The 144,179-nt window shown below is 39.4% G+C and overlaps 1 protein-coding gene across 1 annotated transcript; it reads left to right on the top strand.

The window, feature by feature from the left end:
- The first annotated feature begins 18,129 nt into the window (after positions 1 to 18,129).
- Positions 18,130 to 106,462, top strand: LOC144527675 (seizure protein 6 homolog). The gene is made up of 16 exons (XM_078265883.1): positions 18,130 to 18,214; positions 65,720 to 66,460; positions 66,918 to 67,039; positions 79,064 to 79,256; positions 88,405 to 88,590; positions 89,255 to 89,423; positions 89,948 to 90,114; positions 90,198 to 90,392; positions 91,318 to 91,456; positions 101,634 to 101,830; positions 102,807 to 103,001; positions 104,164 to 104,355; positions 105,247 to 105,441; positions 105,652 to 105,690; positions 105,784 to 105,892; positions 105,981 to 106,462. Exons 1-16 carry the CDS (start codon positions 18,130 to 18,132, stop codon positions 106,138 to 106,140), a joined length of 3,084 nt encoding a protein of 1,027 aa, XP_078122009.1. The 3' UTR covers positions 106,141 to 106,462.
- Positions 106,463 to 144,179: the final 37,717 nt, after the last annotated feature.

Genomic DNA, 144,179 nt, shown 5'->3' on the forward strand with positions numbered 1-144,179 from the left:
TGTGCAGCACTCAATACTTAGTCCTTTTGCCTAAATTACTGCAGCAATGCGGCGTGGCATGGGGTCGATCAGTCTGTGGCACTGCTCAGGTGAGCCCAGGTTGGTCTGATAGTGGCCTTCAGCTCTTCTGCATTGTTGGGTCTGGTGTATCGCATCTTCCTCTTCACAATACCCCATAGATCTATAGGGTTAAGGTCAGGCGAGTTTGCTGGCCAATTAAGAACAGGGATACCATGGTCATTAAACCAGGTACTGGTAGCTTTGGCACTGTGTGCAGGTGCCAAGTCGTGTTGGAAAATGAAATCTGCATCTCCATAAAGTTGGTCAGCAGCAGGAAGCATGAAGTGCTCTAAAACTTCCTGGTAGATGGCTGCGTTGACCCTGGACCTCAGAAAACACAGTGGACCAACACCAGCAGATGACATGGCAACCCAAACCATCACTGACTGTGGAAACTTTACACTGGACTTCAAGCAACGTGGATTCTGTGCCTCTCCTCTCTTCCTCCAGACTCTGGGACCTTGATTTCCAAAGGAAATGCAAAATTTACTTTCATCAGAGAACATAACTTTGGACCACTCAGCAGCAGTCCAGTCCTTTTTGTCTTTAGCCCAGGCGAGACACTTCTGACGCTGTGTCTTGTTCAGGAGTGGCTTGACACAAGGAATGCGACAGCTGAAACCCATGTCTTGCATACGTCTGTGCGTGGTGGTTCTTGAAGCACTGACTCCAGCTGCAGTCCACTCTTTGTGAATCTCCCCCACATTTTTGAATGGGTTTTGTTTCACAATCCTCTCCAGGGTGCGGTTATCCCTATTGCTTGTACACTTTTCTACCACATCTTTTCCTTCCCTTCGCCTCTCTATTAATGTGCTTGGACACAGAGCTCTGTGAACAGCCAGCCTCTTTAGCAATGACCTTTTGTGTCTTGCCCTCCTTGGGCAAGGTGTCAATGGTCGTCTTTTGGACAGCTGTCAAGTCAGCAGTCTTCCCCATGATTGTGTAGCATACAGAACTAGACTGAGGGACCATTTAAAGGCCTTTGCAGTTTTGAGTTAATTAGCTGATTAGAGTGTGGCACCAGGTGTCTTCAATATTGAACCTTTTCACAATATTCAAATTTTCTGAGATACTAAATTTGGGGTTTTCATTAGTTGTCAGTTCTAATTATCAAAAGTAAAAGAAATACACACTTGAAATATATCAGTCTGTGTGGAATGAATGTATACATTATACAAGTTTCACTTTTTGAATGGAATTACTGAAATAAATCAACTTTTTCATGATATTCTAATTATATGACCAGCACCTGTATTCTGCCAGAAATTCCGCCAAATGTCCCTCTTTTTGGCCGGATGTCCGTTACCTTCCGCTTTCTTTGTGTTGTCATGTTAAACTCTGGTCGATTTATGAGGACTCTGGTTAACTGCTCTTCAGATCTCTGCAGGTTAAATCCAACAGCTAGCTAGGCTGTCCAATCTGAGTTTTCTGTTGCACGACTGAAAACAACCTTTGAACGTACACATGTTCCACCAAAACAAGTTCCTTCCCGAGGCTATTTTGCAGCGGCACAGTGGCTCCGCTCGGCATTTAGCACCGGCCATGACGATTGTGATTGGTTTAAAGAAATGCCAATCAACCAGAGCACAGGTCTGGCAATGCGAGACTAGGAAAGGGGTAAAAAAAGGGGGTGAGAGGATGAATGGGGTCAAACAACGCTGGAACGTCTGGGAAGACACAGTGTTGGGTACACCTCACTCATAATAATCATAATCCCTGGTTTAAGTCCAGGATCTTCTTGTTGTAAGACGATGGTGTTAACCGCCGAGCTGCCATGGTGCCCTACTGGTGGAGGGGGAGAGGAGTGAAAAAAGGTCTGTGGGGTAGGGTTGTGAGAACTGAGACGAATGGGAGAGAGAGGGTTAGACACATATATAGGTCTGGACAGTCAATTAGTGAGAAGGAGATGATTTGAATTACTGGGAGAGTAAAGAAGAGGCAACGCTTGATACTGAACCTCAGTTCAAATAACTCTATAATGAGAGGGTGAGACATTTAAAAAAATCTAAAGATGTAACTGTTGGTCCATCCATCATTTATAAATACTTCAGATTCATTAATGCTACTACTGTGAGCAGTAGACTACCGTTGTCAAGACAAAGCACAAAGAGAAGCTTTGCCATCTGACATTTGCTGTTTCCACAATTCCATCTCCCTGGTTAGTTTATCCTGTGTAGCAAAAGGCTTTAACACTGCTGACATGACAGGAGCAATTGGATTGTCTGCCTGATAAAATACGTTGTTTTCATTTCAAGTTACTTTGTCTTTACTTGTCTTTTAATAGATTACAATTTTCTCATACTTTTCCTATTTCTAGTTGACACAAGCTGCATGCAGGGTTGACATTTCCGTTGCCCTTTTTAAACCTAGGGCAACTAACACCTGATAGAGAAAATCCACCGAACCTGAAAATGTAAGCGCTACACGTGGATATACACATTGACATCATTACCTACAAATCACTTCCACAGTTGTCATGATTAATAATGTCATGATAATAATCTTCATCAACCCCACTATCACTGCTGAGTGGTTTAAAGGGGTCCTCTTCCAATTTTACACATTAATTCATTAATTTACAAATTAACATCTAGGTCAAACTAAAATGCTTTTTGCATGATACATTATTCTCTTATATGTAAAAACTGCTCAGTTTCAAACTAAACTGGCATAAGTAGGATGTTTGTTTTGTACAGGGGAGAAAAGGGAATAAAAGATCTCACACACGCATGCACGCACGCACGCACGCACGCACGCACGCACACACACACACACACACACACACACACACACACACACACACAAAGCCAGTGTGATTTGTGTATAAGGTGGAAGGCATCCTGCTGCTCCTTTAAAATTACATTCTGGCATGTGTAAAAATTTGCTCTCCGAGGTTGATTGTACACCTGCTTGGCTAGTTTATAGGTCTTATTTATGCTAGCAAAGGCGGCAGCTTCCTCTGAGGATTTCTCCCCTGTCTCAAACCGACGAGTTCTGTGCTTGCCAGCATGATTCAAAAGCTCACTGAATCAGCCGTAGAATTGTATTTCTACCAGAAAGGTGAGCTTCATTAACTTTTATTTCCAGTTCTGTTGCACTATACTATCATTTTGCTCTCCCTGAAATGCAGTGAATAATTAAACTGGCCGGTTATAATATTGAGTTTGGACTTTCCAGAGACATATATTTCTGTAACATCTATAAGAACACATAGCTGCTGCAGCAATATCAGCTCAAACTAATCTGCTGATTTATCATCTCAATAGTATCACTTCATGTGCATGTGTGACAGAGCTGACCACAGAAATGTATTACAAGCTAAAAGAGGAGATTGGCCCAGATGTCTTAGATGGAAGATAATTAATAAGAATCCCTGGACTGACTGAGAACACTCTCCCCATCATTCCTCAAAAAATAGAATTCAGGTGCCATCAAACAGTGTTTGATGGCACCTGCATCAACACTGCATCAACATCTACAGAGGAGGGTGGTTATCCAATTTAGGCTACAAAACATGGATTTGTTTTTAAATGCAATAAGCTTTAATTTGTTATAAAACATATTTACTTTGCTCCCCCTCCTCTCTACTCCTTGTTTTTTTTGGTAATTTTGTTTGCCAAACTTCTATGCACTCATTTTTGTCTTTCACCTTTTAAACTGTACTTTACCTCACATCCATGGTGTCCTTTTTAAGTCTAACTTATCATTTTGATAATTAAAGAAACCCACAAAAAAAGCTGCCAGGAACCCAAAATACATGTTAATCACTTAAAATATTATGTGTATATGCTCAGTGTAATCACTGGTGACTAGACTGTCTCCAGAGCAAGCAGCAACTTCAGTGCCTGAAAAGTGAAGCCAATGCAGAAGTGCGTCAGAACCTGCATTTCTAATTTTGAGCGGGGGGTGTCTCCACTCTCTAAAAAGAAGTCCCATTTCTATAGAAGTCTATGGGGAAATGACCCTACTTCTGCCTTGATTTATTACCTCAACACTTTGGTCGCCTAGAAATGTCTTGTTCAGCCTTCTGCCAACCAAGCTAGCTAGCTAGAGCTAGCGTTAGCTGGTAACTTAAGAAAAAGTCTGCAGATTTTAAACCAGCTCTGTGTACTGCCGTACATGCTGACGAACGGCACCAGTACCTGGAGGTCCGTGTTTTATATGACTCGCGTCAGAAGGGATAAAAATCGCAGACTTTCCCTTTTTTTAGCCATTAAAACCATACACAACACTGGTCATCTTCCCCAGCTCCGCCCTTTTGTCCAAATATTGTTACTTGTGGCTCCAAAATACCAAGATGGAGACAGCCAAAATGTAAACTCCTGGCTTGAAAACTGCAGTCCACAAACCAATGGGTGACATCAACGATGCTATATCCATTTATTTCTATGCTCCAGAGGTAAAAATTTAAAACTGATTACTTTAATAATTTAAAGTGATATCGGTGATACATTTCAAACATGGATGCAGATTCAGTGCAAGAACATAATATGCTGAATGTGTGGCTGCAGGACCACCCGTCTTAATTACCAGTCACACGCATGTAGAAGTCACACCGTTTATTTTTGGACCTGTTCAAACGGCTATCTGCTGAATATTAATGGTGCTCTCTGGGTTGTGCACAGGTTAATGCACGTCCTTTCTGATGAATAACTAAGGGATAATGTATAATGCATAAGACTGGCTGTTCCCTGCTTGGGGCTTTGCCGTTGTCTCAGGTGTCTCTATGTTGGAAGGTGTTGGAAGTCACCATTAGGGGGAATTGTTTCTGAATGTCAACTATATTATAACTAGAATAAGGAAATACTCAGTTTATATTGGTTATAATTGTGTTGAATAATTCATAATCATCATGTTTTCACAGTGATTCTATAGCATTTTGCTGCTTTGAATTAAAGAAAAGCAACTGCTTCTGAGGTTATCGTTGTAATACAGATTTCAGCCAAAAAAACAGTGCTATAAATTGTGTATAGCTGTTACTGGCAATCCCAGAAACGTCATCCATGTGCTGTTTAGTAGTTATGCTGTAGGCATTTGATGTCAAGCCTACACAATACTCCCACTACCATGGATATATTCATGGATATATAAGTGCATTTCTCAACGTTTTTTAGGGGACTCTAAACCAGCACATGCCTCCCCATCATATTGCTCTATGACTGTCTCATCACAAGACACTGTTTGGTAAAAGAGATGGTGGATTAAGAGACAGACACCAGTGAAATAATGGAGGGAATATATGAGAATGGCCAGAGGCACTGGATTGTTAGCTGGCTGAGTGAAACTGCTTTGCTGTACTTGTTTGCAGACACCTGGGCACCCGGTCCATGTAAACACAATATTTTTTTAATCGTCTTCTTGGCATGTGGGACTGTTTCAACTCAAGTAAAATGCTGCACATGGATTTAGTTTACTCTCTCCACTCGCTGAGCTAGTCTTCCGATAGCGTGTAAACCTTTCCCTGCTTATTGATTAGTTGGTACATCGATTCAAGGGAGCATGTCAGTAGAAGATGCTGTTGTTAGTTTGTTGATGAAAACATTTTGCTATTCAGGTATTCAACATAAATGAGGAATTTGAAATGTGTTTTTTCTAAATGCTGGGGAAAAATGCTTTGTTGTGTGTGTGCGCGCGCACACGTGTGTATGTTTTTCTTCAGTCCTATCTTGTGATGGCACATGTCTTGCCCCATGTTGTGAGTGCTCCCACTGAGCTGTAATAACACACCTCACTGCTGTCTGAAATATTCATGCCCAGGTAAGCCCATCACTCTGAGTCAGTCACATGGATTCCTTATTATCACCCCCGTCTCCTCTATCCAGCTCCCAGGTCACTTTATTGCACCTGTCTTTTGCTGCATCCCACTCACCTCACAGCTTTACCCAGTGTTGAGCATTGAGCTCAAAATGCCACTGTCCTGCTCCTCATTGATTTCTTTGTTTTGGTTTTCATATACAGTAGGATTAGCAGGAACAGTATTTAATCAGTATTTTATTTATTATCAGAGTTTCAACTTTGAATGGAAATCTGCAAAAACCTAATTAGATTTAAAGCCTCTTTGTTGCTGCACACTCTCAGTTTCTGAAAAGATTATATATTGGAGATACAAGATTTTTATGACTACCGTGGAAATCAGTGTTGCTTAGACAAGCAAAGGTTAAAGATTTCACGTAGAAATCAAACATCATTTTTGATACTCGCAATCGCCATTCACTGTATATATTCCATGAATACCATATATAATTGTTTTGATTTTTATCATTAGTGGCGGAGTCCGCCATTCTCGCCCTGGATGCAAATTGCCTACCTACACATACCTAGTTTGTAACATAGTACACTGATAAACCAGTCGCTCTTCTGTTGTATTTCTGACAAGGTAGCTGCACTTGCTGTAATACAGTTACATATTGAATGATATAAAATAATCCAGTTAGCATTCCCCATGCTGCACTTTTACAGTAGTGTTGTGATACCTTAATACTGTTTGATTGGATACTCTCAGATGGCTTAAACAATGCCATAAAAAAACAAACGTATTTGATCCCTTGTTTGAGAGCAGATAAAGGCAAATATTCATAAATTCTTAATGAACAAATCTTGCCAAAGTCCAGTAAGGTCAAGGCTCCATAAGCTCCAACCCTTCCAGCAGACATGAGGCCAGACAGGAGCAGTGCAGTTGCTCGTAAGCAGCTTTTCCTGGCCAAACTGCGCTGATCACCGATTCACAGCTGATGCGATTCAGCGAGGTCAAAGTCAACCTGCACCAGGTCATGGCCTCAGCCAGACACCATCAGTTAGACACAGGCACAGGGGCAGCTGTGGCTCAGGAGGTAGGGCGTCCTTTAATCACAAGGTTGGCGGTTCGATCACCGGCTCCTCCTGCCCGCATGTCAAAGTGTCCTTGACACTCCGCCACCATCGGTGTATGAATTTGTGAAAGGGTGAATGAGAGGCAAATTGTAAAGCGCTTTCACCAGTAAGTTAGAAAGGCGCTATATAAATGCAGTCTAATGACATTTACAACTTAGAATAGCATACTTTTAGCCTTTGACAGTGTTTGTTTACAAGCGTTCTTTTTCTAGGGAAGATTTACAGAGCCCTGTTGTTGTTTTTTTATTTTTTAACAACACCAAGATTCATAAACAGTCAAACCTGGGAGCCTCTTACAACAGCAATCACGCTTTCCACTGTTTTGCTGGAGGGGATGGGTGTGAAGGGGTTTGCTCAAGGGCACATAGATGTTGGTTGTTGAGGGAGGAGTGTGGGTTCAAACCTAGACCAATGTGCCTCCTATCAATATAGAAAACAATCACTTACAAGTGATCCGTGTAATGTCATGTATTCAGCAATGAGACACAGACCTTTGAGAAAATCAACAAGGCAGAACTAAAAATAAATCAATCACTGGAAATGTAACGTCTCCAGGTCACGATGGTGGGCTCATGTACTGTTTTTATCGTCAAGGTTAGTGTTGATATTGTTTATACAGCCAGTGGTTTATTCAGGATGATGGAATACACAAAAACAGGAAAGCCATGTTTATTTTCTGTCTTTTAGGGTGCAGGGACAACGAAAAAAGTGTATGAAATACATTAAATAAAATGTTTGTATGGTGCATATGAAATCGAATCTCCTGTGTTGACATGTCACACTTAATTTTAGCTGGTTAATGTTAACTACCTTCCAAGGCAATATGATCACTGACACTGTGGCACACGGGCTTTATACCAGTTAGAGAAAACTCTTTGTCTCGATATTTCATCGGCCAAAAGTTTGTTGGGTTTCTTTTTTGATATTGTGAATTTTACCATCACGTCACTGTAATGAGTACAGTACAATGATGGAGCCCAACAGCGTCATGGAAGCCAACTCAGCGTTACTTTATGCTTTGAATAAGAAGAGGAGAAGAAAGAGGAAAGAAAAACAGAAAAACAGGTCCAGATCGTGCTCCTGTTGACTGTTACATATTGCCTAACATAATGAGGCCATTAAGAATCCAAGTCCTCACACAGTGAAGGAACATTAAAGGAAATAGAAAAGCATGAAACAAATAAATGCAGCTAGCAATGCCAAGTGCACAACCCCACCATACGGAATGAACGAGAGAGTTCATATTGTGAAGTATACAGTGGTAAAACTGAAAATATATACTGATGTTAAAGCTGAAAGTATAAAGAAAGCACTGCATTGGTCACCAGTGTTGATATATTGTTGTGTGGAGCTCTTGAGAGGTTTTGTAGTCTTTGATTCAGCAGACAGTTCACATGCAGCAGGACTGACAAAGGTGAGAGTTAAGCATCTACAGAGAGATATGATCTGGAATACTGAACAACCTTGCGAGAAGAGAAAATGCTGTGACAGAGCAGGACTGGAAAGCATCTGTGAGAGTCTGTGTGTATAAGGAGGTGCAACGTGGCACACATGAACTCAACATACTAAAATTTCAGCTTAGTGTTTTTGGAAAGCAAAAGAACAATTTGTAGTGTTGAGGATTTCTGGTTATGTGATTTAATATTTGGCTTCAAGAGGGCATTTATTGTTATTATTATTATTTCTTGTTTAAAGTGACCATAGAGCTGTGGTGTCCTTTAATTGGACTGATCCAGTAGATGTCACAGAATTAGAAACATTGCTACAGAAAAAAAGGCTTTTTTCATGGCTATGGTGAAGAGATCCAGGAGCTTGAAAATCAATTAAATGTGGGAGTTCAACTATCACATAAAAGACTACAGGGGACAATCTCCACAATTATCTTTGATTACCTGAACAGTCCTTTGATGAACTGAAGTCATCGAAAAAAGGTGCTAATCGACCTTACAGTTAGGTTCTCTGTTTCAAAATATACAGTCATGCTTTAAAACAATAACTGTAAATAATGTATAAATCACAGCTGTCATTTGAACCGCAGCACACAATTTTTTGTTAACCTGGCATCTCCAGGAGCAGATGAAAAATGTAATAGAATGACCAGCCATCCTCCTTCTTGACATTTGGTATTTCACGAACACTTCAAAGAGGTCCTCTATTACCTCTGTGTAGCCATCATCATACCCTTCAACAGTGTGCACTACTGTGATTCTATGCAACGAGACATGTGGAAGACTTTGCCATCTCAAAACTCCTTGAAGCTCAAGCAATTCCCTTTCCCTGCACTTACTGTAGATAGCTCTAATTATAGCATTTCAGGATGGTTCGTCGAAGCAAAATGTGCGCTCTTTCTTGCCAGAAATTAATTAATTATACTTGATATTGATTTAAAGAATGGAAACTATGCTTTGTTTATTTTTTATTGTACAATAGAAGGATTTCCTGCACTTACAACTGATTTTCTTTGCACACATACATACAAAAGAAAAATGCTCTGCTGAATCTTAAATTGTATTTCAGTCTATGACTTTCTCCCTAAAACTAAATATTATTGTGTGTGTGTGTGTGTGTGTGTGTGTGTTTGTGCGTGTGTGTGCGTGTGTGTGCATGTGTGTGTGTGCGTGTGTGTGTGCATGTGTGTGCGTGTGAGAGCGAGAGAGCCCAACACAAAGAAAGGCAGCGCGAGAAGCACATTTTAGCTGGAAGGAACAAAAGAAATCAAACATTGTGGCAATAAAGTAAAATTGCCTTTTGAGCCTTTTCATTAAAAAAATGACTCTCCATGAACACTATACTTTTTGATTCTAATTGAACATGCGTTTTAATAGAAAAATGACATCCAAATGTAATTAAAAGGTGACTAGAAAAGAGTAGCAAGAAGAACAAAAACAAAAAAAAACATTGTCAAATTCGCATACTGCCTCCCATTAGAGCAATTGCTAATACCTTTTGAAGAGAATAACATAACTTCCAGTTTTCTCAGTTGTCCATTTAAGTCTGAGAGCTGAACAGTGTTTGTCGGCTGGAGCCCCTGCTCTCCCAAGGCCGACAGCACCTTTATGGCTGAAAGTGGAAAGAGCCATTGAATTGAGGAAAGTGAGCTGAGTGGCGGGCAAAAATGAAAGCTGAAGTTAAACGTGGCAAGACTCGCATTTCTGTGACTCAGGGCCTGCATGGTTTAACAGGATGTCGCTGAACTCCAGACACACAGCACAACGGACGTGTCAGTGCTGTGAGCTGTTTGTGTGTGGAGGGAATGTGTGTGTGCATGCGGAGGCGGCGGCAGAACCGTTGTCTTGTGCAGTCACCCGCCTTCATCTGCACTTAACTTCTCATTAGGGGCTTGTGTGACATAAAGCTACAACCTGTAACCAACTAAGCGTGGTATATGGCCAAGGAGAGCGGGAGGGGGAGATCGGGAGGATGGAGGTGGAGCTGTTTGTGTGACTTGTTGTCACTTGTCAGGTACCGCAGCCACTAGCCTTGAGATACTTGGCTGTTGTCTCAGAGTGCTTTATCATCTTGATAAATGCAGCCTTGGAGCAGTGCACTATCAGCATGCTCAGGGGCATGAGACACACTCTGACTAATGAAAAGAGAAGGTCAAGGAGAGGGAGGGGTACACGGCGTGCAGAAAAGAAGAAATCGTGAACAGAGATGTGGAAAAGTATGGGACAACATGTCACACACTCCACGAAAGGTTTGTGTGGGAGAAAATGTTAATTTCTAGTGTGTTCCTGCCATAACATCATGCATGGTGGCAGTGTGTGCGTGTAGTGTTTGTTTACCCTTTGTTGCCATGTAAATGAATGAGTGTTTGGTAGTACACAAACCCTTCTAGCCGAGCACTCTATTAGGGATTGCTCGGTATTTATTTAAGGGGCCACCGGAGGAGTTTTGGGACCTTTAGCCAAAAAAGACATGACCCTCCCCTTGCCAGTAAAAAAATTTCTATGACCTTCCAAAACAATTTGGAAAAAAGGCATGACCCTCCCCCAACAATTTATCAATACCTGCTATACTGGTTTGCACTTGGCAAATACACAGATTCCCATTGTTTTTTAACAGCTGTGACATACAGGACTAAACCTCTGCATTCTCATCTGACGCATCACACTCCTCTGTTATGGTGTGGTGGCCATTTCAGTAGATTTACTCACTAACATTGTTGTGGAAACACAATAAGCATGGAAACTAAATGCACACTTCCTGCATTACTGCATTACTTCAAATACTAAGTTACTCCTCTAGTGAACTAGTTGAGTGAACTAACCACTTCTAGTAACTAACCATTCAGCAAGGCACTCTGGGTAACATTCAACACACAAACTGGTTGCTATGGACTCGTCACTAGGCTCCATCCACTTTGCTGTTTAAACAAAGTGGAATAAACGTATAAAAGTCCAAATCTACACAAAACCCGCAATTTATTAGTAAGCTGACATCAAATGTGGCATTTAGGAAACCTTTATTGTAACCTTGGCACGGTAAGATGTCCAGACTAGCAACAGTCATTTTCGTTTTTTACGTCCTGCTGCTGCCATCGTCAGCCAGGAAATACTTTTTTTTACTAAAGCAGTATATGAAATCAGATGTATTACCTACCACCATTTAGTTGTTTTGTGTTATTTAAGATATTTATAAAATATCTGATCATGTCAGACGTAATTATTCCACTCATTTTTTAAACAATGCAATTATCCGTTTCAGCCACCAGGGGGCAGCTCCCCCTGCCTCACAGCAAACTCTTAATACATCCATCGGTCAGACCCATCTGGTAGCGAAGGAGGGCCGAGACTAAGAGCTACATGGAAAAATATGCACCAAACAAGCCACTTTGAAATGTTGCTGTTTCATGAACACAAAAGTTGGGTGACCCCCCCTCTTTGGACTGAAAAATGTTGGATGACCCTCCCCTCAGCAAACAATAAAAAGACATGACCCTCCCCTATTTTCCTCCGCTGGTCCATTCCATAAATGCAGAACGGTCCCTTATACGTTATGGACAGAAAACTCCATTTTAACATACGTTTCTGCAAAGGCACACGGAGTACTGTTATCTGGGCAAAATAGAGCTTACTGCAGCAATAATTACATTCTTTCAAAAACATGCTAATTACATTTGACAAGAGGGGTTACATTCATTTTCTTGTACCTGTTTTACAGAAGACATATTCCTTCTATCTTGAATGTTATTACAGCAGGTGTTGAGAATTTCTAGCGCAGTGTTAATTTTGGAGTCGTCAAAGTGACAGCGCTGAGCTCGGGAATCCTTTCGGGCTCATTACCATAGTCTGCTGAATCTATTGGCAGGGCCCCGCATGACTGGGCATACGCTGCTCCAGCCTAGGCGTCAGATTGAAGCAATGATCAGGGGGTTAACAGATGCTGCTTAGTCTTTGGGGTCACATCCACTCTATTCCCACTGTTGGGACTGAGTGAGGACAACAACCATCCGCACTGCTCACACACAGTTTGAAGAAAAGTACAAAGAAAATGGCCAGCTAAGACAATTGTTTCCCACTACAGACTCTCCAAACGCTCATTTACCCAACAGTTACAAATCCATAAAGCAGTTGGTGAAATTCATAATTTGAGATCAAAGGTCAGGTGGAGCTTGTAATCCCCCTTCGTCCTGTTCCTTAATGTCCTGCAAACAATGGATGTTTACAGAACGCTTTGAAAAACTGTCTACTGCGCAGTTGACTTGCTCAGAGCGAGATATTTTCCGATACATGGTAATGAGGAGTGTGCAATTAACTGGGCTCTACCAGGAGGAAGTACACAACAAAGGAGAAGGGGGAAGAAGAAAGAATATGCTACAAACTGCACAGAACTATTTATGCAACACAGACATGGGCAAGTTTAGAAAATATTATATATAGATATTTTTCGGTAAATTGGGTCATTGTTGTAGCAAGGACCAGGATAAAGAGTGGCTAAGACAGCAAGAAAAACAATACATTAAACATAACACAAATACAATATATCCATGGCTCCTTACAGTGGCTTAGTGGTTAGATTCACATAAGTTAACATGACATTGTCTATTATTTACTGTAACAGATCTATTACAGATATGTTCTCCTGTAATATATATGTTTTCAATTGAGGAGCATTAACAGTGTTGCAGACAACAGGGGAAGCAGTATATGGGTACAGGTAACACATATAGTATGTGTGTATGACGCTAGTGTGTATCAGTTATGGCAAGGGCATAAGCTGATCACAGAAATAAAACTGATCATGGAGTTCTCTAATTAATACTTTATTGCTGTGATTCTGTTTATTTATTTGTTTTTGAATCTTTACATATTTAAGAATGCATTTTGTTTAGTAGTTAGTTAGATTCTCTCAGCCCTGATGGCTACATGCCAAAACTGGACACAGGTGTAATTACCAGCAATACTCTGATATGTAAAAACATTTTGGGTACTTTCCTCATTGAGCATCATCATCATTTTGCCAATGCTGCCTATTAAATATGTCAAAGCTGTGAAGAAAAATGTTTAACCTTGAAATGTCAGTTCCAGTGGCGGTGAGGAGCATCAGAGTGAACAGAATTAGTCAACCCTGTTTTGTATTAGCCTGCCTCTCCTCATCAGGGATATAGATTATACACTCCAGCCTGTTTATCCTTTTCTGTCTGTTTAGACATTCTGAGGTGACGTTTTACAGATTGAAATAAAAAAAACGATGTCATAAAAATAAAATATTTAAAAAAGGAAAAGTCCTGTCAAAAACAAATTCAGTCAAACCACTAAAATCAGTAACATGGAATGTTTACATTATATACAGAACATGCACATTTGTTAGAAATTACATATTATGTTTGTACAATAAATGAAACAAATAAAGAGAAAGTTTTCTCTTACTATTCCGTGGGTAACATGCTTTGACAGGTTTCCCTGCATTATTCTATGGATGAAGCCTTGTGCTTGTGGTTAAATGAAAAGACACAAATCTAGTAACAACACTGACATAAACTGCAAAACATTTACTGTTGCGACAACATTTAAAAAGAAAATCCATTGTCAGCTTGTGTGCATGTGAACATATATGAAAACAATCATTTTACTATTGTGAAAAATGTGTAATCTGTTCCTTTAAGTGGTGTTTTGAAAAAAACATGTTCCAGCAATCATTAAAATAAACTCTTGGAGGAAATCAATACTGTTAGAGATTCCTGTCCCTGACAGTCTTGCGCAGACGAAATGCACACACTAGATGTTCTAGGACCAGACTTCTCTAACTGTTTACTATTGGTAAATAATTTATACTGATGGTAGCACTGCAATTATACATATTTTTCTAAAACTCCTACAAATGAAAACAATTAAAAACACAATACAATTTTAGAAAAACAAGTCAAGGACTAGGCTAAGGCTGTATTGAGTTGCATCATTTGATGAAATAAGCTATTAGTAACTGTACTGATGCAGGTACATGTTCTTTACTACAACAAACTCTGATATTATCCCTCTTCCAAACCCTAAATCTCTCACATTTGCTGCCCTCTCACAGCTGAAGTCTGATTGGCATCACCTAATGCAAGACAAATAGCAGTAAATAACAGTGAACAGAGTTTTGTGCGAGTACTCTAATTGTGATTGTTGGCTGAAAGGGGTCACGGTTCTGCACTGTAAATGTAATGCACGATGATTAGCCCCGCATGCATTTCTGAATCCTATGACTGTGATATTTTTGCTGTTACTGACTGTAATATGGGCTGTAATTTGTAGGTTGTAGTGATATGTGGGCAGAGACTCATTGATAGCATTTGGCACACAGCCTTGCTTTGACGAAGCACTTAGCCAAGCTAGTCAATCTGAATATCACAGACAGTGCTCTGAGTCAGTGGGAGTGTTTGTTAGCTGAACACGCTGTGTAATAGTCACTCAGTCCTTTGCCATCTGATGAACAGTCATCATAAGATGTTTTTTACATAATCCTGCCATCTAAGATTACCTTAATGCATGTAAAGGCATGCTGCCGATGTGTGCCTCATTACCTTGGTACATTGGTCATTTCATTGCAAGGGTCTGATTTTCATTAACTGCTCTGTCCTCCTTACCCATTAGCAGAATGAAAGCACGGCTGAAACCATCTGCCAGCCAACTAGACCTCAGGGCTGCTTTATGGCTCCACCGAGCTTCACTAAAGGGAAAGTTGCACTATTAGAGCCTTTTCTGAGTCAGGCCAGAGGGACTACGGGAGTGATGCAAGGAGCGTCCCATGCTTGGGGATGTGGGAGGAAAACAGAGAGATAAATTTAGAAGGAAAAGAGGGATGTCGGCACAGTGATTGAGCAGACAGAGGAAGGCAAAGTGAGACAAAGTCAAATAGAACCTGAAAGAAAAGTCAACAAGAAACTCACAAAAATAGGATACAGTGAGAATAAAGGAGAGTAAAAAATTAGCGTATGTGCAATGACACAATATTTCTGAAATGAAAATGTCTAAAAAGCAGTTCTTAAGTGCCAGAGATGTGACAGAAAGGAGGGAGATTAATCCAGCGCCTGATGATAACACTTCAAACTTATGGCTTATGGTGGGATGCTGCACATGTAGACCTCAGAGAACAGATGTAGGCCTACATACATACACTGCTCCACCTTTTATTTTTAGAACGAGTGGTCTTGTTTTGAAATAGCATCTGCTTACCTTAATGCCTTCAATGTTGTCTGACTTGTGCTTTTATATTCCACTCCCATCCCCATCTCTATCCTTGCCTTCTAATTGCTTTTATTTTGATACTATTTTGCTCTTGTCTCGCACAACAGACTGCCTGTGACTGCGCGTCAACCTGCTGTATCTTCCTCTGTTCAGGTGACAGGGTGCAATACAACAGCACAGAAAACCATCCTGAAAAGTCAAATGTTTTTGTTGCTTGTTGTGAACCATTTCTGAATTTTACACATTATTGTTCATGCATCACTTATGTAGAAGTCAGTGACTGGATGACAGAATGCCGGCACGTAACAATTATTTTAACTGGCTAAATTAAGCCTCTTTTAATAAAACAGGCTAATATGACCTAGATAACTATAGGGGGTGTAATAATAAGCATAGTAGATATTATCCATGAATGCTTTGTGATTGTTTTGATGTCATAAGAGGAAAGCATATTTCAACAAACTTACATATTATTATTTTTGAATAATTACTTCATCATAATCAGACTGGATAATGAGATTATTAATGAATGATAGTTTGTAGGGCCTACTTTGCTGGCAAAGCGAATCCATGATGGCTTACCTTACTCTGATTAATTGCTGTTACAAGAACAATGATGCAATACTGCATTTATCTTTTCCCTTGCTCTGACTCCACAGGGAGGTCAGAGGTCAACCACACAACAGCAACCCTTTAGAGCTTGCAGGAGTTCGATGTCTTGCTCATGCTCCAGTTTGGTAACTTTCTGCCTACACAGGTCTTCCTGAATGATTTGTTTCATTGCATGTTACATCTTTGTCACCGATTTGGCTCTTGCTGCTACACTGGACAAATACTGTATTTACTAGTTGTGCTTTACCCACAGTAACCAATTCAGGTACCTCACTTTATTTATTAAAGTAGAGTTCTCCTGCAAGCACTGGGCAGACATATACATCACTGGCAAATAGATACAGCTCTGAGACATGAACTGAACCTAAAAAAGTAACCAAAAACGTGACCTCAGAGACCCAGAGCATGGCATGATTATTTCCAGCACCTGAGGACCGTCTCACCTCAGGGTTCGTCATGCACAGCGGGGTCTGAGCTTTACCAGGGATGGGACTGAAGAAAAAACCCACTAAGCTTCTGCCCTGACTCATGTGGGCTGAAAAATAGTCAGATTTTTGTATGCTAAATTTAGGATCAGAAATGAAAGGCAATGCAATCTAATGCTGCTATGGACAATGGCATACAAATATTACAAATATTTAGGTATCTGGCTAGATAGCACACTCACACTGACTGGCAAAATGGAATTTGTTTGTAGAAACAAATCATGTTTTCCCCTGCTAGTCGGAGGAATATTGTTATGGTGATATTGTCCACTACCTCTACCCTCTACCTTAAAGCCTATTGTATCACAGTGCACTGCTCTTTATCACAAATGATAAATCCCTCTCGCAGCATGAAAAGATGGGCTGGTCTTCTCGACAGAGGGGAGTTGCTTTGTATATTATTTATCTTCAAAGCTCTACATCAAAACCTGCCAAATAATCTCTGCTCTCTGATCACATCTACTCTAAACACATTTATTATAATGTTAGGTCACAGGATATTTTAAACGCTATGTATACTGCATGTTCAAACAGAGCTTGGAAAAACTGGCATTGAATACTGGCCTATATTCCTCATGAATGGAATGAGCCAGTACAAGTTTTGAAATGAAAATCTCTTATTCTTTTTGAGCATTTTTAAATATTATTCTCAAGCAATTTGAGTGCAACTTGTAATTGCTTTCCTTAATGTGTAACCACAGCTGTGTGTGTGTGTGTGTGTGTGTGTGTGTGTGTGTGTGTGTGTGTGTGTGTGTGTGTAAACTGTTCGCTGTGTGTTCTTGTCCATAGTATGTTCTATTCTGCACAGGTCTATCTTCAAAAAGAGATTCTGATCTCAAAATTCAAAGTTTGTTGGTGCTTATCATAAGTGAGCCACTACAACAGCACTGGATTGGTAAACCTAAAAATAAATGTATTACATATTTAAACCTGATTATGACGAAATGAAATGTTGATGGAAATAGAACAATGTTTAATAAGAACATGTATATTTAAAAGATGACCGTGCTCTTAAAAATAACTCAAAGAATGAAAGGATTCAAATTCAAAGGAAATGCAGAGAGCACAGTGTTTGAACTCCCCCAATTTACTTCGAGGAGGCTGTTCCAGCAGCTGACGCTAGGAGCTCTCCGCGGTGCTGAAGCCTCGGCTGCCGACTGCTCACACAGACAGGAATCCGCTTACAGAGCGTCCAAATTAAAAAGGGACCTTCGCATTTCACTTGATAATTCTCGTCTGTCTTCACTCCGCGAATTATAGAGGAGAATATAGAAGTGCAACAGCAAACCGCACGGCTCTGTTTGTGTTTCGCAGACGTTTGAATTCTCGCTTTGCTTGTTTCTTTTGTTTAAAGCCCTGGAAGTATTCTTTTCAACACAAGGACGTGTTCTGTAGCTACGCGAAGAGCGGCGACCTCGACTTTAGTAGACATGTGTATGAGACAAGACTGTCAATGGAAGACCCTCTTCGCGGTTTTGGTTCTCGCTGCTGCCGTGATCAAAATACATGGACAAGGTAAGAACTTGGGTCTTGCACGCACTTTGTGGGGATTGTTCCGTTGTACTTGCTGCTGTCAAACTATACGAGGCGAGGGTAGAGCCGAGTGCTGGGCAATGACACCAGGTTCATCTCTGCCAAATCTACAAGTGTGTATGTAGCGGTGTGAGCACAGTGGAGTGCTTGCAGAACGATATACTGTATTTCATGTTAAGTTTACCATTTGTTGTGAAAAATATTCACAATCAAGCTAAGGAAGCCACAATATTGCCGGTTTAAAAGTTGCCGCCTACAAATATATCCCCATTAATTATCTGCACACATTATAAACTGCTACTTTTTTCTTAAACTACAGAAATAACTTAAATATTAAAATAAAATGATCTTCCAAGTGGCTCCATACTGCACACAGAGTATAGCTAAATAGAAGTTATAGATCCTCACATTTTGCCCCTGGGTAAAATATGTTTAACAGTCAGTTACATAACGCTTTACTGTCAATCACAATTTACAGAACCTCTTTAGATTGCTCTAACTACACGAACACACACACACACACACACACACACACACACACACACACACACACACACACACACACACACACACACACACACACACACATTTGGCCACAAATATAGCATGGAAACAACCCATGGGGAAATTAAACTTCATAAGACATTAACTAATTAACACTATTCTGAATCATATTCAACCTAATGTCATAGATTTTACAGTGAGATTTTATTTATTTGTTGAAATCCAGAGTAAACAGTCAAGAAGTGATTTGTTATGGGCACCGAGGTCTGTGTGACAGACGGTGCTCGGTAATAAGACTCTAATCCGCAGGAATTGCTGAAGATTATTGACCAAGCTGTTTGACACAGTTGAGTGCTTGTGGGAAGCTGCAACGGATTCATGCACAGTGGCCTTGTCCTAATTATTTCTCTATTGTGCGTCTGCCCTCTTTATCATTCTAACTATGCATGCTGTTGGTCTACCTGTGTTTCAGCGTGTCTGCACAGTTTTACTTTCACCCCCACCCGCACCCCCCTCCTTCTGTGGTGTGTGATCTATAGCTCTTCTTTGTCAACCAGTTGGACATAGACATTAGCCCAGTAGTGCATGCATATACAGTTTGTTCAGTATACAGGATACCAGTAATGACTTGTAAATAAGGCGAACAAAATAAGCAGCCACTGCAGATTCTCAGCATTGAGACATACATACATATTTACGTCTGTACTTATTTATCTGAGCGGGATCGCATGTTGATTATATAGTAAAAGTAAACTAAGAATTTGCAGTTTTTCTATGAGCAGGACAGAGAACACACAGACAGTTAATACAAGTATCACATACTATTGTGACAGTCATTCAGCATTATGTAGAATAAATGACAGTAAACTGAATTATTTTCTACATCCTTTTTTGATGAAGCGTTTTATTAAAGCTGTCTGTTTTACACTGAAAATGAACACATTCATGAGGGACAAGTGATTACTAAACAATGCAATAATTGTGAAAATGAATTCACATTGCCTGGGCTGTTTCAGTAATTACATCTCAGCCCATCCAAAACCAATTCTGGACCAGTGCCTGAAACAATATTTTACACTATCAACAAAACATCTGCTGATGGATATCTGGTGGAGGAGAGGTGCTGCATCGCTTCAATACATAATTTCACAACCAGATTGTGAATCTAGTTATTTGTGGTACAGCCCAGCACCCTCTGAAAACAATTTTTGATTTACTTGAGTAAACAAACACTGTACAGAAGTGCTTATAAGTGGAGAGATGTATGCATTTTTAAATGGGTTTTCAGAGTCACAACTGCACATATCCCAAGAACACACCTGCACTGCTCGCTCACTGCTGAAAACTCTAGGGAGAGGAGAAATGCACAATGTGCTATTTTTAGAGCAAAATAAAATTTAACAGCTTCCATTAGTCAATTCTCTGCCGTCGCTTCGCCAACAAATGTTAACGTCATCGTAAATTCTCCAAGGCTGGCTATTTCAATTTTTAATTCTCGTGCTGGTGATGTTTTGCCATTGTTGGAAGTTTTGAATGTGCACACATGTACGGAACGGGTGAGGTTTTATTTAGGAGAGGACTTAATCCCTCATTTGTGGCACAGCCTTTTGTTGTGAACTTGTTTTAGTCTATTACCAGGGAATACACCCATCCATTTCATGTCATAAGCACAGGAACTAGACATTTTGCAAAAATGGGAAATTAGTTTCCATCTGCGGTGTGCACATTCACATTACTGTGTAATAAAATACAATTTTCAGTAAAAATATGTAGCTTAATTATCATTGTAGGGACATCAAAATAATATGCAACTAATGGGGTACTTTTCTTTTACAAAAGTGATCCTTACACTTTCTATTTGCTGTGCAAATTCAGTACATAAATACATAAATAGTGACTAGCACTAATTTCTAATAACCGATTATGTATTTTTTTTTTACAGTATGGGCAATGTAATTGTCATGAAGTATTCAGGCATTGTGAAGATTTCTTTTAAACTCTAACCTGTACTGTGCAGGTCACAAGTGTAGGGTTGTCAAAGTACATCGAGATTCATGGACATCTCCATGAATGTTGAAAAACATCACACTGCTTAATTTCCTTTCTTCTTTTGTAGAATTAATTCCTTATTTACCTTTGATTTGGTTTTCCCCATTAATTAATTAATTAAGAGGTAATTTGGGAAAAAAAACTGTTTGAAGGAGGATCATAAAAATTATGATCAGAACCTCTTAGTTCTTGATGTACACCTTTAATAAAATGGACAGCCCCTAAATCTGTCCCATGCTTTTCATGAGGCCTTTTTATTTAGTTTTTCCTCCAGCCTTTACCTATGTTCCGTGGAACAGGAATATTGACTCAGTAGTTCTGTGTGGAGTTTGCATGGTCTCCTCACATTTACCTTTCCGACATGGAAAAGATACAAGTGGTTTGTGACTCTGAAAATCAGTTATGTGTTCCATCTTTATCCTGGGATAGACTTTGTCTCACATTCTAAATAAAATAAAATAAATATATATATATATATAAAAATCTATGCATTCATTAATATTAAATCTAATTAAAATAAAAACGGAGCTCACTCAATGTGCAGTGTGATAAATTGAGCTGCCCATGCACAGCAACCAGCAAGTGTTTTGAGGATATGATTACCAAATTGCAACAAGTGCTTAACATAAGAATGCTACAGGCCTTCAATTATCTCAATGCGAATCTCGGAGCAACAAAGTGACACAACTTGTTATGAACATTTACTTGGATAGACAACCTGAAGGCAACAGCTTGAACTTGTCAGAAAAGGTATCAATCAAATGTTATAATATAATACATCTCTATTTCTAATATAAAGCATGTTGAAATAATGTAACTGCTATTAGTTTTACAGCCCTGGGTCAAGTCAGAAATTATATCTAAAATGTTAAAGGAACATACACTGTATGCATTGATCCATCTTCCCGTGGTTTTTACGCTCGTTTCCAATTCATTCTTTACAAAGCAACTAAATAATAATTCAATTTTGGTATTTAAATGAGTACGTCTGATAAAATCCTGACAGATAATTAATAGCTAATCACACATCCATTTAGTGTGGAGAGTTTTTGTTGGCCTTGGTGCGGAAATTGAAGTTTTACACAATTTAATGTCATTCAGCTGAGCCTATTATCTTTATGCTTACACATTATCTCTGCCTGTTAACAATGATGTGCAGCGATCTGGGAGTCAGAGAAAGGAATGTTTTATGTATTCTAATGCTCATTAAAATGAGTTATGAGCTCCTCCTGGTTGACAGAGCTGTCCTTGACATGCCACTATTGGTTTCAACAATGCGTATTGTGAATTTTGTCAGTCTTTGTTGTTTCAGAACACAAAATCATTTATCATTGCTCATATTGGATTACACATCAGTAGATTGACAGTATCTGACACATTATTAATTATTATGGCATATTGCAATTTGGATTGTATAAAACAACCATTTCGCATCCAGTTCTCATGGAGACATTTGTGTTACCCTTTTTAAGTCTATGACCCAAACATGAACAAGACTAAACAATCTCTAATATCATGCTGTATTAGTCTTGACTTGAGGTTATTATTGGAAGAGGTGCATATTAAAACTGCACCACTAATATTAATTTAGATACTGAACACTGCACATGAACATTTCTGCGGGCCTGCTTTTGTATTGACACCTGCTACTACAGTGGAATGTTAATTTCATGTTTCAAAAAAACATTTTGTGTGTAATCATTCGACTCAATACTGAATGTCCTCATTTGTCTCGCTAACATTAGAGGTTACAACACTAGTTTACTCTTTTCCAGCATTAGGAGGTGTTGTCCATATTCCCAAATGGTCATGAAATGTACCAGGATCATAGGAATAAGACAGCAGACTTTAGGGTAGATTGTTGCTTTGAGCGATGCGCTTGAAAAATTTGAACAGCCCATAATTCCAGGGGTGGTAACAGAAATCATTCAACACCTGTTTGTTGGATTGCCAGTGATTAACTTCATCAAGGGCTATTCAGCATCTGTGTGCTGTCATAATTAGTTTAACTTTCCCAAGGCCTGTCAATGGTAAATGAGAGTCATTATGCCAGAATGCCCCTCTTCAAGGCTTGGCGCCTGCCTGCCTCAGCCCCTCTCTGTGCCTGTCTCGGTCTCTTTCACTGCCTCCTAGGTGGAGCTCACAGCTTGGCTGAATGCGACTCATTTCCAACTCTTCATGTGCAAATGCCTCTCTCGCTCCGTGAGAATGTTCTATGCATCCTAATTTGAGTCATTGCCTCATATATTTTCTTCCTCAAAAGTGTGGAGCTTTATTTGTCAAAAGAAAGGAGTATTTTTGCAAGGATCTTTTTGGATTTCATCACTGTTTTTCTTGGAATGATTCTCCAACAGCTGGTTTTACCCTATAGAAAATAAAGCCAGGCGCTCTCACTAAATCAGGCTGTACTTCAGCTAAATCTGCAGTTCAGTATTCAAATTCAGATGTGGAGAACATAAAGTGGTCAGACACATGGTTTCTTACTGTGTGGTCAAAATGCAGCATCAGCTTTAAAAAAAAAAATGAGGGCAACCAGCTATGTTGTATGAATAGTAAAGTAAGTATTTATAACCAGTTTCTTTGTCAGGTTCTCTTTCCTCCTTCCTGTTTTATTTAACATTTTGCATTTTATTCTATCTTCGGGGAGAATCCGAGATGAGTGTGGTTGGCATTTGTTTGCCCCAGAGTAATTGAACATTTTAGTGTCCTTGTTTTGGGGTAAACTAATTAGCTAAGCTTATTCTGTTCTCCAGCATAGAGAACATGTAAATAGGCTTTTTCATTTTTTTCGTAATAGAATGCTGTGTTAGCATACTGTATATTTATTATTCATTTCAACATACAGTATATTTTGAAAAATCTCTGAATGAAAAACCATCTACTTCATCTACATTAATCAATGAAGCAATATTACATGACCATTAATCAATAAAGTGTCACTTTTTAATTCCTATACAAGGAAATTACTGTTTACACACTGACATACAATATTTAATGATTGTAGAGAGTTTTAAGCAACATAGTATGCATTTTGTTTACCTATGGAACATTTTGCCCAAGTTCTCATTCTGGGTAAATTTGAGCCTATTCATGCAGGTGATATAGATATATATAAAATAAAAAATAAAATACAGTAATAGTTACAACAAGTAAAATACAGTAAATAAAAGTATGAGTAGTTACTAAAAAACAAATGAGCAATGATCAGGAATGACCTGAGAGTAGGATTCTCAGAGTTCAGAGACCCAATCCTTAATAGCCATACTCACTGTTTTGTGTTACCACAAATATGTAGTAAAGCCAAACATTTGCAAAAATACAACAATGCAACAAGAAATAAAACAATCTTTTTTTTTATATCCTGAAAGCATTTTCCAACCTGAATATTTATTCGTTTTGACAGATTGGATAGACTTGAAATGGGTTATTGTGTTTAGATAATAATGTGAGAGGTTTCTCCAACAGCCTGTGTTCTGACTCCATGCAATCATCTCTTCAGAGACTTAAAGTAACACATTTACAATGAAATTGTCAACATGTATCCTCAACAAAGGAGAGAAATTTCCTCTGGATCGGAGGCAGGCACCCAGAGCCGCTCCATTTATGGAATCTCCCTCCCAGAGCAGAGGACTGGGGCAGGACTTCAAGCAGAGAGGGCAATGGACTCTGGGGAACTGGGTGAGGGCATACACATTTAATTTATTCCAAGTGAAGAGTACCCCTCTAGCAAAACCCTAAATGTAGCCATGTCTACCACCCTGTCAAGGCAGTACGTCGCTGGCTTACTTCTACCTGCTTTGCCTTTGGCCTTGCGCCTTATCGATCCCACCAGTCGTCCGCTGAAAAAAGAGTCGGTGTGGTTTGCCTCCCTTAGGCCAAGCCTCCTTTCCACACCTTTCACGCTCTGCCTGGCCATGTACACACCTCTCTAATCAGGACTGGCGTGTTTCGCGGCTGCAGTGGGGATGGCTCTCTGAAACGATTAGGGCTAGGGACAGCTCCAGCTCTCTTCCCCTCTTCTCTACGCCACATCCCATCTAGAAAGCATTTCATCTGTGGCCGTGGGAAGGCTTATGTAGGGTCGGAGAGTGCTGGGTGAAAAGCAGCAGGTAATAGGCTGTGTAATGTGTTTGGGGGAGTAGTTTTAGTATTCACAGTTAGTGCTGACCTCTGGCAGGCTGAGCCAACCCCGCAGTAATTTCCTCTGGAAAGATGTAATTGAATTCATCAGGATGAGTAAACATATTAAAAGTAGCAGCGGAAGATAACAATGTTGTGGATAGATCAAGGAAGGGGATAGTAGCTCCATGAGTAATTGGAAATAGTCAAAGACAAACATACGTGAAGAAGTTACGCTGCCAGTAAGCCATTGCGTTTATTGTTGAAGCTTGTCTGCTTTTCACTTCACATCTATCTTGATTTCATTTCAAGAGCTTTTTGATTTTCAGTAAAAGTGCTAATCTATGACAAGCTGATCATAAGATCACTAAAAACACTGAATCCTTGCAGTGGACATAAAATCCCACTGAACTGAGTTTGAAACACTGGGCCTAAATGAAACAAAGCCTTACAGGTATTCATCCATTACCAAGCATTTTGTACAGCTGACGTCTTCAGTCCAGACAATACAGACATAGAGCAGAGGGATGCGATGTAACCCTGAGCCTCCTGCTCTGTAGTGAGATGTATTGAAGTGATGCCCCAGAGGACGTTGTGTATCATTTAGAGGTTCTAACATCGACCGCCATCTTCAAAATATCGAACATTGTCAGTCCAAGCAACTGCCGGGTGGTCGGGCAATTGTCTGTCAGTTATAAAGTAGTCCTCTGCTTCTCTCCTGGTGATGGAGAGCCAGCTCATCGTGGCCATTCTCATCTGTCAAGGCAGCGAGCAGCCTTTAAAAAGAATACTCGTCCTTAAGAATGGATTACTTAGCAGGGAACAGCTAGAGCTGTGTCAGACCATGTCATTGATTGCTGGACTATAGCTTTTAGTGGTAAAAGCTGCTCCCTTCTCCATTTCTGACATTTCTTTAAGATGATGGGTGAGAGATGGAGGTGTGATGTTTACCAGCTTCCTATTGATGGAGGAAAAGCTTTGAAAGCATACTAGTGTTAGTATGCTAACATGCTAAACTAAGATATTGAACAAGGTAAACATTATTCCCGCTAAAACTGAGCATGTTAGCATTGTCAATGTGAAAACAAAATCTGAATTTGTCTAGTTACTATCTTTACAGCTTTGTATTATGGGATAATCACTTTAATGAAAAGGTCTGGCACACATTATGCTGTCAAACTCTTACATTTAATAATTAATTCAATTTCAGGTTTATATTTGTCATTTTGGATGTAATGCGGGGCCAATATGCTTGCACGGAAATACAGTAGATGTCTGCAGTGTGTGTTTAGAGGCGTGTGTGTGTGCATATATTGTCTGTTGTTAAGCACCTCCTGGTTGCCTTTTGGTTGTTTTTGGCTGATTTTCTGAATCGCATCGGGCTACACATTCATAGGGAATAATACATACTTAAATTATCTGAATAGATTATTTCTCAAACCTATGAATCAAAATTTATTTGAAAAGAAATCCCTTTGATTGAGATGATTCGAGGGTTAAATGAAAAGGCAATTCAGCAGCTTGGGGAAGGAGCATGTATTTTAGATCTGGCTGGGTGTGCTTCAAAGGATTAAGTCTGAATTATGAAGGCAAACAGAGAAAAAGGAAATCTGACAGTAGGGGATGATCCTTGCAAGAGACCGGACCTTTTAGGGCCTTTTACACAGTATGTGCAAAGTAAACTGAAGTATTCAGGAAAAGAATGGGTGGGAATAGGCCTAATGATTTGTAATATTCCTATAGCAATGTTGATCATTCCTTTGATGGAAACATGAGAACAGTCAGCCATCAATGGTATATTTAGGGTATATTTACTGTAATCCAAATAACATCAAGCCTATATAAACTCCATACTCATATGGACAGGTGAGGCTATAGACGTTTTTTCACAGGAGACATTTTCACCTGTCACAGTAGGAAAAGCACAGGTGTAAATAATAAAATGAATGGTGACATTTTACCTGCTTCAGTTTCAGGGTCTTGGTATTGTGCATTCTGGCCCACTGTCACACATTTTAGCCCTGATTTTTCACTCGCCATCAGTTTGTGGAGATCACAGCCAAAAGCCCCAGATCAGAGGCAAATCGTTGCTTGCTACGTCTGAATATGTGTGAATTTTCAATAACGCATTCTGAGATACGCCAAGAGATATCCAGCAGGTTAAATTTGTGGACCTCACTGCAAGTCCAAATCCTGGAGTGTGAAAATTGTTTTGACCGTCAATGACAGCAGCAAAGACCTAAAGCCAAAGAGAGATAGACAAAGTGTCGTAACACTTGCAAAAGAACATCACCTGTGTTCGTTGCAAAATTATTTATTTACCTTCAACTCTCTCTGCAGAAAATCCTTGGTGCTCTTGTCACCCCAAACATTATGTCCTCCATATTTTTTTCTTTTTGTACCTTGGTTTTTCGCTGAAAATCAGTGGATCGCTAGCGTCATGCACACATCCATTTTTGGAGGAAAGAACTCATATCTCGTGCGGCCTTGTGCATTTTCCTGTATCACTTCTCACCTGTGTTATGGTAACAAACGTAGTTTGGAGACCAGGGGGCGGAAGGGTTGCCGAGAAAAGTAGGCGGGCGATAAATGGCAAGATTTATAACACTCTCATGCCTGTATGTGTAATGCTAAATATGAAGCTACAGTATATAATAAATAATATAATGCTTACGTTAGCATATAGACTAGGGTTGACAGCTAACCTGGCTCTGTCAAAAGTCACCTCTAAATTTTACACTGTAAATGTCTACTTTGTTCAAGCTGTACACAAGCAGAAATGTAAAAATGCCTTACACGCAGGAAAGAAAAATAATGTTTTACCCCAACCCTAAAATGGAATGGTTTGCTTGTAGGGACTCCGAATGGGAGATGAGTCTCCATTATGTAACTTTGTGAACTGAATTGTCCCAATAACATGATTAATACAAGTAGGCTATGCATACACAGAAAGAGACAGAAGCAGAGGCAGAAAAAGAGGGAATATAGGGATTGACGTCACCATGATATCAGTTTAACCTCTGGTGAAAATGTCTGCTAACTGAACCGTCAATTATTCTATTTGCCACTAATAAATTTAAACGTGCATCAGCGAACTTAATGGTGATATTTGTGTCACATTTATTGGATAATGGCTAATCACATCACTGATTGATATACGTGACCTAAACAGATGCTTCAACTGAAACCATCTTTAATCATGTAACCCAATTAGGTATTCATTTGTTTCTCTTAAGACAACAATAAACTGACCTTTGGTTCAGCTAGAGTGGACACACCATCATTTTTGGGTCAATTCTGGGTTAGTTTCTTTACTGCAATAAGGCAAGCACATAATAGGCTGTATGGGCAGCATATGTACTCAAAGGCAGAATCTACAAAGGAAAACAAACTCAGATCCAGCTAGCTGAGAGTCATTGTGCCATGCCGTGCTAACATGAAATGCAGAAAGTTTCAAAGAACTGATGATTTTCTCTCCATCCTTTTTTCTGAATAAGAGACAACATGGAAACACCATGCATCTGTCCTTAACAGGGAAGTGTAAATTGTAACAATTAATTGCAGTGGCAATTAAAGGCAATCTGAATAAAACCAAATAAATGTATTGATTTATCATTTTTAGCAGATAAGCAGGCCTTTTCACTATGACATGCATAGCATCATAAACACATCTCTGGTTTCTTTTAGTGGAGCCTCTTCGTCCGCTTATCCGGTTATCCTGCTCCAGCAGGGGACTCCAAACTTCCCTTTCCCGAGCCACATTAACCAGTTCCGACTGGGGGATCACGAGGCGTTCCCAGGCCAGGTTGGCGTTATAATCCCTCCACCTAGTCCTGGGTCTTCCCCGAGGCCTCCTCCCAGCTGGACGTGCCTGGAACACCTCCCTAGGGAGGCGCCCACGGGGCATCCTTATCAGATGCCCGAACCACCTCAACTGGCTCCTTTCGACGCGAAGGAGCAGCGGCTCTACTCCGAGCTCCTCACGCATGACTGAGCTTCTCACCCTATCTCTAAGGGAGACGCCAGCCACCCTCCTGAGGAAACCCATTTTGGCCGCTTGTACCCTGGATCTTGTTCTTTCGGTCATGACCCAGCCTTCATGACCCTAGGTGAGGGTAGGAACGAAAACTGACCGGTAGATTGAGAGCTTTGCCTTCTGGCTCAGCTCTCTTTTCGTCACAACGGTGCGATAAATTGAATGTAATACCGCTGCGCCAATTCTCCGACCAATCTCCCGCTCCATTGTCCCCTCACTCGCGAACAAGACCCCAAGGTACTTGAACTCCTTCACTTGGGGTAAGGACTCATTCCCTACCTGGAGAAGGCACTCCATCGGTTTCCTGCTGAGAACCATGGCCGCCGATTTAGAGGTGCTGATCCTCATCCCAGCCACTTCACACTCGGCTGCGAACCGATCCAGTGAGTGCTGAAGGTCACAGGCCGATGATGCCATCAGGACCACATCATCTGCAAAAAGCAGCGATGAGATCCCCAGCCCACCGAACTGCAACCCCTCTCCACCCCGACTATGCCTCGATATCCTGTCCATAAATACTACAAACAGGATTGGTGACAAAGCGCTGCTGGAGGAAAAAAAAAATCAGCAAGCAGCCTTTGAAAAATTAGAAAAAATATGATGTGTAAGTATCATCTGGGGGCATTTTCTGAGCAAGTGTCCATGCTTCTACAAACCACTCTCACACTTTCTCAGGATTTCTATTGCTGTTTTGTGAATGAAATGTTCTACATCCTGTGCTTTTTACAAAATCTTTTTTGTAAATCTGAATTAGCAACGTGTGAGGACAGCTTTTGAAACAATGAGTGGGATAGACTCTCCAGTACACAGTGTCTGTCTCTTATTATCTCCGCGACGCTGATTTTCTTGGCTTGGTGGTTTTGAAGAAATGTGTTTTTCCATTTTTCCACACTGAATTCAGAGTAAGACTGAGGAACATGTACATATGGTATAGCATTAGATTTGACATTGAGAGGAGTAGAACATCTTCGATGAGATCACAGCTGTGAGGGTATACTCTGTGTTTTCATGGCATGAATTGTGCCTCGGCTCAACTAAGGTAGCAGGTTATAAACAATTTGACAAGGAAGGTGCGAAAGTGAGAGTAGAGTTACAGAGACATGGAAGAGAAATGAAAGCAAAGTAGTGGGGAATCTTCTCCCTTTCTATTTATATTAGGGAAAACATTAGACACACCACTTGGTCGATGCTTTTATCTAGAGTGCTTTAACAAAACCATGAGAGCATTCTAGTCGGGATCAAAACAGGGCCCAAAACCCAGAAGTGTGTCTGTCTGGCGTGTGGAGAGGATGGCGAGGTTGTGGGATTTTTAGCAGTTCCTACGGTAATTCTAAGCCGAAAAAGTGTGTCTGTCAGTTGGGTACAGAGCTCCACGTGAGCACAGGCTTTTATGACTGTCAATATAGCCAGCTTCTAACGTTAGCTACTCCGCTGTACTGTGGAGTAATGTCTGGCTATGTGAGACAAGCGTCTAGCAACATTGTTGTGGATGCTCCGGGATCAGCCTGGCAACCAACGTGAACTTCGAGTCTGGGAGGAGGGGGCGGGGGAGACGACTCTCTCCAGTATTTTGAATTTGTACTGCAGTAACTATTTTAAACACTAGCTGTCAGTATTACATATTGGACCTTTAAGCGATTCTGAGCAGACTTTTTAAAAACTTTTTTAGTTTTATGTTATTTCATGACTACATGGAGGTGTACACAATAAGGACTGTTCCTGCTTAAAGGAGCTATGTTTGTGTTTAGCTGAACTGAACAGAATGTCCCTGTCAAAGTAATTTCATCCAGCTAGTAAACAAATCTAGACAAGGTTCTAGCAAAGCTGGAAAAAAAATCCCATCACAAAATGCACCACTTGGCTCCAGTGCAATTACCTTCTGTAAATGAAGCTTAGTCTGTCCTGTGAGTCGCTCACACTGTGCAGGCGCTGTGCACATACACTGTGTCAACAAAGCAGCACGGGTCTCTGTTTGGAAGGTGCGAGGCTGTTTACCGTTGCTTCTGTGTGGATTGATGAGGTGGCTGAGGCAGAGGCAGGGGCATGATGTGAATAGTTGGAGTATTACTGTGGAAAGAGGTGTTTCCCCCTCGGAGGCGGCTAACTGAGTTTGACAAAGCTGTTTCTGCTGAGAGGCTGTAGGGACGCTCCTTGGCCCCGCTCCAGAGAGCTCCGCATGTGGATGCACATTTGAGGTAGTGATGGAAGTTAATGCAGAGACAGGAGGGAGGAGGCAGCTCCCAGTAACATAGTTTAAGTAGTGTAAGTCAGCCTATAGTGTGTTTAATGTTTCAGTAGCATGGAGAGAATACAAGAATGAGATAAAGCATGGCTTGACTTCCATGGAGATGTTAAGGTCCGTGTCTGTGCTATTTTCTATATCTATCTTTTTGTCTCAGCCAGAATCATAATTTTAGACAAAATATTGGTATTGATTTTATTTAAAAATACTTCACAAAAATGATTAAAAAATTGCTCACAGTCAACCCTGTTTTCACTCTGGCATGTTGATTTCTACTTCTGTCCTTTGGCTGTAATAGATTATCTTGGAATCTATCTTTCTCTTGTTAGATTGTTGATCAGTTCTGCTTTTGGTGTTTTGGGATTGCCCATTTGAATGGCATATATTCCCATCCCTATGGCTCTTATAGGGGACACACCACTATGTGATTTTTACACAGCTCCAACTGCCAAGCAAATTGGATTAAACGTCTGCAGTGATTTTGGAGTAATTGTATTCTGCAGCCTTTTCGTTTCATTGTCTGTATGTGCACTCTCTATCTCGCCATCCCCTTGCCATTAGTGAGGGTGCTCTGTGCTCTCTCCCCCATATTTAACTCTGACCAACTTAACTTTTTTAATATTTACTGCACTCAACTGTAAATGAAAGTAGAGATAAGAGAAAGGTTTCAAGCCAACTGGATTTGTCACCCTATAATCCAATGGGATTTCCGAGCTCACATTTCATTGCACAGCACAATCCAGTCTGTCCAAACTGATTATGATAGCAAATATGAGGAAATTTAAAGGCCCAAGATCAAACAAATTCTAAAGGTTTTTTTCACACTCATTTGCCTCTACATGCCACAGCTTGCAAACGGTGGTGAGGGGGAGGGGTCTACAGGGATGAGATGGGCACAGTTCTTGAAACAACTCAAAATGATTGCTTTAATGTATTTGTGGCTGGAAGAAAAAAAAACAATAACTATGGCACCTAATAAAATGTAATATGCTGTATCATCAGGGTAATACACATTATTATATTAGTGTTGTACTTTTATGAAGTATCAATAACCTTTTTATAATCTAATTGCAAGAAAAACAATAACTACAGATTTGTTCATATTCATTTTCATTGATTATATCTCAAAGAAATATGAAACTTTATTGTTTTCTCTTGCATGGTGAAATATATAAACATACTTATATTGTATTTTATTGCTACTTTAGTCTTTATTTATTTATATTATTTATTCAATTGAATGATGATCCAATATCTAAAAGAGCTGTAATTACTTAACTGATTTGCCAGAGCGTCTTTAATGTTGAGTTGAGGTTTGGTATTTTATCCTCATAGTTACTCAGTAAACATAAATACATATATTTCCCATATTTACTATAACATACCGGAACAACTGTGCTTTCTTTTTTTTTTTTTTCCTATATTCCTTTCTTCATTTCATTGGGGACATAGCAGAGACAAATGTAGCTTTCTTAAGACGCTAAACATGCAGAATAATCAACGTTTTTCTTTTTTCCCCCTCTGCTTTTTCTTCCCCCTCTAACCCTAACCCCTTTTTTAATTTAAAAAAATACTGTGACCAAAACAGTCCATCTCTCCTTACGTCACTACTTGCTTGAAACAAAAATTATTGACCAAGACACACACTGACAGAAGAAGCATAGATGTGTCATGTTCACCTTTTTATTGACTCATGAATGGATCCTCAGAATAGAACTGTTTTAATAGATCCTCTGGGAAGAAACATCTTGTTGTTTCCATGGTAATGGGTGAGGATTGTTCACTTGCAGGGAGTAATTTCATGAAGAAACTTAAAATAAGGTGAATACAGACAATCGCAGTAGCGATACGGAAGCCTCAGTCCTTCAATTTAGACGTCTCATCAAGGCTGAAAAACAGAGTGGAATAATAACAATAATAATCCACCACAAAAACTAGTATGTAATGATCGTGGAATGAAGTGGCACAAGGGGGTACAACAGAAAAGGGTCAATGCATGAACACGCACACACTAAGAGACTGCTCTGCCATTACACAAATGGATCTGGAAAGGCACTTAAGTATGTTCGCTCTTTGTCTCTGGCTGTCTGAGGATTTGGTAAGCTTGAAGACAAACCGCCCCTTGATCTGAAAGCCCAGAATCACATAGGAAACAGATCAAAGCTTGTGCCTTCTCCCGAGATGCTTCTGTTAGAGTCTGTGGAAGATTGAGCGAAGGAAGGAAAGATAAAGGAGGCGAAGAGAGGGCAAAGTTTGTGCGTGTGTGCCTGTGTACTCAGTGGGTGTAATTAGGATAGTTTTCTGGTAAATGTGTAGGATGGGGAATGGATTTGGCTGGGAAGAGCCGCAGAAGAAAATCCTTTTGTCTGGGTCTCACGTCAGCCTCGGACACCCAAGCATCATGGCCCCGTCAGATACCGTGAGACGAAACAGGGCCTGCTAAATGAAATGTAGAAGCAACGACTGGGAACTGTAGCGTGATCGTGGAGTAGGCAGTTTCGTTCCTTGCTCATGTTATTGTGGATTATGTGGAAATGCAGATATTAAAATACAGTTTAAGAGCTTAAATTTGAAGGCATTTCTAGCTGTATCAGCTGAACCATTAAAAATGTTGCAGTGCATTTTTGCATAAGGCCTCAACTTTTCAGCAGCTGTAAAAAACAGTTGGCACAGATTGAGACTTCTATTCAATAAAGCATTCAGACACTTACAGGTTTCTTGGCTGTGTTCTATGTTCAGTTGATGATTAAGCAGAAAGATGTCCTTCTGGCCTTTATTTGAAACACTTCCTGTGAGAGAAGCTTCTTAAATTAATTATGTTTGCCTAATGAATAATAAAGTCAGGGAAAGATAATTTGGTGTTACGCAGCGAGCCAGACCATTGTGCATGTAGAGGAACCTGCTCTGTGTGCCTGGCTGATTTCACATTGGGAGTGTGAAATGAGAATTAGCAAACAATTTGCCTCCTGTTCCATCCTTCACCATGACTAAAACATCATTGCTGATTATGTCTTGACAAGTGTCAATACTGCACGCCTGTTTGTTAACTGTACCAGAGACAGGTTGCTTATGAGGTTCCATTGTTGTGGGTTTAAATTGTGGAGTGTTATTGATTCACATTTTGAATGAAAGCAGATAATAAATGCTATTGTGTCGAAGTTGAAGTACAGCCCTAATAACAAGAGACATAAACAGACGTTAATAACTTTTTTTTCTGTGGCGGTGAGACCCAGAGGATAGAGAGTAAGCCAAGAGAAAAGACGTTTAATTATCTGAGTCATGCTAGTAGTTTCTCTCAAGACTAAGGCGTTGTTAACCATCAATTATATTTATGTATATTAATATACAATACCTTAATTGGGGAAAATAACAATGTGTTTTCCTCCTTAACCCATTTAAGCATATTCCTTCACAATCATTAATAGCCAGTGAGTTGCCTTCACTCTCAATCATTGGCAAAAAATTGACAGATTTTATTTTCTAAAGGGTATCTTTGCTTTGTTAATGCATTTGATTTCTAAGTTACATTGCAGTTTTTTTAAGATTATGTGGCAAATCAAACACAAAACATGTATCACTTGGGGAGAATTATTCTTTTTATTGCAAGTCCTCCAAACCATACAATGATATAGGAGGAGAAGCGTTTCATAAATTATGGAGAAGTCTTTCATAAATTAGCGCCACTATATGTGGCAGGAAATACAACTCAAAGGAGTGTTTCCGTCCTCATATCTTAACCAGAGAACATAACGGTCACGGTTATAAACACGTTGTCAATGTTTGGTGCAGTTGCAGTTTGGTGAAGTTTAGGCACTGGGTTAAAATCAGACATTACTTCACTTCCAGTTACGCGCATTAGGCAGACATCATGTAGTGTTTGTTCTGTTTGTTTCGTAAAGTTAAAAAAAAACCTTGCTTGTTTACTTTTATCTCTTGGGGGAAAGTCCTGTGTTTGTTTGACCCATCCCTTACTCGGAACTTGGCACTCTTATACTTTCTCAAATCACTTTCTGCTTTGCTCCCAACATTATTACTATGGCCGCTAGAGGGCACTGCCACTATAAACGTAATTATGAGTCGTAATTGCTCCTTGAACGGGCTGACGTGGGCATTTTTCAGGGAGGACAGTCTGTTTTATTGAATTCAACTGTGTTTGTGTGTCTTCTCACTAATATACACACCTTGCTTAGATACATTGCAACAGGACAAACACCACTGACAGTTTCAGTTATGCTGCCTCCAGTGATTTATAGGCTCTATGAGTCACTCACAGAGAGAGACGCACGCATGCACACACACGTGCACACACGCACACACACACACACACACACACACACACACACACACACACACACACACACACACACACACAACCCCCCTTTCTATCTCCTTTCTATCTTCCTCTCCCCCTCTTTGTCCCTCCCTGGTTATAAAGACTTGCCAAGAAATTATTGGCTCAACAGGGAAAGGGCAAATCGTCTTCAGCCAATTTAAATTCTCCTGAGCACATGGTGCCGACTATTCTAAACTAATTAATAGACATGTCATGAATAAAAACACTTTGATTATGAAAAGAGGTTGCCCTATGCCTCCTTTTAGGCTTGTCATTAGTATGAGGACACATGTGGTGAATAGCTGGAGTGTTGGTACCAGCAGCCCTAGACAGCCGCAGATGCCCCCTCTTGATTAAATTTTTCACTCCATGTTTTATTCAGGGCCGGCTGCATGGAGCCAATGCCACAGTCTCTGATTAGCTATACCTGTGCCGACAGGAGAGCCAGGCCCAGCAGGACCAGGAGGGCAAGGCCTATTCAAAGGCCAGGACACAAAGACATGTGACCCTGGAACCCTCACTCACACAAGTGCACTCCATCACACACTACCCTCCTGCTCTCTTTGTGAAAGTGACATACAGCACAGATCTTCCTATTCTATAGCACCACTATAACCTGCACGTGCATGTGGCAGCACAATTCAGTAGTACTCCTAGGGTTGGATATAGTACATGAATTCTTCTGAGGAAGCAGGAATAAGTAGTGTGTTTATTATTATGTTTTGCTGTTTTTTAATATTATTTGCGTTCACACTAACAACTTTTTCTTCCTGTGCTGTGGCAATAGCTAATCCTGATCCAATAATAATCCTCGAAATGTAGGTCTGTTTAGAATAAGCCTTTGGAATTCTTTGTTAGCACAGACTTATGCTTATAAACCATTACTTGCAATGGTTTATAAATTATGCATGTGGTAATAGACCAGCAAATTATAATAATCTAAAAATGCTTATAACAAAAATGGTATGTTCGTGATCTGTTCATTATTACCGCATTCATGGCTTACAAATGACTGTTATATCAAATTATTTGTAAATTTGTTATCAATAATTTACAAATGCATATAAATGATTTGTTAATAATTAGTTCTTAAAACTGATGTAACATAACCCAATTTCCAATGTTGTTTAAATCATCTGTTATTCATTTTTGAAAGTGAAATTATATTTAGCATTTTAGCAATAGGACATTAAAACACACACACACACACACACACACACACACACACGCACGCACGCACACACACACACACACACACACACACACACACACATACAAAGATTTTTAATAAACCCTATTTTATAATTATGCAACAATAGTATAATTATGGAAAATAGTTTACAGAGGGGAGTCTCACATTACACATGACTATGCACAGTCAAGAATGGCTACATATACATACACATATGCTGGAGCTGAGAGTGTTGCACACTGCTTTATTGATCCTACTAGTGCAGCATCTCAGAGATGTACATGATCTCCAAGCAGTTATAGATGGCTCTGTGGTGCCTTATGTTACACTGCAAAGAGGTTCTGGCTGTCAACATGTGGTCCTCAGCCCAGCTGATTCGTCCCAAAGGGAAGCCGGACCCCCTGCAGGAGCCATCTGTATCCCCGACAAGGCTATCCATCATCCTCACTGTAGCGCTCAATTTAGGGTTCTTCTGCAGACAGCTTCAGGCAGCAGTGAACAGCTTTGCATGTTACATGTTGGTAATGAGAGCCCTTGAAACCTGGCTAGTGGCTCTCAAAGCCAGCCTCAAGGGATGAAGAGAATCAATGAGTCAATCCCTGAGGCTAAACCCACGCCCATGTTCCCGGGTTGTTCCAAATGTTGGTTTATTCTCGACATGTCTCATTGTTGAGACAGCAACACTAAATTAAGTAAAAAGTGATTGGTGTGTCCAACAACACACAGCTGTGACTTCCAACTCAGATTCTCAAACAGTGTGCTAATAGGGTCCTTTAAAGGGTTCAAAGGAACATTAATTCCCCTGTTTCTCCATTCAGTAGATTTCTTTATTTGTTTATTTTCACACATATAATCTAACAAAAGAAACCTCTAGTGCAGAGATCTCACTTTTTTTTTTTACTTTTATCAATCAATTTCATAATTGTACCTGTATCTGCATGGACATATGCAGCAGCAATGTGTCCGGAATGATTCAATCATTCACTACTATACACCTACTCACTTTATAGGGAGTTTCATTTAGAGGACTATATAGTGAGCTCATCGGCAAAATGAAAAACGCTTTTGGACACTACTCGGTTCATTTTCTCTGCGTCGTTATTTACGTCATTTTAGACACATAATTAAGTTGTGTAATGTCAGATCAAGGTGGACAAATACATATTACACTGAGCATATTTTCCCAAGTTAATAAATACATGTGCTGCTCTGCTCACATTAAACATATTCTTCTCAGCCTTTTTTCTATCGTCATCAGGAAAAACTATACTTCCATCGAAAATACTTCTTAATCTTTATTAAACAGTTCCACACAATATCAATATTTTTTTTACAATAATTCTAATTTTTAATTGGAGAAGAAACTTGCTACACTTGCAAGATGTCATTAACTTGTAAGTGAAAAAATAAAGATGATGCTAGGCCTTTACATTTGTATTTACAAAAGGTAGCATTAGCCCACGTAGTTCACATCCTCCACTCACCGTTGTCGGTCCCTGAAGAGATTAAAATAAATTAACAATCAATATTCCTCTAGTACTTGACACTCCAATATAATCTCGCTACTTACAAATTTAAAAAAATCGTAGCCCAGCACTGTGTTATCTTATCGGCACTGCCAATGGCAGTTGCTGTACAGAAGAGGGCTAACTAACGTTAGCAAAATGGGTTGCTATAGCCCTGACTTGTGCCATAATGGCATGACGCATACACATTAAATTCACAATTTATTACATGGCTAAAAACAAACTTCAACATATCATCGAAAATTAAACTGCTCTCTCACCTCTTGTCTGTACTTTTCCTTCAGCACATGCACATTATAGTATATATTGCTTGGTTGTCTACTACTTGTCATAATGCATTGTGGAATATTTTGAGTCCACTATATAGGGTATCATAATTCTCAAAACAAAATGGCAAACTAGTGAGTAATTTTGGACACAGCCCATGAAAGTGGAAAAATGGAAACAAATGGAACAACAACACTGGTTTAAACATCCATTAGTGCTCTTGAGTATTTTGATCATAGTGTACCTCTCCTCAAGGCACCCCAGCATCATATTCATAGCACTAATGGTTGATGTTGTGGATTTTTTGTGAAGTTTACATTTTATTTTTACCATGTGTGTTGACTTAAAGCTCACATTCATTTACATCCTTGGGGCAAAGGTTGTAGGGAAAGGAGGATTATATGTGATTCATGAAATTGCGTTCACTCAGGCTTGAGGGCTTGCCTGCTGTAACCACAGGAAAGTGATTTTAATTAATTTCTACAGCTCAGACTTTCCAAGCAACAAGCCTGTTTTTTTTAACCCTAGGCTACCACTGCCCCACTGCTAGGAAACACGTCAAACATCCAACCCTGCTTTAATGCAGTGCAGAAACAAGAAATCTCGGAGCCTCGATGCCAGGGTTGAGGGTTGTTATCTTTTACAGTCGGCCCAGTTGTATTTAATGTCGCACTGAGAACGTGTTTATCCTAATGGCTGTCTGAGTCACTGCATCCCTACATCCTAGTGGAAGCTTGTATCAGACACACTCTTGCATTGCCTGGATCTAAAGTATGTTAGTGATGTGTTCATCTGTCTAGCAGGTTGAGTAAGAAGAATTCATTTTGTGTCAGTTAATTCAATCAGCCTCAGCTGACTGCAGCATGCTGACGGTGCTCTCAGAGGCCACAGGGGCTTTGGAGAGAGAAGATAGAAGAAGGATCCTCTTGGCAGGGGGGTGAAATGTCATCCCCACTGCCCTGGCCAGATGAGGCTGTGTTACACACTAACTTGGCGGCTCAAGATATGATTGTTGCAGCTTATCATATGTAAGCTTGGGGAAGGAGGCCAGTGGGCATTCCCACATTTTGTGTTGTCGTATTGAGTCCACATCTCTACTTTACAAATCTCATTCTTCATGCTGGTGTGCTGAGCTCTCACGCAGTTTCTCAATAATGGCATAGGCTGGTTGGCGACACATCTAAATCCCTCTCCTACAAGCTCCCAATTCCACATGAGACTTTTTGTGATGTTTTCTGAACCACATACAAACAAGTAAACAACCTCAGAAGTACTGTATGCTAAAAGCATAGCCAGACAGTGGCTCCGGCAGGATTCTATTTCATATTACGCACAAGACACCCACTCACTAGTAGGTAGGTTCCCACACCACACATACTCAGTCTACTACCAGCCAACAGGCTGGGTGTACACAATCCCAATTGCAGCTCTCATACAGTAGCTCATATTTGCAGAAGAGTCATGCAATAGGCCAAATACACCACACACAGCCAGCTACAAACACAAAAACACCTACACACACATTCTCACACAAAATGTATACTTTACACATAGTCAAAATAATGTAGTCATAGCTATAGTGACTTTCAACAAAACTAATATATCTAAATAAGCCACTGAGGGGAAAGGGTGATCTTGTTTTGGTCGCTGCACTTTTGATTTGGAGATCCATTTATTCACAGTTCTGTATAGAAATGCTAACTGTAATGTTCTACTACGAGTCAGAGACAACAGTTAAGTTATTGCATTAACCGGTCTAAAACAGTGCAGAGAAAAATTGACACAGATGTGTGGCTAGTCTTTCAGAAAACAGCATTCTCATTCAACAGTCTTAATAACGACAGCAGAGATTACATCACCAGCGGGCCAGACCTGCCCCGCCAACCACCAGCACACACACTGACCATGCATGTACCATGCATTCACGTGATTGACAGAGAGATAGTAGATGAAAGACTGGCTCTGCTAATCCAGAACTCCCAATTGTACAAAATCAATTTGAAAAAAATGTATGCACGGTGTGTACAGGATTACGGCTGCCAGCGCCACTAGCCAGACAAGCATAATACCTAATCATCTTTCCATGCCCAAGATCAGCCGGTGCATTTCCACAAGGAAACTTAAATTGTAAGATGCAAAATTGGGGGAATGAGTCTAACCTGGTAATTGAAACCTTAAAGCACAAAGGTGAACTGCTTGCATCCTACTTGATAACTTTGGGATTGTGGGAGAGTGTGAGGCGAAGTAAACATAAACCTATTGTGCCTGCAGTCATTGCATAAACATGAACATATTTGTATCACTTTGGGGAATTGGAAGAGTAATCTGGATTATGAGTGTGAGAATAAATCATATAAAGTCAGGATTAATTCCATACGTAGTCACTTATGCTGTAACACATTTTATCAGTGTGTTTTACTGCCTTAAAAAGGGACAAGTCTGCAATTTCCAACCTTATCTCTATCTATCTGGGTTAGGGATATGGAGCGAAAAAAGTCTGCAGTTCTTTCCAATGTTTTCTGTCTTTGGGGCTATGCCGCGTGCAGCTGCAAAATCTGCTCTACTTCCATACACCAGTGACGTCACTGCAATTAATTTCAGCGTGGGCAGTATTCGTTGCATACTGTCGCCGATGACAGCTCTCAAAGGGCTGTACAGTATGTTTATGTTACTGCATGTTTTTATTGTTTTACTCCTCACTCAGACAGAGGTCTGCCAGAGACCTTCTCCAGGATCCCAAAGATAAACTGGAAAAGACATCCAAGGGCAATTTTTGGGCAGTTTTAGTCATTAGCTAATTTATTGGTCTGCCTCCGAAGAAGGAGTGAGAGCCACCAACAAGCTAACAAAGTAATACATCTCGTCTTGGTTCGGTGAAAGAGACAAACTTGAAATCAGAAGGTGTGTGGTCTAGTGTGTATTTTTCTGTTTAGGTTTACCAACATTTCCTTTCTTGACATTTTGCGATGTTATTTTGTTTACTAAAAAGTTAAGACAGCTAAGCCCAGTCGCCACTCGTGCGTAATGCATCCTGGTAAACGTAGGCACAGTTGCCACGGCTCAGCAAACAGGATAATTTGCTTTTTTCAGTCAATATAGCACACACTGAGGAATTTATTTCTTAAATGGACTACATATACCATCAGGTACCACATTGGTAGATACAGTAGGATGGTTATCTGTGGAACCAGTTCTGTTGGATTTCGTTCACTGCGTTTAGTTCTCAAGATTTGTGTGTTGATGCTTTTGTTTCTGTTCTTAGACAGACAAGCCTCCAGAGGGGCCCTTGCTTTTATTTTGATCACACAAAAATGTATCCTGTATTTCTCCAGTAATGATCCCCATCCTCCCCATCTGCGAGATTAGCAGCAAGACTCCCTATAGACAAACAGATAGTCGAAGTGTCAGAAATTAAAGGGAACATCTCAACAATATGTGGAACGCTTTGGGCATTAAGTTCTGTTTAAACCCATCAGCTCTCTTTTAAAGAAAATACTAAAAGTTCTGTGCTCAGCTCTATCAATTATGCAGTATGTTATACAAAGTACCATCCCACCTTTTTGCTCAACACAAAGTCACAATATCCTTTTGCTGCTCATAGAACCATCTTAAAACTGAATGTCGATCCAAAGTCATCAGCGCCCTCTTTTTGAAATAACTGTTTTCTTTCAGACTGCTCTTTTTAATATCAGCCAGCAATTTCCTATACACGGCGAATAAATGCATTCTGAATTCATGCAAGATGTTTGCTCTCACACTTAAACCTAGTGGGTGTATGTGCGTTTCATTCCGTGTATGTCTGAGTCTGTGTGGGAATGTGTGTCTTGTTCATGGCATGCGTATATGTGTGTGTGTGTGTGTGTGTGTGTGTGTGTGTGTGTGTGTGTGTGTGTGTGTGAGCATGTGGCCGAAGGACTGTCACTAATAACAGAAATTACATTTCTGTAGATTAACATATGGAGATTGCAGGCTGTGAAATTGACTTGAGGCTGTGAAATTACAGGCAATACCCACTGAGGTGATAGCTCCGGTTGTTCGGGGGTGGGGCATTCTGCACTGTACGTGTGTATACTGCAATTCAATTAGTGCCCTTGATCATCTTCTTTAGCAAGTCTGATGTGGTGTGACTTTGCGATCCAGGCGGTGAGACACCGGCTCAATCTCAGAGAGATGTTTGATTTATTTGTTCATTAGGAACTCTCTCTGCAGACTCAGACCTCTCATCAATCCCTGTTCACCCTCAACAAGCACAATCAACTGACGTTCCGTTTCATAGCCAAAGGGAAATAAGAGAAAAATTGCCATGCATCATAACCATTGATAAGACTGTCCCTCTGCCAAAATTTTCAACCAACCCGTAGCTTGGTAATCCCATCTAAAGTGGATTAAATATTAAATAGTTTGGCGTGTGTGTGGAAGGAGAGCAGGCTAGTGAAATGCCAGGAGGATTACATTGGAGCGGATATAGTGCGGCAGTAGTAGCATGCTATCCTAGAGTTGTTGTTTCTCAATAATAGAAATGTCAGGAGGGGCGAAGAGGACTCAAAAGGAGGGGTGAGCCGGGTGTACTAACCGCAAGCGTTAGAAAGCACAGCTAGTGTAGAATTCATCATTACTGCTTCCCACTCACGTCAGATTTAAAATGGCATTAACCTTTGCTGCTGAGGAAAGTCACACTAGTGATGTTTAAATTACACTGAAAGACTTTTATTCAAGTTTGATTAGAACAAATGTGCTCGATAGGGCAGTGTAATACTTTTTTTCCAAATTAAATCAAATGTTTCAGTAAGCCTTTATGCACAAGCACACACTTATTCTTACCAAATGTAATAATCCATAGCAATCTGTTAATAAGCAATTTAGTATAGTGAAACAAACATTAAAACAACCTTGCCTTGAGGAGGAAGTGTTATTCATATCCATTTTCATGCTTTATTTTGAAATGTTTTATCTCTCCCTGAGCGATCACTGTCAGCATCAGTAATGCCTATAAATCCTACTGTGGAGGAGATTAGTCTGCGAGAAGTGCTGCTGCCTGCAGTAATTAAAATTCTGCTGGATGGCCAGGGTTTCTCCTGCCATCATCTCCTCCAAACATCGCTCACTGTCTGTCTTACTGACTCTCTTTCTCCTCTTGTCCCTCTCAATACTTTTAATCAACTACAATACATTTCAGGCCTGATAACAGTATTGCTTCACGCTTAAGTGGATGATAAGCAGGAGGAACAAAGGGCCTTTTTGAGAAAATAAAACTACAACTTGCCAACAACAGCCATCTGCTTCTGTGTCTCAGTATACGGTTTTATCTGAAAATGAAAACAATATCAGATGTCTATTTTTTTTTGTGGCTATTCAAAAAAAAAAACGTGACAGAGAGAAACTGATGTGTGATAAAGATTTAAAGTGTAAGATATATTTAAATTCTCAACAGTTCAGGCACAAAAAGTCCACTGACTGTTGATTTGCCATTATAAGTCTGGTTTTAATACCAATTCTACCACAACAAGCCAAATCTGCTGCGGCAGATTGATTGTTGCGAGATGTGGGTTCATCTGTCCATTTAGTCGATAATTTCTTAATAAAATTGCTCTCTTTTGATTGAGTCATGTGGCCTTCTGCTGTTGCTGTCTAGAATTGATCCTACAAACTACACCTGTCTGAGATTGGCTGTCTTGCTCAATAAACATGAATTTTATGACTCCTGCTCGTAGCCTGACAATTGCACTCAATCACAAATGGAATGAAACGCCATTGTGCATCTCTTTGCAGCATCAGCAGTATGCAAAGTCAATGCAAATTTATGTTCTCAATGTCTGACAAACAGCTTTATAATTTCTCATTTTCACAACCAAACTTGTGACTCCTTCAATTTGTACCTCACTGCACTGGAGTAATAGAGAGACTTCCATGATATATGGATAGTTTTTATCAATCTATCATCATTATGGTTATCTCAGGGAAAAGTGTGTCTTCATGTGATAAAGACACTTACCTAGATGTCAAACACTCATACTGGACTTGTAACAGAATTGTAGTGGGACCTTGACTTTTTTTGTCACTATTTTTACAAACATTTCAGTACACCGTAATAGACTAAATGATATACTGTATATGTTTTTTTCAGATAAACGAATTTCCTCTGTTACTTCCAAACTCTCAGTTTGCTAAAATAAATCCATATACTGCCCTACACCTCTGAATGGGGAACAAGCATTTTTGATTCACTGCCATTAGTTACATATTCATAACTAAATTATAGATGCTTGTTGACAGATAGATGTGACCCTGACTGATTTTCGTCATGTCTTCAGAATGATAACATTCAAATGAATAACATACATACACATATTGTAAAGCAATCAATTTCTTATCTAAATCTGTCAGAAGGCAATGCTGCCAACTCAGTTAAGCTCAGCAGTCTGCACTTGCACTCAAAGATCTTTGATGACGGTAATCTATGCTGTTTAGCATGCTGTGCAACCGACCGCATTTCAGTATGCTGTCGATTTTATTTATTTTTGCTCAATTTTTGCTACTTGTTGCCTCAAATGTCAGCTGTTTATCTGCTTTATAACCTTATTGAACTACCCTTTGTGTCTGAGTTATAATGATGGTGCGATTGGTCGATAAGACCATGTCTCATTTATAAGTTCTCCACAGAGTTATGAGCAAAATTCTGGAGTTTTAATCAACAACCTTGCCTCGCTCAGTCGACACCTGATTTTGTTAATGGCGTCAGTGACCTTTTCTGGGCCATAAAACTCTGCCTGTGCCAATCTCTGTGACGTTATAGGGTCATCGCTTCATCAGTTATCTCTATACTATAACAGCTACATGACCTATACTCTCTGTCCTCAGCCATCAGGCAGAGAGCGATAGATGGTTGTATCTGTAAATGTAGCTATTGCACTACACATCCTGACATAAATTCACAGCTGATAAGAGAAGCATGTTACATGCCAGGTGGCAGGTCATGGCTGCTGTTGTTATACAGCATGTAATAGAGCAAAAATGAATCTGCCTGGCAGTTTCATTTCATATAGTATTTGGTAGTAAATGATTTGCTGGGAGCCAAGCCACTGAATAAATCATTTATTTGAAATCATTTTTTTTATATATATATATACAGTATATATGTGTGTTAGATATTTGTTCATGGTGCAGAGAAAAATACACAAAATAATACCAATCTGAAGTTTTAAATAATGTTAAGCAACATAAGGCATTTGTAGTATTTATTGTATGTTTAATATCCCAATCAGAACGTCTGCTCCCTGGGTGAACATTCTCACGAGTAGTTGATTGCCAGTTTGGCACTTTGCAGCATGTCCCTCATTCACAGACCTCGATCCAGGGAGTCAGCCATCAGCACTATTGACGCTAAACTTGATGGATACGGCATGGCAGAGATCCTCGACTGAAGAATGTGCAGTGTAGTGCAGTGAGTGGTTGTGTGACTTAGAAAAGTGCCACAGAAAATCTTAAAATCCTCAAGCAAATACTCCAAGACCAGCTCCACAGGAGATTTGATTTGGGAAAAAAACAACTTGTATCCTTTATCTCAGATTTATAGGTTGACACCTAAAGATTGAAGACTATCGATTAATAAATTAATAAATATGGGAACCCAGTAGGCATATTTAACTTACTTTTTATGTACAGACTTTTGCTTATTCATATTTCATTTAGATTCATCATCCTTCCCTCCAAAATGCCACATTTGCATGCTGATTTTTAATTTTATTTTTCTCGAAAACATCTACCTCAAAACATTGCCTTAGGGGCCGAGGGATGTGTGTTTGTGTTTTGGGTCCAGAATACTGATATTAAGGTGACGAAGTGTCAGATCTCTGATTTAGTTTTTAGTTTTTTTTTTCCCCGGGAGAAGCGATGAAACCATGATGAAACGTTGCTACAAAATAAAAAAATAAAACTCTTTCAGCTCAGTTAAGATCAAAATTAGCATAACCTCTCTGTAAACATAAAGAAGTAAATCAAGGTTGCCATCTTTTTAACCTTGTGGTTCGCACCACTCGCAGCACTGACACTGAAGTGTCGGACCGCTCGCTTAGTCACTTCCCTCCGGGACAGAGCAGACAGGTAACTGGAGCTGTGTGCGGTTGCTGGCTGACTTTGCAGTGACGACAAGGGATTCTGTAACAAGCTCTAAACAGTGACTCTCTCTAATTGAAGTATTTAAGTCACAGACTGCTGGTGCCACTAAGACCTCAGGCTGATCTGAAGACTGGCTGCAAAGTCACTGGTCAAAAAAATATTAAACACTGAGCAATCAATTTTGCAATCACACTGAAATTAATTGAAACATTCAATAACATACACATTCAGAGCAGTTAAATATACATGTAGGGGCAATAGGATGATTTAAATGGTAGTTGCAATTATTTGGGTACTTCATTTAATTTATCCCTGCCAAAGATGTGACAAATACCAGGTGACCAAACGGAAAAGCTTTTCACTGAGCTTATCAAACATTTAACAATGGGACAATGTGTATCACATAGTATCTGTTTCCAGTAATGCCGGCTGAAATGTTTTCCCCCTGTGCTACTAGACCTGCCAAGATTTAAGGGATTAGACCGGGGTTGTATTTTCCATGGTGCTACAGACCGCTTAACCTTGCTCCACTGTGACAACCGTTTCCCACTCAGATTAAGCAGCACATGTGCACCAGACTTATTTTGGGACAGTTAGCATTTACTGCCCCACTCCTTGGTAAATGTACATGCTGTACTGATACTGTGAAAAAAACAAACATATTTGGTGCCAGATTTTGATATCATGAATTTCAAGGCCCATACATGACTATATCACAAACATACTCTCAGTGATACAATTCCTTAATTCATTATATTCCACAAAAAAAAAAAGAAAAAAAAAAGCTTGGAGTGCAGGAGAGACCTTAAATACATGTGACTGAGTTCAAAGCAGCATGAAAAATGCAGTGCAGGAGCAAATTTCAGACTGAATGTCTCACACTTCAAAAATGATGAAATAAAGCACTAAGTAGCATCGCTGCTAATTGAAAGGGTTTGTTCCAGAATGTTATGTATTCATTATGAAAAGAGCTGGCTCCATAGAATTCAATCAGGGACTCGAGACAAATAATTTGAGCCACAAGCTAATGGCTCTTTCATAATCCAGGCTCTTGAGATGACTCCTCACTCTTAATTAGAACCTTATGTACTCTGTGTTATATCGTGCCAGAGATCATTTGGATTTTACTTAATAGATTGCACTGTTATTGCCCACTGGGCAACAGCAACAGCAATGGTTTAAGTTAAAATGACTGAAGGAAAATCAGTGTAGTGACAAGTGAAAACGCTGTGTGTGTCAGGCATTTGTACTTTTTCTGAGCTGTTAACAGAGCCGCACAGATTCACATTGTTCAAAGAAAGAAGGTTCAAATTGGGTTGAGGTTTTGATGTAAGAGCTAAAGCTGTGATTATAGTTCTATAACTATATTTTCTTTATTTTGTATTAAATATACTTTCTCTTACTGTTTATCAAGGCCACTCACTCACACACACACACACACACACACACACACACACACACACACACACACACACACACACACACACACTGACTGTCTTTCACTCTTTTCACTCTTTTTTGCGGTAATCCCAAACAAATCACCACAGAACACTTGAACAAGACTTGCATAATTGGGTTTTGAATATGAAGTTTTGTACTACATGGATTGCACAGACATATTCCTTCTTCATGAAGAAAAACAGCTCATATCTTAATAGCACTCCTGTAGATTGTATATTGCTTTTGGACTGCACTTTGTTACTTTGTTTACAACAACATTTGATGAAATACTAACTTCATCTCCAGTACTTTCCATTTCACTGATGTCTTTATCCAGACCTTTCCTATATATTTCATAATGCAGGGTATGTGGTAGGTGTACAACTCAGCAGTGATGAAGGATGACATTTGTGATAAATGCACTGACCATAAACTGTCAAATCAGAGCAGAACCTGCCTCCTGGCGGCTCCCTTAGTTACGCTCTGCCCCCTTTCCCTCCTGTCTTGTCTGTGCAACTCCCCTTCAGCCCTGCGCATGGCTGCCGTGTTGGACACACTTGGTCAGAGTTCACTTTGACGGGAGCTAAAGTGAGTCACATTGTGGCCAAAGGCATTAGCAGCCAACGTTAGTCACCATTAAACAACTCTTCACCTCTCTCCCCATGACTCTTTTTGAACTAGAAATCCCTGCCTTGGGTTCATCCTCTATGTGCTCTGACATACAGCGGCTGAAAAATGTACAGAAAGAATCATGTGTGCTCCTTTTTTAGAAACACAACGATAAAAAGAGGAAGGGTAAAGGTATAAACACATATGAAAGGACGCTGCAGGAAAAGAATATGGCACTGGGTTACCCACGTCTGCTGGCACGCTTTTATTTTCTTCATCTGTTATTCATTCGCCCAGTTTATCTCCCACTGACAAGTTGTCACTCTCCCCAGGTCTTTTGTCCTTTTAAAAAATACATTGAATTATTCACCCTGCTTCATGCATGATACTGCTGCTGTCAGTCCACATCACTTTGAAATAAGATAAGAGAGAAGTTTTTGGGTCATGTTTGTGAAACCTGCCAGAGGATACTGATCAGCGCGGATAAGGGTTTTCATTGTTATTTATGGACATGAAGTCATATTAAGATTTTGTTTTCTTGCTACGGTGTGAACTTTTCTGTTAAACTTCAAAATTTGAACAGAAAGGCTTGAGATGCATTCCATATGCTTGTCATATGGCCATGAACTTCCAGGGGTTATGAGTCAAATCTGTTAGAGCTTGAACTGGGTGGAGTTTCAAAGAATTACTGTTGATGAACCCTGAGTACAAATCACCATGGTGACACACCGGCGTAGAGTTAAAAAGCAGAAACAAGCAAACAATAGCAAAAAAGCTATTGAGCAGCTACCTTCACAAACAGCAAGGTCGTCACAGAAAGATGTCATCAGTCTGACTTACTGCTCCTCATGGACACATTCACCATCTCGAAAGGAACCACAATAACACCTGAACTTTGTATACTGGAGCATATGAAATCCATAAAAAGGCTACCAAGCTGACAAGATTACATGGCAACGAACAATGTTTTTTGTGGCAAATCAGACCCTCTTGTTACGCACTACAGTGCAGTTTCATTTTGCAGCATAACAATAACACAACACGGACGATCAGTGCAGGAGTGCAGGAGTTGGGAGTATTTGACGTGTGTGTGTTTATAGCTGGAGAGAACTAATGTTTCCAGCATGCTAAAATCAAGGGCTGTTCATCTCCTATCTTGCTGCGTAGCTATGGGATAAACAAACACCTGCAGATGTGAGTATCAGCTTTGATGTATGCCTCTTACATGTGCGACGGAACATGGGTTAGTGCTGATGTGGGTGTTGTGACCACCTGCTGTCTTTAAAGACCTTGAGGATCCATGCTAGATTCTCAAAAGGGTTGAAAGAGGAGCATATAAAGGAGACATGAAAGAGGCAAATGAGAGACGCGTTACCTTATACTCAGCTAAGTGTGTGTCAACGCTCACCTATCAATTAATGCTCATCTTATCACTGTTATCCCAAATTAGTTTACTAAAAAATTGCATGGAAACCCGTTGGCATAAGCTGTTTTTACACAAGGTGAAACTTAACTGCTCAAGCTGTATCAACACAGAGCGGTAAGTTGATGCAGTTGAAAAATCAAGTTTACATTAGTAGCCATTACTAAAAATCATTAGTAAACAAATACTTTTTTTCTGGAGTCATGTTGTCTAAAATAAGCATGATAAAGTGGCTAGACTATGTAACTTTCAGTTTGTGTTGATTCTAGTGGCCGCTTTGGACAAAAGCGGTATCGTTTTTACCACACCTGTTGTCGTAAAGATCCTTTCGTTACGGTGCTGTATTACCGAGTTAGCGTTAACGGGAGGTCATATAGTTGCAATAAATGTTTTGCTCAGACATAAAATCATTTATTTACAATAAGAGAATACGTTAACAGATGCATCGTTGCATTTCAAGTGGTGCACACGGTAACTTAGCCTACTTTGGATGTCTTGTGAGCTAAATCAGGTATCACTGTCACTGTGTCAGGAGCCAAAGCATTAAGAGATTTTTCTAGCAACCAACTTAATAATAACTTTGATTAATATAGCATTAATTTCATTAAAGCCACAGATGCTTTAAACAAGTATAGGGGGACAGGGGAAAAGAAATTAGTACGCCAACCCAAACACGGACTAAAAGGAATAAAACATCCGCGCTAAATGGAAGGGGGACGTAATTTAATGTAGGCTACTGACGTACAATACATTGCGCATTGTAAAGTTATTTTATGAATGAAATAGAGTGAACTATGTCATGTACCTCTGAGCACCTATCAGGATTTAACAATAATCAAACTCATTTGTTGCTTATTTAGTCATCAATGTAATATATTAATAAGTTAAAAAATATATATTTGCAAAAATGAAGTCATTGCTTGCAGCGATCTATAATTAATAGAACTGGATGAATGATGCAACAATTTAATGCCACCCACACAACAATTTAGCTGCATGGAACAGGCGGAGAGTGAAACACCTACTGATGAACGCCTCAAGATTTCTGCTGAGCTGGAACAGACAAACCATTACAAATGTTTATTAACAGTGATGTTAGAAGGATGAATGACTGGGCACTAAAATTTCCATTCCAGCCCCTTAAATCCATTCAGGCTAAACCACTTCAATTTTCACCCTTTTATTTGTTCACTCGGTGCTCTTCCACACAGATTTGCTCTTGCACCACATGTGTTTGTAGATCCTCTTAGGGTAGCCAGGCTTGAAATCCAATTTTGGTGAAGCTATAAAGCGCAGAAATAAAGAAATAAAATGAAAAGTTTATAACCTGTAATGATTCTTTTCATTACACAGGAACCAATGAAAAATCAACTTTGCAACTTTAGTGCAAAGATATGTTTTGGGACTTTTCACATGGACTCAGCAGTGCAAAATTTCTTTCTAAAGAATAACAGCTGCTTACCAAGAGACTTGTTCATCATCTGGGTTTTGTTTGTACCATCTGCCAGTGCTTCGACTTTATTGGTTCTACTGATGTTCTCCAATTACCTGGTATGGTAATTTACAGCGCCTCATAATAACCTGCTCCTGCACTATGAGGCAGGGCCCTCCTTTTCTCTGAGAAGTTTAAATAAGATCAGAGCAGAATATTTGCAGTCTCTCAATCATGCTTGAGTACACTGCTCTCAGTCACAGTTTATTAAAGCAATAAGCTACAAGAGGCTGTGATTTGCAGTTATGTAAAGAAACTACTGGAAGAACTATTCTGAGAAAAAAAAAAAAAAAAAACTCCTATTGTACAGCGGATGATTGCTTTAATTAAACAGGAATAACCTATTTAATAAGTAGTCAATATGACCGAATATGATACAAAATTACTAAGCTACAGTATACAGTGAAAGTAGCCTCCATTGTGTGAGCTTGCAACCCTGTCTCCTACAAAATTAAACTGCATTCTCAAGTACGTTTTGAGGGAAAATGGGTTAAAATTAGTATTTGTAACTGACAGTACGCTACGTAAGTTAAGTACGTTACATATATTAACTTACGATCTAAGTTAAAATAAGTTTTTTTTAGCAATCCATCCACCCAACCTCCTCTTCCTTACGCAGACTTTGATTAGAAACGTATTTGTGATATGTAAAAAGTAATGCGGGAGAAAATAGTTTTCCTTCGAAACATAAGTGAAAATGCAGTTTAGTTTTATGGGAACATCATTTTTAGGAGACGGGGCAGCAGCTTAGCATGGGAATATGGACTTAAAAACGTACAAGTGATGTAAAGAACACTACAATTACTTCAGAAATGTGGATAAAACTACATAATCCATTTAGCAACAAAGACATGACAAAATGCCAAAGTTAAAATGTAGAAGTATTACAGTATGACCTCTGTTCTTGTGTCTTTTTTAATCTGCATCACAGCTTAACAGATTCATCATATCTGTTCTTATTATCAACGACAGATATGTTAGTTTATCCTCCAAGATCTTATCTTCTTTTAACATTTTTCTAGGCTGTAAACACAGTTAAGCTCTTTGTTGGGAAAATATGAAGGCAATCGCTCTAAAACTAAAACGTGGCTGGCTGATATGTTGAATAGAACAAGAGCAGCATCAATTTGAGCTCCAGAGTGTAGCAACAGAAGACTATACTGTGTAATGTATTGTTTTTGGAGTAGAGGGCTGTTGATCTGCTTTTTAACTGCTATACTTCTTCTGAGAAGCCAGTAAAATATTGTTTGAACACAAGATGCTCGATGTCACCTCATTGATATCCAAAAAAACATAATACTAGTGATTACCTTTCAGACGCACGTATAAACACACCATGAAAAATCATCAATGTGCCATTTTATTATGATACGTACTGTACTGTAAACCTTTGGTAAATTTGGGAACAACACTATGGTACTATTCACCATATGTTTTCTGGCTATAAGTAAAGTTTCACTTTTTCGAGAAAAATAGATTATAGATCATATGGTGTAAATATCACAATTTTAGCTGACATTTGCTATTTTGACTATGGGTTCCACTGATATTCAAAACTAAAAAAGACAGAATTATGTTTGCTGTTTCAAGCTATTAGTTTTAATTAAAATTGAATCATCAGGAGGAGGTAGAGGTGTGGGAAAACAACAACAGCTAATATATACCAGATGTGCAAGCTGATTGCTTATTAGCAATCTAGCAATTTAGCTAATTAAACAGTGGTGCTTCATACCTCTTTAAGATTGGACATCAACAAACATAACTGCTCAGAGGGAATGCAAGTGGTGCTGTGCAGTATGAACATGTTTTCAGGTATATGTAACATTTACTTCAACAGTCTAAATAAACTCTAGAAGTCAAATATAGATGAAAAAGGCCCATCTATCTTCATGCAAATTGGTATTGTTCAATTTCCCCTTACAAATGCAGGTTTTACCTGTGTGTGAAACACACATGGAATGCACCTTTGAGTAGAACATGGTGCTTTTCGGCTGTATCTATCAGACCCCTACAAGAAACAGCATCATCCATCACTGTCAGTGTTAATATTGTTTCCCCTCACCTCCCAATAGGCAGCTTGTGTTTTGGTTTACAGCATTTATGTTTTCAGACTTGTGTACTCACAGGCCCTCACCTGGCTTTGCTCTCTGGCATCCCCCTGCCAAAACGCATAAAACTAATTCCAACATTACATGCAGCCAGCATATTAAAATGCCTCTACTCGAAGACATCTCTCTCTCTGCTTCCGCTAACTCTCGTCAGTCCCTCCAGGATTTAGCTTATTATTGTTTGTGTTTTATATTCGGTTTCTTGTTTCAAGATTGCTTTGAAAAATGTCCTTGTGAAAGTGCTGATTTGATGCAGTTAGAAGATGACAAGATTTGTAATCGATTACATTTTCAAATGCTTGAAATGGGTTTTCATTGTTAAAAAAGGACTGACGAGTGCAATACTACCACAACTAATACAATACCACTGTGTGAATAAAATAAAAACATTTGTTAGTAGAGAAATGGAAAAAGTTCATGACAGCTGCACTGTTCTCTTTTAACACTGCTTGATACTCTGTATGACTCAGATGCCAATAACCAACCCGGTCTCACGGCAATGCAAAATATAAAACAGAAAGCTCTATTGTAAGAAATAAGCCAGTGGTCCTGATCAAAGCAAGAACAACAGACTCTAGCCTCTTTTCTTTGTTTAGGTGACTGTTGTCACTCCACTTACATTAGATGCAATTTTACAGTTCCAGCTGCTGTTCCAGCACATGTATCTGTCATGTTTAAAAGGGAAGAAAATGACATCTCCCTCAAAGAATGATAACCTAATGGTGGGTTTTTCTATCTCTCTGTGTGGCTGTCTTTCCTTCATGTGTAATAAACATACAACTATTTCACAGTGTATCTCTGCTCCTCCTGACTTTTCCCTTACTTTCTAGTCCCTTTAACCACTTTATTTTGCTTGCATGCTTGAGCAGAAGGCACAGAAAATATTTGTGGACAGATTCTAGGAGATGCAAGTGCCATAGTGATTTTTGTCTGAGAGTCTGCTCGTCCACCTCCTTCAAACCAAATATTGTAAATTCATAAAGGTCAAGACTCACACTACGAATATGATCGCTTCCGCTCTGCTTTCCAGCGGTACAGTAATCACCCTTTCCCTTCCATCCATGGACATTCACATCCACACTTTAAAACATGAACTATTGAAGGGAGGGGAACTGTTTGTAGATGAAATTCATAGGCAATTCCCTAAGAACCATAGATTCCCCCTGTTATTAGCCATATCAGAAATCATTGATGAAATACAATCTCTTCATGGCAGCATGTGGAAATGATCAGCACTGGCCCGAAGCAAGAGATCAGGAAACTAAAACCACAATTTGAGATATCACAGCGCAAATGTTCAGCCTGATTTTTTTAGAATAAAGTAGCATTAATCATCGCCCCTAATAGCATCCTGAAAAATGACACAGCATAACCATTTTAATGGCCTTTCTTTGTCCACTTTTGGGTTGTCACTGACAAAAGAGTAACGTGAATGTGACTGTGGGTTTGAAGGGAACTACAGAGTTGTGTTGAAACAGGGTTACCCAGATGTTTGTGTACTGTATGCGAGTGAGTGCACCAGGCAGCACAAATCACAGGAGCGGTGGTGTACTGTATGTCACACCATGGAAGGGGGAGACAAATTGAACAGCTAGTCAGGTAAGAAATAAGGCACAAGGTAAACTCTACTAAATCTTAAGTATGTACTTAAATAGATGCAGAGACTGTTTCACTGTGAATGCCAAGAGGCCTGTTTCAAAGGAAGGTGACTCTGCAGGAGAAGACTCCCACAGAGCGTAAGACTGAGGCAACATATTTCTTGCTTGCATTTTCAGGTGAGGGAAACTGGATAATTGTGCCAGAGTGAAGTGAGCTGCATGCCTGATGCTAGATTCAGATATGGTTGGTTATAGATACCTTGAAGTATTTATTTTAAAACTATTAAAAAATAATGGTCCCTGTTATCCCGAATAAGTTGACTTTACTAGAAATTTGCGTGGAACCAGTCTATGGTGGAAACCCGTTGTGTTAAACCGTTTAAGTTTTTACACAAGGTGAAACTTATGAAGTCAAGTTGTATTACAGAGCAGTAAGTTGATGCAGTAGACAAATCAAGTTTACATTAGTAGTCAGTACTAAAAATCGTTAATAAACATACATTATGTTTTCTGGAGTCACGTTGTCTGAAATAAACATGTGAAGTAGGGCTGCACAATTAATCGCAATTGTATCAAAATCGCAATATGGACTAGTGCAATATCCAAATCGCAGGGGGGCGCAATATTTGTTAATGGCAAAATATGTGTCAAACCATTCTGAATGAAGTATTGTGGTCTTGCAGAGATGTCCCGGCCTACAAAATCCTATCCTACAGATTAAAGAAAAAAGTCTTTGTTTGGTACAGATCCTTGCAAAAATCACACTATAATCAATTTAATTTCTTTCCATGTTAATAATTTTCAATGAAAATGAGAATAATGATACAAAAACGATCATTTCCTCCAATATCTTGAATCATATCGCAATCGCAATATCAGTCAAAAATAATCGCAATTAGATATTTCATATCGTGCAGCCCTAATGTGAAGTCAACACATTTGGCTATTTCTCATTACTGAGAAAATAATTTGCTAACAAAAATATATATTTTTTTTTATGACAATCTAATTCCAAGAACAAGGTATGACACACATTTGTTCTGAAATAAATAGCAGAAAAAACCAGCAACTTCTAACACAGACACTTTACAATGTGCTGTAAGGCTAAGAGCCCACCTCACAGGAGATACTCTTATTTAAATCCCATCTGTGAATGCCACTTCCTGACTGCCCTGAAGCCATCAGTCCCCACCCAGGTCTCGGTCATGGTGCAACAATAAATACAGATAAACATGAACACTAAATCAACCATACAAAACTAAAACCCATGCAGAAATGCACACCCTAAACATTAATAGAACATTATTAAAACACACTTTAACTAGGACAGAAACTGTTCAAAACATATATTTTGTCCCATGAGCCTTTGCATCACAGACCAGTTAAAATGACCCCGCCCCTCCCATACAGAAACTTAACATCCTTAGTTATCTCTGCTTAATATGATCTGTGCACTGCATACTTAGGCTGATTATTACAAACAACTAATATGATTTAGTAATGAATATGGTTTTTAAGAAAACATTAAACAATAAGTAGTGACCACTACAAAATGTAATTACAACTAAATCTGGGTTTCCACTGAGCTTTTTTTCTTTTTCTCCTTTTCTTCCTTTCTGCTGCAATAAAAGCTGACTGAAACAGCAGTGAACATAGCAGGGTGCCAAGTAAGCCAACCTAACTTACTTTTAACCTCTTCTCTATGGCCAAACTATGCCATGCTTGCACAGACCATTGACAGTACTCAGTTCATTTCAAGTCATCTAATTAACATGAACAAAAGAGCACTGTACTTGTTGCAAAAGTCAATACATGGAAAAAATAAAAACAAAGACAAATATAGCCACAAGCGGCAATTTGCGGATTCAAACCCTTTTTTCAGCTTCTTAAAGCACTTCCACTTGTTACAGGTACGTTTCAATCAGATTCATACACTTCGAAATCAACCTGCAGGTCCTGGCGTCAAAGCGCCAACCTTCTGAATGTTAGGCAAATGATCTACCACCTGAGCTACTGGAGGCTTTGGAATCAGCCCAATTGCCAAAATTCAAAGCAGCAAGCAGAGTTGAGCGGGTTTGTAGCCTCACAAAGCTGAGCAAAACCACTTCAGATGGTTTAATGCTTTATAGAAAAAGTAGTGAAACGAACCACACACCTGTTTCATCACTACAATAAATTCAGCAAGTCCCGCGATTTCGCCCCCTTTATCGGATTTTAACGAAACTTGGTACATACGCCAATTTACTGCTAAGCCCGACCCTTGGTGTAATTCTTTAAATGATGGCAGCCATGTTTTTTTCACCAATCTTGCTCATTTATAATAGAAATGTGTATCTCAAGGCTCTACACCACTTTTAGTGTTGATAGAATCAAAATTGAGAAAGTTCTATTCATTTTACTGTTTTTCACAATATGCAAATTAGCCAAAACTTCCATCACTGCGGACCTCTATGGTCCAAGAGGCTTTTTTGTACAGCGCATTGAGCTGCACGTGTGAGAAATTTCAAGTCAATTGGACTTACGGCCTGGACTTTTCTTTCCAAAATCGCTTTTTTGATTGTTAATTGTACCGCCACCATGTGGCAGATTGGGCTCATATTTCTTTGGAACCGAATGCACGTCATTGGGCCAAGTTTTGTGTTTCTAGCTCATTCCAGCTCACAGGAATTTGAGCCGTGGCGGAAGACAACAAATAATACTAAATGGGGAGAAAAGCAATAGGGTTAAAACCCCCTTTGGGGTTGATGGGATTTATTTTGAGCTGGAGATTGTTTTGAAGAGGGATGGATGGGAGATGGGTGACATCAATCAAGTAGCTTTTACATTCACCACTAATGTCTGTGTTGTGAGGAGGAGAGCCAGATGTACAACCTCAACACCTTTAGAGAATAATCCATTACTGTACTTATGTGTACATTGCGTTTTGTGTCCTCTAAATATTGGTGTTATATAATTGCAATGTCAAAGTATTCACCTGGGATCTGATAATACTAAGTAGGGAGCCAAGTTGTAGTTATACAATGCATCTTTTGTTAATCCAGAACTTATATCTTCACAAGTTTAAAACACGTTTTGCAAGTTTCTCTCATTACACTGTAGCAATCCACTACAGATTTGAAAGTTGTAGGTCTTGTTTCACAGCTGTATTCTTAATTGACTCCACCATGGAGTAAATGAGGAGAAAATGAAAAGATAAATTACTCTAATGGGAGGAAATGAAGTGTGAAAAGAAACTTTCTTCCCAGTTTTTTTCTAGGGTGCAGCACATTGGTAAATTGAAATACAACAAGGATCCAGCTTCTATATAAAAAAGATTCTGCAATGATTACAGAAAATTATGTGATTTTAATACCAGGCATTTGTACAAGACATGCACTCATTCATTCCTTAGTTGGTAGAAAAAAAAACAACGTAAAAAGTGAACAGCAAAGAATGCACACATGAAGACAAAATGGGGATGAGTGGCATGAGAATGGCATGAGAAATGAAAATTGATTCAGCTAGCAAAATGATAGATTATAAAATAAATAATTGCCAATTACACCACATTCAACCCTTAAGCCTCAACCATACAGTTCAGATTTGTTTAAGGTTGGCCCATTTAGCCCCTGCAGCTTTAGTGCTTTACAGTAGATTTCATGCAAATAGCGGGGCTGGGTAGCTTTGTTTTTGTTCTGCTCCAGCTTAAAGGTCAGGTCTTACGAGCTTCCTAGCACCATTAAGACACAGTTTGTTTAAAGCCTGTCTGAAGGACAATGCTCAATGAACCGGAACACAGACAGGCCGTGATAAATGAAAGGGAAAAGTTATGGTTCCGCTCAATGAAGTCAAAGGGCAGATGGAGGATAAGAGTGTGTCTCATTTCAATATGCTGTTATCGTCACGACTCAAAAAACAGACAGTAAAAGAAATATGTGAGGCTCAGAAATTGTAATCTCTGCACAGTCATGGATGCACTATTCTGATTTTAGACTAGAAATCACCGTCGGATTTGTGACTTTTTTTTTTTTTTTTAAAGGCTTATTCTTTCAGCCAGTGCTCACTTAATTTCATTTTCTTCCTGCTACCTTTCTTTTTTATTATTTATTTCCAGCTCCATGCACTTGTCACACCAACAAACCAAATTAAATTATCAATTCATAAACTTAACTAATGGAATCATTTATCAGTTTCACCCCATTATTTCCTATTGTCTTTCCTTATGGCTGCATGCAAACAAGTATAGAATCTGCACATGCTGCAGGAATTGCACCAAATGCCCCTACGAGGAAATGTTCACCTTATGTTAGAATGAATTAATGAGCTCTAAGCTCCACTGAGGACCCTAAAAGGAGTCATGTAGAGTGATATGAAGGCCTCGTATCTGAGCCCAGCGGAAGCTGCTTATTGATTTTCTTGTCTAGTGTCTCTCTGTAATAATAAGGAAATAAAGCCCCTGGATATAAGAAGATTGATGTTGATCAGCAGCCTGCCTCAAGTGTGGCTTGTCCCATCTTATTAGTGCTCTCTTCATGCACTGGAGTGTTCACTGATGACTCCATTGATATGCAACTGAAGAGAGAGGCAAGATGTGTTGCCATCTTGAGGAGGATTACCCTATGATTGCTCACTCTGTTATCTAAGTCAGTGTCGACGGAGAGGTTGCCATGGATCCACGTGATATCATGGCAAAGCATGAGCTTGTATCTCCACTCACACATAATCAGGATGGCCGGACACTTTTTTATTATAATCTAGTTAGTAGAGATGAGACAAAGAACTGCAAACATGCTTTATCATTTCATAAGTCTTCTGCAAACCACATTTGCCTTCTCTGATGCTTTCATTATGTAGAGAAAAACAAATGAGCAGCCACGTTCAGTTAAGTCCAGATCATTATTTTTGCTGCAAGACAGCATGAAAACACAAGAACTTGACACAAGACAATTGTATATTAAAAGCAAGAAAAGGTTTGAAAAAGAAAATGGTAAACTGTGTGAGCAATGTATTAGTGACATAACATCCTCTTCATTTTCATACTTTATCCAGCAAGACAACCTTTAAAGATTTGGAGTAGGACTACACACACACGCATACGCACACACACACAGAGACACACACACACACACACACACACACACACACACACACATATATATATATATATATATATATATATATATATATATATATATATATATATATATATATATATATATAAACATGAATTTAACCCAGCAAAGGATAAGAATATGCCAAAAAAAGTAAGAACTGTGTATTCATTTTCACAGCAACTCAACTCACTTGACCTCAGGACATTGACTAGTTTTACTGAACCATTGGTACATGCTTGCTTTGAGAAATTCATACTGTCAAGTCAGATTTATCTGCATCAGTAACTAGAAACGTATCTCGTAATAATGGCTGCATATTTGACTTCAGTTTTCAGGGTTGGTGTGACATTACACAGCTGGATGTGATGGTGCATAAGGACACAATCAATTTCTTTAGAAACAGGTAGAAGTTTTCCACACTCTTAGGACCCCTATCTTCCTCTGAGACCCTGACATGTCCTACATGGGCTTTACTAAATGTGCATACAGAGAAACATTTCACTAAGTACATTTCCCCAAAGACAATAAATGGTATTTTAATGTATTTGTGACACTGCTCAGAATAAAATAACAGTAATCTCATTCTGTCACGGTAATTACCACCTTTAATTTATGAATTAGCTCAACAGTAATTAACCAGCTTCAGTGTGGTGTGGTGTGGTGTAATGCAGTTACACGCATAACCTCTCAAGTGTGCAGCATGGCATCTACTTTTAGCTGTTGGATCTACTGCAGTAAATCAAGTTTAGTTGAGATATATTAAATTTCACATCAGCTCCTACGTATGGCTGCTGCTACGGCTGCTGTCACTTGCACTCTATACCCTATAGCAGAACATTTTGACAACTTGTGGTACTGTATAATACACAACACAACTGTCACACATGTTAGCATCTATCATCTCTTTGTGATTGTATTCATTGCCTGTGACGATGCAACTTGCTGCTGTTTGAATGGTTAAATATGATAGCATGACACCCATTCTTTGGACCTGACAGCGACCATCAAGATCACTTTGTTCTGACAGTAGCCTGGTTATGCCAGCATATTACATCTATATCTGATTCCGGAGTCCTTCAAGCACAATAAATTGAAATTGGCTGGCAGGAGTGTGTGATTTTCTAACGGTGGATGGAATCACGTGAGAACAGGACCTGCCTGTGTTTCTATATAAAGAAACAGGGTCTGGCAAAGGTTGTAATTTTTGTCAATTTGACAGTAATACACGGTTGTATTACATGTCAAATGAACATCATTTCAGTGTTTGCATCTCATTAAAGCTTGTTGTTAAACAAATGTTTGTTGACGACATGAAAATAGCTGTTCTACGAAAGCCTATTTTCTCTTGCTACTGTATGTGGGCTTGTAGTCTTAATTGTTACGATGTCCTTGTGCTTATGTTTGTGTAAATATGAAATTTCACAATATAGTCTTCATTTCATCTTTCATCTGTCTGGATTTTCAGCAGCTCATATGCTCAGTAAGGCATGTCACATAATTTACAGAAAAGATTAGCAATCAGTGACATATGTGTTTAAATTAAACTAGTTTCCTGTTTTGCATTTATTGATTTACATTACATTAATACTCAGCAATTTGCATTTAAAATTCAGTTTTTAGCTCTTTCTGTGAAACCTCAACTGTAAACATCCAATTAAGGTTGAGAAATGAGACAGGTTTGGTAGCAGTACTCACTCCTCTAATCACCAGGGTGAGGTCTCCAACCTGTACACATTGATCCTGTATTGATCTGTGTATGAGAAACTTTGGTTAAACCCAGTTCTTCATTCTCACTCTCCACTTTCACTCGATATTCTGACTGAAGGGCAGCAACTCCTTGGTCAACAGCTGACCAACACAGATAGAGACAAATACAAGAAATAAAGAGACATGTCTCAGTTGCACTTCGGTGCAGCAATAACAATAATGTAAAAAAGCATAATTCCCCAGCTTTACCTTAAACTATGTTAGAGATTCCTCTACACTTTGCAATTATGAGGAGGAAGGGGGACAGCCTTATAAACTTCAATCATTCATGAAGACCTCCTCCCCTTACACTCTTTATTCTCGCTGGTTGTGAGACATGTCAAATATGCTTAGTGTGCCTTTATAGTGCAGCTTTCGCAGCTCTTGTTGTGACAGAATAAGGCTACAAGGAAATGTTTCTCCTCCATCTTAGAACATCAAAAGATCTTTGAATTGCTTCTGTCACCAAGAAAGATAATGTGGCGTTGTCGCGTCTGCCAGTATAATGTAAAACCATGTGTCAATTTTGTCAGCCTGGGAGAAGCTTTGTAACAAAATTGTTTACTCTTCCTTGTGAATAGCCCGATCAAACTTTTATTAGCGTGCTAGATGGTGGTAAAACAACTCTGCATCAGCGAAATGTTACAGTGGCTTACAGCTACTTTTGAAGTTTTACAAGCAAAGCAGAGCTTCTCCTGTGGCACAGTTCATTTTCACATTAATTCAGTCAGCAATTCTCATTTAAAACCTAAATGCATGTTTCCTGTTATGGGAATCCTTATATAATAAATAAAGACAAAGTCAGTTTTCCAGGGTGAACGTTTTCCTCCTGGCAAGCAGCTGTTTCATATGCAGGAAAATCAAGTACTGCTTGTAATCAATACACCCAAAATGAGCCAGTCAATTGTAGAATATGCAAGCAATTTTAATCAGATGTTAAGAACTAATCACATGGGAATTGAACAAGTATAGACTGACTGTGAAACTCATCACAAAACAGATTTTTCTGGAAATTGGATATTAAATTTCAAGGCACAACCATTTATAATGTCAAACAAATTTTGCCTTGAAAAGCATTTGAGAATATTGTTTCACCCATGACATGCTTCTGTATTTTACTTGAAATGTATTGTGTACACAAACATTGTATCACCATTCACCTGACATTTAAAGACCATTTTAAAATGAATCTTACATCTGTTATGACATCCAGCCTTTATCCTCTTGGACGGCTGTAGTTAATAGATTCACCATGACGATATCTCACTCTTTTGCTGCCTGTGTCAAAAACATCCTTTCATCTCCAAGCATGAAAAGTGTGCTGGCAGCTTTTCTGCCTCATTAAGACAAACGAATGCAAGCTAATTAAAGTGTCAAAGCTGATGGCATTGTTTCATGTACACATAAGAGGATTATATGAACTCCCTCAGTGTTTTTGATATTTATCTTACTTATTTACACAGTACAAAAAACACATACAATTGTTTGATGTTTGGATGAAATTAGATGGAAAGAAAATAAGATGGAGATTACATTGATTCCAAAATAAAAGCAAGAATTCAAATTCAGTTGTAGTGTTTTTAGTCAGCTCATCTTACTATCCTAAAAAGATGGTGATTGCCATAGATGTTTTCATTTTATGTCCAGGTCTGTATTCCTACCTCTATTTCAACAAGATAGAAACAAATTCTGCCAACACACACCTTAAAACAGCACTAGAATTTTAAACCCTGAACTCTTTACACATAAAGGTTTGTAAATGAGGGAAAACAATCTGTTTTGTTATTTGAGTAAGTATAACTAGCAGCCGGCCTGGAGAACAGTTGATCATTTCAGGATAGCTGTCCTGTCAATGCCACTAAAGAAAGACTTTGTCTTTGCTAATGTTTACACTGTCTGGAGGAGTTGCAGTGTTGGGAACCATCCTTTCATTAAATTTTGCCCAAACAACTGATGTGAGGAAAATGTAGCAGTTAATGGGGTAAATATGGCACTTTTGGACTCACTGTGCAATCATTTTGGCGACAAAAAAAAGGGAAAAAATGTACACTGCATGAACTGATTGGCCTGTCTTTCTTCTTGAGCTGTTAAAAGATATATTGATGTTGAAACTGGCATAGAGGGAAGTAGATAATGAGTTTTACATTGGGCTGTACTGTTCCTTTAAATTTGGTTGGTCACTCTTTATAGTGAGAGAGCTAAAGCAAATTTGTTTGTGCCTCTTTCACACACTAACCCTAACCCTAACAGTGATTAAAGCTGATAAGACAGGTGTGACATAGACAGGTGTAGCTAACATGCGGCTTTAATCCTTCCATTCTTTATTTTATTCCATTCTTTTCAGTTTTGTGTTGCTTACCTCCCACCAGTTGTAGTAGTTTATTATTTTTGAAAGTTATGTTTTGATCAATTATTAAATACATGCATGTCTGTGGTTGTGGATTATTTTTGTTGCTAAACTCAAACTGTGTTTCTATGTTTAGTTAAAACTGAAGCTCAGTCATTGACAAAATGGCAAAATCCCTGGCCTGCAGAGAACATCTTTTGTTTTTTACACTGTAAAAGTGTATGTTTGTGGTTTACTGACTATTCCTAGTTTGAATGTTCATCCTGTGGAACTTCTAACAATTCCTGCACAGTGTGTGTGTGTGTGTGTGTGTGTGTGTGTGTGTGTGTGTGTGTGTGTGTGTGTGTGTGTGTGTGTGTGTGTGTGTGTGTGTGTGTGTGTGTGTGTGTGTGTGTGTGTGTGTGTGTGTGTGTGTGTGTGCGTGTGTGTGTGTGCGTGTGTGTGCGTGTGTGTGCGTGTGTGTGTGTGTGTGTGTGTGAGGTCGAAAAAACAGAGCGAAATAAAAATATTAGCCTCAGAAAAATATGTGCTTTTAAACCTTTTTATCTGACAAGTAGCTATAGTTTTTCTGCCTAGTGTTTTTCCGCTCTGAAATTTTACTGCCTGCGGAGTGGGATTGTGGAATTTGTCTTTGATAATAAACTGGCTTTCTGCAAGGTGCTACTCAACACTGTCAGTATAAATCAGCCGCATCTTAAAATGTTAAAAACATTTTTTATTCATGTTAGTTTAATGAAATGTATAGTATGGCATGTCAATCAATGAAAGGAAATATCAGATTTTAACACTGAAGATACATCTGAAAACAAACTGTTTTCTTACACAGCACACTCTGCTATTATACTATGCATACTGTTACTGTTACCTACAAATGTCAACCTATTAGACAATGTTTTTTGAAGCTTCTATAATGGATGGTATAAGGGATTATACTTACTTTGCCACACACACACACAGAGACACACACACACACACACACACACACACACACACACACACACACACACACACACACACACACACACACAGAACTGATTTAAATAGCAAATAACAAAATATGTGTGGAAGAATTCTACAATAGGACAGCCTCTCACTTAAGCATAATTTTGGTAAATTATAGGCTGACACAGTCTTGATGATTTTATAATGAAATTGTCAAAAAACAAAAGGTGTACTGCTCTTGTGCACTGTATGTTGCTTTTGTAACTTACTGGTCTGTGACATTTTTCTTTTTCTTTTTACTCTTAGCTCCAAAGGAAAGCAATGGCATCAGTAGGGGAACACCAGACCCTGCCAGGGACTCGTCAACACAGGACACAGAGAGCGAAGTGCACTCTGTCACCACTGTCTCACCAATGAACATCCCCAACCACCGGCCTGTCCTCGAGGGCCTGCGGCTTCATGAACACCTACTTACAAGAGATTTCCAGGGGGACCAGCACTTTTTTAGGAGCGATGGTTCTGTGGCTGCATATTCCACCATGCCAGGCTCCATGTCTGCCTCAGATGCAGGAGACCCTGTAACTCAGCTGGTGCCCCATGAAGATGCCCCACCTTTCTCAGACATTGCCACTACTGCCACTGAGGCTGCAACCTCCCCACTGACCACATTTACTCCCACAACACCAAGGCCACCCATGTCTCTCCCTCAAAAGAAGTCCTCTAAGACAAGGGGCGCTGACAAGGTAGAGCCAACAACAGACTCCCTCACCACTCAAGTGACACCAAATAATATAGGTTCAATCAGTGAAAACCCAGTGGCTTCCTTATCATTGCAGAGAAGTCGGCCTCAAAGTTGGAGTCCTTCTCCTGTAGAGGCCACACTTGCACCCTCCTCAATGAAGATGGACAAAGGGGAGGCTAGGGAGACTGCACTGAAAAACAAAACCAGCCCTGGTTATCCACTCCCCAACCTAACTTCCCGAGAAGAAGGTACCACCACCACGTCCACAACCATTATCACCACCATCACCACCATGCAAACAGCAGGTAGGCATGTTTTCTCTGACTTTCAAAGATATACTGAGCTGAGCTGACTTTGTGAAATAAATAGCAGCAGCATCCAAATAACTTTTGCCCCTATGGAAATTAAAAATTGAGAGAACCTTCCCCCTAAGATTAAACACATCCATCCCAGAGGACAAGAGAATAAAGCATCAGGTCATCAACATCACTGCTGTTCATTTCGCATGCTGCACAGTATTCATCTCTCCACCAGGGATAACAGAGTCGCTCATGTGTCAGAAACAATCGGATTTTTCCTGATGTGTCCTGACTGTCCTTTCCACTGGCCACAGAGGGCTGACGGCCCAGATGAGCAGTGTCGGAGAGGAGATCTGCAGAGATAGTTAGAGGGTTACGGGGCCATGGTGACACAGGTGGGCTGTCAGAAAGATCAGTGGTCTGGGAAAAAGGGAATAACTTGTCTTTTCACTGTCTCCCACAGAGCCATGCAGCCTGAATTTCACTGACCCTGAGGGTAACATCGAAATCCTGCAGCAACTTGACTCTGGAGTGGAGTGTAACTATCTGGTTACGGTCTACCTGGGATATGGCATTGAGGTTCAGGTCAGAACTGGCTCTCTATGTTTCTATAAATAGATCTATATGGCTATTGACATATTCCAGAAAGTCAGTATCCCTTAGATATTTCCTATTCATTCTCCAGATCCTGTGAGACGTTATGTTTTCTTTAGGTGACAACACACATGTCACTATAGCATGATCAGATATTACAATATCATTGATTTTACTCGTTACAACTCTATCTAATTCACTCCCTGAAATAAACAAATAATCAATTTGACTATAGCTATTCTGCGCATGTGAAAAATATGTATACTCTGTTATATTAGGATGTAAGGTCCTCCATACATCCTGAAGGTCATTAGTAAATAAGAAATTGAGGAGTTTATTTGGTGGACTTACCTTTCTGGTTGTTGTTGAGCTGTCCTTTGAACTAAAAATATTATTCAAATCTCCCCCAAATATAATGACCCCTGTTGGTGCACTGTCTAAGACTGTCTGTATCTTGCTTATAAAAGACATATCAGATATAGGAGGTTTATAGACATTTATAAGAGTAAAACATTCTCCAAACAATTCACACCTAACTACTACAGTACCTGCCATATTTATCTGGATGTTGTGAAAGTAGTTTAAAAGATAACCTTTTATTTATTAAAATGCCCACCCCTCTGCTCCTAGATGTAAGTGTTGCTTCAAAGGCTTCTCCTACCCATTGTCTCTTAAGGTACTCTATCTGTCCTGTTTTAAAATGAAGCTCCTATGTGATCCACTAGGCGATTTGAGGGGGGATGAGATCCCCTTGTTAGCAAAATGATCAAAATGCATGCCCCTTGTAAACCTGCTATCCTCCCTCTCCATCCACCAGTAGCAGAGAGAATGCAGGGACAGAGGGATTGTTTAGTCTAGTCTGCCTGACTCATTGATCCTTTATCTGACTGAGGTCTGTGCAAGTTACAATCTATGGCCTGACCATGGCTCTGAAATATCAGTAACCTAACTGTGTATTGATAATCCATGACGCTGTCCACGGTGCTGAAGTAGCAGACTGTTGTTGTTGCTGTTTGTAAAAAATACAGAACCAAAGGAGTCGTTCATGTGGCAGTTCGCCAGTTCCCCCTGTTAAAAAAATGTACAAATCACCTACTAATGTTGTCCCTTATTTGCAATTTTTAAACTTATATGCAACTTCTGATAAACTCGTAAATTTGAAATTGCATCTTTAATTCAAATAAAAATAATAATAATTAATAGATTTGTTTGGGCACTATATACACAACCTTGCCATTTTCAGTTCCTATTTACACATCCAGCAGACACAAAGCAACATTTGCGGTCTGGCCACCAGACCAATGTAAGTTACACCAATAGTTACACTACTTTTAGCTCCCATCAACTCATAAGGAATAATCTGGCACTTGCTCCATTATGTTCACTAGCTTGTCGCTAATTTTGTTTGCCGTTTAATGCTGGGCAGTGTTTTAACTGAAAACAGCTGCCTGCATCTGCATATGATGAAAACAATGAGCTGAAAGACGCTATAAAGCTCAGTAGAGCTGAGAGGAACTGCCGTATCAGGCGACAATTGTCTAAAAGTAAAATAATACTGCAAAAATGGGTTCCATTTAACCAGTGAAGTGCATGGACATATTTTGGTTTAGTCTTAGCTGTAACAGTATTTTCTGGTCTTGTGTGGGTTGACAGAGATAGACAGGCTACAAATTGTTGGGTTGAGTGGGTGGTAGAGGCACAAGTGTAGGGGTCTGTCTGAGGTTGAAATGTTTGCTTGGTAAGTCTTTTCACAAAAAGGTTATAAAAAAATTTACTGACAGTGTGTGTATCCCCTGGCATTTGCATTTTCTCAAACGCCTCATTTACCACAGGAGACTTTAAAATGTGTGAGCTTTGTCTTGCTGCCTCTGGAGGACTAAGATAAGTATTGACAGAGTATATGTTTGAGTGTGTTTTTCTCTGAAAGCTTCCTCTGTGTAACACAAGTACATTTTGAACCACATACAGTAAGCACAGGCACACTTTCCTACACATATGCAAGCGTACACACATATGCATTTCACCACATTTGAAATGTCAGATCTCAACTTCCATTGCTTCTCCAGAAAATTCTCAAAACAGCAGGGCTAGGAAAGGACCTTATAGATATTTTATCCTCAGCTCATCTACCAGTTCTTATAAAGAAACAGGAGGGAGCCATGTGTTTCAGCACCACCATGTGAACAGATGGGGCCACAATCTCCCTCCCTCCTACAGCTAAACTGATAGTGATCTGATGGCACACTATACAGACAACTGCTGGCACAACTCAAGAGAATGATGAGCCATGCTCTCTGTTTCTGGCGACAGAAGATAGAAAGATAGAAATTAAAGTCAAGTATGTGTCATACCTTCTCATCAGCAATGTGTGAAGCTCCTCTGCCTGGAGGCTATCCAGGTCCCAATGTTTTAAAGGAATGAAGGAGATCAGAAAGCAGACTTGAGAAGGAGAAGGGTGCACAGCAAATGTTATGCAAGCAGGACAATTTTTACCTTGCATATTTAATGTTTTTCCACAGTGATGATTTTTATATATTCCAATTAAACAGTGAGAGGATTTTATTGTGAGAGTCCTACTTTTCATCATGTTTTATGTCATTTTAAAGATACTAATCCTTCATATTATAGTATCCAATAAGAAAAGAGAAATGAAACAAACTTGTTGTAGCAACTAAATTCATTGCTTCATTGCTTCATTGCTCTGATGAGCTTATTTGTCATCATCAAACAGTAATTTCTGCCATTTCTCTGGTTGGATCTTGAACAGTTTGTTGCCAGATATTTCTTTTCTGGTATTTGTTAATCACAGAAATACATGTTTTAGTATTTACTTTGATCAGCTGGGTTTTGATACCCTTTACAGTGTCGAGCATTAACACAGGGGAAAAGCTTTTGCTCCACACTTCAGAGCAGAGCAGCCATAGGAGGGACATTATGGTTGAAGTGCATGTTCTTATTTTGGCAACCAGCCTCCGTTATGGAAGGGAGTCATCATTATAGCACAGACAGAACAGCAGTTTGCAAGGGCAAAGGAAGGGAATTAGGTGGAAGAAAAACTCTGAAGGACAGATGAGGTGACTGTATAATATAATATATACACTGTATATAAATAGTTATGTTGATGTAGTGTACCTATGTTTCAGTAAAACATAACACTGCAGATACCCCTCTGATTTCCACCAGCATTCAAAACCATCACAGAGATTTGTGGGGAATAAATAAGCAAGATCAGACCTTTTCTGTGCTTATTCAATACTCCTTTCAGCATTCTGGCAGCTTCTAGGAGAGGGAGGATGAAAAATGTATCAGGAGAATTTACTGCCCTCAGCCTGACTGTTCAACACCTCTGCCACAGCTAATAGGATATAATGCATTGCCCCATATGGTGATTCTGGTCGCATTACAATTTATTTGCAGAATAATTGCACAAATATTAGGAGGCTGATGTAACACCAACTTTCAGCATGGAGATAAACCAAGAGTGTAATAAACACTGAAAATATGTATTTTTAAAAATAGTGCACACTGCACTAGCCTAGTTAAATAGTTTCAATATGTGCAGGACATTTGAACAGGTAGTGCAAACTATATTATGTTATAAGTTAATGAATGGTGATGATGTAAAATATAGATTTTTGTCTGACATTATTAGCTATTATATTAAGTTTAGCAATGATGAATAACTTTAAGCCACAGAGGGTTACTGTAATTTTTACCAATGAATTGGCCATATCTTAAGCACATCTTATTTCTATCCTCTATATCTGTCTCCTCCTCTTCGCTGCAGTCACTTTTGCAATAAGGTTTTAGAGGACAGATGGAGGTTTTCCAGAACTGGGCTGTGGCATTAAAGTGCTTAAAATCTGTGTTGGAGCTTTTTTTTATTTGATCAAATAAATCCAGTGGGTTAGCTAGCTATCAGCTCTTTCCAGGCCATCTGTCCCACTCTGATTTCTCCGTCTCCTCTGCTCACTGATCTACCTGCCTGGGTCTAAAGGAGCTACCACGTGAGGCTCTGAACAGGTTGTTCCAGCTCTATTTCATGGTGGCCACATCTCTGCACTCTTGCTAAAAATTAATGTATTGTGTGGGGAGGACTGAGAGAGGTTGATACATTTCAGGGGTTATGAGCCCAGACATTGCCAATTTCTCCCACTGCCACAAAGGCTGAATGGGGGAGTGTTTTCATTTTCTGACAGGTTGAAGCAGCATCATTTAAAAGGATGGTGAGGGAGGATTTTGAGGTCAATATTGTATATCACCTTTTTTTGCTCTTCTCCATCCCTCTCCCAACTCTTGCACTTTTTTTACTATTTCCATCCTGCTCTCATTTATACGTTTTTCTACTTGTCTATCATCTACCCTGTCTCAAGCAGTGTCAGTTATTGTGGTGAACCTGGGGATAAATTAACAGGACACATGAATGAATTTATACCGCTCTAGCTTCACCTGTATATAATTGATTCTCATTAATACTTTTTATTTTATTCTCTTGATTATGTTGGTTAAAACAGGAAGTGACCGTCAAGTGAAAGAGAACACAAAACTCATTTTTTGTACTTTTCTTTAATTATATTTCATAAATATCGAACAAATGCCTTCAGTCTCAAATTACAGCTTCCAAGTTTTTCATCCACAAATGAATGAATATTGTTTCAGACGTTTCCAAACAAAATGAAATACAACTTCAAAACCAAACATCTAATGAGCTCAAGGTTATATGTACTAATGAGTTACATCTAAGGTAGGGATAAAGTATGGTTGAGGTGGATTGTCAGTGAAATGACCCTGATTGAGATGTTAGAGAGCATGCCAAGTGTTTATAGCTAACCCTGACTCAAGGGTTAACGATTGGTATTTGATGCTGCCTCTGCGACCACGCTCCTCTGACTCCAATCAATAGTCATGTTAATAAGCAGAAGCAATACTTGACACACAGCCTCCTCTCTGTGCTGGATGAATTGCTGTATTGATCCTTGCAGACTCATTTTAATTCCAGTATTTCTTACAAAAGAAGCAAAAATGCACATGGCATTGAACCTGGTGGAGTGTGGCTGATGAGGGAGGGAATTAAATTTGTTTTGTTGGTGTTCAGTGACAGCTAGTCCTCTTATCAAATGAAAGGGCCACATGAAAGTGTTGTGAAATTTCCACCGAAAGTCTTGACAATTGTAAAAAGCATTTCCTCTTTAAAATGCAATGATGCCTGTAGTCCTCCCCTCTCGCCTCTGACATACTAAAAGTGACGTTTTAACAAAGTAATGCACATGCTTAGGTCATTCTGTGACTCCCCAGCAGCACAAAGAACGCAACACGTAGCAGATATGTCGCAGAGAAACTGAGCCTGACTGAGTAATGGAGGCCAAGACAGGCTTGCTGCCTTTAATCAACTTGAGATGAGGCAGAGGGAAGCCTTCATCATGTTGTGCCTTGGGGGAGTAGGCAGGACATAAAGAAGGCCAGTTTGATCTTGATGAGCTTTTTAGGGTGCCAGGGCTTTTCTGAGATGAGTTTTCATGAGGCTTAGTCATCCCGAGAGGAATGACTTCAGGTGACACTAATTGCTCCTCCACCCAGCTAGCTGTCATAAAGAGAGAAAACTCTGTCTGCCAGAAAACTATGTTCTCTCCAACTCTCTCAGTGTCACGATGAGGCTTGGGAAGTAAATGCCAAACAAAGAGTAATTAGTAATGCATGAATTTAAATCTATGCAAAAATGCACACTGCAGCAAATAAACAGAGATGTCGAGGCCCAAGAGGCACCGCAGAGAGTGAGGCTGATTTAGGCAAGAGCCTCATCTCATGAATGTGTTCCAAATGCTGAGGGCCTTAGTGCTTGCTTTACTGTAATGTTCTGGAGGGAAAACAAGATCATATTTGAGAGGATGGTCACAACTAGGCTATGTGGTGGAGGCAATTGGTGATCTCAGGAGCGTAAATGTTACATCACAATGTGACATAAGTGACAATGAGCAAGTTAGTATTGTAGTCAGCCACTGGCTCTGGCACATTCTCATTAACATTCAGCTTTCGCTGATTGGTACAGTAAGGAACCATTGTTTTAGACTGCAGGGCAAACAGGAAATGGCCTTGGCTGTTTCATACAGAGATGAATGTTCAATTAAGATAATGTTTTCCATAGAACGAGGACTGGAAGGTTTCTTTTTTTTATATAAGAATTTATCAGGAGACAAACAAAAACTGGATGTGGTGTACCAAGTTGATTCAAATGTGAGTCTGAGATATGGGGTGATGAGGGAGGTATACTACCGGTGTGCTCCACTGCATCAGCCATAGTAATGATGGCACTGCAGCTGGTGAGTCCAATGGCTGTTGATTTATTGCCCCCAGCAGCAGGGTCATTTAATTTCCATGTATAGTGGGATCATTTTGATTACATACTGCTCATTTCTCCATCAGCAATGGCTCCTGTGAGCCAATGTAAATGTTCATTGCAGAGCACCGCCAGATGTTTTCAACAGTAAATTATCAGTGAGAGCCAGCCTCTGCGGACAGTTAACACGTACTGTGTGCTTACAGATGAATTAAGAAATGAATGACTACATGGTCATCTTTATTCACTCATTTCTTAATCCAATGTGTAAAAAGGCTAATTTGTTTGACAGATTGTTTGTTTCAAAGCACCAGGAGAAATATGTTTTTTGCCCTTATTTTAGACAGTAACTCCCTAATTGCATGATACAGATTCATTTTAGTTTATCTTTTGTGTGGACTGTCAGCCAGTGGTGACTCCATAGTAACAGATTAAAACCCATGGCAGTCCTCTTTCTGTTTGGATGCGATAAGTTGAATCTTTACCTCACTGCAGCACCCTGGAAGCTGTTCTAAGATTATGGTAAACACACTAAAATCAAGGTATTTACTCCTGCAAATATTGCTCTCCTTTGAAACCTACTAAAAATAATAATAGAAAATAAATGCTTGAGGGTTAATGATTGTTATTTGAAAGAACACCTAGAGGACATTCTTACATTTCTTGCATTGTTTAGAGCTTTTCTTTTATTAACCTGGGTAAAAACACTAAACAGACATTCTTACTTATCTCAACACAATTCTCAAAATGGAACCGCACAATGTTTAGATGGCATCCTCAGATAATGTTGTGGTTGGTGCAGAAGTGTGCTTGGTCAGCCAAATCCCCGGTCCCACAAATGTGTCTGCTGAGGCAGAGATTCCAGCTACAAGTCACAATATAAGCCTGCTCTCATTACTGTCTGAGAAACGTGTGTGTGTGTGTGTGTGTGTGTGTGTGTGTGTGTGTGTGTGTGTGTGTGTGTGTGTGTGTGTGTGTGTGTACACAGACATGCACCCACACATACACACATGTACAGTAGCCTACATGTATGTGTGTGTAGATAGACAGTAAGAGAAAGAATTCCCTCTGGGCATCTGGCTTCAGCACTGGTGAAGATAAGGTAGTGGGATGTCTCCTGACATGGCCAATGATTCATAATTGAGGCAGGACAGCTGTTGCTGGCTGCGCTGACAGGTCCCACGGTGGATGACCGATGATAGGGCCCTCTGGGACCAAGCTTTCTATCAGTCCAACTGCTCACTGTCCACTATCTGCTCACCTGTCCTTTGTGAGCCTCCTTGGTATATGTAAACCAAGTGGTCACAGACCCACAATCTGTTTGACCTCACTGGATAAGATATTATAAGTTGTTGCAATATCAGAGTGCCTACTAAATATTAGATGAACACACAATAAACACCTTCGCAATGTAATGTTGTGTTGTAATGTTAACTTAATAAACAATAAATAACACAATGTTTTTTTCTGCCATTTGCATTCAGATACATATCAGTATGAATATATGATAATAATAATAATCAAAGCCAAAACATTTTCAGTTCCACTACTGACAGAAATAGTGCACCTTTTTTTAAGTTAGGAAAACTTAATAGATACTTAATAAAATGTGATAAATCATAAACTTCATTTGTATAGCACTTTTCTTAATACAGTTACAACGTGCTCTTGATGAAAAAAGAACAAAGAAAGGACCGAAGTGTTCATTTTATTTAAATAAAATTGAATTATTCAAATAAAAATAAATAGGTACAGACAAAATAAAAGAAATTACGTAGTGAAACTTAACACTTGGCACTCAAACACAACCAGATGAAACATTAAATATTTTATGTCTTTCTTAAGATATATAAAAGTGAGTAAGTTAAAGATATAGCCTGTCTGATGGGTGTTCCAATGTCCGGGGACTTTATCTGCAAAGGGTCATCCTTGGTTACTAGCTGAGACCTATAGGATAAGAAGAAGATAATATAATAAGATTATAAGTAGAGCCCCATCCATCGACCTAAGGTGACACCAAAGCATAAGGAGTCAGCGAATCAGGGACATGCATATACTGTATGTGGACAAAAGCAGACAAAAGCAATTTATTACTTTGAAAATGAGCAGTACATTTTATTAGCAATTCCGAACCAAAATAAGTTGGCTAGTACAGGGGTAATATGTTCATATCTTTTGCTGCCAGTTATAATTCGAGCAGCAATGTTCTGCACCAATCTAATGGATGAAGCTCTGACAGATACCGTCAAGTGCATCACAGCAGTCCAGGCAACTTTATGTGAGCAGGAGACAACAAGGATTTTTTTGAGTTGAAAAAAAAAACATAATTGGACAAAATGGCTTGTAGAAATTGCAATTCAAATAAGTATTGGCCCAGGAAATTACATTTTATCCCAATTAAATTGTATTAAATGTTTGTAGGTCCAGCATTTGATATCATTAAGGCGGGCAAAAAGATTGATACTAAACTTGGATTGGGGATGGGAGAGGGTGAATTGAGCAAGGATAAGAGGCTTTCCACCAGTTCCATGGAGGGCTTTAGCAAGAAGGACATTTGATTTCTAGCCTGATTTTTTTGGAGAGACGCTTGACTGAAATATTTATGAACCCTGGTGGAGGAATATCAGCCATGTTTTATCGACTAACCATGCAGCTTTACATAATGGTGGAGGCAACAGAAACACATAACAGAATAATAATTTGAGAATTAAATTCAGAGAAGAAAGAAATAATACCCTGTGGTCTTTTTTTTAATCTGAATCTCCAATAAATTCAACCTTGCTTCACTGTAGGCTTACAAATGTGAGTACAATAACAAAGCACATACTTTTCATTGAAGTTCCTTGACAATGTCTAAAGTTTAAGCTACATTTTACAAAACTGCAACAAAAACAATCAATTACAATCAATTAATGTAATGTTAGAGTTGAGTCTCCTTGGTTTTCAAAATGTGTTACAATAAAGTCAAACATGGTTAGTACAATTGCAATCCACATTGTCTGCACTATCAACTCATTCCTTAAAAATATGAGTATGGATGTTAAATTGATAAGATGAATTACTGTGCTGTACTGTGGGGTGAATTAAGGAGTTATAACATGAGCAAGTAGCTGAATTAACCTGATTTGCAAAACATCCAAGCCCTCTATATTAACTCAGAGACAAAAAGGAAGAAGTGGGGAAAAAATAGAACTGTGCCTAAGGCTTTGTCATTGCCATTGCCCTTGAGAAATAGGGATTCTAAAATCACGTGGCATTCCTTTATTACTCACTGTGACACTGTAATTTAAGCCACAATGTCAAGATGCACAGTTTTTGTATTAAAACATACAAGGGTGATTTTGTAAAATACACACAAATTGTAAGAATATCACTGCTTGCTTGTTATTTTGATCTGTTGTTTGCTCTCTGTGTTTTCAGTTAGTCTGTGAGTGATCTTGTATTTAATTCCGGTTGTGATAAAAAACCAAATCAATCAGAGTGGCTGACCTCATGGATCATTCAGGAAGAAGTCACCTCTAAGCTCAGTCTCAGAGTGTCCATTAGACTCTCTGCACTCGTTGTCAGCTCTCCTTTGACTGAGTGACAGTTAGTCAACCTGGCCCAATTCATGTTGCTGCCGCCATTGTGCAATGTGCTCACCCTGCCCACTGTCTCAGCTTTTCCAGGCTGCTGCACTAACACTCCTGCACACATACAACCTCCGGGACATTGGCCTTTTTCTGCCTCATGGCATACCTGAGACCTGAGCCCATTACCTATGACAGCCTTAGCTTTCAGAACATGTTATGAATCTCACTAAGAGCTTGAAATAGATGTGGTTGAATAGGCTTTGAAGTTGCACTTTCAAAGAAACTGTTCTCCCCCAAAAAAAACACTCCCAAGTCGTTTGTTCAAGCAGCAATTATGACTAATTTTTACGTTCATAGTGGCGGTGCTCTCTAATGGCCACAACTATTACAGGACTTTCAAACAAATGCAGGACTTTCACCTAGGTGCTGGAGTTTGTCATGTTTGAAAGTAAAAGTAAACAGCGATTTTTTTTTAAACTTTCTGAAACAAACGGAACTACATCACATTCTGCGTCACGTGCAAAACCAGAAGTTACGTTTTTTAACCCAAACCACGATATTCTTTCCAATCAAGTAGTTTTGGTGCGTAAAAATAACCAAGTATTTTTTTGTGCCTAAACCTAACCTAACTGCGACCGTTTCTCAATGCTAACGTATAAAACTGTGACTGTTACATTCTCTGGTTTAGAGATGAGGAAGAAAAACGCTCCTGTGGGTCATGTTTATGGAATGCTCCTGTGGGTCGTATTAGAGGGTAGCGATAAACAACCTATATAACCTATACCTATACTAGTTGCATTCAAGACATGCGGTGGGTCCATTTGGATCTGGTTGCAAGAAGGTTTGAAATAATCAGAGTCATTGAGCTCTAAGCAGTGATTCTTTTGTATATATATTTGTATCGCCTCTTTTTTATTAGTACATGCCAATGCACAAAACATTTAGCTATTTATTTAGCAAATATTGAATCTATCTGGCTAATCTTGAATTTTAGTTATTTAACTGCCTTTTTTTAAGGTTTAGTTATCATTAGCATGTTACTCTGAATTATTGAAGGCCTCATTTGTATTGCACTAAAGAGTACAATAACAAACCCCTAAACAAACTACCCAAATAACTTGATAAAGAATTTCATATGATTTGTACTCGATAAAAAATAAATCCTGGATTACCTCTTATAAAAGTCTGTCAACGTTATTTAAGACTGCCATGCAAACACAAGAGAAAACGTGTTGCCTTCCCCATGCACATGGGAAGTAGGTGAAGTCAGAAATCCCTATTATGCAAAAAAAAGTGAAGGTGAAAGCTTTTTATTTTTATCATACAGAATAATAATCATGACCTGCTGTTGGATTAACATTCCTCTTTTATTAGTTATATGGGGAATGAATCAGATGTTGCTCCAAAATGTGTCAGTGCTCCATTATTCAGACAGTTTAACTATATGCAATCCTCTCGAGGTTCCTTCATCAGATTTAGCTGCAGATGCTGTTCAAACCTGTTGAAGACATAAAGCACTGCTGTCAAAGTGGCTTCAAGGCACTAGGCAAACACAGAAAGAGGATGAGTCAATCATGCAACAAACCATAAGTGGAATGACCCAGACACATTCTACAATTACTCAAGAACATGTCTACAATCTGGGAGAGGGTTAACAAAGAAATTACTTAACCAAACATATCCCTGTGCAACTGTGTTGTACTGAGCAAAGTAACACAGCAGGTGACCCATTTTTCAGAGCAACATCATTAGACCAAACCTGGCTTAAAATGGAAACACAACAGTGGGGGGTGCTGAATTAAGATCCCATCTGGTGTGAATTCAGACCTCATAAGTCAACAGTTAGTCACCATGTTTGTGTGTAATGTGATTTATTTTAATGTTCATTTAAAAGTCTATACATTTCGTCTACTGGTCTTTAAAAAAGTGGATAGAAATGTGCTTCTAACAGTGCCAAAAATACAACACACTGTTACCTTTGTGCAATATGTTACTCCAAAGACTCTTTGCAAAGGGTATGCCAGTCAGTGAACTATTTGCTTGCATGACATCATACGGTATGGGATGCACAGAAGTGCAGCAATAAAATGTGCAATCTCTTTTTTGTAGGTGTTAAATGTGAGTGTGTTGGAGGGAGAGCAGGTGACAGTGGAGGACACAGGTGGCCGAGAGCCCTTCATCCTTGCCAATGAGTCAGTCTTGATGAGGGGCCTCGTACTACGCAGCTGGAGCAACCAGATTTCCATCCGATTTCGTAGTGACCAGCAGCACAACTCCGGATTCCTCCTGCTGCATTACCAAGGTGAGCCAGTACCATGTCAGATATCTTGTCACGTTGTTTAAACTGTGCATCAGTCAACATTGCTCAGATTAGCCCTGCTCACAATGGAATAAGTAATTGTATTATTATACAGTATATATATATATATATATATATATATATATATATATATATATATATACACATACATATTATGAGACTTCTGGGTCACTCCTTATCATGTTAAAGTTATCACCCAATTGTAATTGCAGGAATGTATCCATAAGCTCACTTTACATAAAAAAAGTAGTATTGTCACAAAGTAGACACTTCAGGTCCTTAACATGCCCAGTTTTGATACATACACAGCAAAGTTTTGTTTTTTAAATTGTCTCTATATGTTTTTTTGTTTTTAAATAGGCAGCAGCAAATATACACATTTTCTTTTAGTCGAAAAATTAAAAGGAGGGCAAGCTTTAAAATCTTTTCTTTGGGATAAAAAGGTGACGAAACAAAAAGACTGGCCAGACTCAGTCTTTACTCAGTAGGGGGAGAGAGCGCTCCTCATTGTCCGACAGCCTGCCTTTCCTGCGGAGTCAGGCTGCGTCCAAGCAGCCCTCCTGTGTGTCATACTACACGTCAAAAGCGCGTCTCTCCGCTGTCCTCCACAGCCATCTACCCTGTCCCACAACTCAGTGCGTCTGAATGCCCCAATCTCCAATTCCCTGCTCTCACCCCAGCAGAGCGCTTATCAGGCCTGTCCAATCACACGTATAGTATCTCCCTTGATTAGGTGAGATTAGGTGTGTCCGAACAGTGTCTTTATTGCCTGTGCCAGGCAAGCAGAAAAAAACAACCCAAAGGAAACACCACACTCTAAAGAATATTTACAGTGAAAAAATGCAAAACACTAGCTTTCTGGCTACACTTTGCGACAGTAACATTGTCTATGTTCATATAAAATGCTCTGTTACATGACATATGACCCACAATGTGTACAGGCAACTTCCCATGCTTATCAGTCAGAAGTATGTGCTAGGAGGGAAGATAGCTTGCAATTGGAATTAACATAGTTTTGTGAGCACTGAATTCCTTTGGCCTCTGCAGAGATTAAACTATACAGAATTAATTATTAAATGTGGTCAAATAACTACAAGAGAAGAGTGTGTTTCAGCAGCAAAATCTGTCAGCAGTGTTACTGTATGTCTTCGGTGAACATGATGGTCCATAAATTCCTCCCTCTCTCTCGTGCTTGTTTTGCGTGTGACGTATATCTTCCATGTCTGCACCAATGTCTATTTATCTTAGCAATCACACAAAGTGGCCAGCAATTACATGCCCCATCGATTTGAGTTGATGGCGGAAGACAGTGACCAAAACATTCATCCCACCACATTACTGTGGCACTTTTACCAGATCGAAAATGAAAGCGACCATCAAGACAGCGCCGCTGACATGAGATAAATCAGCCTGTCGCTGTTGGATGTGTGAATATTTCTGTGTGGTCAGACTGAATGATGACTGCAAGGGGTCAGTGCAGATCTCACAGGGTGATGCGTACAGTAGATGGGGACAGATGGTGACAAATAGTTGAAATATATTACACTGATAGTAGGTGCACTTTTCTCCTTCACTTCTCCTTTTTGCATTTCAGAAGATCTTATTCAGCATTATTTTATGTTCAATATTTCCCAGGTTTGTTGTAAAATATCGAGACACCCTGTACATATATATCCATCCCCACGCTATATCTATCCATCCATTCTACATTCACTGTTAAATAAACCCAACGATCAAACTGCACTATGCACCTGATGCTGAGAGCGGTCTGCAGGAAGACTCTGTGACAGGTTGCTGATGCCTGTCGTATTTTTATTAATTGAAACTGCTGGCTGCTGCTTATTTTGTGACATGTGCTGCATTTGCTCACAGCGCTTTATAAGACATATGAATAATCAAGTGGTTTCTTATGTTCCATGCAAACCTCATATCCTAAATAGGATCGAAACCAAGATGAGACTCATAACCAGGATGTTGTGCATGTATGTAGGCAGGTGCGGTGCGCCATCCCCATTAGTACTTTTTAGTACCCATTAGTACTTAATGATAAAAGCTGTAACGATGTATACCCTGAAATTAAAGTAGCCAGGATATCCACAAGTGAAAATCAGACACTGCTAATATTTGCACCTCAGTACTCAAAGGACAGAGACTGTCATTTGTTGTCGTTGTGGAGTTTAAGACACTTCTTTACAGACAATCAGAAACCAGGATGATGATGGAGTCACACATAACCAGCTTTCTTATGTTCTACGTATATCATATCCCAAATGTGATTAGAACCAGGATAAGACTTGTAGCATGAACAGTAGTGTGCATATAGACCTACCCATTTACAATTGGCAATGTGTTGGTGACAGCACAGACCAGAAGAGCGAAGCAGAAAAAAAGAGAAATCAAATTTGAATATCATCATTAAATGATTTGACTATGAAAGAATCAATCTTCTCAGTGGGTGTCTGGCCTAGGGCATCAAAATGGCTGGACATGGCACTGGGTTGCTCAGTGTCTAGTCTCGCTTTGCCAGACCCATCTCCAAAGCGCGCTGAAGGAGGGTCTGGCTACTCCACAGCATTCAGGGATGGGAGGAAAACGTGCATCGTGAAAATACATGCATCCTGCAACACCGGAACAATCCCGGAAGTGGAACGTCAAGGATATAAACTACTCATTGTCTAACCTCATTTCATTACTTTGTTTAATCATTTATTTGATACAAGAAGGGCTTCATCTCCAACATTAACGCAACTTAACACTGCACCTCTAAATCATTTTATAGATAGATCCTGTTGTGTCTGATGCTACTGTAGCTATTCCTCAGCAATTGATATAAATAATATATATAATAATAATAATAATAATAATAATAATAATAATAATAATAATAATAATAATAATAATAATAATAACAATAATAATAATAATAATACATTTTATTTATGGACGCCTTTCATAGCACTCAAGGACACCTTACAGTTAAAAAAGCAAAAATACAGTTAAAAAGGCAAATATAATTAAATTAAAACAAACGCATTTAAAAGATTGAGATAGAAAATGTAAATAAAGCAATCTATCCATTATTTTGATGGAGAGTGGAGTCATGTGGGGTAGGTCTTTCGGAAAAAGTGGGTTTTGAGGGAGGTTTTAAAGGTGGGTAGAGACTCTATGGTACGGATGGCTAGCGGGAGGGAGTTCCAAAGGCGAGAAACAGAATGGCTGAAGGCTCTAAACCCCATTGTGGACAGGCGGGCAGAAGGAGTGAAAAGCAGTGAGGAAGAGGAGCGTCGGAGTGTTCGGGATGGAGTGTAGGGCTGAAGGAGTTCAGAGATGTATGGAGGAGCGAGATTATGGAGGGCTTTGAAGGTGAGAAGAAGAATCTTAAAGTCAATACGGTATTGGACAGGGAGCCAGTGCAGTTGTTTAAGGAGTGGAGTAACGTGTTCAGTTGTTGGGGTTCTGGTGATAATACGGGCAGCTGAGTTTTGAATCAAAGTTACATTAATGAGAAACAAAAATGCCACGAGCAGATTTCTAGAAGACTAAACATATTGGAGACAGAAGATATTTCAATTTGTGTTCCTCTCCTTGGTAAGCAGAGTATCACCTTGTCCTTTATAATAGGCTGTGAGAAATGTGATTGGACAAGCGTGGAGAAGGAGACAGAGCTGTGGAGGGATGGATCTCGGCTCAGGGTAATTAATATTTGCCACAGCGTTGACTCTGCCTGCGATGGCAGACTGATGGATGCCTCCATAAGATCAGCTGTGAGCCTGACGCTTGGAACACGATTATAGCTGTGTTTTACTGTTTATATGTATAGAAGTAGAAGTATGGGGCAGGAGAGGAGATAACCACTTTCCATGTAAATCCTTATCCTTTTCCACAATACACACACACACACACACACACACACACACACACACACACACACACACACACACAATAATATCCAGAGACAGCTACTGCAGCGGCAGTAAATGAAGAAAACATAATGCATGCAACTAACAAAGAACCATACATAAAACACAAATTACATGTAATGCATCCTGAGTGTCAGCACGCATTAAATGTGAAATAACTCATTTATCTGTTTAGGATATAGGTTTTCTTTAAATTCTTGCTGCATAATTCCAATTTGCAAGTTATTTGGCTCCATGAATCTGAAACCCTAATACAAATTGTATTTATTCACTATCTTTTTTTGTCATTGCAATAGTTGAATCCATAGTGTGGTCTGCGTATGAAATCAATATGAACATTTTGGGATATTTATATTCATATTTGCTATAATGACAAAATTATCAGTACTGACACAAATATCCTTGGTATTATGCATATAACTTGTACGCACTTACTACTTTTGTAATAAGAACAGGCAGCAATTTTAACCACTAAAACTTCTGTGTCATACAGTGCATGCATGCATGTTGAGAGGATACTTCAACCTAAAGTGTTAGCACCCAAATGAGCAAACGAAATACAGGACAGGGAAATGAAATCCTTCTTCCAAAACCATAACGATGGGGTAATTACAGTGCTGGCATGCTAAGTTATTTGTTATTTGTTATTTGCTAGTTATTCAACTAGTAAAATATATTCAGACTTTTTTTAACAGATGGGTCATGGAATGCTGTTATTTATTTAAAAAATTAAAATCATTTATATGCATGAGCATTGTGGGTATAATTAAATGTTACACTGCACATGCAAATGTGGAGGACCCATAGGCCAATTTAACTCCCAATTAGCAAGTTACTTCTTTATAAATTTAATTAAATTCATGATGGAATTTAACCACAACTTCTCTGTTATTTAGTTGATAACATCATTGCCATCATATGTAACCTTTTAACATAATAAGTGAGCTTGAATTGTCATTTCAGGATATTGTGAAGTAGTAATCATTTGAAAGAAAATCACAATCAATGGCATTGTCAATGGCGGTGAGGCTTTACAGGAAATATTGATTGGCTGTGAGTAATGTGCTGGGTTGACAAGTAAGGTGGCAATGACCACTGGCAATGATCCACCAATTTGCCACAACTTCTCAGTAGCATTGATGAGATGCCACCTCTAGTACAAAGTTATTTCTCTTTAATAGCCTTTATTGAGTAAATGACCATTAAAATCGAGTTTTTAACCCAACCACATAAATATCAATAGGGCATATCATGGCAGAACTATGCTCTGGCTTTCTACAACTGAATCACTTTCCCAGAGACAACACTATTGATCTTTCTGTAAAAAGGTAATGCTTTGGTGCACAGCCAGGACATGAAGCGTGGATACAGTGAGAATCACACTCTCCCACAAGTCAACTGATAACTGCAGACCTATCACCAACAAAACCACAACTGACTAGAGATGACTTCTCATCAGCACAGGATTTTCTCTCCACGGAAACACATTTTACTCTCAAAATGTTGATGTAACACATTGCGGATAATATTCTCCAAATGCCCTGTCATTAAATAAACTAATAACAATCGACACTACATTCATTATTTGTGTTCTGTTTTCTGTCACCCACTTTCATTATCTGCTGCCCTCACCTTGCCAAGTTTGATCTCATTCCAGCTCTCTACCTGAAGGGATTTGGGCAACACGTGAAATACAACAGTGCAGCAGTTTATTAGGCCTAAATTGAAATGCATTTTATTTGTTTGTCGAAATACAGCGGATACCTTAGGTTTACTGGCTTCCTCACCTCATCTATTGTGCACTGGTCAACAATATTCTATTGTCCCTTATTGGTTGAAGAGCAGCATTCTCCGTTTGGCAAATGAAAATGTGCACACAGCAGGATAAGGCCCATTAAAGGGAGGAGTGTGTTAGTGAATGCACCAAGTGTTTACTTTTTTTACAAAGATTTCGGAAAGTTCAGCTTTTGAGTTACGGCTAAAGAATCCGTAACTAATTATTGGATCCAAAATACAGTTTTAGAGTTAGTTTAGTTTGATGACACAAAATATTTGAATTTCAGATAGATGGGAAAGGGGAGGAAACAATAGAAACAAAAATACTTCAAAAAACAGGACAAATCCATTGCTATTGCACAGATAAGAGAGAGAGAGAGAGAGAGAGAGAGAGAGAGAGAGAGAGAGAGAGAGAGAGAGAGAGAGAGAGAGAGAGAGAGAGAGAGAGAGAGAGAGAGAAAGAAAGCATTGCGGGATGTGTTTCTCTTGAACTTTTGAGAAAAATAAAGGGAAAAAAGCATTTAGCCCATGTTCAGATGCCTGATGATTATGTATTGGTTATGACACGCTACACATAAAAAGCAATGTTCTAACTTCAAGCTGTGCAATTTGAATCCCAAAAGCTTGTATCCATTTTTCCCCTCATTCTTATTATTTTATGGAAGCCTATTTTAGAACAGTATTAAACAAAGTACCAATATAAGTCAGCTATAATAGATGTTTGTGAGACATTATAGCATGTATGTCAGTAATGTCTCCTTATTTTGACCTTTGATGTCCTCCTTTATCTAAACTGCATAATTTTGGTATGAGTGTTACCAATGTGACTATTTCCTCTCCTATACAAGGAAACCACTAAAGACACATCCGTTTCCTGTGGTCCTACAGTACCATCAGCTAATCTTCCTGGCTGTCTGCACCATGGCGCTATAATTTCTAATGGCAAAACAATCAGAGTTTATGGCCAAGCACCACATCTACTGGAATGGGGACCGCACGTAATTTAATACTTCAGGAATTGGCTCCACAATTTGTGCCTCCGGCTCTCCCGCTGCATGCTCAATAGGGATGTAAATGCTGCTATGATAATAGCAATAACTAGGTTCATTGGAGCTAGTGATAAACTATGAATTGAATGGATGACCCAGGGGCAGTGTACCTCGTCCTTGTGGCTCAGAGTAGTAAAACACAGTAGATGGGGGCAGTTTCACAAGCCTTTATGGCCATTATGCATTTAGAGCTGTTTTCCCTAGAGTCCAAGTTCAAAGGATTGATAGAATAAAAACTTTGAATATCCAATTGCACTTCAAGGTAATGCTAGAAACATTACAAAAGTGTCGTTTTTCATCTAGAAATGACTGGCTTGAGTGAAAGGACTTCAAATCTCACCTGTTGCTGTTTAACCTTCACTTGCTCTGCATCTGTGCACACAAAGACCTCAGAACCAAACACAAATATTAAAGTATCCATGTGCATTTCTATCAATGTGGCCTCTACTCAAGCTCTGAATGTATGATGTTGTGTAGCCATTTTATCATGGAACCTGTGTCAAAATCTTTCAACCGTTGGTGTTTACTTCATCAGGACAATTTAGATTGGGTCAGGTATGTTTTAGTAAACATTAACTTCCAATAATACAGTTATAGGATGTTGCCATGTTTGCCTCTTTGATTCATGTCAATAGAAGTTCATATTACAGTTATGTGATGTTCAATTTAATACAAATCAAGCAAAGAAGCTAAATGTAAGAACAAGTAGAAACAGGTAACACTTAGGGACATTTCTACAGACAGGCTCACAACAAACAACCCATCAACTATGCAGCTGGAAATAGCTTTAGTCCACCTCTTAATTTTGTAAACGCCAAATAACTTTAATCATATTAACATAAGTAAATTAAGGAGTTTACACTACATAGTCCCATGCCTGATTATTATCATAATTGCTTTTAAGAGAGCAAGTACAATTTCAGCGCAGACAGGTCTTTTCAGTATGCCCCTTGTTGTTTTCTCTTTCTATTAGCTCTTATTTAGGCTTTGCATACCCCATTAAGCTGAAACTGAAAGTTTGAGTAAAGTTGCAGCTTTTAAAAAGGTTTCTGTAATTTTTCCGGTGCACAATCACACTGATTGTAACACAAGCCATAGTGGTTCCAATTATGTTGCCTGTTTTGCATTTTGCAGAAGTTTAAAAGTTTTAGTCTGGTCATTAATGTGCCTACACTAATGAGGTAGAACAGTGCGGCTGTTAGATAGGAAGAGAAGGCTGTTTAATAGCATCCATTACAGACTTGGTTAACTCACTCCATTATCCATGTGAACTCCATCCCATCCTACACCATTTATTCAAAAACAGGGACAGAACAACAATGCAAAGCTAGTCCAGGAACATTGATCTTTCCCTGCTGGAATCACGACTCTTTGACAACCACAACAGAGGCAATTCCTCTTCCAGCTATCACATTACAGGCCTGTGATGTTCAACTGATCAGCAACGTTTCCATTTGTCAAAGTATTTGCAGTGGCTCTACACCGCACCACACAATGATGTTAATTACTGTAGTGCTGCAAACATGTCTCCGTACATTTGCATCCCTCATGAACTGGTAAACTGCAATTAAGTAAGAGCTGGGGGTGTTAATAAACAAAGTTGAAGGTTGGTTATAAAGCGTGCGTGCGTGCGTGCGTGTGCGTGTGTGTGTGTGTGTGTGTGTGTGTGTGAGAGAGAGAGAGAAAATGGGAAGGCATAAATGGAAAAACATTTGTTTTTCCCCCATTTATATCTAAATATGTAAGGGGGCTCAGTGGTGTTTTGGAGGAGAGACAACATGGTCAACAATGCAACACAACAGCGGGGGTTATACACAATGCAGGACACAGAAGATTATGTTGTGGAGCCAGTTAACATTGTTGGCTGTTTGTTTTGGCCAGAATTTGACTTTTGTTGCGAATGAAACATCGAATCCTGGGAAATTATACATCTAAAAACTTAGTTTGTTATTTTTACATTTAAAAAAAACCCTCAGGCCTCAAGACGCTGGCAGAATGTTTGAAATTGTGATAAAAGGCAGACCAAGTGGGTCTCTTTATGAAGTGTTTAATCAGGACATACAAGTAGTTATTGGTAGTCATTAATATATAATTGAATTGGTCGCTACTCTGTGACGTCTTGGGCATACCACAGTGACAATCACAGATTAAATACATGTTACTGACATGACATTGGCAGAACAAAATTAGCACATTCTCCTCCAAAGTAAGTCATATATCACAATATCATTTATATAGTGCTGCTTATTCAAATAATGCATTACAGGCCACAGGTTACATGCCACAGAGATGACAAAAATATCAAATGTGTTTTACTCATACTGCATTTAATCAAACTGTCTCCTTTGCCCGTTCTCTCCATTTCTGACTTTCTTTCCTCTCCAGCCTTTGTGCTGAGCTGTGCATTTCCCAAAGAGCCTGCCGGTGGAGAAGTTACTGTGACCCACCTCCATGCTGGTGGAGAAGCCTACTTTCGCTGTTTCACGGGCTACAAGTTGCAAGGTCCCAAAATGCTCACCTGTCGTAATGCAACCACACCATACTGGAGTGGAAAGGAGCCCCGATGTGTGGGTAAGACAAACCAGTTCTTTGCTACATGTCATGTTAACTCATTAACATTAGAAGCAGTTCAGGGCAGTCAGGTATAGAAGTAATTTTACAAGTAAAATATGGAAATTAAAAATAACTTAAAAATGCTAGGTATATTGTACGCCCTCTTTAGCTTTCCTCTGGGATACAGGTGATTTTGATTAACAAAAGCTTTCACGTGGTTGTCTTCTACCAAGTTGATTAGTTACACTCCAAGGCCAAATGAGCGTGTTTGCATGTGATTAGCAGCACAGGGAGCTATTCTTTGGAGACGGGGAAAAATAAGGCCATTGGACCTGGCTGCCTTAATTAGAACTGGGCTGCATGTCTATCCTTCTCCTGCTGGTTAAGGCTCATCTGCCAGTTGCAGCCTTTCTCCGTGCCTTCCTGCAGCTGCTCGGAACTGATAGTGTTACTGCTGCTGTTTTGCTGTTCTCCTTACCAGTCCATCACACACAGTCACACACTCTTAGACCTAGGTGAGCCTGAGATAGTGTAGTCCAGCCACAATCCACTGGATATTGATGCAATCTATGTTCAGACATCTATGCCCCCACCCCCCCATAGTTGATGTCATTACTTTTCTCATCTGGTCCCTCCAACTCTTTGTCTTCTTTTCTTTTCTCTTGCTGTCCTTCTTGTATAGCATCCTGTGGGGGAATGATGAAAAATGCCACCTATGGTCGTATCGTCTCTCCTGGTTTCCCTGGCAACTACAGCAACAATCTGACGTGCCACTGGGTCCTGGAGGCCCCTGGAGACCACCGGCTTCACATTCACTTTGAGAAGGTGGCTCTGGCAGAGGATGATGACAGGTAGTGTACACACTGCTAAAATCAATCACACGTTGAGAGTGAGCATGTACAGTGTGAATGTTTGTGTGTGCGTGTCCTCAGCTAATAGATGGCACAGAGCTTCAAACTCATTTTCTAACAGTATGCCTGTGGACAGACCATTAACAACCTCAAAGTCTATAAATAACCAAAATCTTTAGGGAGCGACAGATTTGAAAGGACCTTTTTTATCATTATAATCCTTTAACAGTGTTCTATCAAGTGAATGAATTGAAGGGACTACAGAGGGTAGTCAGAGGTAGGAAACAGCAATTGCATTACATTTTTTCTTCAGTAACTTCTGATCCACATGGCTATCGTCACACATGGCCATTCGCCTCATTACCGAGTGGTGGAGAATGTTATCGCAAAGTTATTACAGCCACAACTGGAACAGTGAGCAGCTCTCGGATAGCTTGTAACTTTTTTTTTTATGCTTCCCTCCTTTCAAGGCTCACTTACATCTATTTTAAACTGTCTTCCTTCTCTCTCTGTGTGTTTTTTAGGCTGCTGATTAAGAATGGCAACAACATAGACTCTCCCCCTTTGTACGACTCCTATGAGGTTGAGTATTTGCCCAATGAGGGTGTGCTCAGTACTGGACGTTACTTGTTTATAGAGTTCACCACAGACGGAACAATGACCTCCACTGGTGCAGCCGTCAGATATGAAGGCAGGTTGATCATGCAGTTTGCTTATAGATAATTGGTGTCTTGTCACCTATGTTTGATGCCATGTATTTTTTTGTGTCCACAGCTTTTGCGAAAGGCATGTGTTATGAGCCTTTTGTGAAGTACGGCAACTTCAGCGGCAGCGACTCCACCTACAGTGTGGGTGCAGTGGTTGAATTCTCATGTGACCCTGGCTACACGCTGGAGCAAGGCTCCGTAGTGATTGAGTGCGTGGACGCACAAAACCCACAGTGGAATGAGACCGAGCCGGCTTGTAGGGGTGAGTCAACAGTTTTCATTCCCTCGAGTAATTGTGAGATATGAAATAATTTTTTTTAAATGTGCTTCCAGTGAAGCAGAACTTAGAGACATATATGACTGCCCTAAGGACCCGAGGCTTTGGTTGTCTGCTTGATCATTGCAGGAGTTGTTGAAGTCTTTTTTATTAAAATATTAAAGACCACTGGCAGTTAACTATATCTTCCTAAGCTGCTTTCCTCTGATCCATGATACATTTCCCCTTAAAATTGTAACAATGATTTACTTTGATATGTGTGCTTGCAGGGCAGACATTATAAGTGCTTAAGCTCAAAAAAGGCATACAATACTGTAGTTGGCCTAAGATGAACACAACTACGCTGCACAGACTACGCACCATACAAAATAACTTCCTTCCTTTCTCCTCTCACTCTCTTACACACACACACACACACACACACACACACACACACACACACACACACACACACACACACACACACACACACACAAATACGCTGACCTTACTCTCGGTCTTTGTTGCCTGCATGGTCATTCTGCCATGCAGGGAAATTAAAAAAGCTCTTCTGTAAAGCTAGATATGGGAAATTTTAATTTCATCTACTATGGGTCATGGTCATCAAGCGGTTCAGTGGTAGTATGCAGTTTTACAAGGTTCACGACAAGGAGCCTGCACACTTGATTTCCGCTGGGTTTTATTAAGCATTGAGACTGTGGTTCAATCCTATGAATATATATTATAATATATTTATAATTTCTTTCACCGTTTTACTTGTGCACGTCACAAATGGCTTGATTTGATATATACTTTGCTTTCTAATTTACATGTCACATTGATTGTAATCAAAAATGTTCTGTGTTTTGAAATGTGTTACAATGCATATATTTGTTTCTCAGTGTCACCCTGAGGTGTTTTTGCGTTGCAGCTGTTTGCAGCGGCGAGATCACAGACTCCGCCGGTGTGGTGCTGTCTCCTAATTGGCCTGAGGCTTATGACAAGGGGCAGGACTGCATCTGGGGTATCCATGTGGAAGAGGACAAGAGGATCATGCTTGACATCCAAGTGTAAGAGACTGCACTCAGGTGTAAGACCAGAAATCACACAAGGAGAGGAGCTCAGATTGACCCCGAGATGTTAAACACTCCATCTCCGGACACAAACACACGCACGCTAAGTTTCTTTCTCATCTATTTTCTCACACACTACGACACGCACATGAGGGAGTGTTTCTGTGGTTGCAGCCACTAATTAGATTTTTTTTTTTTTCATCCGCAGCATTAAGAATTCTGTGTAGCTTCCAGCTCGCTCTCTGACCAGATTAGCCAGTAAGCCTCCCTGGTCCTACTTCCCTGGTGTGTGTCTCAGAGTTGGCTTTGAAATGAATATGCTCTGGCAGTGAACTACTCTGAGCCACTTATCCAGCTTTCCCAACTCTAATTCAATGCACATTTACACACATGCACACAGATGTCATAATAGACATAGGCACACTCGTTTTTCCTTCACCTATCACTCTTACTGAAGATAAATGTCCCTTCCACCACACACACCCCTACTTTCTCTTCCAATGTAATGCTCTTAAAAGGAGTGTAAATTATCACATTTCTTTTTTCTTAATGTTACACTAAATGTTTCTTTAAAAACAAAACTATACAAGTGTGTGCATGAGGATATGCATCTTTGTCTGCTTATATTGATTCATCTGTTTGCCTTGTTTGAGTGATTCCCACAATATTTCCATGAACATTTACAACATAAGTAATTTATGTTATTGCCTGAAGTACTTGCACACAATAGGGCACAGAGAGGTAAAAATTAAACCAGTGCGAATACTGCCTGAGGTTGGAGAAAAATAGAGTCACTCAAATCTCAAAAAGAGGCTATGTCTATTGGTCATGGCGGTCATCATGCATGCAATTCCACCCTTCAACTGTTATGTTGGGTTTTCCATATTTATAATTCATACATTCTTCTGTATATTTCTGTACAGTTGATGAAATTGCAAGCTTTAATTATGACATGGGGTCTGGATGCTGTGCAGATAGACTGAAATCCACAGTGGTAGACCTCCTACAAAAAGCAATTATATTTCTTTGCATTTTTTTGTTACTTGGGCAGTAAAAAGAAAACATATACTACAGTTTTTACCATTAAAGTGAAATAAACGTTTTTTTTTTTATTAGACATATCCGTTTGTGGTCAAGAGCAATGCGTAAAACAATATGATTTTTTCTTAATGAATAAATAAATACCACTAATTAGATAATGTAATATGTAACACAAAGTCACATGCTGTGCAATCTCTGTAGAACTGGATCAGACGGACATTCTCATCTGTGTGGTGGTGTTTTTTTGGGGCAAAGGATCATCTTTTTGTGGTATTCTACAAACCACTGCTGAAACACAAGAAAAGAAAGAGTGTTTACTGTTCACTTCAACTGGGACACAATTTGGGCAGAAGCTGGACTACGCCCCAGAGATTAGAGTGGTCACAGTCCACAAACATTATTTGGCTTTGACTCATTACCAGAATCAGCCTGTGTGTACCTATAGTGACTGTACTTTCACTGAAAAACATAAGAAATCATACTGATACCAATATACTTTGGAATAACATTAGATTTCTCATATTGACTACATATTAAAATGTTGTATTGCATGGCAATATTCTGTTATTTAAGTTTTAATTACAAGTAAATCTAAAATATACTTAGTAGAAAAGCTCCAGGGATTCCCTCAAAGTGGTGGCATATAGTCAACAGAGGGTTTGGTGGGATGGTACAGGCTCAGGTTGTATTCTGCTGCATGGTCACAATACATTATCTCTCAGGCTTACAGTGACTGATATATGAGCCATCACTCAAATATGGTCCACAGATCAAAGGGAATAATGGCATCAGAGGAAACAAATTACTCACAATTTCTGAAGGGTTTTTGTGTGACCCCAGTTGCCTCCCTGTTCTTTAGTTGGAGATTAAGATAAGTGATTATTGTCTGATGTTAAAAGTCAACCAGAGCACCTTGTGTAAAAAGATCAGAGAGGATTTTCCCCTACAGGAGTAAACCAGTTGGATTTGAGGTAAACTGATTTTCATTCAGAGATCCCTTTTTTAAATTGCACCAGCCTTATATTTGTTTTAATCCGAGCCACATGAGGCCGCTCGCTGCAAATTAATGGTGCTGTGGCCAGCAGAGGTGTATAAAGGACTAGAGACCCATACTTGAGTAAAGGTACAAGTGCTCTATCAAAAAAGTGACTTGAGTAGAAGTAGAAGTGCTCTTTAAGCACAACACTTAAGTAGAAGTACTAAAGTATTAAAAAAATATTGTACTTAAGTATTACAAGTAGTTTATTTTAAAATGTACTACTCAAGTACTGAAAGTAAAAGTACAAGTATTGTGTTATTTAATTATTCAAGAAAGCAATCAAAAGTTTGAATATCATATTGTTTATATTATGACAAATGTTTAGCCAAGGCTGTAGCCAAAGGAATTAACAAATATGAATTATATTAAAAATAACAAATATTAACAAATACTGAAATAAAATGTACAATTATCACACTGTGCAAGTAAAATAAACATCCTCTCTAGCACAGTAACGATTAAAGCCCCCAAAAAAGTTATCACACACTAGCTAGTAACATGTGATGAACAGGGAAGTTAGCAAGCTAGCAAAGTACAGATAAACTAGCAGCTTCACTTCACAGGGTCAAACGGTTAACATTCAGGACTCACTGCAGACTCAAACAACTCAGGAATAGTTTAATCTGCTGCAACAATAGCTAAATAGAAAGAGTACAAACTTACATCGTCTCTAACTTCTGAACGGGCAACCGTAATGAAAAGAAACACGACGCGATCTCGGGGATTTCTTACATAAATTACGCAATTAGCGTACGTAACTAACGTACACACACTAACCTACACAGTCTCTGTAGCGTGAGGAATTCACAACAGTAACCAGTAACGATGCAGCACAAAAAATCTATCGGAGTAAAAGTATTAAACTCATCGAAAATATGTACTCAAGTAAAAGTGGAAGTAGGAGAAAAAAATAATACTCCAGTAGAGTATAGAGTAGAGTACAGCCTTTTAGTACTTAAGTAGAGTAGTGAAGTAGTTCTACTTCGTTACTATACAGCTCTGGTGGCCAGCTCTAGTTTATCTCAAGGTTGGTCATGCATGGATGATCACTGCAGTAGAAACCCACAGCTTGTCTGATCCCTGCAGACCCTCCCATTACCCTTATGTCTGGTCCGCTCATCTTGAGAAGAGCATTCCCAAAGATAGGTCAACGTGGAATTTGTCTGTTTGTGTACACGCGTTATGCGTGTTGAAGTGACAAACGGCTCTTGTGGATTAGAGCTGTCTCATTATAAGGGTGGGCACACACTTTTCCACATTAATGAGAATGTTTTCTGTATTATCATTCATCACTATGCCTGTGCTGGCAATTACAGTGGAGCAGTGTGCATAATGAGGACTGATTAATTAATTTAGGCCAAACAGGAGGGCTGGCTCTTTGCTAATTAACATGGAGCATGGCTCGAGCAAGAGCAGGAGACAAGAGGTTACAGCTGATATCCCCACCTGTGGAACACAACAAGGTAAAATGATTCACATGTGGATTTTAGCATTCAGAGTATATTGTATAGTAGAAATGTGTTACACGTTTCAACACAGAGAGGAAAGTCTGTTTTACAATGTTTTTGTCAGTTTACCGAGAAGGATCAGGGACATTTTAAATAGAACATTCTGGGATTATAGAGTCCTCCTGTGGAGACTCGGAGCATTACATGCCATATGCATGTGTACTGTGCTGGATAGGTGCCCAGGAAATAAATAGGCGTTTTAATTAAAAAAGAGAACCTTTTTTGGCTGAGCAGAACAATTCAAATGTCAAATATGTGTAGGAAAAGATGTTGAAGCAGTTAGAGTTACTGGATATTTTTAAGGTTCTTTAGACTTGACTTGACAGATCAGTGAAGGTGACAAAATGCCTAGAGGTCTCTACAAAACACAGCTGTCATCCCTTCATCGGCAGAATTGAGCTGGTGCCATTGGTTTGCAGAGTAGTTTTCAGAAAGTCCTTTTTCAAAACAGACTTCTGGAACTTTGCAAACACCCAAGTCACGTCGATGAAGGAGACATTTAATCCAATAGGACAACTCTAAAGTATTGCTTTTAAATTGTTTTTGAAATTGGCTTTGTGCATCATTTCCTGTGAGCTTTAAAAGCCAGTTTTACACTCTCACACATCACTATTTTGCCATCACTTTGGCTAGAGGTAGATTGAGGCTGATGATTGGTGATTTGTTTAAGTTGATTGCTGGGTTGTGCCAGTATGTATTTTAATCATTGCCTATTTTATGCTCGTATTTATAGTAACATGTAGCAGTTGAGTAGCTGTTACCAAAGTTGAATTTCAATTTCTTTGTCTTCAAGAATGAAATAATACAGTAAACAAAAACAGTTATTGCATGGGTCAAAATTGTAGTACCTCACGGTAGTCTGATATATAATAATGTCACATCAAAATGGAACACAGGACAAGGAGTGACTGCTTTTCTTTCTGGAGTGATTGCCAGGTTGCTATAGAGAAGGCAGCTGTGTGACCTGCAGCAACTCACTACAGAGTGCTGTGTAAGTCTGGACTGCAGAAATTGTATGTTTGGCATTTAGTGTTGATACCAGGATTTCGAAAGCATTTCAAGCAGGCAGTGGAGCAAATGAATGCACATATACTCCCTCTCCCTCATCGAAAGATTCTGGATCTGGACTCGCCCCATCCACCACCACTGCTGCTCGCGCTAGGTTAACACCCATTTGGTGACTACATTCTAGCATAGGTTGACAGGTTAAAGCAACAATAAGTAACTTTTAGCTGCAGCTGTAGTTCCAATGAGACAACCTGTAAGGGGACCGAAGCGGGAAAAGTTACATAGTGTTGCTTTAAAGCTACATTGTGTAAGAATTTCTCCCATCTAGCGGTGAAATTGTATATGACAACCAACTAAATATTACTTTCTATCCCCTCCTATTCCGAGCGCATTTTAACTTCTACGGTGGCCGTATAATTCCAAGAAGTACGACTTCGTCTGTGAGAGTTCCTTCCAGTGTAATAATAGTTTTACGTTATTTTGGTACCATTTCATTGCTAACATCAGCTACCAGGTTCCCAAACATATGCAAGCTAATGTTAGTAAAGTATCAGTGCTATCGTTATTCTGTATGTTGTACTAGATTAATAGTGTAAGGCAATGTTTACAGCGTATGAGAGAAGCAACGGAGGTTTGTTGTGTTTAATATATTTCTCTGAGCAGTATGAACAATGTCAATGAAACCGAAATTAGCTCTTAGTATCTCCAGCTAGTTTGTGTTACAACTGCACATGACGTGATGTCTGCCAGGGAAATCACGACACATATGATAACGTTTATGTTACAAGGTAGACAATCCGACGTTCTAGCGTTATGCACAACCATGCAACCAAGCAACTATAAAACTTCGAATTTACACAAAAAGGCTGAATTACCTTTTGAGAAGAAAGCAGGCAACTTCGGCGTCCCTTTTAAAATCCTTGCTCCTTATGAGCTCTTTCCATCTTGGAAAAGCCACTCCAATATTAACTTTGGTCTTGTTGCTTTGCCTGTTTCGTTTTAATTCTCTTTTTAACTTCCTTGGCGCCTCCGTTACATGTCCTAGATAGGCGCTCCATCTTCAACCGGCTTTCAAAACTGCCGGCAGTCGCAGAGTAATCTTCTCCCCCTCCCTGGCATTCGTCACGGTGCCAGTGAGTGTAAAAGCGAAGGTATGTCCCTCTTTGGCTAACGTATTTTAAAGATGGAGGTGCAACATGGTAGAAGACATTGGAGCGAGTCACTCCAGTGTATTCTGAATGATTCTGAATGGCAGATTCTAAGCGTACGAGAATACTTTGAATAGTTGGAAGTAATTACACATGAATAAGCACATAATTGTGAAAGAACAAAGGGCTTTTTGAATCAACTCAAAAAAGTACACAATAGAGCTTTAAAGCAGCGCAAACCAAGATGGCTAGAAACATTTGGGAGATTCATCCATAGGCCTACATGTTTAGCCTCACGCCAGGTTCAGAAAGGAGTACAGCGGACAAGCCGTCGAGCCCGTGCAGCCGTTTCATGCAGCCCTGTGGGCAGCCGTTACACAGCCCCGCGGGCGCGCTCGCAATCTGCAGTGATAGTTTCAGCATCCTGTCTGAGCCATAAGCCAGACCCTGAATCAGATGAGGATTCTGTTATGCACTGAAATCAGCGACTAGCAGACATATCAGAATGGTTGGTGTAGTTAGCATCTATTATTAATAGAGATTGTGTGTTTTCGCTCTCTGTACTGAGAGTCCACTCTACGCTGGAGGTTTCAGGTTTCTTTGCTGGCTCGACAGCGATTGGTTTACAGATAAGTGACATACCTAATTAAGCTTCATACGTTTGAATCTCAGGTTTCAGGGAAGTGCACAGACATCTCCTCTTCCAGGAGAGGAATGTGATAACATGTTTCTAGTGACAAACTTTGCACAGATACAGTATAGTCAAGGTCAGAAATTTTAGGAGACGTAAACATAAGAAAAACACATTTTTGAGTGCAGGGGGACTTTAAAGGCATCAAGGTTGACTGCAGCATTGTAGATGAGTTAGAGCGACTTTAGGAACCCAGACAGGGGGAAAGGCTACAGTGTGTCAAGTGGGCAAGCGTACAATTTGCCAATGCTGTCGACTATAAATCTGATGTTTTTTGGATATGGCTGCAGTGTTGGCCTTGTATCTTTTCCGACATCAGATCAAAGTTGTTGTTGTCAGTTGTGAAATAACTACTGCAGAGGAATGTTTTTGCCTATCAGTAATCAGTTGTGTGTCTCAGCCAGTCAGAAAGAAAAAGGAGAATTTAGTGCTGATGTCACCGAGATTTGTGGGATGGCACAGGCAAAATAATTTGAATCAAAGACAAAGAGGTCCAAGACCAAATCCTCAGCCGAAAATGTGAAGACAAACTCTAGACTTCGATCTCTCCATGAAGATGAGACACAGAGAAGCACAGACTCAATCGTGAGCTGCTTTGACTTCTAAAAGATAATGATGAACTGAAAGCAGATTTCATCAAGTGCACGTTTGTGGTATACGGTTGTAATGAAAGGAGGAAGATCAGCAGCAATGTTATTGAGCTCTATCTCCATACCAGATGAGGGAAACAAGCTAAAGAATATGGCGTTGCGGCGTTAATAAGATGTACTAATGTGAAGGAGAGTAGAATGCATTACAGTAGAAAAAATAGATCCATGTGAAAACCCTCTGGAGAACGGCTAAACGTATACAGTATGTAGCAAAATGGAGCAGCACTTGCTATATTTGTGTGTCGAGTTCGATGAAATTCATAGACTGGAGGTAATCACACATTACAAGATTGCCAACTGACAGTACCACATCCGTCCTTGCCTAGTCTTAATGCAGGGAGACCTTTTGGAGATAAGGTGAAATACAGTGCAATGATAAGGTGCATTGTTGACATGAGCAGCAGGTGGAGGATATCACCTGAATAGAATTGAAGTGTGAGATGTGGAGATAAAAAATGTGGCTGTGGTGTTCCTCTGTGGACTTTACTGTGACAGCACTACTCCTACTGCTAATAAAAATTCCCATTGTCATTCCATGACACTAAGTGCGTGTGAAGGGGGCATCTTATTCATAGGGTACCGGTATGCCTCAAAGAATGTAGGTGCCCAGAGTGTGAAATAATTCAGTTCATTCTGTTGATCTCCTTCTCTTTTTTCACACTTTTACCATTTCCATATATGCATTAAGTGTTCCCATTGCAGTTTGAAAATGGGAATTGGCATTGTCATTCCTGTCACTTTTACCCCAGCCACTGTTTGTTGGAGAACTAACTGTTAGCTGTCCAACTAACCAGAGGGAGTACATTGTCACTCCCATTCACGCAGCTGGCATCTATTTTTGTCAGATTTGGCTTTGACTTTTTATTTTAGCACCAGCACATTGCACAAGCAGGCAGTGGAATCCAGTCATTGCAGTTATGTTTCTGTCTTAAATATTTACCTGCAGGGACTTGCTAGCTTCAACAAGTGATCCATAATGAATCCTTGTGGGTCTAATTATTTAAATTGTTCCTTAATTCCTAGTCTCGGTGAATAAAGTGTAAGTGGGTGCATTTTGTTTGCATGCTTGTTTCTACTTTTCTATGGGGGAGGTTGTGAATAAAACTGTCAATCACAGAAGAAGCCTCGTCAAAGGCTCCTACAAGTGCGTTTGTTCCAACAAGGCTAAAAAAATTAAGTCTGTGCATATTGAAACATCATGTTCAGTCGTCTAGTCTCATTGGCTTGGTTGATCAATCTGACGTTGCCAGAAAAAGAAGGAGACATGTGCCTCAAACTCAATTCTTAATACAAGCTTTGCATGTTGAGTCTGTGCATTAATGTGTCCACACAAGCTCCCCTCTTGAAATGAAAAAGAAGAAGCCAAGACATCTCAATGATATAAATAGTGTGTCAGATAGGTGATTCAAATCAGTGAGCTCACAGGGCAATCAACATGAACATAGACATAGAGTTCTTAGAGAGGTCATTCTTTAGGAGAGAAAGCCCACATGTACATATTTTAAAAAAGTAATATCACAAAGAACAAATTAATAGAAAGTAATAGTATTTTACATCAAAGTAGTGTGTTCTTGTATCTTTGTGGGTTCACACCCAAGTGATACGGTGATACATTTTGCACTCATTACCTCAGAGGACAATAGTACCAAACAATACATTTAGCATGTGTCTTTTTTTGCATGTTTTTGATGGAGATGCATCATTGTATTTTGCACCCAAAATACTTCAAAATATTTTGTGAATTGCACATTTAAATTCAGATTTTCATATCCACTGAAATGATATTCAAAACAACTTGCTCTTTGTTTATTTAACCTTAAATGTTGCACCATGTGTGTTACTTCATGTGTTCTCCTGCTGACATATTGCTTACATTTAAATGTATACATTGCATGCATGTTTTTCTACTTTCTTTCTTTTTACTACTGATTTTTACTGTGTCTCTTGACAAAGTGTGACCTCTCTATTAACTCTATTTCTATGTTCCTGTTGATTGCCCTGTGACCTCAGTGATTTGAATCCCCTGTCTTTCTGCCACTCTATGTATGTCTCTCAGGTGCTGTGTGATTATTTCTTTTAATCAGCAGTGCAAATGAATAGAGAACTGCTGAGGGTTTGTTACCATGATGGGAAAATAGTTTGGTTTGCTTGGTCAAGCACAGGAAATGGAATTGGCGAGCTCATGCAGGGGGCAGGTGATTAAATAGCTACACATGCAGTGCTCCTATGACGTGCATAAAGAATGGCATTGTGCCATTATTGCTATTAAGTTCTGTTCAACACAACTTGTGAATATAACACAAAACAATCATGCAACCAATTTGCACTGCTAGTTGGACACCTGCCTTAAGGCACATAAATAGCAATTACTTTCGCCTGCTTATTATATCAGTGGGGAACTACAACTTCTGTGGCTTATGTTTTTTTACCATTCTCCATCCCCTGTGTGTGAATAAATGTCAAGCCTTGCTGATGTTCTTTAAAGGACATATGAATCTACAAATGGAAAAGGTTAATGCATTCTCAAGTTATTCAATGACAGCAGAGATGCTGTCTAACTGACGCTTGGCTGCCTCATATTCAATTTTATATGAGCATTATAGCTAACATTTAGATATTAAAATTTTTTATTAGATCTTATTTACACATCCAAGGCCTTTAGTCTTCCATTACTGTTCTATAATCCTACTGTTCATGCATTGCAGTTTTTTTTAGGTCTAGTGACCTCAAGGATAATATTATATTATGCTCATATATTTGCAGATATACACTTTAGTACATATTCATGAGACCAATGTGGGGAGGGAAGAGACATACATCATGAATTATTTAGTGTTTACTTCACATCAGATCCATCCAATATAAACAGAATTAATATTTTTGAAGTACTGCCGACATCGGCTTATTCCATCAGCTTTTGTTTTCATCAGCCGAGGAAGATAACAGTCACTTAACTGTTCAAGCTCTGAGCAAAATGCACAGCAAACATACCACATAACCACAGACATGGGACATTCTGTATAGCTATGCATGAACATGTTAATTCATATCATTCAGAAGACATTTAACAACTTGTTTGTCTGTTCTAGTCTCAATGTCGGTAAAAATGACCTGCTGACCTTTTATGATGGAGATGACCTGACGGCAAACATCCTGGGCCAGTACAGCGGCACACGGCCACACTTCAAGCTCTATACCTCCATGGCTGATGTCACTATTCAATTTCAGTCCGATCCTGCAACTAACATCTATGGCTACAACAACGGCTTTGTGATCCACTTCTTTGGTAAGACTGTGATTTTGGTTTTATTTTTGATTAAATTGGGATATTTTTTTTACATTACATGTCATTTACATGTCATTTAGCTGACGCTTTTATCCAAAGCGACTTACAATTGCTATATATGTCAGAAGTCGCACGCCTCTGGAGCAACTAGGGGTTAAGTGTCTTGCTCAGGGACACATTGGTTGATGTATCGCAGTGGGAATCAAACCCAGGTCTCCCACACTAAAGGCATGTGTCATATCCACTGCGCCATCATCACCCCGATTTTTAAATCAAATAACTACATTTTTTTCTTTGGTTAGCTACAGTCCATAGCTTTCTCTTGGAATAAAATGTATGATACACTTTTAGTGTAAAATCTCTATTGCAAGACAGACAAGAAACCAAACAATGGTACCAAGCATGTAATGTAAAATGTTGAACATACCTATAACCCAGCAGGTTTCCAATTACAAAAAAAGTCAATTTGTTCCTCTTTCTCTTGATTTGCCTCTGTCTGTCTTCTGGCTTATCCCGGGTGCACAGGATGAGATAACAAAAAACAGAAACAAAATAATGGGGTACACTTTGACATCAGCTGGTTTTGCCCAATGCTTTGTGTTCTTGGCCCTGTATGCTGTAGTTTGGGAGGCGAAGATTGACTGCTGCCAAACACATGCTGTGTTTCTCCCAGCAAACATCACAAGCCTCTATTTACATTGTCCTCCCAAATTGCTGCTGTTTAGTGCACACACAACTGACAATTTGCAGTTGTATTCATTCCCTGCAGAGGATGTTGTTATATATCAATGTTAGATTTCCTTGAGGAACCTCACCATGTGTCTCTTTACAATCCCATATAAAGAATGAACATTACACAAGGAAATGGAACAATGCCTTTCCTCATTGTGTCAACATAAATAGGTAGACTATTTGTAATTTTCCATTCCCCATTCTGTCTCTCCTTTCTCCAACATAACTCCTCCAACGCCAACAGAGGTGCCAAGGAACGACACCTGCTCTGAGCTACCGGAGATCACCAATGGCTGGAAGAGCACGTCCCACCCTGACCTCATCCACGGCACCGTCATTACCTACCAGTGCTACCCTGGGTACGAGCTGGTGGGCTCGGAGATCCTCATGTGCCAGTGGGATCTCACTTGGAGCGGTGATGTGCCGAGATGTCAGGAAGGTGAGATGAAGTACACAAAACCTAGTGCTTTCTTCATTTGTTCACACTGTGAGAGTGAGTGGGAGTGGGAGTAAGACTTCACCAGTCATACAGTCATACCAATCCTTTGGCATAGGTGTCATAGTGAGCAGACTAGATTTCGTAATAAAACTCTGCAAAAGAAAATGCCACATAAAACTAAAACAAAAAAACAAGGGGGACATACCAACACCATGGCATTTCTCCACGCCTCGTCTCTGTGTTCACCTTCGCTAGCTCACTGCAGACGATAGGCCATGCTGGGAATATGAACATTTTTCCATAACCGGCGGGTAAACATGCCTTTTAGACAGCAAATGTTGTAAGCATGTTCTTTGTTTATCTTTACAACCATTCGCCGAAACAACCTAGCCTGGTGTAGGTTGCTAGCTCGGAGGTTGTTGTTGTTGTTGTTGTTTCACGTAGCGACGGGGATTTTGAAAACAGTAACACACAGATAGCGGAACAGGAGGAGAATTCCGTCTGAAAAAGGCAGCCAATTGCAGGCTTATACACACAGTGTACATCCTCTGATTCAGATTTTTTTATTTTGCCTATGATCCTCCATAGTAGCAGTGGTTGCAACTGTGATTTGTAAACTTAAAGGGGAACTCCACCGATTTTACACCTCAGTGTCATTAACAGGTCTTGAGGAGTACTACTGCATATGTAAAAAGCCTTTTGTGGCTCCAGAGGGACCTGGGCGACATCTGATCATTCACTTCAAGTGATTAGACTCAGCATTAGATGAGTCCAAAGAGAATACAAGTTTGAAAATCAAAAAGAAATCTGTGTCGAGCTCTGTAGCCCACTTCTCATCTTTGTTTGAGGCTACCAGCTTTATTAGCCGCTACTAGCATTATTAGACAACTCTGACTGAACTGTTTGCGTTGCATTGTGGGTAATGTAGGCGTTGTGGTTTGGACAACAAAGAACAAGGTATCTCTGGCTTTCTGCTTGAATTTTGATCCTTGTGTGGCATTAAGACAGGTCCTTGAAGTACCTGTTATAAATGTACCTGTTCATTTGTCTTTTATCTTAGAAAAAACTATTATTATTTCGCTTTGTTAAAATGTTTTATTACTTTACTACTATCAACAATGATCACGAATATTCATTATCATTTGTTTCTGTGATGCACCAGTTATGACATGTCAGGACCCTGGAAATGTGGAGCACAGTCATAAGGTGATCACAGGCAACCGTTTCACCGTTGGATCGACAGTGCAGTTTATCTGTAATAAAGGCTACATCCTGTCTGGCAGCAGCCTCCTCACCTGCTACAACCGAGATTCAGCCACACCCAAGTGGAACGAGAGGCTGCCCAAGTGTGCCCGTAAGTCGAATCAGTCAGAAACATACATATGCATGCACACAAACGTACTTAACACTCACCCACGCTGTTTGAGTGCTTTCAATATATAATTTAAACACTTAACTGATGTGCTGATTGTGTGCTCCTTTTGTTTCTTTAGTTACCATAGGAAAGCTTTTTTGCACACCTCTTTTGTCGGGCAGCTGCGTAGGATATGATCAAAAGAAAAATATTTATTTAGAAAAATACAACGTTTCGGTCTTAGACCTTCATCAGGTAAATTCACACATTCACCTCAACCATAGCCTTAAATAGTTTGGTTGACTAACCAGGAATAAATCAGGTCCGGCTCTTGAATGATGTCATTCATTTACAAAGTGGCACTCCCATCACGGACTGTGAACAGGAAAAGGCAGAAAAAATGCCACTCAGTACATTTAAAAACAATGGATAATCAGACCAGTTATGTTATAGGCTCATAATCAATACATTGTCACTAGCCCAATAGTTTTCTACACTTAATCAGAGAGGACACAGTCCATTCAAAAGTGGATCATTTGGTTAAATTACATTGTAGCAGTCCATATGCACCTGTACAATGAACAGTTCCTGAGGATAAACTAATGAGGAAAAAACAAGGAAAAAACATCAAATTAGCATAAAATGATATTGAGATTAAATACATCATTAAGGCCTTTTGGCGATAGCGTCTGCAAAGTTTCTTTAGTTACCACAACTAATCCACGTATACTGAATTATGTATTCTTCGTCTATGGCCTTCAACAAAATAAAATGTCAATCCTGCCTTTCAGTTCTCTGTTAATGTGCCTGTTGCTTTTATTCAGTGTGTCAACTGTTGAAAATGATGGACAATAATATTTTTGTGACGTAAGATATTGTCCTGCCTCTCAGCTGAAAAATACGAGCCATGCAGGAACCCCGGCGCTGCCTCCACCAGTGTGCAGAGCTCTGAAAAGGCCTTTTACCAAGCAGGAGAGATGCTGACCTTCTCCTGCCACTCAGGCTACGAGCTGCAGGGTGGTGCCACCATTTACTGTATCCCTGGACACCCGTCACAGTGGAATAGCACTCCCCCTGCCTGCAGAGGTAAATCATACCCTCACACTGTAGCAAACGTTTTCGTTTTCACAGTACAATTGTCACTTTTCGAAATACAGTGCGACCTAAACCATATTACGTGCTATTGATTTAGTTGCTGTTTGTGAATGCAGGGACTTATTCTGTATGTAAGTGTAACATACAGTATGCACTGTGCTTTGTGTTGCACAAATACAAACTGTAATTGTTTCGTTGTAGCATCCTCAACCCAATATGTGAACGAACGCAGGCTAGATGGTGAGTCATGTTTTGAATCATCGCAGAATCATTATTATATTTCTTTTTTGTGCATATTTCAAAGAAATAACACCCGTCTTTTTCTTTATTTAGTTGTTAATATGGATTATAGCATGGAGGGACCCAATATTGCCCTTGCAGTTTTGATTCCGACTGCAATCGTCTTAGTGGTTGTCCTCGGGATTTATGTCTACTTTGCAAAGTAAGTAGTACCTTAAAACTGTATTTATTGCATTTGCAATCAAATGAGCCTTTACATGATGTCCCCTGCTTCTCTACTCTTTACTCAGACTCCAAGGAAAGACTATCAGAATGCCGACATCCTTGCCACCGTATGACAACATGACAGAAGAGTCAGCTTTTGACAATCCTATATATGAGAGCGGAGTAAGTACAGATGTCATGAGCATGCAAGACGTGGATTCACAGAACACCAGTGTGCTGTCCTGATCCTTTCCCATCTGGCTGTCATCCTGTCGTCATCTCATGGTTCACCAGCAGAGGGCACCCTCCACCTCATCTTTCATCACCATGTCAATCATCAGTAAGCGCTAGTGTGATCTTTGCTGATGATGTTGCTCCTAAAAATAGAAAGAAATGACACTTTTCCTCACCTCACTCTGTGATCATTTTGCATCTTGGACTTCCATACTAGTAATGTTTTAGTCTTGCATCATTTACATTGTGGTATGTCATCTCATTCCCCTGTCATATAAATGTATCAAGTTGTATGCTGCAATGACACCAGCTGTGTAAATGCAAATTTGTTAGTGTGCACAAATAAAGTTAAAAAAATGTTCTTACTTTTTTTTTTTATAAAAACAACAGTATTATTAATTCATAGATGTTATTCATATAAAGTATTTCACACATTTAGCACATGTGGGAATAGGGTTAGAGTTACAATGGCTTTGAAAAGTGAATATATAGATTATGTTATCTCTTTTTTGTTATTCTTCTTTTCACGTACTCGTCTCAATTGCGTCCTCTCGTCTTTCCCCCCTGCTTCTTTAGCACTGGCAGTCTCATTCTAGATACTAAACCCTGTCAGTCTGTCCACTTTGGCTGTACTGCTGAAGAGCTATGAGGTGAGATATCCTTCTGATGCTGAGAGCACATCTCACTCACTGTCACCTGACCATTTGTTTCGACTACCTCTCCCAACCCGCGACACATTCTGATCTGGTTGATCTTTAGGCGATTTCTTCTATTTACACTGGATGTCTAAACCTCATGTCTGTATTTACAGACCACGCTAATGTAAGTACAGTATACAGAACCACTGGCTGGTGAGACTTGTAAACACAGTGTTGGTGCAGTCATGAGATACATGGCCTCTTGTGAAATACAAATCATGTTTGTTTACACCTAAAATGATGAATAACATATTTGAAAGAGTTCAAAGTTCAGAGTTCCTTCTTCTAATTGTTTTTGTTCACTTGAATCCAGCCTCTTCCCCTTGCATCTCATGACATTCTAACATTTCATTAAAGTTGATTATGTGCGGTCATTGTACAAGAACAATTGTATGTGTGATTGTGAAATCTACATCACATGCATACTGGTTATAGTTTGTTATTAGTGTCTTTAAAGTATATATTATCAGCACTTTACTTTAAGGTGTATAAGTCATTATTTTGTAATTTGTTTGTTTCTTAAGAGAAGATTGATGAAATAAATGAAGTTGCCAACAGAAAAATACATGTAGAACATAGAGAAATAAGAATTCATTGGAAAAAGTCCTTATGTGCATCTTTTTACTCTTTCAATTGGTATCTATTGATAGTAAATGTAAATAAAGTGTAAAAGTTGTCCACCGTAAAGTAACATATCCAATAATATCTCTTCTCATGATGTTATTATTCCTGTTTTAGTCATACCAAATGGTTTGTGTATGTTTTCTCATTTTAGGTTCATTAAAATGTACAAAACAATACCGATAAAACAGTAGTCATTTTATAGTAAATCATCGTTATGCCAACACTATAAAGTAAATAAATGTTCCCATCTAAACTAACACAGGACACTTTGCATACATGTATGTCAAATCAAAGAACATATATATATATATATGTATATATATATATATATATATATATATATATATATATATATATATATATTTGTTTTAATGTTAAAGTTAATTTTGCTCTATTTTAAAACATGTATTCGTGCATCACAAATTGTACTATTGTCTATCATTATGATTCCTTGTTAACTGATGTATTTGTCTGGTCTTTACAGGACAAATGAAAAAGATTAAGAGGTGTCCATTTAGAGACCTTAAAGCAAGAATTGCTCAAGCTTTGCCTTTTGGGACCCTCTCTGCACTGCTCATCATTTTCCTCCAACCTTTTTGTTCCCAAATGATTTATTTTCCCTTTGTGTGGAATACTGTAAATATGTCTTTCTGTCCACGGTCAAATCTGTGAAGCTGTGGATCACCATGGTGATATTTTTATAAAGTAAAATGGTGATGACCGTTGGTGGATTGTATGTTTTTAAGTACTTTTTGATGCCCCAATCCAGTAGCAATTAAAGACTGAGGGATATGGTTTTTGATTGTTGAATCTGTTGGATACAAACTCCCCATCACCCAACGTTCTTTGGAAATTTGCCACCATTACTGTACTTTATTTTCTTTGTGTATGGGTCTGCTCTTTGTAAATAAACTGCCTGTCCAATACGAGTGCCTCACGACTGACTATAACCTGATAAATCACACGTGAACATGTTCGAAAACTGAATCTTTCGTGTAATCATTATTTTGTATTTGTAGGCCTGACATTCTTAGCACTCCACATTGTGTTCAGTCTTTTTTTATCATAGTTTTTTCTCCAAGAAACAAAAACAAAACTGTTTCAGATATTTTCCTACGAGCTGATGTTTGGTTCCAATTGCATACAGCCTCAGAGGATTTCTCACATACTCTAACGTGTTTTTTTTCATATGGGATCCATCAGTTGTGCATAACCTATGTCACACTGTAAAGTATGCCTCAAAGGATCAGTAGCACTTTGTTAATTAGTGTATGTTCCAAAATGTGGTTGCACCTCAGCATTGTCAGACCCCAAGATAAAACCCAGTGATAACATATAAAGTAACCACATGATTTAGCTAACTAACATGCTGCATGCAAGCTGTTGAGTCAAACATAAGATTCATTTCTGCGTTGGAACTCAACAATTGAAATTTTACAGTGTGCAAAATAGATCCTCATGGGTTTTTACTTTGGGCCACATTGTCCTGGTATATCTACTTGTGTTACATTTGTAGATAGACCTCACGTTCTTTGTGTGTATCCTTTATACTCTAACACATCTTTCGTTCAGCTGGTGCAACCACACACAGGAAACCAAATCACCTTCAAATATCTATAATCCTCTGATTAATAATAAAATAAATTGTTGTTTAATGTATTGTCATTGACTCATTAATGAGTAAATTGCCATATTTTGTATTTATAATGAGTGGTTGAGTTAGTGGTTTAAACAACAAATTAAAGCAAGTCTTACCTCAGACAATTAGATATATCCAAATGGGTATACTTGCAGTTTAGTGTCCCAAATTATTTTTTTAAAACTGAGTGTCCCAAATGATGAGGGTCTTATTTGGTCTCATAATTAAGGACATAGTCGATTACTCTGCGTAGCTTTCATAACAGTGACATTTGTTGTCATATTTGCCTTCTTGCAAAGAATTGGATCCAGAATCAGAAATGCTTTGATGCACATTTTATTGATTCCATTGATTCTTATTTTCAAACTGTAGCTGAAAACTGAAATACTGTAAATATTACACAAAATACATGTAAACCAAAATAAAATATATTAGAGAATAAGAAATTAAGAAAATAAAAATAAAATCTCTTACAGTAAAGTATAAACATCTATTACTGTAGAAATAGCCACTATTGATACTCAGTCTCTTCTGTGTTGATGATGGGGCCACATGGCCATGATTGATAACGTGATCAATAACAGTTGCCCGAATTTCATCAGAAACCTGAGCCCTCCCAACTATACCTCCACCTCGCACTTGGACTCCTCTTCCTCAGACCCCTCTCACTCTCACTCTCACTCTCACTCTCACTCTCACTCTCACTCTCACTCTCACTCTCACTCTCACTCTCACTCTCACTCTCATCTGCCTTTGACCTCTTCCATCCATGTTGGCAAAGAACAACACAGACGCTGCACCTTTAAGGCCTGCAGACTGATTGCTAATTGAAGATTTGTGTGAAGGAGTGTCAAACAGGTGCTTCAGTGATTTCATACTGATGTAGGTCGTTTCTAATAGTTAGGAACAGATGGTTTCTGTTTGGTTACCATAGCTAAAACAATGGAGTTTGCTTGAATGCTTGAATGACATCCTTGTTAACTGTTCTGCAAAATGGTGGGGAAAATGTGTCAATCCAATGAGAAAGGGTTAACACATTTGCAAGCGGTGTCTTCTGCTCTGCTGAGACAGTGATGATGAAAACCGAGTGGATCCCAGTTTCTTTAAGCAGGTAAAAGCAATCAAGAAGAACTGTAATAGGAGGGGGCACCACATTAAAGGTGTCATAAAGTTCTTTACCTCTAGATGGCAGTATGATAACAAATAGGACATGAGGTAAAGTTCCTATTCTCTAGAGCAGGGATCTTCAATAGGGGTGCGGGACCCCTAGGGGGTCCTCAAAGTCGCTGCAGGGGGGCCTCCAAATTATTGTCAAATTTTAAAAGTGTTTTCATAAATTAATTCTAACATATTCTTGGTAACTATAAATCCCCACTGATGATAGGCTTACTGGTCTATAGGTAAGGTAGTCTCTAAAGTAGCCACCCACAGATACAGATAATCGTAAAGATTCAATGTGCCACATGTATGTGTAACATTATAATCATGCCAACAATTATGATTTTAATAGTTTATTATTCTATGCAAAAAAAGGTATGTATAAAGGGTTTAGGCCACCCTACGTTATTGTAGGCCCAGTTTAATGTGCAACTTCATTTTATACAATATATGTAGTGGGGGTCCCTGATCCGTCTCTCTTTCAGTTAAGGGGTCCTTGGTTTAAAAAACGTTGAAGACCCCTGCTCTAGAGTCTAGACTATGCTCTCTGCCCCATTTTGTTTAACGCCATTCCAAGACACAAAAATAACACATTGAAAGTTAAGTTAGACATGGAGAAAAGATGAAGGTACAGAAATGTCTGGTAGGTGGGACTACGTTTAGACTGTACAGAAGGTATCTTAGACCATATTACAGTAGACAGTTCAGATTACCAGACACTGGCAAACGAACAGGGTACCATAGTAGAACTGTCCTCAAACATTTTTTTTATATGGGAGAATTACAAATAATTTGTATAACTTAAGAAGGTTTATTGAATATACAGTACACCAAGTTGTCAGAGTTCATAGTTTACTTGGATCAACATTAGAAGGCAACAAGAAGCTGCCTTGGCTCGCAAAGAAAAACTATCTTCAAATTCAAATCTCTGAGAATAGCTTTTCTACACAGTTCACAAAGACTTCTTTACACTGTCTTGACAGCAGATACAGATATACTAGTTATAATCCAGATTCTATTTTTGGCAGTATAGGTACAGGTCACATATGATATATGTTATTGTGTCCTGCCAGATTATTCCTTACCAGAGATTCTGGCCCTCTGAGTAAATTTGCATTATGGTAGTTTAAATCTGATAAAATGATTGATTATATGCAGTGCAGCCAAAAGGTTTTATGACCATGTCAAGGTTTTTGTTTTCGTGCATGTGTTTATGTGGAAGCTGATTTGTTTCGGTGAGTCGTTAGGGGGCAGTCACCCGCAATTTCAGCTGAGCTTTCACTCTGATGCAGAGGGCACAGAGCAGTTTGAGCCATTAAAATGTAAATTTCCTGTGCAGTCAAGGTTGAGGAAAAATACCACAACTGAGGATCTGCTTATGTGTCAGCTTGTTCTCTTTGTTCACATGTTCATCACCGACAGACTCAATGTCTGTCACAGAATTACAGAATGCCTCTGAGAAGGGTGCTCCCGGATGCTAGTTTGCTGCTCCAGCAAAAACTTACTCTCTGCTTGCATTTAAACTACACTAGTTATACTCAAGCACTTATAGTTATCTAGTCTATAGTTCTATAGTTAGCTACTTTTGCTTAGCCATTAGCAATGGCTAATTCCTCTCCTGCTCTCCCTTGCTCGGTGTGTTAAATGTTTAGTTATTCTTCTGCCTCCTTTAGTGATAAAGAAACATGTAATAAATGTAGTTTATTTATGCTGCTCTGGAGGCAAGGCTTAGTGAGTTGGAGGCACGGCTCCGCACCATGGAATCAAAATCGTATGCTTCTGTAGCTAGCCAGCGCTCCGTAGCTGGTGCGGGCCGACATATTGTAGCTTCTGTTAGCAGTCCTCCGGCAGGCCCCGAGTGGGTGACTGTCCGAAGGAAGTGTAGCACTAGCTCTAAACCGGGGAGCGCACATGGTAGCGGTCGCTCTAAACCGGAGCCTATGGTTAACCACCAACATCTTCGCCTTTCTAACAGTTTCTCCCCACTCAGTGACACACCCGCTGAGAAGCCAACTCTGATTATTGGGAGCTCTATACTGCGGAATGTGAAGTTGATGGCTCAAGCGACAGCGGTCGTGTGCATCCGTGGAGCCAGAGCGGGCGATGTGGAATCCTATCTAAAGCTGCGGGCTAAAAATAACCATAAATACAGTAAGATCATACTTCACGTAGGGTGGTACCTAAATCATGGTTGCAGCTGTCGCCGTGGTCCTGCTCCATGCTATGCTATGCCCTGCTACACCCTGCTATGCCCTGTAGTGCCCTGCTACGTCCTGCTACGTCCTGCTATGCCCTGTAGTGCCCTGCTACATCCTGCTACGCCCTGCAGTGCCCTGCTACATCATGAAGTACTACAACTACTATTTCTAGTCATAGTTCTATTATCTTTATTGTGACTATTAATGCCACTGTTCGTCACACCCCCAACAGGCACCCTCAGACACCGCCTACCAAGAGCCTGGGTCTGTCCGAGGTTTCTGCCTAAAAGGAAGTTTTTCCTCGCCACTGTCGCACTAAATGCTTGCTCTTGGGGGAATTACTGGAATTGTTGGGTCTTTGTAAATTATAGAGTGTGGTCTACTCTAGACCTACTCTCTCTGTAAAGTTTTATTTTATACTATAAATACAATTGAATTGAATTAAAAAAAACATTCTAATTCATGTTATTTAGACCATATTTGTTTGAGATATAACCTAATTTGAGACTTATTAATGAACTCTAAGGCTGCATGTGATTCAATTCCATTAAGTAAAAACATTTTTTTACATAAAATTTATGCCAATCAAAACTGGGACTAAGACAAGCTAATAATTATGAAAATCATTTGCTATAATATAGCATGAATAACTAGAGTGAACAAAAAACAGCTTCAGATGTAGACCTAAGAAAAAATGTAATATCTTTATGCGGCAGGATGTTAATATGCATATATAGTGGGGTCAGGAACCATAGTGGAAAGTAAAATGTCTGTTTGCAAATATAAACAACTGACATATGCATGAAATAACGATTAATGTGTTGTTATATAGCCTGGGTTTTGCTTAAAATCCATTGCTCCATTATCATAGAAGGGTTAGTTTCATCTTGGTGCCAGTAGGTGGCAGTCTACTACCAACATCGTTGTCTAAGGGGAGTGAGCTGCCTCAAGTGCATCAAGAAGACCATCTCCAACACTTAATACTCCCACCATGCATGGTGTGGGGGTTTACAGGACACGATGGTTCACAATTAAACTAAATCGCCCTACTCACAATCCAATGGAGACCAGGACATGGCAATTAACCCACTAATACTGCAGACCATTAGACCTCCCTCTCTGTGTCGGCAGCCCCAGGGCGTACAGTACGCTTACCATGGAGCTGTGGGATGCATATTATGAGACATAGTTTAATGTAATGACCCATTCAAAGAGCTCTAGTGTACAGTATGCACTGAGTTAAAGTTATTTGGGAAAATCAGCAGCATTGTATGCCCAGTAAAACACGTGGGTGAACATATTTAAAGAAAGAGGATACAGTGGTTTGTAATTAAATATTAGCAATAAGTTCTCAAATGATTATTTTACTAGCTATTCCTTTCTATTCCACCAGTCTAACCATATAACATATTAGTCATAGTGGCATTCTGTTATCCCTTTTTAGTTTTTAATAAAAGTAAATATTTCCTTTCTGTCTGTTTAGGTCTCACATTTGATGTTTAATCAGATGTATTAGGGCTTTGATGGTTCACAATGGGACTTCTTTTATTTTTTGCATCTGTGTTTTTAGTCACAATTGACAGGAAGCTCTCCCTCCCTAAAGCATGATTCTATTAATCTGGTTAATGTGCTATTAAAACAGTATAGCAGCAGTAACTCAGCACCAGGTGCAGGAGAAACAAAGGTTGGTGTCGGGGTTGGTTGCTCTACTGAGGTTGTGACCCTCAAAATCTTGAACTTTGTTCACATAGACCTACAGTATATTGGCCAACATGCTTTCTTTTTATAGCAGGCTTGTCTGTACACCATCACCATTAGAAGAAATAAAGGAACTTGTGCTTTATATTTTACACTGCTATTGTGTTGTTATTACACCTCCACGGCTTGAGTGGCTTTTTCATGACAATTGGAACAATTTTCATGCAATTAGCTTATACTGACTGCATATTTGTAATGAATATAGTGATATATATATATAGATGGATTTAGGAGTCGTGGACATTTGCAATTTCAATAAAGACATACTATATAATCGCCAATGTCTTATTGTCGCATAATGACTGAGGGATCATGTGGAGGTATAAAAATACAACATGACATCATAATTTGAATGATGTTTTAAGTGTTAGGGTTAGGGTTGCTCAGTTTGCTGGAACTCAGTGGGTATCAAAACAGACAAGACTGAAGGAGATTTTTCTTTTCAATATGAAATAATGTATTTCTTCTAATTCTTCTTTATCTCTTCATTGCTCATGTAAGGAAATTCTCCAGTATGCTACTGTACTGTATTTGTTACAGTCCCCGGGGAGCGATGGCTGATGAGGCAGGCAGCCATGTCATATCGCACAGACAGTGTCTTTGTTATTACAAACTGCAGCCTCAGGAAGCCATTTTGCACAAAACAAAGGGTAAACCCTCTGCACGCCTCTGGTGTAGCTCAATGTGGCAAGTTGCCAAATCTCACTCTCCATTATATGTAGGGGGTCAGGGCTTCCCTAATGCCCTCAGATCACTGAGACTCGTGTAAACAAAGAAGTGCTTGAATTATCTCCATCCCCAACCTCTGGACCCACGACAGGCATAGCTGATCTCAGACAGAGAGAGACATCTTTTTTAATCTCTTGTACAGCCTTTATTTACACATCAAATTACTTATTTTTATCTTGTTTAAAACATGTCTCTTGTTTGGGAAGGACCCACTACATTCTAAACTAAAGAAAGTGAAAATGTGCCTGGAAGAACATGATTTGACATTTCACATGATTTGTCTAAATGGAAGAATGAAATTATAAAGTGTATATTTATACAGGACAAGAAGATTATCACTGCATGCATATTGTGTTAAGAGAATTTCAGCTTTTCTTACATAATTCACTGGAGTAAAGGACGTTGATGAGGTTTGACCGTTTCTGCACAGGTTATGGAGCATGTGAAACATCTGTTCACATCCTCTACATTTGCATTGCTATCAAATCTCTTCCATTTCAGAGTAGATTTGGTGTTACTTGGCTCCTATAATGGTTCATCTTAACTTCTTCCTGCCCAACACATCCAGTCAGACACAGCCGGAGATGTTTTGACCAGTGGGACGCAGCAATGAAAATACATGGCTTGCACTTCCACATGTAAAGTAAAGTGATATGTTATACTGGCAAAGACATATGTTGGCCACTCCTTGATGATTTAAGGTTAAATGGTGTAAAGGTGGCATTAAGGTGGTTAAGATGAATGAATGTAGAGGGAGGATAAATGATTGTGACGATGATATAAAGCAGGAAGTGGTTGGACTGGGCTGGCTGTGTGGAACCTCAGAAAGAAAATGACTCAACAGTGGGAAATCTGTGTCTCAGGTGCCTGTTTGTAGCCCCAGAAGCATGAAGGAGAGATGGGAGAGGTATGCACGAAATTGAGTTGGATGTGTAGAAGGCTGGGAGGTGGGTTGAGAAGCTGTGACAAACAACATAGCATGGGTAAACCAGGTATTAGAGTTCTTGACAGTGGCTCAGCAGGTAGAACAGATTGTCCTCTACTTGCAGGTGGTCTATGTCACTGACTTCGATCCCCGGCTCCTCCTGTACGCATGTCGAGGAGTCTTTTGGCAGGACACTGAGCCAATCGTTAGGCTTGTATTGCACTGTTCTGCCATTGGTGTGTGTGCTCGTGGATGGGTGAATGAGAGGCAAATTGTTGAGTGCTTTGGAAAAAGTTGCCATATAAATGCAGTCCATGTGGCAGATATTTACCTTTGTAGCTGAGGTATGACACTTGCTCCTGAACCCATGTTAACTTCTTATATCAATGCCAACCTGCTTTAGAGAGCAATACAAATGTTTTGGTGAAAGTTCTACAAGATACTGTAAGGGTGTTTAAAGTAACTATGCTTAGCAACCTTCAGAAGTACAAATGCTCCATATTTTAATGAATCAAAAAATTCAAAGTTGTTAGAAAAATAATGACTAATTAGTGGTTTTAATATGTTGGTATGTTTGATTAGGTTAGATATGTGTAGCTGCTCAAGCAAGTGTGTTTTTGTATGTAAAAATCAAGGTGTGTCTACTGTCTACTCTGTATGCATGTGCGACTGCAAGTGTGTGTGTGTGTGTGTGTGTGTGTGTGTGTGTGTGTGTGTGTGTGTGTGTGTGTGTGTGTGTGTGTGTGTGTGTGTGTGTGTGTGTAAGGCATAGAGATCACACTGGTGTATTATCCGAGCTAGAGCAAGATAGGAGATGTTTTCCTTCCAGGATGCTGGGCAGGTTTGAGATTCAAGGGTCTGAACAGAGGGGGGACAAAAGCGAGCGAGCCAGAGGGCGGAGGGGAGTGGATGAGCTGGTGAGATGATAATGCAGCATGACACCTCTGAAATGAATCCCTGGTTACCATGGCGAAGAAGCAGAATGGGACAGTCTCTCAGGAGCCTCAAATAAAGCCAGCTGTAAATGATGTTTGATTAGTATTTAGATCATGTTCCTGCTCAGCAGAGACATTTTGTCAGCTGTTTGTGCACCAGTACCTCTGCTATTGTTCAGTCTTCACCAGCCTACATGAAAGTTACAACTCTCTTTACAGTATATTTATTCTAATTACTAAGGGTAATCCAATAAGATTCATTGTTTAGCTTTATCCTAAAGCTGTAGCTAAATATATTGTGCCTTCATTAATATAAAAGCATGCAACTTGCATCCCTAATACCTTTTAGATAGCTTGATACTGTATGAAATGTTGCTGATTAAAGGGGGTAGTAATTACTTGAGATCTTTCAACTTTTGCACGTTTGCAGCTTGAACGTTACTGTTTTTGAAAACATACAACAGTAAAATGTAAAAGAAAGGCATTTTAATTTTTGCACAAGACCTACAGAGTGCCTTGAATTATCTTTAAAGGAGACATGCATCTTTACAAATTTTGGAATTTAGATCAGTTTCCACTCATGCAATTAGCCCTTCATAGGATGATACAAACACAGTAAAATATGAGTTTAAATATTTCACACCTTTTTTTCCAGATGATAAGAAAAGTATTTATTTCTTTTATTATTTTTTCTAGTTTGAAAGTTAATAGCCAATTCACCTGGACCATGGACTTACGTTCTCAACACAGGTGCATTTGGATGTCGCAGCATATCCATCCTGTATGTAAATTTGCAGCAAACAATCCTGTTTGCTAGAAGCTTAAGCGCAGGGAGGTGTCTGTGTACCACATAGCAAATATGGAAAGGGAGCGGGTGGCCGGGGCTGTCTTATTTACTCATGCACCTCAGCATGTTAAGTAGATTTGATATCCATTATTTGCCAATCAATTGGGACATTTCTGTATGTAAATTCATAGTTGGGAAAACTAAAATATGGTCTATCTAAATCTAGAAAATTAAACTATTTGTATATTCGAGAGGGTGTTATAGGATGTCAAAATACCAAACTCAATATTAAGCATATAGCTAGTATTTACCTATACTTGACATACAGGTGCAAACTAATGCAAAGTAAAGCACAGTTGACGTTGGTTCAAAATAAGCTGCTACTGCTCAACGGTAGTCTTACTGGGTGCAGATTAAAACCTTTGTGTGCCTTTAAGGTGACCTATAGGAGAAATGGATTAATGGATTAGAAATTAAGGTCTTTAATCACATCTCAGTAATCGTGGGGGAGATAGACTATGCTTAATGTGATATCTGGACTGTCCAAACAGCTAAATTCTTTCCACTGCTGCCTTTGCACTTGTCTGTTTTCTTCTGTCAGCCAGGCCAACGATGGACTGCTTGCCTAGCCAGAACTAATCACATCTGACTGCTATCTGTCTCCGTCAATTACACACTAGGTTTCTCGTGCCCTCCTGTTACCACGCAGTGAAAAAGATCCTATCACACATCCACAGCAGACACCTGCTGAATGTGTGCAGAGCAGTTGTTTTGGTGAAACACATAAAGTGTTGGCTTTAAGATACAACAATGTTTTCATTCATTCACTGACTTTACCTGCTTTTTTCTATTGAGTGCCAGTGGTAAGGAGGAGCTGGGAGTGGAGGGGTGGGGAGGTTGGTCTATCTCACTGGCTGGTCGATCACAGGGCTAACACAGATAGACAATCACTCTATCACACTTAAAGTCAGTCCTGTAGTTATTGGCTTACCTATCCTGCTTTGGACTTTAGGAGGAAACACAACCTGAAAAAACATGCAAACACAAGTCATGTTGACCCTGGTGATCACTGAACATTATTTTCAATACATATTTAATAGCTCTCATAAAATAAAATCATTGCAATGTAGCACAGATATTGATATGTGTTAATAAATGATAACATTGTGTTTAGCTTAATGCTAATTCTCATTGATGACCAGTTCAGTGTACTTCTGTCATGAATGAAGAATCAGATTGTATTGATGCAGAACTCAATACTAATTAAACTAAAATCAAATCATTACCAGCTCCAGAAATATCAAGCTCAATGATTTTTACAATCCAAAATGTTGCGATGCACTCACTGTCATGTTTTTGAATTGCCACAGCACAAAATAGTTAGGTTGCAGACTCATAATCAACACAGTAATTATACTCAAATGGATGCATTGCAGTGTGTTGTAGTAATACAATTACAATTAAAAAGTGTTAATTTTGTTTTATACTTACAATACAAATACATGTTCAATGAAAGCATTGCATAAAGTGCATAGTTAGTATTATGTGAATAAATGAAAAAAGATGATGTTTGAACGAAGTGGAACCAGATGAACAGACTGTGGTCTAGTATATTTGATCTTCTCCTGTACACTGGACATTTCTCTTCTTCATCCCCTCCTCTTCCTCTTGTTCACTGTCTGGCCCAGGTTGCATGTACGGGGGATGTCTGACAGAGACAGATTGCTCAGCCGCAGCTTAAAGGTGACTGCCTCGCTCCTTGTTCCCTAAAGCGCTGGATCATTGGAATCCATCATGAGCAGTAGTGCTGGTCTCCATATAGACAGATCACATGGAATAGACAACAACAGATGGGCAGCACAACAGAGAAGAAGAGCTATATCTAAAAGAGAGAAAAATAGATGTGGATAACAAGAGAGCGTGGAACCACTAGACTGGAAGAGGGTTTAGGTGGTGAAAATGCTGAAGAGAACCAACATAGTAGAGGGATGGAGAGAAGCAGAATGCTGAAGAGCTTCATCTCTGGTCACAGAGGAGAGTACTGGGGGCCTGGGTGGGCACGTGAATGGGGGGCATTTATCATTATTGGCTCGTACCTCCATCCCATGCTCAATCTGACATCCCTCTGACCATTGACATAAATCATGATTTCTCCATAATAGATCCCCCTTTCCACCATGGAAGGGAATATTGTGGTGTTCATATCGATTTCAGTCTCTCTTCGCTCCTTCTTCCCACATTTCGGCTCAGCACAGTGATGCATAATGATTATCAAACATTACTGATGTGGAATTTGAGGGATGCCATTGAAAGTTTGTTTTTACACAGCTTTTTTTTACATGCATGAGATACAAAGAGGGGTAAAAAAAATATTGAGTTTGCAGAGCTTGTGCACTGCTATTTTTCCTCTCGATTTCTGTCGGAGCCACTGAGACATTCATAACCACCAGAAAAGATAAATAAAAAGCAATTATCTTGAGAAAGGTCTTTCTTCAGCTTTCAAAACCAACGAAATGTGTGTGCTTAACCCGATGCGTGAGGTGCACTCCAGCACCAGAATTAAGTGGCTATATATTAAAAAATAAAATAGGAAATGTACGTTTTCTCATCCAATAACACATGTTGAATTTCATCAAAACCGCCTTATAAACCTCAAATTTGATAAGCAGCCCTGAGGAGAGTCTTATAGCAGGTGATGAGGAACACAATGAACAAAGAGGACAGATCACTTTAACTCTCACTGAGCTGAGCAGGTATTTAAACATTAATAAGACCATTGTTGGTTTGAAGTTCGAGTTCATTTGTCAAGTGCCCTATACATTGAAACCATTAGCATACACTGCTGTGCACCTGGACTGTGACTGAGGCGAGGATCATCTAATAGTAACAAAGAAAAAATTTACTGTATATTTGTAGGAAATTCAAATTATTATTGAAGGGCCTTCTAATTACCCACCAAAGGAATTATAGTTTCACAAATAATAAAAAGCTGTATATGTCAACTAAAATATTTGTTTTTCAGAGGCAGCTGTGGAAGCAGTGAACATAAATAAGAATCAAAATCATTACCTGGATCATTAAAAGTCATACATATTTAATTTGAGATCTTTTTATAATTAAACATTAAACTTTAATGTGTTCTTTAATATGTTAACCAGGAGGCACTAGGGGGACTATATTTTACAAGAGTCTTGATTAATCACTTAGCAGCAAATGTATTTTCAAATTATACTATAATTATAATTTTATGTTTCAATTGTGGCTGAAGATTTTTTTTCAATTTAAAAAATGTGATTCTTTATGCAACAAAAATGTTTCATTAGAAATACATTAATATCTTACAAATCTGTAGTGCACTGTCAACAAAGTGTTGATATTTCCTTTAGTGTTGTTTTTTTTGTTTTTGTTTTTTATAAATAGGGATGTCTAAACTCTTTTGTCTCTATTTTGTAGAAACAGTGCTCTGTCATGTGCCCACTGCTGGACAATTCATGCTTCAAAGTGTTTTACTTAACATCATGTTAATTAAACATTCATCATGCCCGAAGACGGGCCTAACGATGGCCTGATTAGTGAATACTCATTCGTCCTTTTTGCCAGCTTTCACACTGTGCACATGCAATTCCAAAGTAATGTATTAACAGCAATGCAATGTAAGACTATCAGCCTGAGACAAAAAGTCAAGCAGAGTCCATTTAGAAAGCAATGTCTAAATACTTAACTCTGGTTATTGATTCTCCTTTACTTCCTTAATGACTGTGTTATTCTTAGCTGGTAAAGCATTTTCCTTTCCATAGTAATTTGTTTTCTGTATGCTGCTATTGTCTCTCCCTTTTACATTAACCATTTCACACACTATTATTATTAAAACAAAAAGTATTACTTTTTATATCTAGATATACTGGCATACAGTATTTTTGCTTTAGAATGCTAAATGGCAGCTATTGACCAAATACTTCTATGGGAACAAGGGAGTGAAGTAAGCTCATGAAAAGGAAGAATCTGGCAGTACAGATGCACTAATGGAGCTCAGCGTAAATTCTTTCAGGAAGACTTCAAATAACTTCAATCACCGCTCTCTCTGCTGCTGTCAGCTGTCATTTCAGGCAAAGCGTGCAACCCCCCCATCCCCTTCCACCTCCAGTCATCGTCACCCGCGGCACCCTGGGCCTGAGCAGACCGCTCCGTCAACTCCTTTGGTCTGGTCTTCGGGCTCCTTCACCGCCACCACCAGTGTCTAGACTCCATCGGGGGGGATTTGTCCTGTTTCTCTACCCCTTTAAAAATGATTGTACAACGATGGAGTCTAATCTCCAAAGACTCTGTACATTTCATATTATGCATATGTACAATAAACCTTTGCATATCTGCAACTAAGTCTCTCCTGATTGAAATAGCACTTAAGTATTGTTTTCTATAAAACCTTCTTTTTAACTTGACCTTAATCTTCTATTTCTACAATTAGCGGGTGAACGTATATTGCCTAATGAGCTGGGCTAAGCTCCAGCCCCCCACAACACTGCACTGGATAAGCTGCTATAGACAACGGATGGATGATTTCATGGAGACTTGGATAGATTGTTGGTCCATAATCATGCTGGTTTGACTATTTGATCAAAGATTACTAATTTAACTTGTGGCGATAAACCATGGCTGAAGAGGACAAAGGACTGTAAAGAAGTGGATGCCTAGAAGATGAGCCAGATTAGATTCCTGACAAGCCTAGTAAATGATGCCCAGGCTTGACTACATATATGGGGGTTAAGTACTGTATGAGGCACAGAGCCTAAATAAATGATTGGAGAGTTAATTGCAGTGTTCTAGGCTTTTGATAATGGACTGTATTTCCCTAATGATAAAACATGAGCATCTCCAAAGATCCTTCACTCAAAGTGCCTTTTTGGCCTTTGGTTTCACAGCCAGGATCTCCACACTCCTCTAGCTGCCACAGTGCTTTCCAAGATAACCTAATTAAGCTCTATTTTGCTTGATAATTAGCAGAGTTATTAGACATCTTACTATAAATATTGTCATATGGGAAAGAGTGGATTATTTGGGCAACCAGATGCCTGTTGTGGGACTACTGTATACCAGCGTTGCAGAGACTAGATCATGATGGCTGCAGTGTCACCGCTGTGGCAGGAACATGACAGCGAAAGGACACCAGCATGATATGTTTTCATTAACAAACACACAATCCTATTTCTGAAGCCTGGGGATATTTGCTTCTCCAATAATGGCAGCTCATCCTCTAATGACCAGCCATCAGACAGAGCACAGTAGGACATTATGAACTTGTCGTTAATCAATCAATGAAGTGCTGTGTCTCAAATCACCCACTGCTGTCCTTACACTTGCTATTTTGAGTACATAGTGCACACACTGATGAAGTATGGTCAAATGCAGTGCACTACGTGTACCAGGATGGTGCACTCATAATTGTGGACACTAGTCGCCCTCAACGGTCATCATCTTTGCTACGGAGCAGAAGCTATAGCACCACCAACGGATTTTCAAACTTGTGAAAATGGCGGGTGAGAAAGCTGCATCTGTTGCGATTGAAACGGCGAAAACCGAACTATACAATTGTAATTGTACATTTGTATTTTTTTAATAAGTACCATTTTACTGTAGTCAGACAGTGTGAAAATAAACTGGTATACTGTATTTTGTCGGGTGCCAATTGATGGCGCTAATGCTCCGCCCAGTTGCAATTTACCATTAAACAGAAGAAGAAGAGTCATTTTCTGGCAGTGCATAACGGCGGTGCGCGACGTAAGACAACACTACCGTACTACTGTTGAAATGTACGCACCACACAAGTGACTACATAGTGTACCCAGTGTACTATATGTAGGTGTACTTCCAGAAGTATCCGACTCGAGACACAACAATAGTGACATAAATAACAAAAACATATCTTATATCTTATATTGTTTAACATTACTTAATTGTTTAACATTACTGAAATTGTGCATACTGATTCCAAGCTGAAATGTCTTCTTTAACTAAAACCACCCTGCGAAGGTTATTAGGTAAGCTTATAGAAACTCTTGCAGCAACTTTTTAATGATGCATTTGATATAATGTGTGAGGTACAGTCTAGTGCATGACTGAAAGTGTTACCATAGCTCTGTTACAACCAGACTGAGTTAATATTAAACATGTGTTCTTTAAACCCATGTTTCAATGCCAGCTGTGACCCCCGCTCACTAAGCTGCTTAAGTGCAAGAGCACGGAATTTTGTCAGGTGCCTTTTGTCTCATATTTAAATGATAATGAATGGAAGTCACTGAGTGAAGTAGTGGGAAGGGTCAAAGATAAATTAAATCAGTGCTTTCATCTTACTGACTGATATTTTCTATGTATGAGGGTGACAGATAGTGTTACATATTTACTGTGTAGTTAAATATGAGGGTATATACTCTGATTACTATTAAGGGAGGTCTTGCAAGACATGTAATAAAGAAAAATAGAAAGACTGTATTGTGGAATTAGGTGTCTCCAGCATAAGGACAAAAAGTGATCTTTTTTTTTTCTCTCATAACAACTAATTTAATTGTCATTGTTTTTGAGCAATGATTTGTGTGGGGTAAACACACACACACACATATATATATATATATACACACACACTGTCGATGTCACAAAATACTGAGTAAAGAGATGTTACAAACCAGGCACATACTGCTTGTGAATCATCAAGTCTGTTTCTGAGACACTGGAAGCAGATTTGAGGTCAACGTTGAAGATTAATGATGCTGCGATACTAAAACTGCCAAGCCGAAACTTCTTCTACAGAATGTTTACATGCATTAAATGCTACTTTGCACAAACTACACACGGCATATGTCAAGCTTATAAACACAAACAAGCATAACACACAGTATAATTTTATCATCAATCTGCAATATTAGAAATATTGATATTTTGTGGCATAAGATTATCTGATTGATTATCCTTATAGTATCATCGTTAAAATGATGCCAGTGAAAGCAGAAGGAGCTTTGAAAATATTCTTCAATATTTACATGTACACTCATTTTGTGTGACAATTAAGATGAGGGTTTCTGTGTAAGTGGATCATTATCAAATCAGAGAACATCAACCACAGCAATGAATACCAGTGCATCTGAAGTCCGGCTAGAGTTCACAACCTGAGCGAAGCCATGCACTCCACTCTCATTATGGCTATAGTGTGAAGTGGAGACCGCAATCAGCCACATGACACACTTTTTCTTAGGACAGAGTGCCACTTTACTTGTGTAATTGTCCTAAGTGTACCATATCTGAGAGGACTGACCACGGAAATGGAAGACTCTTTAAATGAAGAGCTCTTACTGTTAATTAAGGAGAAATTCAACAGCAAGTGATCCACCCAGAACATGTCCACTTAGTGGGTTGTTTAATTTTGGAAAGTATGCCTATTCACTTTCTTACCTAGAGTTAGATGAGAAGATTAACACACTCGCGTGTATATATTAAATATAAAGCTAGCAACCAGCTAACTTAGCTTAGCACATAACCCCCACACTTTAGATTGTGTTTGAATTAACAACATAAAACATGTTGATTAGTGAGCTTTACAGGTACTAGTAGGTGAATTTTCCCTTTGAAAAGAGACAGGCTGTTTCCCCCTGTTTCCAATCAGTGCTAAGCTAAGTTAGCCGGCTGCTAGCTATAGATTCATATTTAAAGGAGAATTCCAGCCAATTTTTACATTAATCTTGATCGATATAGCTACACGAGTACTTTCGATAGAAAAAACCCCGACCCAAATCAGTGCAGGTAACACGGAGAAGCTGCAGCTACGTACTACAAGCGTCCCCTGAGCTAAAACGGCAGTGGTCGGGGCAAGTTTTAGAGTGCCTTTGTGCCTCTTACCAGACACAAAATACAATTAATATGTCTGTGCCACATGAACAGGGCCCTTACGTGTCAACAAGATGCGTTTTCAACTCAGACAGTGTTTAAATTCACCTACCCTGGTCCCTGTCTCGATCCTGCCGGTTGCTAGCTTGCCCTGCTAGCTGATAGCCGTTAGCTGCTAGCTGCTAGCTGCCGTCCGGTGAGTGTATTCAGACAGGCTTCTGTGATAATCATCCCAATAATAATCCACGGAGCAGCGGTGGTGTGGCTATGTGGTGTGGCTAAACGCATCTTGTTGACACGTAAGGGCCCTGTTCATGTGGCACAGACATATTAGTTGCATTTTGTGTCTGTTAAGAGGCACAAAGGCACTCTAAAATTTGCCCCAACAACTGCCGTTTTAGCTCAGGGGACACTTGTACATGTAGCTGCAGCTCCTCCGTGTTACCTGCACTGATGTTACAGACTTCAGAGATGTACAGTATCCTCTGATCTGCTCTCAGAAAAAACACCCACACAAGTGCAAAGTACTTTTAAACAGCTTGGCAAATGGTACCCATAACTCTTAGGCTACAACAGTATAACAGCAAAATGTGACTTTTGGTTATTTCAGAATATAAATATACAGGTGATTAAAACAAGCATTTATAACACTGTAGAGCAAAGTTTGAACACAAATAATGTGCCTAAAATAGATCAGAAGATAAGTGGACCATCTAAGTGCTGAAACTGTCAAAGTGCTTCAATCACAGAGGAGAATGGGAGATGGGAGGTGTTAGTAAATGAGGGGGTTATTATGGCAGATTGTGGTGGCTAAAGTCTGTTGCCTCTCCACCTGCTCCCTGTGCTGTTTTACAGTGCACAGAAAGCCTCCTATAACCTCTAATAGCAGTTTGCAGAACGTTTACCCACAAGTGTCATAATTTGCTCTAACAACTACAATTATGCCATTTCCTTTTTTTAGACATACAGTATAGCAAATGGGAACGACTAAATCTCTCTCTAAAAACTTGCATTATTGGAGAAAGGATGTTGCTGAATTGTTGCTCGACGAGCACAAAATTTCACCCTTAAAGCATAACGTGTCTCCATTGTTGTGAGTGTAAACAGAAAGTAGGGTGAGTGTTTTGCTCCTGACAAATGCAGTAGTCAAGCAGGTGAACAAAAACCAGACAGAGGGAAATGGATTGTTGCTATAAAGTAATGTCAACAGTCTCAAAAAAAGGTAATTTTTAAAGCAACTTCAGGGTTAAACTCTTGTTCACTTGTTTGGAATGAGTCAGTTGGTTATTTTCTTGTATTTTTAACGTGAGGCAAGGTTTTTGAGTACTTAATTCATCATGAAATGATGTTAAGCAAATCAGCTGTTGTTTCACTTAAATGACTGTGGGTTCATATTTTTTGTAAAATTCCTTCAGAAATCACTTTAGTTCTGTGTATGTGAACAATTTGTCACTCCTGGCTGGCTGAAGGTACACTGATACACAACCTGCTCTGTGCAAACCACACACTTCACTCCTTATTCGGGCATTCCCATCCACAACAGTTTATAAACAATGGTTTCAATTAATTTGTCTGTCCTTGTGTGGCTCACATAGCACTCGAGTCAACCCTCTTTCTAATTCACAGGAGTGAGGCTCTCTGCCTCTAATAATGGATAAACAAACAAGCGTGACGAGCCCGATGTGAATCAGTTCATAATTTAATTACATTTTGATGGTGAGCTCTGCAGGCGTAAGAATAACCGAGAGGGTACGTTGCTGTCAATGTCATGCACTGTTTGGCATATCAGGATCGTGCAGATTTTGAACTGGATTCGATTTCATAAATAATCTAGTGTTGATTTGTTTTCCCAAATTGATTTGGTTTCCATTGTAATATGAACTGTATATGATCTTCCAACACTAGCGTCATTTTTTGTTTTAGTTCTGAAGTTAAAAAATGGGATATGTGAACACAAAGATATGAGAAGGGTGTTCCTAAATTGTCCTTTAAAACAAAATAAACATATGCAGGATTTGACAATATGCAAATCATGTCCACTTGTCATTTAAGAATATAGAAAATAGACATTTTAAGCATGACAACAACAATAGGAAGCAACAGCTTGAATTGCTTTCATGTATGAAGCTCTGTTTGCATTGATGTTGACCTTTGGGCTGTGACTATGACTCCTACACGCTCTCTGTGCACTGGTGTGAATGGACAATACTGAGCTGCTCTGGCAGGCATGTTTCTGATAAACCAGTGATCTCCCGTAGGCACTTAAAAATGAGTCTGACTTCATTTACATGATAGTATTGCCACAGTGTCTCGGTGAGCATGCTAGGGTCACACCAGTGCACTGTGGTATTAGTTGGAAGCACGTTGGTGTTTGGGAGAGTGGGGGAGAGGGGAAGGTGCACACCCTAAGGAATACAAATAGCATATAACGTTCCTGTTACCCGGCGTCCTTATCTGAGAAGAGAACACATGGTGCACAGGGCTGTACAAAGACAGGGATCTCGTCTTTGGATAATGCTGTATCAGATTGACATACATGGGGGCAGAAAGCTACATGAATATGTTTAATTTCTGATGCACAGTTGTGAATGTATATTCTTGCTATTTTGTTTGCACATAGGAGTAGGCCTATTCGATTATTTTCTGTTGTGAAAATGTCCTGACATATTTCTGTAGATGTACCTGCACGTTATGCTATTTCACAAACTCTTCGTGCATGATACTCTAACACCAAGATATTCACAGAACGTTCGCACAGGTAAGGGTTTCAGCACCATGGACGGAGGAATATAGTTCACCTTATGAGCACCTGGAAAGTTGAGGGATGAATCTGGCTGCTCGTAATTGAACACCGATATTTTGCATTCTAATTGAACATTTAGTTCTGGTCATTTTTAAAGCAATAAAAACATTTTCTCAATCAGCTTCTTGCTGTTCCATTCCAAAGTAGTCTATACGTTACTGAAATGTCTATTAATTGTAGGTTTCAGAATATTTACAGTGTCTCTTAAAAGATTGAAATAGATGAAACCAATTCAATTAACATGTAGTAACCCAAAAGATCAAAATATCTAGGCAATTCTCTTAAGTCAACAATAAAGTAGTGTTCTAATTTGCAAGGGTAAATAGTTCTCTGAGAGAAGATTTAAAACAATCTTCAGCGGTCTCAGTGTAAACTTTTTTTTTTTAAATGCAAACCTGCTACATTTTGCTATAACTATTTTTTGGAATGCATTGCATAAATGAAAATAGCAAGTGGATCAGTGTCACTGGATCTTGGGAAGTTAATCAATGCATTATTTCTAGCCTTGTGTTAAATCAATTCAAATCGCACACACAGTCACAGATGAGGTAGCAGAAACTTCCACTGGCTCCAACAATATTATTGCAAAAAAAGATACATTGTGTAGATATGCCCCACTGACACATGCAAAATATATTCCCTTCTTTAAAAAGCATGCAGTGGGTAATTGTCCTTGAGGACAGTTGACATTCTTGGTGAAACATGTATTCCCTCTTTCACCGACTAATATAAATTATTACAAAAGCCAATACAGTGTCATCAAGCAGTTCTTTCCGAATTCTCACTCAGAGTTAATTGAGTGGAGCAGGACAATCTGAAAAGAATCATCTCTTTCATCTATGTTTTGCTCCAAGTTCAATGTTTCTGTGTAAGTGAAGTAAGCTTACTTTCATCAGAGATGCTGATGGACCGATAGAGGCGCCGGGCTGGGCGGAGAGGGCACAAAAGCATTCAGTAATTCTGTCAAAACACTCGACAACACACACTGATTCATATGAGCTGAGCTAATGGTTTGGCGTGGAGCTATTCTTCTGTGAATAGCAAAGAAACAATATACGCATATAAATAACACCATATATGAAATGATATAGTAAGTGACTTGTAGTCCGGAAATTTAAATGAAGTGGACGCAGGTCAGAAAAATTAGCGGGGAGGCGGGAGGCTTTTTTTGAAACTGTAGGCAAACACACACACATACACACACACACACACACACACACCAACAAACAAAAACAATTGTAAAACACTTTGGACTGGGGAAAATGTATACTGATAAAGAAAATGAATATAAAAAAGTAATGTTCATTCACTACTTGAACCAACGGGAGCAGCCTGATCTGTTCATTAAGGGCCTGAAATCAAAGGTTTAATGGTTATGATGCATAAAGACAGTGTTATACAGCAAGATGACTATTTTGCTAATGTCCCAATAGCACTTGCTGTTTTTCCATCATAACACTGCATGCAATTTGCAGGTTTTGTATGTGCTAACACAATTGTGATATACCTCATGTGCACATGCTGGGAGCTGATGCCTGTGCTCTGCACTTCATACTTAACGCCATAGAGGAGGATCAGAGCTGCTCAGCCAGACTGGGTAACACCCATAAAAAGCAGGGGGCCTTTATGCACTTTCTTGATCCCTCACTCTTTTTCCATTTGCCTTCCCCTCCCCCTGCCATGACAGCATGATTAACCATCAGACACACAATAGGGGCACATGTCCCCATAGCCACGACCAGCTCCCTTAGACCTGTACATCCTAATAAGGATTAGGCAAGAAGTTAACAATGAATGAAGAACTCCTCCAGGAGCCGCTAATTCTATTCTGCTCTGTGTCACTTTTCATCCTAGGCTATTCACAACCCTGTGTTTGAACATAAGGTATAATCCTCTTAAATATCAAAGGTGGACAAATCATATTAATTTAGACATTGCTTCCCCTGGCCCAAGGGCACATTATGCACTCGACACAGAGCCCCAACCTCACCATCTGCTCCACTCTCTCACCTGCCTCTGACTGACACCCCAATGCCCTTTACTCTTTATTCTCACTGCCCCTATCTGATTTTCTCCGTCTATATTTGATGTTTTTAGTATTTCTCACAGAAAAAAAATGGAAAATGTAGAAAGACATTTCAAAGTACATGTTCTTAGCAAACCATATATTGATCACTGACACTGCTTCGGTTAACATGTAGGGACCCTCACTATGCTACCGTTGACATTTTGAGCCTTTTTAGTGGTACAAAATAGCGATTTATTTTCCCCTGTGCCCCGAATACTAGTGTTAATCAGCGGTCTGCACTAGCTTCTTTCAAGCTACAAACACAATCAATTAGCATGGAAACATGTCCCAGAGAACGACAGAGTGGGTACACATCCGTTATTATTTTTATTATTTTTCGCCGGACATCATCATGTATGGCCTTTAAATAATATTTTAAAGTATATCAGCGATGGTAACGGTTGCCATGATTAGGTTGCCAATTGCCTCAACCAAATTGTGACAATTGGCAACCTAATCATCACCCCTGGTTGATGTGATTTGAGTGGTGAGTGGCTTTCCATCTCTGTCTACACTATTTCTTCCCCCAAAAAGGACACAGGTCAACAGAACTTCAAACCATACTGGACATTTAGTTTTGTGTGGTCTAACTAATAGAACTCCTACCTGATGTCATCACTGGTCTCATCTCTACCTGATGTCATCACTGGTCTCATCTCTACTTGATGCCATCGCCGACCTCATGTCTGTCTCATTCACTCCTTGCCTGTGTTCTTCTCCACTAAGACATATTGTCAAACAAACATGTAATAGATTTTTCATTAGTTTTTCCATATCAATAATATTAAGAAATGAATCTGTTGGTATCAAGTGGCTCCCCCTACACTTCCACCTAATGTTAGACCTACCTGCTGCCTTCCCCTGTCTTTCCTGATCCACCATCCTCACACCTGAATGAAATGAACTCACTGTTAAATATAGCAGATCTAAATTAAATTCTTAAATCAGCCTAGTGATGACATCAGATAAGACAACTATTATGCAGTAAGGTTGTGCTGCTGTTGAAATTACATTCACATTTTGTATTTTAAATATTTATATATTTTTTTCATATTTATTTATTTTTCTTCTTGTCATTTATTGTACATGCTACCTTATATTTACCAGTTGTTATTTGACCTTAAGAAAATGTAGGTATGTCATGCATGGGATTGGTACCATGGTTTAACCAAAATCTAAATGTAGCTATCAGCAACATTGGCTTGCATTACGTTAGCAAACACTAGCCAGTCTGTTAACATGGATATTTGCAAGCCTCCAAGTTTGGTAGCAAATGTATGCATGAGTCCATGGTAAACCAGAGTTACAGCATTAGTTATGTTTTCCAGGTTATTCTCATTATTGTACATGGTACCTTATATTTATCAGTTTTCAGCTCAGCAACCTTGGTTTTGCATATTGTAAGCTAGCCGTAAACCCCCATTTGGCTGCTACATTCCCAGTGTTAGCAAATGCTAGCTAGTCTGTTGACATGAATATTTGAAATTCTCCAAGCACAGACATCACACTTTAATCCTACCTGTTGCCTCTCACCATCCACTTATTTAACTGCTGTCGCATCCTTTGACATGTCATCTCCTTTTCCCTCTTTCTTTTTCTACCACCGGGCTTGATTTTTTTGGGCCCGATCTAAGCTCTAACCAATAGTGGCTAATGCAGCCGCTAGCTTTGAGCAGATATGAGGAGCGGGCTACAGAGGTCTGGTGTGCTCCCGTCTTTCTAACTCTTTCTAACACTCCACACAATTTCTTTTTCATTTTCAAACTTGGAGTCTTCAAACTCAATGATGCTGACTCAAGCAATGTCACTTGAGGCAAGATTTTGGTGGTGTTATATATGTCCACTTGTGCAGCCAACATCACTTCCAGTTGAATTTTACCAACCTTCTGCTGGCCTCTCAAGGAGCTAGCATACATACTCTGACATGAATTAGCCCCAGATTGACTGATACTGATTCAGCCCGGAGAATTCACAAGTCCCTGGCTTTTCTCATCCTTTACTCTTTTCCTTCTCTCCTCTTTTCTTTCGCACCGCTGCTTCTGGTTAGTTTTCTCCTCAAGCTCGTCCTTGTCACTCACCTGTCTATGAGACATCAGGCTTTCCCTTTTGTCTGACAGACAGGTGCTAGCAATGTCTGATGGAGTAATTTGCCACAAATGTGCAAAACATGACTGATCAGAGAAATGTCAGCCAAGGTGGTGGAGAATGCGAGAGTGCTGACGACAGAGAAGAGAGGTCCATTTCCATTTATCACAAGTACTGACAGATGGTCCCAGTTCTCATTTTCCATCCTTCTATACTACGTCCCTCAGCTCATTAATGCACTACATCCTTTACAGGTTGATTTATTCTCCACTTGAAGTTGGTGCTTACCACCACTATGGGAAAACAATCTGTGTATTTAAAAGTGTTGGCCCAATCATAAAATAAGCAATTAGAGCAGCCCTATATGTAAACAACAAATGTGTGTAGAAAGTGCAAAAGCCCATTTTTCACTGCACTTAACATTGAGACCGCTTCTTATCTTACATATAAAATAAACATGTAAGTGCTGAGTATCATTATAACAGAGAGTGGGTATTCTGTCTCTCAGTTGGTAGCTGGTTTTACTGATCAAATAAAATGCACAGTAATGGATGGTAATGACCAAAGTGTTTTTAAAGTGTACATTGTCATCCTTTAAAAATTAAAGATCTGTCAGCACCTGCCTTGTCCATTAATGAAGAGGTAATGTGTCTGCCACAGGTAGAAAATAGATTTTCTCTTCAAATGACTTTTCAACTGTGGTGCACACATTAGTCATATCTGATTCTGGAGGAGCAGTAGTCACGTGTCTCAGAGTGGCCAACGGTCTCTGATGTGGAGGCAAAGGTCACGAGACAGCAACTTGTCTGATGCAGAGCCTTGTATGATATGATACAATGCATTTGCATCACCCAGGGAAATGGGACCACTGCCGACATCAATAGAATCTCACCAATTGTATTAGTGAATGCACTGCAACAAAGATGCAATTTACATTAAGAATGAGACTAATCTATACAAAGACAATCATTTTGAGGCTTTGCTCACATGATGCAACACATCAGAGGATCATACCATGCCAATCATGGATTATCTGGGGTTAAAAAAAGAAAGAGATTGAAAGACGTGTAAGACTTTTGGTTGCAGGCAAGCAGAGGTGTATCAAATCACAGGAGGTACACAACAGATGCAGTGGAATAAAGCACCCTAATCCCCTGGGTGGCAATAGATTTAAAAATTATTTTAGGGGATTAATAGAAATCAAAATGATAATCTTATATCAAACAAACTCCATCCAGGTGAATATGTTTGTTTTTGAGTTGGCGAGGAGAGGTTTATCATCCATTGTTTATTTAAAAAAATAATCTTTTACCATGCCTCATTGTGTCTTTTCTTCATGTAACCTCAAACTGTCCGTACTGACTGGTCTCGTCCTTTATTATTATTCATTTTCTGGATCTTTAGCATGCTATTTCATACTGTGCACTGACATTGTTGTGTGATATTGTGATATTGTATTGATATTATATATAAGATGACCTACGCCACTATTATGATACAAACTTGCTGCTCAAAGTATAGTAATGCTCTTCATACATATAGTACATATTTTGAACTTTTGAATTGCAAACATGTTTTTTTTTTTTATTCATTCTAATTCTTTATTATTATCTTTAGCATGATGTGTTTAATTAGAAAGAAGTTGAAAATTGTAATATTTCAAAAGTGTATTGATTAAACTGATCTGAAATTAGTCAATTCAGTCCCATCATTACTATGTTGTAAAATGATGAGGAGCATTGACTTCAAGATCCTTTCAGATTTATGACCTCAAAACATGTGTATATTTTTTTATATGTTTTGGAATATTATAAGGCACTGCTGAGGAGAGAAGGGGAAATACAGCAGGCTGGGGTCTCCTCAGAGTACCTATAGACAGAAAATTGAGCAGCCATGACGGGATGATTTGCCTCCTCTCTGTGTGAAGGAGCCCAGGTTCTTGCAGACAGAGAATGAAAGAAATCAATACACAACACAACACTCAGGATCCAACACAAACACCTCAACAAAAAGCCATCTCCCCAAGTCTGCTGTGACCCTGAAATGACCATATTCTGTTATTGTTCCCTCATCTCCATTGAGAGGATAAGACCCACGCGGAATTGATTGTGTCTCCACAAACCGGAGATAGCCATTGATTTCCCCTCTTCTTTTCAAAAAACAGGAACGCTTTGTTCAACTGACATATATGTCTTCCTTCTCTCCCAAGGTGGAGATACCCAAAAGCATTCTAGGTAGACAGGAATGCAGTGATCGCCTAAACAATAGAATAGAAAGGCATAGTCCCAAGTACTGTTCTTAAGGAAAATATTGGACCAACCATGCTATCAGCCCTGCAATATTCAGAGACCAGTATATCTATAGAGGCCCCCTCTTCTCCCCAGGGATTTGATGCTGATCTCTGACAACTCCTGATGGGAGAGTACAGTGTCATGGCTTCTTTTTCATCTCTCACTATCTCCAGAGAGAGGAGCCAATATGTGCTGCAGCAAGACCACTGACAAGAGCTCACCGCAGGTCCTGTGATATTATCTGGGGTCATATGTGACCAATCAGTCAATCACTCCTTCTGCTGGTCTCTCTCTCTTTAATTTTCACTTGCCCCTCGTGGGAACCGGGACGTTGCAACTGATCAATTGCTTGCAAATAGCTGTATTGACATGACAAATAAAACATCTGCATTGATGAGGCTGTTTGGACAAATAGCTGGCATGGCAATGTAATGGTAGTGTGCAGTAGTGTCAAATGTAGCACATGACCAAGGGGTGACCCAGGGATTGGAAATCAGCATGGTATGAGGTTATGTATTTATTCCATTGTTGCTGATCAAAGAAAATGAAAACAGATGAAAAGAGCTAGCTTAGCTGTGCAGAAGGGTAACAAAGTTTGCCCACCTGCATCTCTAAAGCTCACCAACTAACATGTGATCTTGTTTGTTAAATCCACATAAAAACATAGGTGTGAAAATTATCACTTAAAGTACTCTCGCAGTTAAGTAGACAAATGATCTCCTAATTGAACAAATCTTACAAAAAACGTAAGGATATCCTTAAGAGCATTTATAAATATGATATGATTTATAGATGATATTTTGGGGAATGGCCTAAAGCATAATGAATGGATTGATACATGTTTCCTGTCTTTGTTAATATTACATATTGAGGGATATGTAAAATGTGTATGTTGAATTGGCTAAGAAACTTAAATCTATATATTGTCTTATGCCAGGCAGTCCCAGTCCTGCCCTTCCATCACATCTCCCATAAGTGTTGTATTGGCAGGTAGGTGTGTGGTGGGTGTGGGTGTGAGCCAGAAGACAGTGGGAGGTTTGAATAAAGAGCAGTGAGGGGGCCTCAGCTATGTTTGAAGATGTGTTTTGTTATGAGCATATGTCTTAGTCAAGAGGCATTGGGCTTGGCAGACACTACTGTGTCAATCCATTAGCACGTTACTCTGTGCACTCCCCCGACTCTCACCACCCACTGACCCGCTGACTCTGTGGCTAGCTCAGAGGGTGACCAAATGCGATATGAATAATATATTCTGATGCATATCGGTTCAGATTTACAAAGTTTATCTGGCTGATAATTAAGAAAATCACATACATGTTGTGATCGCAGTTCAGTTTTCCTCAAATAATGGCAGTTGACTGTATTATACAAGATAACGTTTCACAACACAGTTACAAGGTGTGAATCATAAGTGTAGTAAAAGTAAACTATGTCTTTAATATTATAGTGAATGTAGTTTCTATTTATATCTATGAAAATTCTATTTTACCATCCCTGCCCCTCCCTGTCGTGTGACCAATTAACTAATTTGAGGAAAAGACTATTTTGTGGCCATAATGCTGTGTAAAGCCCCAGGGTGTGCTGGAAGAAAACAGATTAGCACATTAGCATCGTAGGGGCTGAATGAAGACTTCTGGCTCTGCCTCAGGCCCTGCTGGCTATTAAAGCCACTGCTGCTCATTGACATCCGCAGACAATTATCTAGCTCTTTTTGCCTGAAATAGAAAGGTTTTCATATAAAACTCTCCCACTCTGGCACTTTTGCACGTTAATATGGAACTATACATTTAATGCCCAACACACACGTTTGGCTTTCTGGACGTTATGTATTTGCAGAAAGCACTGTGAGGTAGCCATCCACCTTACCTGAATAATTTCTAAATAAACTCCTCTTGTACTGTACACACTATCATACTGCTGTCTAGTGTCTCATTCTAGAGTTGTAAGAATTAACAGCGAGATATGTTAGTTGCCCTCCTCTCTGCCCTCTGGGCCTTTATGCAGCCACAAATGAGAACCCACAAATATACTATTTCTTCAAGGTACTCTTCTCTCTCCAGGGATATTGACCCTGCCAGTTAAGTTCTGGTTGGCTGCGCTCTGCAGAGATGTTGGAACTGTCAGAGGAAATATACGGTCCTTATCTGGAACCCAGGTGTGCTGAGGCAAAGTGTTAAATTTGGTCATTACTCTTGTAATAGCGCTTTTATGTTTTGCTCGCAAGGGTCATGTGTGCAACCGCCACAGCAGGTCTTTGTTGAAAGGTCTGCAGACAGAAACGTAGGCATCAGTTTCCTATGTCAGCTTCCTATGTCCATGAAGAAGGCTAATGGTGAATGTCAGGCAGACGTCTACAGACACTGTTGCAGAGCTGAAAGATATGAAGAAACACTGATGAAAAGAGAGTGGTAAAAATTAATCCTGGATGTGAAAATATGGTGATAAGATACATCAAGGCTTCTGAGGCATGTCGGTCTAATCATGTGTAAATGTATTTTGTATGTGTGTGTGTGTGTGTGTAAGTGTGTGGTTGCTTGCAGCAACATATGCATGCATGTGTTGATTTGTATGTGTAGACTGGGCTGGAGGCAGTGCCAGGGGGAGGAGACGGCAATTCTGAAAAACGGCTTTTTGATGTAGATAAATGGCTTACAGATGGCTCACTCAATATATTCAAATGAGATATAAAAATAGGGGAGGGGCTATCTGTCAATAAAGGGATGGTTCCAGGTGTAGCATCATGCATTGATCAGTCAGGGATTTGAAAACAGTTTTTTTAAACTTCAGTAAACTTCAGTTTAAACTTCTGTGTGACCCCAACAAGTTTATTGTGAAATTTCTTTTTTTCTGTGATAACATGACAGTGGAATACGGAATACGGTTGTTGGCCTGTTCATTAAATGGAATCTGTTATTTCATGCAAAGCGTAGCTTCTTGGAAATTAAGAATGATATATTAAGAAAGATCATTGTTATGCTGTATGCTTTTGGTTGTTAGCTCTACCTTTCAAAGCTCTTGTGAAGCGGAATTTTTTTAAATCAAGGCAATTCAAATATATGATTATCAATACAACATGTGTATACTGCGGAAATAGACACGAAAAAAACAGCTTAATTCATGCTGTAATTAGGTATTTTGTTTTGGCGGTTACACTGTAAGAGATCAACACAAAACATGAATATACAAATGAATATAAAACCATCAAACATAAATATGAAACCATCAAATAACAAAGGATAATGCCAGGAAATCCACCTCTGAAAACAGCCTCTGGTAGTGGTATTACAACTCTCTAAGATCCAGCAGTCTGGACAGTTTATGTTTTCGAAGAGATAATCCCCTTCATTCAGCCATCTCAGTCTGCACACAATATCCTGGAGGTAAGACTTGCTAGCACATTCCATACTATAATGTACAACTGGTATAAATTGTATTTACTCACGTTTCACCTTTAACATTGGGCTGGAAAAGAAGCCCAAATGCGATTATGCACGTGAAGAATTAATCCGGAGATGAGCACAGGGTAATGTATGGTAATTATCCAACAGGATATTCTTACATAGCGATTAGCATATCTGGGAGGCCAGACAGGAATGGGAGGGCAGTCTGAGCGGAAGGAAAGGACACAGCTGCTGATAAGAAGCCCAGTTTGTTGTTGTTTTTTTTATGTTGATTAAAAATGTGGATAGTCTGGCTACAGGCATGTACACGCTCCCTTCTCTCTGTTCCTCTCTATCTCATGGGCACATACACAGATGAGAATGGACATGTGGATGTACTTGCACACATATACACACACACACACACACACACACACACACACACACAGTGGCAACACTCGGTGAGAAGGGGAATCAAATCGAGAAGGGAAACACTGGATTTGAGAAATGAGCACTGTTCACAGCCCACTAGGGAAGAGGCACTTGTGTGTATGTTTGTGCCTATGCACCGAAGGTTTGAACATAATACATAACTTGATTACAGCCCAACAGGTGCAATTAAAAAATATTGTTTATTATTAGTTAGAAGTTATTATAGTACAATCCATGCAATAATGTGGCAGGTATAACATCAAGGATGGGACAAAAGAAGGGTTATAAGAATAGTAATTTCACTTGTGACTATGTGATGCTTTTATTGAATGATTTAATACAAGTCTCTGTGGATTTAAAGAAACAGCCCTGATACTTAAGTTTAGTTGAATTAACAAAACTGTCCTTTCCCGAAAAACAACACCATAGCTCGTTTGTTCAAGCGGCAATTACGACCCATTTTTTACGCATATAGTGGTGGCACACTCTAGTGGCTGTAGTAACTAAGAGGAGGCAGGTTGGGGCAGTGGATGGGTCCAACAAACACAGGACTTTCACCCCAGGGGACCGGAGTTCATGTCCCATTTGAAAACAAACGAAACTGCGAGTTTTATTAACTTTACAGAACAAGCGGAACTTCGCCATGTTCTGCGCCATGTAGCCCGGAGGTAAAGTAACCTAACAAATGTACTGATTTTAACCCAAACCACAATCTTTTCTTAATTTAACCAATTAATTTTGGTGCCTAAACATAACCAAACTGCGACCATTTCACAAGGTAAATGAGGTGGCTAAAACCGTGACCATTACGTAGATACGCTCCTGTGGGTTATATTTCCCACCAACACTAGGTGCGCTATTTATAAAAAGCTCAAATGGGTCGCATTAGAGGGTAGGAATAAACTACCAACATTGTAGTATTGTTTGGAGGACTTTTATCCTACCTAAGAAATAAATTGTTGTCTTGACGTTTTTCACATTTTTTGTCAGTTCTCTGTCTGTCACTTTGTATGTCTTAAGTATTTCCAAGAAGAGATTAAACTGTTTACAATCCGTTTGCAAAGAAAATATGAACATTTGTTCATGTTAGTTTTTATTATTGATGTCTATACATACTGTATTATTTTTTGCAAATTGTATATAAATATGTTTTCCAGCACCTCCTAAACCCCTCATCTCTCTACGCTGTAGCAGTATTAATAAGTATTTGCCAACAACACAGATTACCTTTAGTTTTTTCCGTCTGCCCTGTAACCCCATTGCACAACATGACCACGAGCCACTGTATCAATGCTGGGTTTGGTATTTAGGTGTAATCAGCCATGTAGGGCACCAGCTTGCCAAGAAGCACGGCCCTTTGTGAGACACCCATCTGTTTAGTGCATTGGGACATGCCCAGTCCCAAAGAGCTGCTGGAATGAAAGGGTGAGTATGAGAAGGCCCAGCTGAAAAGACAAGGGTGGGCGGCAGCATCAGGACACAGTCTGTCTGCGGCACTCCTGCAGTCTTATTCTAATGCAGCAGCTATGACTCCCCTGCTCGCATACAACTCAGAGATCAGAGACTGACAGATGCACCAGGGGAAGCAGACTGGGATGTCTGACACATCCATCCTTTCATGCATGCAGTGTCTGTGTCCCCCTCTCTCCCTCTCTGTTAAGCTGCTTGGCTAATATTTTCCTATTGACTCGGCAGTGTACATATTACCCAGCCTTGGTGACCTCTTAGCGGGACATATCTGTGTGAGTGCAGATCGATTCATACAGTGGGCTCCCCCTCCTTGTTGTCATTATCCCGAGGATGGGGCGGGGCAGAGTGGGAGCGTGTGATAAGCTGCTATAGGCCAGTCAAACCATTCCAGCAAGAGTCGTGACCCAACTGCAGTAGGGCTGATTATACCTCACCCGGGGCTGCTAGGTCTGAGATTCAAGCCTCTACACTCCAGCCTGAAACATATTACCCCTGACTGAGATCACAGCAGCAGAATAGCAGATGATATTAACCAGATAGCAAACAGTGGGAGCTCAAATATTGTGTTTTCTGGGTTGAAAATATGTATTTTTACTTTCTTTCACTAATTCATTTTTCTTATTAATGTTACTGTGTTAATATTATTGTTATTATTATTCAATTTTATTAAAAACTAATAGTAAACTCATAAACAGTAGTTGTTGACTTGTTGACACTTTCATTCTGAAATATAGTAAAAAGCTATTAAAGTATTTGTCTTTTGTGTTGAGATTATTGAGTATTATTTCAATCCATTCTGTTTGTCATTATTTTTATTCTAAATTAGTAGTTTCAGTGTCCGAAATGTACAGTAGTTGTTAATTATCCTGCATATTTTGGCTTTTTATTTAGAATTGTAGAATTTTTTTTTTTTTAAAAAGCCGGCCACACGGGCAGCTTCCAGGTATGTGTAATTGTGTGAATGTAACAGGTTGTCATTGTAAATGAGAATTTGTTCTCAATCAACTTACCTGGATAAATAAAGGTTAAAAAAAAAAAAAAACATTTCAAATGTTTCTCCCAAGTAGCCAAGAGATGTCAGGCAGGTGACACTTGTGAGAGACTTGGCATGTGTTGCGTGGAAAAGAGCCCCTTTCCTCGGGTGGTAGGACCATATGCCCCAAACTCCAACACAATCCCCGTCCCCTACCCCTCCACTTCCCCTAAACATACGCACAAGCACGCTCCTTTCAGTCAACGCAGCCTGCGCCCCCACCCCCGGCCCACTGTGCCTTCTCTTGCAAACACTCCTGATAACTGGCAACAGCTGCGGTGATGAGCACAATGCGTGGGCCAAAGGCAGCTCAGCTGGCCTCACTCCCCACTTGACACAGGGTTGACCTCTGGCATGCAAGTCGTCCTCCCCGAAGGCTGCTCTGCCTATAGCCTGACACAGTCTGTCTCTCTATCTCCTCTCCCCACACACCCAGCAACGGCCCGGTGCATCCTCAGGTCAGCCGGGTCAATTAAATTCAAATTGAGGATAAATGATTTGTAAATCATGTACAGATAAGGAGCTAATGCTCCAGAGGGAGGAGGCACGGCTGCTTTCACTCTTCTTAGTTGAGAATAAAAAAAAAAAATATTCATAGCAAGTTCCCCATGAAAGCTTCATCAATATTTGTCTGTTGACTTTCATCTACTGACTCAGAGTTAGCCGTACAGTCTCTCTCTCTCGTGCATGGATCCATATTTGCTCTCTCTCCACACACTCAAACACACTCCCATATGTGCACAAGCAGCATCAGCAGTGCAGTATGAGTGAGCGTGAAAGGCTTGTAATAGCTCTCCTCCCCTAAGGGACTGATGACACCAAGGAAACCAAACAGAAGCTGATGGTGTGACAGAGCAGGGGAGGTGAGTGGAGGGGGGCTCATCACTCCCCTTTGCCATTCTGCTCCTTTACAACTTTACAAAATAGCCTTTTAATTTGCTGTAGCGTCTGGGGTGTCTGAATTGTGCCTGCATCAATCACCATCATCACTGGGACCGCGGGCACTCTGTCCCTTGGGCCCTCTCACTGAACAGCCCCTCAGGCAGATCCTCTCATATCGGGTATGTTCCCCATTTGGAGCATCTCCTCTTCCTCACATTCACTCGTGCAAACAATGTGATACTGCTTGAACCCCACCACTCGCCTCACTCTGCGCTGCTATCATTTTACCAGGTCTCATGTGCATTATATGACCATTGCCGCTTCAGCACAGCTTTGACAAATGGAGAATTATCTTTAATGTTTTCTAACAGAAAATAACCATTATCAGCAGGATCGATTTCCTGATTGATTTCCAAAATAGCTGTTTGATTATGCACAAGGGAGTTTTTAACATTAACTTAATATGGACTACTCTCTCTGGGAGGCTATAGGATATACTTTGGGAGAATTATCCCCACTCCCTCTGTGTCACTATTAGTACTGCTATACAGATGCCAGTGCAAACCATCAGTAATATCAATGTATGTAAGTGTAAGACTGATGAAGATGTGTGTGTGAATGAGTCAAACCCCTGATATGGTTTGGCAGGTCAGTGTAGAGGGGGTCAATATGGATTAGCCTTCACTCTGTAGCTGTCAGGCTGCATTGATGGGTTTCCCTGCTTTAGTAATGTATGTTTTGTGTGTGAAGGAGCTACCTTTCTGGCAGAGTTTACATTTTGGCTCTTCTAAACTCGACCAATACACCTTTTGTTGCTGTTGTCAAATGGACAATTACCAGCAATTAAACTGGATAGGGGGATTTTTGTATTCCCCTTGCATTTCTCTGTGCTACCTGTATTATGCTTATTCAATCAAGTACATGCTGTTCAAAGACAGTCGCTCTGTGTTGTATGCTGAGCACTGCAAATGTCACATCAAGCTGTTCCACTTCTCAGCTCCAAAAAAACTATGAAGGCAGGAGGTCAGTTGACACGGAGCAGAAATGGTGCAGATGGTACAGTATGTTCCTTGGCCAAAACTGTGCTTAACACCAGTGCTGTACTACACATATTCTGTCGTCAGTTAATAAGACAAACCTAGATAAAAACTAATGCAGTCTAATATATCAGCCCTGCATTGATCCTATCATGAAAGTTATAATGTGTTTCAGAGAGGTGTTTAGTCAACTTTCATTTCGGAGGCTGTAGTTTGTGATGCGGTTGATTCCTATTGTGTTGCACTGTGTTAGTAAGTGTTACTAATTTAGTATACTAATATATCAATAAGGGTACACTTAATATTAGAAGCACTTCTCAGTATTGCACAATACCAGTAGGTAAGTCATTATTGGATTAACCCTTTAATGGTCCCACCCAGATCCTGGATCAACACAAAATTTGTGTGAAATGAAATATTTAACAACATAACAACATAACGATAGTAAAACATGGTGCATATAACATAAACAAGAAACATGTCTTAAAGATTAATGACATTTCTTAAAACTCATAATATGCTGCGCAATATTTGTAGAACTAGATCAGACCAGCTCATCTGTGTTATGGGGTTGTGTGATGGATTCCTTTTTTAATGATATTCTACAAACCATTGACTGACTTGTGTTTAAACACAAGACAACTAAGGATGTGCACAATAGTATTCAGAAAGTCCTCTAAACCTAAACTAAATTTAAAAACTATGATTACCTAAAAACTCTTAACAGATCACATGCTGATAGAGAGTTTGCCAGTAACTTTTTGGAAAGAGAAACTGTCCAGATTTTTTTCTTTTTAACCTGACATACTTCAGCCAATTGCACTAGAAATGCTCATTTAGACTGAGCTTAATATAAAAAAAATTTCGACTAAATATCACGCTACACGAAACGGTAAAGAAGAACATAAAGAAAGCGAAACTGTGAGCCATTTTGCACCAGTAATTTGAAACTGGTAGGATAATAGAAGGAGCGAGTAAATGAGGCTGACAATGAGTCTTCTTGATTGAACTTTTGCCAAGTGTAATCCTCATCCTATTAGGCAGTTATCATGTTACCACCTTCCTCAGGTGAGATTCTGATTGAACCATGGAGACTTCTGTTAAGCTGCATTCAGCACATACATACAGTAGGGACTGGATAGGTAAAGGCCATCCTGTAACACAGCAGGGAGCTCTGCGAGCTGCCAGATGTATTTGTCATGTCATCTTGTGTGTTGCCAGGTATTTTCCTCCGGTCTATAACTTTC

Source organism: Sander vitreus, chromosome 13 (genome assembly GCF_031162955.1).
Source record: "Sander vitreus isolate 19-12246 chromosome 13, sanVit1, whole genome shotgun sequence".
NCBI classification, from domain to species: domain Eukaryota; kingdom Metazoa; phylum Chordata; class Actinopteri; order Perciformes; family Percidae; genus Sander; species Sander vitreus.

Coding starts and splice junctions, on each gene's coding strand:
- LOC144527675 (XM_078265883.1), top strand. CDS start 18,130: ATGTGTATGAGACAAGACTGTCAATGGAAGACCCTCTTCGCGGTTTTG. Junction 90,115..90,197: donor TGCAGCCGTCAGATATGAAG/GCAGGTTGATCA, acceptor TTGTGTCCACAG/CTTTTGCGAAAGGCATGTGT. Junction 101,831..102,806: donor CTTTGTGATCCACTTCTTTG/GTAAGACTGTGA, acceptor CAACGCCAACAG/AGGTGCCAAGGAACGACACC.